The following is a 119,080-nucleotide window of genomic DNA, read 5'->3' on the forward strand; positions in this document are numbered from 1 at the left end:
GTAAATGATAGTGGTCGGGAATTGCTTCTTTAGGTACGACAATCAGTCACATCTCAGTCATTACAACTGAACGGACATGCTGGGCCAGATCATCTTTACCCGCCATCTTCGATGAGGGTTTACTTTTAGATAATCAACGACTTACTACTTTAGATGACAGACACCAATTCAACGCTGTACAGTATACGTTGTTGTTGGCGTTGATTCCCGCGTAAACAAGCACTCCAAAACTAATCGTAGATGGGGGAGTGATATGCCGATTGACGTCCGAGGGCTGTATCCTAGGTGTTAGATGATTGACAATCATTTCATTGCCTCACGGCTTTGGTCCTGATAATGCTGTCATCTTTATTACTACGTCCAAGACTCATCTACCAGTACTTCATCATCGAGGTTAGCGGGCTGCCAAGCTGACCAAACTGGCCCTGAAAGCAGCCGTTGTGAAGTAAAAAGAAACATAAAAATAGTCAACAAAAGAAAAACAACGCACCTAAACCAAGATGGCGGCCTATATATGGCGTCCTCACCTGTTCCAGACCCTACGCATCAAAATATGTTAAAGCTCACCAAACGGCTTCCGGCACCGAGCCAACCGTGCGAGGGCTGAAAAGCCAGTCAAGGTCGTTAAACACTTCAATCATCATAAGTTACGATCAAAATTAAAAATTCAAGATCAATAGAAGACTTTGTAAAATATAAAGTTGTTACGTTCGTGTACTGGTGAGGATTTCCTATATAAATATGTATCATTCATTATCCGATCAATGACCTTCTGATGATAAGAACTACAGACAAACAGAGAATAACATGACCTTATCAAGATTTAAGACGGGACTTTGGACATAGAAAATGTATTACATTTAGTTTGATATATTCTAATTCACAACTATGCCGATAATGCACACAATGTAATAGTGCAGAATAAAGTAATCAGGCATCAGTAGTAATCCGTTATTCAATAGTCATAAATCAATTAAGCGAAAATGAATTTCGGGTCACAAACCAAGACCAAGGGAAACACATCAACTATAAGAGGAAAATTAAGTAACAACAGATACATTGAACTACAGCAAAAATAAACGCCAACATACATAGAAACGGGGTATTTGATAACAACTGTGATATTCATGACTTGGAACAAAAAAATCCTTGAAGAACGAATAAAAAGTGTGACATTTATTAATCGGGAAATGTAAATCACAAACTATTACAAGACTTAAAATTAACATTCGACGCCGTCACGCGGATTGTACACATACACTCACACAAGAATGGTGTATTCCTTGAATGCCAACATCCTTTGATCTACCGATAATTCACCTGTAAAATTGTGTTGGCGTTCAAGGAATAGGTGCAAGTAGTTATCACAACAAAAGTGCATGCTTATCAAAACAACCGTACTAATTAAACAGATAAATACAGGTACCTAAATCTAGTTCACGTTTATAAGTTGTTAAAAATCATATTTTGCTGCTCCTGTTTGAACAAATATGGATTCTCTTAAAATGAAACTTTCCAAAGTGTTGCATCACAAAGACAATATGTGCATATTGTCAGGACTGTAAGGAATTCCAGTTTGCAAAAATTCTACAATAGACTCTATGGACTTTGAAGGTTTTTTCAATATTTCTATAGTTGTGTGTGCTGTAATACTGATTAAATTTCTTGAAGCTTTGTATCTCGTGTTAGATTACTATTTTGTTTATTTCAGTTTTTTCAAGATATTTTTCTTGGTTATACAATTACACCCTTTTTTTTTTTTATTGTAAGTGATTCATAAAATAACATTGTTTAGTTGTTTGTCGTGTTCGCAACTCATCTGAATTCTTTTTACCATATTTCATGAATTTTCTTGAAACTTTTGTAGAGTTTCCAGCTTCAAGTTATCAAATTGACTTAATTGTTTTTTAAATTTCATTAATTGTACAACTGAAATCTTCGTATAGTTTATATTAAGTAATAAAATATTTGAATTGATAGGGAACTAAATAAATCTCTTATATCCTTTATTTAATTTGAAATAATGGTATTAAACTAAAATTTCATTAATTTTTTTAATATTTCTTATGTTATTAACATATTCATTCCAAACATATTCTTTTGATAAAAAGTAAAAAAACGTTTTAATTTTCTTTATTTCTTTAAAATTCATAATAAATTTCCACTATTTTTCCTTATGAGAAAGTGATAAAATGTTGCATTTCTATAAAGTTCATTTTTTTTAACAGTTAAATACTTATAAAAACACCTATTGCTATTATATAAACATATATTGAAATATTTTGTTGACATTCAAAAAATAGGTAACGTTAACATATAAAATGTTGGCATTCGAGGAAGACACCACAAGAATGTATGGCATTCGCAAGAAAGAATCCGGATATCAATTACCATGTTAAATTGATTAGAACTGACAAATGTAAAATATAATGTTCTTTTAAATTAATTTGCAATCGATTGAATAAATGTAATTTTGCCTAATTGTTTTTAATTGAGAAGGTAATTTACAAAATTTAAAATATATATATATATATATGTAAATTATGATTGTGTTTTGGGAATTTTATATATTGTTTAATAAATATTACCAGCATTTGGCTTAGTTAATATGCTTAATGCAATTACACATTCCTTAAAACAATAACTACACGTAGAAACAATCCAGTGCACACAATAAAGACAAAATGAAATGTTTCAGACTGAACTTTTGTATAACTTGAGCATATAACCAATTCTCAAGTTGCAACTGTTTATTTATATTCGTTTCAACCTACAAACAAGCAAAATACCAACAATAACTCCTACAATTGTATGACTATTGTTATCAATTAGTCCATTTCCATGTATGTTGGCGTTTGTTTCTGTTTCAGTACAGTGTGTTTTTGCTATTCCGATTTTCCTCTTAAAGTTGATGTGTTTCTTCGGTTTGAGTTTGTAATCCGGATTTGTTTTATCTTAATCGATTTATGATTTTTGAACAGCTGCGAATTACTAATGCCTTTATTCAAATGCACTTGTCTGGAACAATTTGAAGAAAAGAAAATTTTACTGAAAGCATGTGGATGTCCCAGACCATATGAGTATTTGAACCATCTGCGTATGTTTATGACTATATGCGTATATAATCATATGGTTCGACCATCTGTGTATGGTAGGGGTAATTAATACGATACACGTTGATCAGTTACCGTTATTGTTAATTGCCTTTTCGAGGTGCCATATATTAAGAGCTTTCAAAGTGAGATTTGACTTCTATTATCATTGGATGATCATTTGAAAATCATTGTTTCATAATTGATTAAATAAATTAGATATTTTACGCATAAGTTAAAATTACATTAAAAGCATTTCTGCATGGTCATGATTGATTTTTCTGCACGAAACGTCGAACAATATGTCGACATCGAAAATAACAAAACGAAATATCTGAATTAACACTTAAATAAGTTATCAACTGTTTTACTCATACGTTTATCCTATGCAGTTATGTCATTGAACCTTTTTTTTATATATATGATTTCTTAATTTATGTTTTTCAATTTGATTTTCGCAAATTAAAATTTCTTAAATATAATTTTAATAATTTTAAGTTCGATTGAATATTCCGTGTATACTTCTATTTCAATTATACAATTTTTAAGTAACAACTAATTGAACATGCTGCCCCACTATTCTTAAATTAAAAAAAAAGTTTAATAAGAACATGAACACATTGGTCAAGTGCAATTTGAAGAAATAAAATAACAACTAATCTATAAACGTCAGAAGAAAATATAGCGTACAGAAGCTTTAAATTGGCTCTAGCTAAAGCAAGACAACATATATACAATATAAACAAGGAAAAGGGTTTCAGTTAAAATGTCGTAATATGTATCGGTTTTGAGTTCATATGTCAAACCATGTGTTCCTGTGAAAGCAGTTAGAATTATTTATTAGAAAATACCTATTTGGTGTAAATACGTATAGTCCATACCGTATATTACCATATGAATATACACACATGGTAACGCGTATGGTCCAAATACTTATATGGTCCGTTACATCGATAAATGAAAACGAGTTTAAAATGTCTAACTGGATGAACTACCTTTTACATTATAATGTAATGTATACATATCTAAATTTTTAGTTCTTTACCTCAAATCGTCTTAACTTAGATCTTCAAACAGGATATAATATAAATTTTAACACAACATCACATTAGTGGAACATTATAATACGTTTTAATTTCTCTACCTTAAGTGATTTTAAATTAACTGTATCAGGATGTCCTCGTCACTATAATTTGTTTTCAATAAATTCAACTATTGGTAGTTGAACAATAATTTTTGAAATAATAGCTTTAAATAAAGACTCGCATCTGTTGGAATAGCGATTTCAACACAAATGATTCATTATTGTGATTAGCTGTTTTAACCATTTGGTATACAATTCCCTTCATCTATTCTAAACATTCATCTTTTTTTAAATAAATAAGGCCGTTAGTTTTATCTTTTGAATTGTTTTACATTGCCATTTCGGGGCCTTTTATAGCTGACTATGCAGTATGGGCTTTGCTCATTGTTGAATGACGTACAGTCCCCTATAGTTGTTAATTTCTGTGTCATTTTGGTCTCTTGTGGATAGTTGTCTCATTGGCAATCATACCACATCTTCTTTTTTATATTTGATCTTCTAACTGTTTTGCTTAGGGGTTGATGTTGATGAAACGCGCATCTTGCGTACTGTAACCTGGTATCTTTGATAAATATTTTTTTTTCAGAATTATTTACTTAAAAACTATAATCGTTAGAAAGTTTGAGACTGGGCATGTATGCATTGATGTTCAAATGAATGTTTGCCTGTTTGTCAAACATTATAAAATAAGTGCGATTTTTAGAATCGACATACTCTTACCGTATGGTTACCCCTTTATATATGTCTTGTTTGTCGTTGGGTTGCTGTCTTATTAACCATACTTTTTTTCTACATTAGGATAACAGATTGTTATTTTTTTGGAACCTACGGAATATTGAATGAACAAATAGAATGTCAAGAATTTGTTCACACAAATTTATCCGATTTTTTGTTTTATGAGTTTACCAAAATGTAGCCAAAATGTAGCCAAAAGTTTTAGTTGCGTGGATACACCCAACTGATCCTTTCATGATAACTATGACTTTGGTTCCAGTTTGAGTTATTATCTGAATAAAGGCAACTGTGGTATACCGCTGTTCAAAACTCATAATTCCATGGACAAAAAACAAAATCGGGGTAACAAACTAAAACCGAGGGAAACGCATTAAATATAAGAGGAGAACAACGAAACAACACTAAAATGTAACACACACAGAAACGGACCAAGCATCAGACAAATTCCCACGAGAATAATAAATATAACATCAAAACCAAATACATGAATTTGGGATAGACAGGTACCGTGACACGTCTTATCGCAATGTGAAATTACACTCAAAAATAAGAGACAACAAACGACGCAACGTTAAAATGTAACACACACAAAAACGAACAATAATATAACAATGGCCATATTCCTGACTTGGTACAGGACATTTTTAAAGGAAAAAATGGTGGGTTGAACCTGGTTTTGTGGCATGCCAAATCTCGCAATTTAATGGCAATGTTAAATATAACATTGAAATGACAACATAATATTACAGGACTACAATACAAATAAATAGGAGAACGTATTAGACAAAGAAACACATGATTAATGAATAACAAAAAGCATCAGGTTTAAAATTCAATACGTCAAAAACGCGCCTCGTCCACACAAGACTCACCAGTGACGCCCAGATTTAAAAGATCGAAAGCGAAAAAAAGTACAAAGTTGTACAGCACTGAAGATCAAAAGTTGAAAAGGCTGTGTCAAATACGGCTATGTTTTTATGCTTGGGATAAGAACATCCTTATTATTTAGAACAATTAATGCTATTGCAAACAGTAAATTTTATCAAATGAATATAACAGATATACATAATGAAACTGAAGTATTAACTCATTACAGAAAACAAACACGAATACATAATGCAAAGACCAACACAGAATAGACACACCCGACTCAGTCCAGGCCTCAACGCAGTAAATTGTGAAAATGACGTCACATACGATGGTGAAAAGGCATTAAAAAATACGTCACATTTGAATTTATGAAATTTCTGAAACAGCAGAAGAATGACGTCACATATGAAAAACTATATCTCAAAAGTAAGATAGAATTAGGATTGATTAAAGATTATAATAAAACTAGATACTGATATTGCATTTAAACACAATGCATATTGCAATACTTATTAATAGCAATTAACTATAATATATATTATGTCCAGTTTGTTATGAATCCAACTTCAAACGTAAATTATCGTACAGATTATGTTGACCAAAATTAAATCTAATAAATGACGGCGGTGATTAATTTTTCTTTCCATAACTGAAATCTCTATACGTTTACTGGTGTAATTGAAAGTAAAGGATATAGGATATCAATCCATGACACAAAATAAGTACATGCACAGCCAAAAACACACAAAAAGCAACAAAAAAACCGCTTGTATTGCTCTTCTTAATCTCTAAATCACCGTGAATTTGCTGGTTTTTCGCTTTTTTTTCTGTCTCCGTTATAGTTTGTTATTACTTGCAAGAAAATGGTCGAGCTGTTCTTTTGATCATTTTTTTATTACGTACAATCCTGTTAACATGCTTTAGTACATATGCATACATATTACATTAAAATGTAATTATACTAAGTCTTTCCATTTCTAAAACCATCAAAAATATACGCCTATATAATTATAATTGCTGACGCATTAAAAAAAAATTAAAAATGAAAATATTAAATTCATAATGTATTATACTTTAACCTAGAAATTTAACAGGACTTCCTGGTAGAATTCATATAAATTCTTTCGGTTCCAATAATACACTTTGTTGAAAAGCCTTGTTCCACAGACTTAAGCCTCCTGTGGTAAGTTAGAGAATCTTGTTATTAAGTAAAGTTTCAACTTAAGGTTTATTGGTTGTAATGAATAATCGTGTCTTACTGAGAAAAAATAGTCATAAAATGCACTGGAATGATTACAATCATAACCTAGAATATTTTTCTGTAAAGCGAAATTTAAATGTTTTCAACATTTCAATTTTTCTTGTTCAATTTGATTAGGTGCAAACACTGTTGCTAATGAAAAATAATCATGATTCCAAAAGGGCAGCACGAATCATTCTATATAAGCGTATTAATATGACATCAAAATACATACTTTTTGGAGAGCTACGAATGATGCCTTTTTCAAATGATTTTGTATAAAGAAAAGCTAGTTCAAGTTCTTAAAAAAGCAAATAAATACGGATTATTTCGATGCAACATCATGTACGTTCTAAAACACCAAGACAAAGTTCTTGTAACATGCTTATTATTCCAAACATCAAGTTGAATACCAGAAACGCTATTTGTTGATATCCAGAAGTATTTGATCTATCAAAGTCTTCAAAAAAATAATTAAAAGTAACGAAACACAATTGAAACTTTAATATATAATAACAGTATAATAGTTTAATATTGTATCAGTATTTTTATTATTGACCTTTTTTTTTTACTTTTACGACTATCCTTAAACCATCCTAAGACACCTATTTATATTTAACTTTAGGACCAAATTTGGGACATATCTTATTTTAGGAGACTTCCGTTAACCTGACTTAGTAAGACAATCCTAGAACATTTTATAGTCCTAGGACATCTTCGTTACGTCCCCTGGTTGGTAGTTCTCATCGGAAATTAATACCTCAGGGCTAGGGATGGACATGGTCACAATTTTTGCACCACCATCGTTCCATTTTTCACGATAATTTTTTTACATTTAAAGTAAAAATTTTGTACCCTTTAAAAATATTTTCCTATTTTGCACTGTTTTTCCCTAACAAGTTTAAAGGATAACAGGAAATACAACAATAATGGAAAGAACAGTAGCCAATATTTTGAGGCTAACATTTTTAGAGAAAAAATTACACCGAAATGTGTTCCAGCTGAAGCACGCCTCCGGATGCGGAAGTTTCTCGGTGCGTTGAATCCCATTGGTGGCCTTCGGTTGTTGTCGGCCCTTTGTCGGGTTGTTGTCTCTTTGACCTATTCTCCATTTCCATTTTTAATTTTATTATCATTTATCAAAAGCTTGAAAAAAGGGAATAAAAAAATCAAATTAATTAAATAACAACATTTTATTATTTATAAATTATTTCGCTTATTATTTAATGTACATGATGAAAATGTGTTGACATTTGCAACTATACACTCATAATGATGTTTGACAACTTTTGCAAAATAACGCGTTATGAATTCATCTGAAATTTTTAAACAGAGATATCTAGTATAAATGTAATTCCAATCAAATGTGAATAGAATGCACATGTTCTTTACTCTTAAGATTTCGTTTTGTCTTAAAATGATTTGTTGGGACCTACGTGGTCAAGTTGTCTAAGTAGTCGAACAATCCTGTCACCACTGAGGTTGTGTGACACTTCGAATTATATTCACACATAACATATGCCATTACTTTACCGATAATAAATATACTCAAATAAAAATATTTGCACTTAAAATGTTCAATTTTTAAAGAAAAGTTGATGACTATTTTACATTGTTGTTGTTTATTCGTTTGATGTGTTTAATCATTGGATTTTGCCATTTGATTAGGGACTATCCGTTAAGAATTTTCCTCGAAGTTCAGCATTTTTGTGATTCTACTTTATACATTTGTTTTGTGTTGTTTCATGATATATTTAATGTACAATCCTTATATAAAAGTAATTTTTGTAATATAATTATCATTATAATAAAACTACTCATAACTATTATCAAGTTATCATTATAATAATGTTTATTTTGAGTTGGGCGCACGGAAAATATTTTAAATTCATAAAATATTTATTGTAAAGACATCAAGACTTTTTAGTATAACTTGAATGTAGCGAAAACAATTTCAAAATGCATTAAAATGAATTATGTTTTGCATTAACTTTTATTTATTCGTTTAAACATCCCGTTAGTTTGCCGACAGCCCGCCATGATCGATGAACCTAAGATTGTATTATGACTATTCACAAATATTATTAATATTAATATTATTGAAATACGTGCAAAATTCATGATCATACAATTCCTATGAATATATTATCCTAACACTACAAACTGCTCAGAGTTTGAATTGACCAGTTTTTGTGCTCGACCAGTAAAATCGAGCACACATTTTATTCTACTAGTCTCGACATTGTCTCGACTATACTTAACTGTACTTAAGTGTACTCGACTAGGTCTCGCTCGACTTTACTTAATTAGTCTGATTCAGTACTTGATGATCTTGGTGTAGTCTGAAATGGTCTTGACCAAGGCTCGACCTGTCTCGACCTGTCTAGCCTGTCTCGACTAGTCTTGACCTTCAAATTTAGTTTTGACTGGTGTAAATCAGCCCATCTAACTGGGATTCAGTAAGCTTATTATATATCTAAGATAGCTGCATAGTTTGATGAAAATCCAAGTTGATTTGAAAAAGTAATAAAAAAAATTAAAGATGCCTATCTGAATTTATATAATAATTTTTATTTTTACCTATTGTAAAATTGAATTCTCTCATTTCACAGCAATAAATCAAACTACCAAATAAGCTTGAATTTTGATAGATCAATATTTAATTTAGTTATACGGGCAGATTTACACCAGTCAAAACTAAATTTGAAGGTCAAGACTAGTCGAGACAGGTTGAGACTGGTTGAGAATAAGTCGAGACTAGTCGAGACAGGTTAAGACAGGTCGAGACAGGCCTAGACAGGTCGAGCCTTGGTCAAGACCATTTCAGACTGCACCAAGATCATCAAGTACTGAATCAGACTAATTATTAAGTAAAGTCGAGACCTAGTCGAGTACATTTAAGTACAGTTAAGCACAAAAACTGGTCAATTCAGACTCTGAGCAGTTTGTAGTGTAATTACAACAAAACCAACTTTAATTAAATGCACCTTTTCATACATGGTCACGACTGACCAGGAACAACTAGAGATAAAAACGATATGTTAGACAAAAGGCTCTAGAAACTTGTGTCAGTGGATACCAAGTGCACAATCCCGTCTCCAGGGTCAAATGCTCTGACCTAAACCTTACAGATGTATGTATTGGCAAATCAATATACAATCATAAAAATATCAACGTATATACAACTAAAATGTAAGTTTAGTGTTCACTCGTTGTCCAACAGTAAGACAGTGACCCTTTGCTTTGTTACCAGAAAGTTAGTACATCCATTAGTCACTTTAAGTGACCCTATTATATATTCATACGACCCGTATCCGTCAATACTTTAATCCCGCTATACTTGAACGAAACGAAGGAAAATACAAGTATAACCCGGGTTTACTTTGCCAAAATTTTAAGAAAATTAAAAGAGCCAAATTAATTTTAGTGAAGGTGTTGGGTACCACCTTAACTTGATAACGAGTTCATGGACCCCTCTTTTTTAAAATGCCATTTGGTTTGATTACGCGAGAAGATTATGTGTGCCAATTTTTATGAAAACGTAAATAGTGCATTTTTTTAAATTGGATAAATTATATACAGAAAAAAATAAATGTTTTTTTTTACATTCATGAACATTTGAAAAATATGAATTATTTCTGAAGAATGTAACACTGCAAGATGTATTACTTTCACTATTTTAATCCTCTCTCTATTGGTCCAACTCAAATAAACATAAACAATCAGATGAGTTTGATGGATTGTTTGCCGAATGTATTACAGAACGAGTCAAATCCTTTTCAACTGTTTTATTGTCAATCTTATCTTACTTTGTGTTTTACACTACCGCTTAGGTTGAGAATAGGATTGACTTGCAAACAATTTTAATCCCGCCGCATTATATCTAGAAATCATCTACAGGGGCGGATACATATTTTTTTTATAAAAGTGTCGCCAATACTTACTTCGTTAAGTCGTTTCTGTCCTACTTTTTTAAGTTAAAAAACTTTCTATTTTTAAAGAGGGGGGCAATACCTTTTTGTGTTAACCTGTTTTGGACCTTTTCAAGGTGTTGTTAACTGTTATCTAAGATCAATTAAAGATGTTAACTGTTGTCAACCCACTTTGTTAACTGTTATCAGCATTTTTGCATTTTTGTTAACTGTTTTTGCCAAAATCAAGGTGTTGTTAACATGTTAACGGACCCCCTATTGCCCCCTCTTTAAACGCTAAAATTTTCAAGTACATGGTTACACTCATCGTGCTGACTGTTTTAAATATTGCAGATGTTTGAAAGGTCAAATCTGTGTTTTGTTTCTAAATCCTTTTAGTTGCTAACTTTGGTAATGTTTGTTTTGTATTTGGTCTGAAATACAACCACACTTTTTCTACGAACTATAAATCACTCAGGCTAATTAAGAAAAAAAAGGCTTTCGATTACATTGGTCTGTATTCTTGATATTCAACCAAGAACTCAAGAGCAATAACACTAAGAGTAGTTGTTTCTTTAGATTGATGCTTATGATTTTTCATGACAAAATAGGGGGTTGAATAAGTGAATATTCTACAGAATGTATATAGGTTTGCGATGCTAATGATAATTAGAACGAATGATTTATCATTTGGATTTTGGCATTACAGTAACAAAGCATTATTGTATTCGGGAAAATTATTAATAAGCAATAATATTTATATCTTGCGCCTATTAACATTACATTTGCACGTAAGAATAATTACATTTGTGCGCAGATTTTTATTACAATTGCACAAACAATTTCAAAAGTTAAACAGGGAAACTAGATAATACAAATTCCATTGTTTTACGTTCCTAGGTTTACCATAACGATCGAAATAAAATAATGTTCTACTCATCGAAATATTTTTTGTACGGACATTTTCGGTGGTCAGTAAATAAAGACAGTTTTAGGCGTGATTGACCAATATGGCGTTCTTTACAAGAAACTTAAGAAAAAGAAGATAGATTCTTATACTAAATGCAAATATCATTTAATTGATGGCATATTTACTTTTACAACTCAACAAAAACTAAATGTGTAAATATGAATTTGGATATCATAATATAAATGTCATGCATTACACCATGTAAAGGTGGTGTTTGTAAGTTGGTTATACTACACACATATTCAGATAATAAAACGTTACTAAAGAAATAAATGAACAAGGAAATGAATCATGGCTGAATATTTTTGCTCTTCTCCCTGACTCCACCCTACACTTTCTAAAAGAGAGAAAATGCCTTTGCGTTATTTACTGAGGACACCAACCTAAAAAGATACTCTATGCAGCATGCATTTTTAATATTTATGTGTGCGCTTTATGTTGAACTTTTTGCTTTTTTTATTTGTTTCAGGTCTGTTATCAGTCTTACAGACGATGATTAAATGCCTATTCCAATTGATGGTGTTACCATTATGGTGCACATTGGTTTACTGCTGTGATCCAAGATGTTATTGTTACTCAAAACTTTCTAATTGTGGTCACAATACCGTGACTCAAAGCATAGACTCGATACCAACGGATTTTCCATCAAATACAAATGCAATGTAAGTTAACTACATAAATCATTATGAGTTTGCATTAGTGGAAAACAGTTTTCAAATCCTTACTGTCAAATGTTTGCTGGGGAAAAAAATCAAACACAGTAAATCAAATTATCTATGCGGATACTTAATTTTCTATCCCAATTCGCAACGATTTAATTTTATAATTTTCAAATTCACTCGATGAAGTTGGATAAATAAATATCCGAATTTTAATTTTCATATTCGCGTTTTTTTTTTTTCACTCGCAAAAGTCGCGAATGTAGATCGTTTTCGAAAATAAGTCGGTTTACATGCATTTACTCTAGACATATATTCTAACTGTCTGTCTTAAACTTAAAATGTATTTTGAAACGATTTTGATTCCATTTTCTATGTTATAGAACATTTCAAAATCATGCGTGAAAAATACATTAGATATTATCAGCAACACTGTTTAAATAAAATAAACAATTCACGAAAACCACCAATGATCACCTGTCATAAATACAGTTGTCATTAATTCTTTTAAAACAAGAGGCAGTGAAACTATAGCAAACCTGAGCAAATCTACAGGGCAAACTGTATCACGGTTATTACTGTGTCCAAATTTGAAAAGGAATGTTTGAACGATTCTGTATCTATTAAGTACAAATATCTGGTACCAACCGATACCCCTTCCACCGGTAAACCAGATTTGATCACCATATTGTCGTTAGGAAAACCCTGCTAAAGGAGAGTAAAGGTAAGACCCATTTCTGGCCCAAAAATAAAGCATTTTTACATTTAATTCCCAACTTTGAGCCTTTTAATGGAAAGTTCATATATACTGTTGTTACAAATATATGGGCTACTTCAAATTTTAGGCCACACTTAGCCCTAACCGGACCTTCTCTTTTGAATTTCATCATGGCGATTGTATAGGTTTAGACAATAAGTTTTATATTAAACCGTACATATAAAAATAAAGAGATGTCGTATGATTGCCAATTAATTATACAACTATCCACCAAATTTACAAAAGAAGTGGATGACTATTTCTCCTTTTTTTTTGGTCCACTCAATCACCGGATTAAATTCATAACGTTGTTGAAACCTAGTGCAATTATTTCTCCATATGTGCGCATGCGCATATACAAATCAAAATGTCAATGATTGTACAAAACTGATGTTGTATTATAGAATGTTTTGAAACGATTTACATTGAAAAATTGGGCAATTGATTTTTTCCCTAAACATCTAGTGACAATTATTCCAAATATTATTCTCAGGACAAACATAAAAAAAGTCGACAATCATCTAAAAGAGTTAACCAAGTTTGAGCTCTATGCAAAAAACTATTCTTACCTTAGCCAAAACCATTTTACAAGGACCGCGGGAAAATCCATGAATTAGTATATGACACTTAACATTTATTTTGTACAGTACAACTTTCAAGTTTTAACGATAATGGGGTTTTCCTGTATTGTTGATTATTTACCTTTTAGATATCTATATAACCAGCTTCTAACCAATCTGAGTTCGTTAGATTGCAATTTGTACCCAAACATAACACAAATGTAAGTATAGCTAATATTGTTTTTTCTTTATTCTTAACCAACACATTTTGATCGTGGTTATTACACTAAGCTTATAATTCTTTTCACATCAGTTATTAATGAATACCGAGAATTTTTGTACTCTCCAAATAATTTTTGGCTTATAAAGATGAAAAAATATTTTCAACATTAAGGTTGCTGCCTTTATAAGTCCGCCGCTCTAAGGTGGAGTTTTTACTTAAGAAACAACAGTCAACAGAAAGTCATATCACCATATGTTAATGTCTGTGTCATTTTGGTCTTTTGTGGATAGTTGTCTCATTGGCAATCATACCACATCTTCTTTTTTATATATCCGGAATCAATATTCCAACTACGAGCAGAACTGTCTTTGTGCTTAATACAAAATACTAAATGCTAGGCGGAGAAGCAGCATAGTGCCAATTTTGAAAAATTTGCTGAGATGTGTCACGAGATGGAACAAAATTCCACATGTACAACCCATCCCCCTTCCGAGGCGAGCACGGTGCTACGAGTCCACCGAGGTGTTTACGATTTTTTAATATTTAATTTGATCCTTATTCTAAGTAGCTGATCATAATTATATATCTTTTCTGTATTAGCTTTTTAAATTTGAGTTTTGAGTGAACCTGATGAAATTTATACAAGAAACTTTTGTTATTCGTTCTGTAAACTGATTTATATTAAGATGACAACTCGGACAAATATTCTTAAACCGTGAACCAGAGGCGAAGGATACCAAAGGGACATTCAAATACATAAGTCAAAAATAAACTGACAACGCCATGACTAAAAGGGAAAATGACAAACAGGCAAACAACAGTTCACAATACAACATAGGAAACCATAGACTGAGCAACACGAACCAAACCAAAAACTGGCGGTGATCTCAGTTGTTCCGGAAGGGTAAACAGATCCTGTTCCTCATATGTCACCCATCGTGTTTTTTGTTTAATTACAAACCCGGTGATATGTCTAATTTGGTGGATGAAACTGCCTAAATCCCACTAAAGAAGAGCAATTAAAAATAGTGTCCATACTTGTAATTCTAAAATAATTTAAAAAAAAAATCGTTTCCTTTTTCAGAAATGTTTATAACAATTTGATCGACGAAGTTGAATATACAGATTTTCTTGGTTGCTCTTTGCTCGTTTCATTGTAAGTATTTCTTTTATCTAGACAATAACAACTAAGCTCACGTTAATACATTTTAAACATTTAATTTATTTTGTCCCACGTTTTATTCAATTAGATATTTGTTATTTTTTCATCCGCTTGGTACAGATCACCACAGGTATGTGCTTGACAAAATCAAATTTTTGTTTGTGGTACACTTTCGGGTTTAATGGGGTTTTTTTTTTAGCTTAGACATGCTTTATATGTTAGTGTTATTGGTACAGGATGTGGAAGTTGATGATGACCAGTGCACTAATTTAAACTTCTTAACAACCGTTTTTACTCCGTTTGGAAATCAAACCATTTCCCCGGATTTCACTTCTTTCTTTTGTGAAAATCTGATAAAGATCAAGGTTTATGACTTTGTTTTATTCTTAATGTCTTATTTGGATACAAAAAGAAATAATAATGAAGAAATATTTATGCAAAGTTGTTGCGAATGCAGCTGGTATGTCTAGTTATCGCAAAAGGAAACTACAATTTGCAATTTGTTTGTTATTGCAATTGACATTGAATGATATCCACCTATGATAAGTTAAAATCAAGTAACAGACAATACGTCTTAGAGATCGCAAGTCGAAGAAAACATGATCTAAAAGATGACGAAAGAAAACAGTCCATAGAAAAAAGACGGAACAACACAAACCCACCGCTGATCAATCTTAGACATAAGACATAAGACATAAGACATAAAGCTTTATTTAGAGTCGGTATAAGCAAGCAATTACAAACATAAGCTCTGAAGAGCTTTTAAAACCGACATAACAACAAATAAAACAAAACATACATATCGAGTCATGCACACAACATTAAACATATAAAGCAAGAGTTCAATCAGTATATAAACATGCAGCACAAAAGTTCTTTAAGCATCTTACAAGTTTAACACATACTGGTACATGCAATTATGAGATAAAAACACAAAAGCACAAATGAAATGGTTTGCACATAAAAAGCATAAAAGTACAGACGCTCTGGAAGGGTTAACGAAATATGTAACATGACAGAGGTCTTTTTCATAAACTGATCCAAAATATGAAACTGATTTGAAGGACCATGGAATAAAAACTATTTAAATTCAAAACCGCAACATATTACCACATATATTAAGCCAAATTTTATTATTATTATAGACAACTTCAAAATAATGAAATCTCAGAAATTAAGAATACAACTTTTGGTGAGATACCTTCACTTCGGCAGCTGTGAGTATATTATTTATACTATAATAGACCGCTTTCGAGTTATGTCCTTCACCGTAAAAGTTCGTCAATTTTGTGCCATTCATCAGATATAGGGGATCGCCTGTACCCCTGCTCTTATAAAGTTCATCAAGCGTCTTTGTGATCGTTATTATTCAGGATAAACTGGAAATAATATTTGTTCCGTAATTACTTAATCACACTTACCTAATTATAGCAGTGCTGAAAATCAATTATAAGAATTTTATTTGCCGAATAATTCGTTCAATACAGCATTATCATTTTTTCAACCAATCGCTCAACATAGAAAAGGAAGTAACGACGCCCCGAACCGCACGAATGATGTTCACTAAAACCAAAGTTTTTGACGGATATGCAACGAACTCGAAATAAGTATATTGTATATAATCATTATTAATGGGTTGTAATTAATGTTTTAATTTCTTATAAAAAAAAAATTTGTTAATGTTTCAGCGAATACCTCATATTTAACACTGTGTAGTGACTATCGAATAAAGATAAATACATAGGCACAATAAACAATAAACAAAAGGGCCAAGTGAGCTTTTCTCATCACTTGGCGCCCGTCGTCCGTCGTCATATCGTCGTTCGTCGTCGTTCGTCGTCGTTAACTTTTACAGAAATCTTCTCCTCTGAAACTACAGCGCCAAATTTAACCATACTTGGCCACAATCATCATTGGGGTATCTAGTTAAAAAAAATATGTGGCGTGACCCGGCCAACCAACCAAAATGGTCGCTATGGCTAAAAATAGAACATAGGGGTAAAATGTAGATTTTGGCTTTTAACTCTAAAACCAAAGCATTTAGAGCAAATCTGACAGGTAAATTTGTTGATCAAGTCAAGATCTATCTGCCCTGAAATTTTCGGGTGAATCGGACAACTTGTTGTTGGGTTGCTGCCCCTGAATTGGTAATTTTAAGGAAATTTTGCCGTTTTCGGTTATTATCTTGAATATTATTATAGATAGAGATAAATTGTAAGCAGCAATAATGTTCAGCAAAGTAATCTGTACAAATAAGTCAACATAACCAAAATGGTCAATAGACCCCTTAAGGAGTTATTGCCCTTTATAGTCAATTTTTAACAATTTTTATTAATTTGGTAAAACCTTAGCCGTATTTGGCACAACTTTTTGAAATTTTGGATCCTCAATGCTCTTCAACTTTGTACTAGTTTGGGTTTATAAATATTTTTGATTTGAGCGTCACTGATGAGTCTTATGTAGACGAAACGCGCGTCTGGCGTACTAAATTATAATCCTGGTACCTTTGATAACTATTGGCAAGTTTTTACGAAATATTTTCCAGACTTATATGTATTTCAAAGTGCAGTTTATTGAAGTTGAGATATGGATGAAATAAAGTTACCAGTAAAAATCTATGTAAAATTTCAATAAAATTGTTTATTCAAATTGTAAACAAAATACAAGTACTAAACATCATTGCTTTTTACTTGTCCAGTCCAAATATATATAAAATTTTGCTTATTTTAAACAATATTTTTCCAACTTATAATTTTGTTTTAAAACGGTCTGAAATTCATTTAATATTATTTTATCATGTATAATAAATAACGTATCCACTAGTTTAAGCAAAAAGGACATCACCGCTTATTTTATATATGAGCATTAGATGTATACACGTTTAAGCTTTCTAAAAAGCTATGGACTGCTTCGCTCTACCCTAATTTAATTAGTATTGGAAATGTGGTATTTTTATAAATTGATTGATATAAAATGGATGTACTTTAAGAGTGTCGCGTTATACACCGATGCTTTTAAATAAATTAAACTTCTTGTTGAAGTCCGAGGACCATCGTAGTAAGGACTGTCCTAAGATAGCTTTGTTTTACATCCTACGACATTTCTCAGATACATCATAAGACCATCCTAAATAATGTCCTAAGACCTATCTTATGACATATCCTATGATACTTTCATTGACACGGCCCCAGGGTTATAATTTAATACGCCAGACGCGCGTTTCGTCTACATAAGACTCATCAGTGACGCTCAGATCAAAATAGTTATAAAGCCAAACAAGTACAAAGTTGAAGAGCATTGAGGACCCAAAATTGCAAAAAGTTGTGCCAAATACGGCTAAGGTAATCTATTCCTGGGATACGAAAGTCCTTAGTCTTCCGAAAAATTCAAAGTTTTGTAACAGGAAATTTATAAAAAAAAAAAAAAATGACGATATAATTGATATGCATGTCAACAGCAAAGTGCTGTCTTCACTGATAACCAGTGAATTTTTGTAAAACGCATTCTGTATCCAGTATACTGTAATTCGATTCTTTTCCGATTTTTTCTTATTGACCACTTGTTCATTTTTTTCCCATAGTTCATAAATATATATATACAAATCTATTCAATATCAGTTTGTACCTTGTTTGCATTGGTCAATAGTCCATACACAGAATTAAAAGAAAATCAGAACAGGAGAAGACGACACTTTTTCATTGCCTGTCCATAATTCGCCTTTACCTTTACGACTCGCTTACCAGCATCAAATTTTGTATCATCTTTTCGTCATCAAATATTATGACCGAAAGCACAGAACTGAGCAGAACCAGCGAGCATTGATCAAGCACACAGTTTTGCTGAATTTAATTGTTTCATTACTGCATTAAACATGTCTAGCAATATAGTAAAAGGGTTCGTTTTCGAATGCATTTTTACTTGAATCGTAGACTATTTACAATAGATATACCAATACCCGACAGGTAAAAAAAACCAAGTTGCTTTCTTTAAAAAAAGAAAAGCAATACATGAACCTAAGACCGTTGACTGCCGGGTCAACAAAAGATTGTTGCTGAATTTGTGTTTGCTTTTGAATTGAAATAAGTGACTGTGAGTAAAAGAAGCCAGTTGAAAGTATAAATTTACAGCTTCTTTTTGAATAGTTATTTTAAAGCTCGACTATTTTATTTATTACTTGGGAATGTTCATAATTTTTCCGATTATAACCCTTTGGTAAATCATAATTTCTACTAACCGGATGACTTATGAAAATTGCACAAACCTATCGCAACATAAATTTATGCACTCAGTTTGCTTTATAATCTGGAATACTTGATGTATTTATTTTATCTATCATATGTTTATATTTTGTTTCCTACATGAATGCCTTTATATTCGCAACTCGTATTTGAAGTTGTCTTTACTCATGGTAGATGTTGTATGCGGTGAAACCTGTGGCATGCAATTGATTGGGACCTCTTATGAAGAGACTTATTTTGATCTCATAAAACATCCCAAAATTTTAAGGATATCCTGATTTTACTTAAATCAACTCAAACATTCTACAGGGAAACTTAGTTTTGCCGAAGAAATTCTTAATTCAGAAGTTTATGAATACCTGTACACACTTTCAAAATAACCAATTAATATAAACAGGTATGTAGATATAAAAAGATACCAGAATTATAATGATGTACGCCAGACACGAGTTAAGTCTACAAAACAAGCATGAGTGACGCTCGAATGAAAAAAGCTAAAAGGCTAGATACATTACAAAGTTGAGGAATCTATTCACTGGATATACAAGCCTTAGCTTTTCGAAAAGGTCAAAATTTATAATATTAGGACAGTGACTCAAAAAGGAAACAAAAGAGAAACAACTCGAGGTCAAAATACCGTTAGTAATGATGACCGTGCTTGAAGTCACATGTAAAGCTTTTTCTGCCGTGTCCTGAATTTAGATTAAAAAAAACACGAAAGTAAGCTTTCACGAGTGAATTTAAAAGTATTGCATGCAAGTAGTATTTTAGCGCACGAAATAGTAAATAGAAAGCATCTCACTGATACTCAGGAAAACAATACGCAGTTGCGTCATCACATAACTTAATCTAATAGTTGAATTCGAATGTCAAACGGCCTACATTTTATTTTAAAATGTTTTGACTCCGGATTCATTGACATTTTATCCGGAATTTATGAGAACGCAAACCGATAGTGTGCTTTTGAAATGTGATCTATAATGTGAATGAATCAAGACGTGTAGAATAGTTAATCAGCACAATGAATACAATTTTCAAAACCGTACCATAGTACAAATATGTTACATGCTATAAGGTTAAACTATTAAAACAAACAAACAAAAATTGAATTAAAATTTTATAATAAACTAACGTTCCCGGTCTTTTTTCAAATTCTTTTAAATATATATAATATTGATAAACACGAACGTCAAGTATTTACGGATGGACATTTTATTTATCTAATGAATCTAAATTCTAACATTCCACTATGTGAATATATTACTCTATACAAAATATAAGCAAAGACTTCTAAATCCACACTAAAACAGTATAAAATAATCAACATTATGGTTGTAATTAAATTTTAGTAATTATTTTTACGGTTGTCATGGTTGTTGTGAACTGCAAGGACTTAAATCATGCTTTATGAATTGAAAACACACAAGTATTTTTATTCACGACCATTTAAAATTTAAAATTTTAATAAGTTTATCTTACTTTCCGTTTTATGGATATATGACAATACAAAAAAATAAATAATAATTACTCATATAACCTAAATACTAAAATGGTATGAATACTTAACGTAGAACTATAATGATTATTGTTTATAAACATTTTTTATGTAGGATGCAAGATTTTTTTTAGATTTGATTTTTATGTTTCCTTTACAAATGAATACTTAAAAATACCAAAACAAAGTATTTTGTCATATAAAATACTTATTTCTTTATTGCAACTCTTAAAATATTCTGATTTCAATCCATGTTAGTTTCTTCAGAAACATAAATATATTTGTATATATATTTCTTTGATTCCGATTGAATTAAATACTTTTGATAAGAATATTATCTTTCTGTTTTCCAATCTTATATCAATATTTTCACCACAATGATCTCTCCCGTTAGTCTATGATGAAATACACAGTATCCCGTGGTTAAATCTTCAAACATAATTTGTTTGCATTTTATCGAGACAACAGACAATACCACGTTATAATTGACTCAGATACACACAGTGTACAGTGGTCGTTTTAAAACAAATATAATTGCTTCGTCAAGGGCCATCAAGGGACCATAACAAAAACGTAGATAACAACCTGTTAAGACTTGTATAAATGACCGAAATCTTTCGAGACGTTCCGAGAATTTTATTCTGACTTCTGGCCGAGAGATATCGAGTGGCCCATAGACACATCCAAAACTCGCCAATATATAAGCATGCATCCCTCAGCGAGTTCATGCAAAAAAGTGGAAAACTTGCGATATATCTGAAGTTATATTACTTATTATTCCATATCGGTTAAAAATAAGCTTGGGGCGTGGTTTGTCTATTTGAGTGACGTAATGTAATAAAACACAATCGCGATTCAGACTTGTTTACATTTGACAGTTGGGAAGATGGAAGAATTGTCTGCTACTGCAGACAACTATAATGAACGTTTTGCAATACTTTCTGAAGCTGACAGAGATAAACTCCTCAGCAACAAGAATGCCGAGAGAACCAAAGCAGCCACCAAATATGCAGTCAAGACTTTTCATGACTATTGCATGGCAGCGGCGAACTATCAGACGATCGTGGCCATTGACCTGCTTCCCGACAATGCTTTTGATCAACTGCTTGAAAAGTTCTACCCATCACTAAGAAACAAGAATGGAGAAAAGTATGCTGTCCAAAGCTTGAGGTCAATACGAGCCGGCATTCAAAGGTAGTTACACTCGAGTTGCATTGTGAATGTTTACTGTTTGCCAGTCTGGAACTTTATTTATATTTGTGCAAATGCATTTTTTATAGATAACTATGTTACTTTGTGTGTTGATAATTTCAAATATCAATGCATTCCAAACCCGAATCAATTTGTTTACATGTTCTCCAGGCACGTTCCTTTAATTTTCTGGGTAGATATATAAACAAGAAGATGTAGTATGATTGCCAATGAAACAACTTTCCACAAAATGACACAAAAATTGACAACAATGAGCAAATCCCATACCCCATAGTCAGCTTTAAAGGTCCTGATTGTTGTGGGTGTACACTGCAACTGAATTTGAATAAATAGCTTTAATTCATGTACTTTTTACATATACTATAATCATGATAAATGTCAAAATGTAGTGAATTGTATGTGTATTTATATGTGTCATTTATTTTTCAGGTACTACACTGAACCGCCACGTAGACGGGAGATCAATATTATCAGTGGTGAAAATTTTAACCGTAGTAAGGCTATGTTTGAGGCTGTTTGTATAGACTTGAAAAAAGTGGACTTGGTGATGTAACACACAAACCTGTGATTAATGATGAAAACATGGCAAAGATATCTGCCTATTTCAAAACTTGGAAAACAGATCCAGTAGTCCTTATCAGAAAGGTTTGGTTTGATCTAATGAGGTTTTGCTGCCGTAGAGGAAGGGAAGGACTGAGAGAACTTTCAAAAAATTCCTATGTTGTTGATAGTGATGGATGGGGTAAAAAATACATTAAAAAAATGGATCAGAATTGACAAAAAATCATCGCACTGATGTAGAGGATTCGTCCGGTGGCGTAATTTACGAAGAAAAAGATAGCGACTTGTGTCCAGTTGCTTCTTACACTTTTATTTAGGGAAATTGAACTATAAATGTGATGTACTTTTTCAGCGTCCGCGACCAAATAACCACACAGCAGATGAGACATGGTTTGAGAACAAACCGCTTGGAAAAAATACTTTAGGTGCATTAATGGCAAAAATCTCAAATTGTGCTGGTTTATCAAAAGTATATACCAATCACTCCATCCGATCAAAATCTATAACAACTCTGAGTGAAAGTGGTTTTGAGGACAGACAAATTAAAACTGTATCTAAGCACAAGTCACTACAAAGTATTGAAAGTTATTCAAGGGACTCTTCACTACCACAAAAGAAAAAGATGTCAAAAGCTCTTGCGTCATCATTATACAATACTACAGCAGAGATACATGTACCGTCTACTGAGAATAATGCAATAAGCAGTGTCAATAACATTAATCCTTCGACAGGAAATGCTGTTGCCATTAGAGCACCAACAACTGTTGCAGCAGTACCACACACTGTTCAAAACACTAATACATTTAGTACATGTATGCAACTTGATGATATTGATTTTCTCGATGACAGTTTTATCAGTGAGTCTGCAGACTTTGATCAAGTACTGAAAGAAATAAGTTCCTCTCAAAACAATGTGCAAAACAATTACTCCAGAAAAGAGTCCATGAGCAACAGAAATGATCATAGCATTAATATTCAAAATGTGTCCGGTGGAGTCTTTAATTTCTATGTTTCAAAAGACTAAATTTATACATGTACTATGTGGATTTTTCCAGTTGAACATTTTCCTGTTTTCATTTTATATTGCAGTTGTTGTTGAATTCTTAACCATATGTTTTTGTTACTCATAAAGTTATAGAAAATTTTGTTTTGTATTTCATATACTGAAAATTGCACTCAAATGAAGTGACTTATAGTCATTTAAAACTATGACCGGTCTTCACTCTTTCCTATATAAATACATACACTTGAGGTTACTTTGAATTTATGAATTCTTTTAAAAACATGGTTTCTCAATGAAATAAACATAATAGTTCTTGAATAACTGGTCATATATGGACAGCCCGTAGGACAGTGGTATTGAATGCGACAGCGATAATGACCTCGCCTTCGGCTCAGTCATTATCACTATCTTAGTCAATACCACTGTCCTGTGGGCAGTCCATTTATCACGATAATGACCAGTTATTCAAGAACTATTATATAATTATTTGTAGATATATAAACCAAAACTCAATAAGTAAAATACAAACAGGCTGCTTTGCTGGATTAACTGGTCTACACGTCTTGTAAGTATTATAAGCAATAGCTTTTTTATATGTTATTTCTAAATTTTTATGTTTGAGATGATTATCATGCAATATAGGTATTTTTAATAGCCACTAGACATCACACCAGTTTGCATAATACAATAATGATTTTTGACTGGCTTGTAGAATGGTGATGTTAAGGATAGGACAGAGGGTATAAAGTAGGTTTTCAACCTCTTTAAGATTCCTAAAACTACAACGGATTGGATAATGTTGATGACACGAAAGGCAGGTTTGATAATCCATGTGCATCCATAGATCAGAAAATCAACAACAACGAACGCGAAATTGTTAACCAGCATTTCAATCAGTCTGATCATGCATTCCCTTTTGTGCAATATATATATATATATATAAAAGGAGAGTGGTATGATTGCCAATGAGACAATTCTTCACAAGGAACAAAATGACACAAAAATAAACAAATATAGATCATCCACCACTGGCCGATATCAGATGTTCTGGAAGGGTTAATCAGCCTTCTACGCGTGTTAAATTTATTTAATAACTTTACGAAAAGGTGATTTTTTATATGATATAACAGACGTCTTTTCCAGAAACTGATTCAAAATAAGAACCGTTTAAGGGCCATCAAATTAAACTTATTTTCACAACCGCAGCATATTACCATATACATTGTATATTAGTAAGTAACACTTTTTTATTATTCTAGACAACTTCAATATAATAACATCACAGAAATTAAGAATACAACTTTAAGTGGTTTGACTACACTTCGGCAACTGTGAGTATTCAATTAATACTATAATTGCATAATTAATACCAGTATTAATCAGATGTCATTATTGTTTTAAATTCTGATAAAAACATTATTCAAAGGGAGTCTTTTAAATTGATACAATTGGTTTTTAAGGTTCAGAGTGACATATGATATAAACATACATACATAGTCACAATAAGATAAATGCCAAATTTTTGACTAATTCTCCTGGACTTTTATACGAAAAGGCACATAATAAACATTATTTTGCCGTTCACTTGTCAGTGTTTTTGAATATCAAATATATATATTTCTTGATGTTATTGTTCTTTTACGTTGTTAACATTCTGTTAGCCAACATCACTGATGAGCAGTGGATTATCGGTAAATGCATTCTGTATCCAGTATCTTGTATTTCTGTTCTGATCCGATCCTTTCTTATTGCTATCGTATATCGTATAATAGTTCAACCAATTTACTTTATTCCTTTATTACCTGCTTACCTAGATAAATTTTCTACTTGATCTTTTTGAAAAAAATACTTTTTCTTGGAAAACTATGTTGACCTTTGTTGACCACTTACTTCATTTCTTCTCATAGTTCTTAATATATATACACAAATATATTAGATATGTGTTTGCACCTTTATGCATCGGTCAATAGTTCATACACAGGGGTTTTTTTTAAATCAGAAAAAAAGAAGACGACACTTTGTGATTGTCTGATTATAGTTGGTCTTTAATAAATGAACGTGTTACAGGATCTTCTTGAGAAAAAAAGAAATTATAGCCGTTTTCATCGAGTGTGAAGGAATAGGTATAAATCTTGGGTAGCATGCTTGATAGCTGAACTGTGAAGTCATTATTAGGTCAGGTATACTAACCTCCTTTTGATGTAGCCAAGCCCTACAGACATATATATTGGTTGTTTGTAGAACTAGTCTACTTTTAAAGGAAGGAAGTATATCGGACCTAATAATGACTCTACGATTCAGCTAACAAGCTAACCAAACAAATTACCAGTACCTACACCCTCAATGGAATCAGCTGTAAAACTGTTTTACAACTTCTCTTTTCGCTATAATGATGATGCAATTTCACTAATGACTCAATGTTTGGTGTCTATGTTGAACGCATCTATCCCATCGAACTTGAGATCACTGATACAACTGATCAAGTTTGGTCTCCCTCATACCTTGATTTTCATCTAGAAATTTACAATGATGGTCGGTTGTAAACAATAGTATACAAAAAAGGGAGGATTTCAGCTTCCGAATTGTGAAATTTCCATTTCTATGTAGCAACATTCCAGCAGCGCCAGTATAAATAGTATATATCTCTCAGTTGAAATGATATTCCAGAGCTTGCATTTCCTGTATTCATTTCCTCGTGTTGCCGTTCAAAAGCGGGCTATTAAACCAATAGTTGCAAGTGTTGAAGTTCAAATCATCCCTTCGTAAATTTAACGAACGCCATAATGAGATGACAACGGATATGTTCCAATTATCGTAACATCAATCCCGTCCTATATTCCCCAATGTAACGTCATGAAAAGGTATATCACTGGGTTACTGTAGTACTTAATTGATCAATACAACGGGTGCTACATGCTGTTTTATTTATTGGGTTCGTTTCGCTCAGTCTTTAGTTTTCTATGTTGTGTTTTGTGAACTGTTGCTTGTCTTTTTGTAATTTTTTGGCCATGGCGTTGTCAGTTTATTTTTGACGTATGAGTTTGAACATCATCCTTCGCCTCTTTTTTTAGTCAGTACCGTTCGTTAATTCTTTCAAATTGATAATCAAATTAAAATTGAAATTTCCTTTTACTCTAATTTTTATCGTGCACGGTTATTTTTTCAGCGTATTCAATTGAATACTGCAAAACCCATTTTTCTAGTTTTACTATATTTGACACGGGTATACTTATTTTTGTACAGTTGCATAATATATGTGATTGTAATATCACTACATATTGACTGTTTTCTCTTAGAATGCTCCCATGCTCATGCTCATGTGTGTTGCTCTTTGGTCGGGTTGCTTTGACACAGTCCCCATTTCCATTTCCATTCTCTATTTCTTATATTTCTGATTAAGACGACTTTTTATTTTTCAGATATTTAGATGGAAATAAAATAACAGTAATACAAGAAGGAGCATTTAATGGATTGAACACACTTAACCGCTTGTAATTTTAATTACCAATATTATTATAAATAAGACGGTGTGGTATGAGTGCCAATAAGACAATGTTGAATCGACGTATTTTACAAATCCTTTCAATTTCTTTATCATATACATCTACATAACTTAATTTTAACCAGCTTAAATAAGAGCACTGAAAAATATATACTTTGTAAAAAACAATAGTCGCGATATCTACACATATGTAAGATTGGTTTTATGCAAAATATGTAACCCGTGTTAATCAACAGCGGCCAAATTTGTAATTTATAATGAAAATTATATGCGGAAGTTCTAATCACTAAAAAAATTCGGGCTACTAAAAAATGATTGAATGTTTATAAATTTCAACAATATTGGTATTTTATTACGTAAATCACTTGGCGCATTCAATTAAGTGTGCCAACAATTTAACCATTTTGTAAAAAAAAAAATGAACCGTCGTTAATAAAGCGGAGGATCCTGACATCTCAGAACTTGTTGTATAACGCTTCCATTTGCAATCAATATTTTGTAGCACTGGGCGTGTTCGTACGAATAAATAAACTTGGCAGTTCAAAATACATTGTATAGTACTGTTAGTTGCATCAATATTGAATTAATACATTTATATGTATACACCTCGCCAAAAGTTAGGCAAAGAACTCATGTTAAAACATTACGACGCTTAGTTTAAAGCATGAGACGACGTATGGATGACCTTTCCCGGAAGCGTGGAGTCTTCACTCACTACTGACCTAAATTGTACCTCAATGTATTTACAAATTGTCACTCTCCAGTTTTGCAAAGAAATTTATGTACAGTGCAGAGCACATTTTTCGTACTGGCATTTTACAACGAATTTACCCAAAATGAAAAAGTCGAAAATTCAATCATGAAAAAAGTCCAAACTTTCACTTTTTAATCAAAATTCCATATGTTATCTTATAAAAACACAAATTTAGTTCATTGTATAGATGTTTCGATTAGTTATGAATTCACTAAAAAAAGATTCCGGAAAGTTATCAGGTGTTGTTTAACTTTTGGCGAGGTGTATATTTTAGCGGCATGACCAGGCCGGTAATGGTGACATATAGATGTTAATTTCTGTGTCACTTTGTCTATCGTGGAGAAGTGTTTTATTTGCAATCATACCACATCTTATCTTTATATTAATTTCTTTTTTAATTTTACATATATCTATTTGCTTCAAAATTATTTCAGGTCGATACGTTCAAACCAACTGACTGTCATAGAAAACAGAACGTTTCATGGAATGCATAATCTAAATTATCTGTATGTATATCTATACATCAACAATTTCATGTTCAGTAATTAAACTACCGTGGATTCATTATTATTCGTTGGATACCAATATTCGTGAGTTTCGTGGTAACAGGTGAACCACGAATACAAATGTTCAACGAATTAGGCTTTGTTCACAGAAATCATCAAAATCACGAAATCAAATATCCACGAAAATTGATACCCACGAAAATAAATGAATTCACGGTATGTGGTTTTCTGAATTCTGAATTTTCTTTTTATAGTATATTAGATCGTCTATATTTAAAAATAATATTTTGAATAGATAATTATGTTCACTGGGTTTGTGTTTAATGCATAGCAGTCAAGGTAAAAGTTGGTACAATATAACGGTCTATTGAGAAGAATCGTCGATTTTCTAAAAAAAAAAAAAAAAAAAAAAATACACAATATATGAATAGCACATAGCTGAGAGGGTGATAGAACAGATTGGTAACCCTAGAATACATTGTCTACCGCGGTTGATAACCATTCTACACAATGTATCTAATTATAACAGATTTTTGCTGATCTACAGATCGATAGTTTTGTACACAAATGTTTATTTATATATTTTATCAGTTTTCTCAACCTCTATCTCCTTTCAACAACTTAAGGGGACTCGAGGGTATAAATCCAATGTTCTTTAAATATAAGATTTCGCTATGTTTTAATTTTATATAAATGAACGTTATCATATATATAACTGAAAAATGAAATATAGAAATAGGGTCACCATTCATTTAAGCTCAAAATCTGCCTTCAAAAGAAGCATGCATTTTTGTTAAGGAATTTTTTTCTATTGAACTAATAGGAGAAATAAGGGTAAATCGAAATAAAAGGGACTTAATTACAGAAATCGCTTAAATTTTACAATTGTTTAGTTTAAGTACAGCTTATTTGAAAATAAAATATAGGTCACTGATAAGTTAAAAAAAGATATTTCAATTTTAATGCCCCAAAAAAATCATTTAAAAAGCTCCAAATTATCTCCCTTTGTTGTCAAATGCAACAAAGGGAGATAATTTGGAACTTTATAAATGATATTAAAATTTAAAAAGTCATCTGGGGCCAAACAAATTGATTTTGTTGGGTTGGTTTTTGTACCATATCATTTAGTAACAACTACTAGTGTAATAAATAAAATTTGTTATGTTGAAAAACAAAATTGCTGATATTTTTGTACCCGCAAGCCTCCTTAAACTTTTTTCTTTCTTGATCTTTTCTTTCATATCCAACATTAAAATAAGGTTGTCAACACTATTCATGCTCATTTAAGTGAAAAATGTATAAGATAAGTGCTTACTTTACTTACCGTTTCGTTTTCAGTAAGATTCAAGTAATTTTTAAACGAAAAAGACAAAAAAACTTCGTACCTGCACAATATAAAAAGTCGAAATAATAAATGTTGTTCTGACATTGTAGGAATTATATTCGTGTAATTTTATCCCTCACTATCGCTCGGGCAAAAATATTCACGAATATAATGCCTACTCATGTTAAAACTACAATAAAGTATAGCTTGCATCAATTATTTCTTAACTAATATGGGACAAACAATGAGGGTATTCCACATGAAGAAGATGATAACTATATCAGAGTACCAGTTGTCAGTCCGTTTTAAATCATTGTCATTTCTATTTGTATTTACAAGTTTTGTTTCTTATATCTATTCATATGATTAAGGAACCTTAATGATAACCAGTTAATGGATATACCTAGTGGATTATTCAACGGGCTCACTAAGCTGAAAACATTGTAAGTATTCATCATATGTGTGTATTTCCCAAAAATTCACTCATGCCAAGTATTTTCTAATTTGAAATAAAGATAAAATTCTGCAAATTTTTTATTAAAGTACTAATTTAACATGCTGTTTTATTTATGGGGTTCGTTTTGCTCAGTATTTAGTTTTCTATGTTGTGTTTTGTGTACTGTTGTTTGTCTTTTTGTCATTTTTTGCCATGGCGTTGTCAGTTTATTTTTGACGTATGAGTTTGAACATCATCCTTCGCCTCTTTTTTTTTAGTTAGTACCGATCGTTAATTCTTTCAAAATGATATTCAAATTAAATTAAAATTGCCTTTTACTCTAATTTTTATCGTGCACGGTTTTTTTTTCAGCGTATCTATACTACTAAACGAGAAGACCTCATTTTGTGTGTCGCTTCTCTTCCTTCCATAATAAATTAATCATCATGCCTCCATGTCCTATTGGTACCATGTATTGTCGCATTTGTCATCCATTCTTATGATTATTCAGTTTGGGTTATTTTGTGAGAAAAACAAAAAACAACTGCGTCCGGATATTTTTCCGTCATTGGACGAAATTTGAAGTCAGACTAGACATCCGGTTTGCCTTTTTTCTGTACGTTTTACATACCAAAGACTACGAATAACGTGTGTTTGCTACAAATCTTAAATTAAATGTATCTACTATCATTTTCAAGTTTACTATCCACGGCGGTCACTGAGTTTATTAAATAGAGAGAGTCTATATAATATGCCAATGACCGCTGTGGATCGATTAGTAAATTGAGAGTTGATAGTAAAATGCAAGTACACTTTATTTATAGCAACTTCAGTAATGTATGTTCATAATATACATATAAACGCTAACATTATTGAAATCAATAGAAAAAATATATAGTAGATTTGGAGGGGAAAAAATTAGGAGCCGGGCTAGAAAAAACGATTGTCATGTCCCAAAGTACCTTTCAGTTATATATATAGCACGGCTCTTACAAATTAAGATTTTTAATGCATCGAAAACGCGTAGCGTTTGAGTGCATTAAAAATTTTAATGAGTTAGGCGTGGCTATATATGATTTGTAATATGACCAATGAAAATGCTATATTATACAGACATTAAATAGTTAATTATTAAGGCGTGGCCAAAATGACGTTATTCCCGCTAAAATTCGGCTTGAGCTCTTGTCTGTCTAGAAGCTTTGTCGGAGGCAATGGTTGATTTTTTAGGCGACGGTGAAGAAAACTTTGTCCTCTCTCAAATCTCCGAAGAGGACGTTGATAATTTAGCACTTTCGCAGTTTTGCGGGGAAATGGAGGACGATATGTCACTATCGCAAATTGCGATGAAAATAGAGAAGGATTATGCGGATGATGCTTTGTGCCAAGGAGGAGACCGCAATGTTGAGAATTTTACCATCCCACTGCAGTTTGAAAGTTTCGTTTCTAAAGAATCTTTTGATGACACAAATTTGGTCGCAGAGAGTGATTTTGATATTTTTCAAACTGCCATTTTTGACCTTGGACTAAATTTCGAGGAAATGCAGGCTCCAAGTGACCGTTTTACTACGGTTGTCACCGATGAAGAAATTTCAAATCTAGTCAATGAAAAAATGAACGCTAACACAAAAAAAAAGAACACGAAATGGGCAGTGGGTGTATTTAACCAATGCAATGGAGATCTTTCCGGGCTTAGAACGGTGATCCTATTATTGAGCTACATATGATGAACGCGGAATGTATGACTTATTGGCTGGAAAGGTTTGTTATGGAGACGAGGAAACAAAACGGAGACGAGTATCCGCCTAAATCTTTATACTGCATTGTGTGTGGTCTCCTTAGACATTGTAGGGACATGAATGTCCACGACAAAAACTTTCTGGATCAGAAAGATGGCCGATTTGCTCATTTCAGACGCGTTTTGGACGCTAAAATGAAAGACTCATTATCGAAAGGACTAGGCACTAAGGTTCGCAGGGCAGACCCCGTATCCGATGACGACGAAGAAAAGTAGTGGGCTACTGGTGTGTTCGGTACGACAAATTCAACTTCTTTGCAATATACTGTATTTTTTTACAACTGCAAACTTTTTGGACTTAGGGGACAGGACGAGCACAGAAATCTGGACCATTCTCAGTTCGAAACTGGACAAGATGCTACTGGAAGATTTATAAGATTCATTGGTCGAAACAACAAGACGTTCAAAGGTGGTTTAGGTGATTTACGGCTGGATAACAAAGATATCAAACACTATGCAAGAGGTAAGTGTATACGTATTTAAATTATTTAAAAAAACATGTTTTTAAAATGGCAATTAGCATATCACGTTTTATGTATTTTTAAAACAAAAAGAATGACAAAGCCGTGACAATTTTTTTCAGGCTAAATCGTATAAACTTGTAGAAATCTGAAGACTCCCATATTAAAAGCACGTGGTTGTCTTTTATTTTCACTTTGTCCGTCCGTCCGTCCGTTTGTTTGTCTGTCCGTCCCTCAAAATTAAGTTATTGTGGGCGCTTCATCTCAAGAACCTCTCGAGCAAGACAGGACGGGGTTGCTGACTGGCCGATATCATATTCTGAATCTTCAGCTGTTTCCCATAAAATATTTAAAATTTTGCCGGGTGGACCCTTAATAACTAATCAGTTGAGTTTTCTAGTTTTTACATTAATTTTAAACTTGTTAATAAATACCACTTGTTATTTCTTTCTGTTTCTATACATGCAACATAAGTTTAGCGGAGGAAAATACATTTTAAAGTTCATAATTCTTCTTTTGCAGGACCAAGATGCATAGTTGACTTCTATGAAACATACTTGAAGTCAATTGGATTTGGCGTATTTTATCGCAAACCACTTATTTCTGATGTCCAAGATAAACATCGCTACGGAAAGTCCGCGTTAGGAGTGAACAAGTTGAATGGTTTAATGCGTGAAATGTGTGAAAAGGGGGGCTTGGTTGACAATTTTACCAACCACTCGGGAAAAAGAACATGTGCTACTGCGCTATATCAAGCAGGAATAGATTAGCAACAGATTATGGAAAGGACTGGGCACCGCTCTACGAAAGGCGTTCGAACATACAAGACCGCTAACAGTAACATTCAAAAGCGAGTATCGGATGTCTTGAACCCTCCGTCCGATCGTGATATGAATGACAGTTTACAGGAATCCGTTCTAACCAAAACTGCTGTGGACGAACCGTTTGAAAGGAGTTTGAACAAGAAACAATGCCTGGGTGATATCACAAATACATGCCGTTTGAATGATTCTGGTGCCGTTACATTCTCAAATTGTAACTTTAATTTTCATTGAATTAATATGTTGCCGAGTTAATTATTAACTGACTTAACTTTGAATTTATTTCATTTAATGTAAAGCATAACGGTGGGATTTTATATATTTTCACGTGAACGTATAAATTACAGTACTAGTAATTAAAATTTCATTTTTTCATTTCATTTTTTGCTATTTTCAGAGATATTCCCTGCGAGGTTCTACACAAGAGTTTAATTTTAGTGCGAATCTTAGAAAAAAAAACACATTATTTATGTATGTGCCTATCCCAAGTCAAAAGCCTGTAATTCATTGGTTGTCGTTTGTTTATGTGTTACATATTTGTTTTTCGTTCATTTTTTTACATAAATAAGGCCGTTAGTTTTCTCGTTTGAATTGTTTTACGTTGTCTTAAGTTTGACATAAAACTCGCAAAAACGTAATACTAAAAATAAATTAAGGACTGAAAGTATATATACATAATACTTATGTTATATGAATTTAAGGCGCAATTACTACATAAGTAAGTCGTCTACCAAAACCAATAACAACAACAACGTTGTCTTATCGGGGCCTATTATAGCTGATTATGCGGTATGGGCTTTGCTCATTGTTAAAGGCCGTACGGTGACCTATAGTTGTTAATGTCTGTGTCATTTTGGTCTTTTGTGGATAGTTGTCTCATTGGCAATCATACAACATCTTTTTTATACACACTATTCTCGTCTTTCAAGTAAAAGAAGTTTACAATTCCCAGAGAAATCCTGTAACAAAAACAACATTGGGAACAGAAAAAAACGAGGGACAAATAAAAAAAAACAATTTGAAAAATACAAACACAAAGAAGTTATAAATAATTTGTTTATGTAAAAAAAGAGGTGGAGCCTTACTGTGCACTTTCAGTGAAGTTAATGCACTGCTTTTTGGCTCCTCCCACCAATGGTTTTCTAATGGGAGATTGTTGAATAATCCTACGACAGTGCAATAACGTTCAAATCGGGAAGTTAATGCACTCCTTTCCAAAACATCAGATTTTAAAGCACACAAAAGATCAAAGAAATTAGTAAAAATCGTAGATCAATGAACTTTTGATAGCTTTTCTGAAATTCTTCAGTCATAAAATATTTTACAAAAATTCATCGGGTCACTAAGTATACTCAATGGAGAGGCTATATAATATATCAATGAACACTGTGGATTGATTAGTTAACTGAGAATTGATAGTAAAAAGCAAACACACTTTATTTATAGTAATGTATGTTCATATCACACTAAACGGTATGTCCATATTAAAATTAATAGAAAACATATGGAAATTTCGGGAATAAAGGAGAAGGGGTTGAAAAACAATTGTCCTGTCCCCAAGTACCTATAACTTTTATTACCTTTTCTGAAATTCTCCAGTCATTATTTTTTTTTACAAAAATTCATCCTACAACACTTAACATACTTTCAAACACGCTCTGGATGACTGCGATTTCGCGGGTGTGTTCTAGCATTTAACTAGATTGCTTAAAGTATATCAGTTTTGGTTATTTTGGGAGGAAAACGAAAAAATAGGCGTCCATATATTGCTTCCGTCATCGGACTGACTTTTTAAGAAAAATAAAAGACTTCCGCTGCCCTCTAGGCCTGTTTTGAAATTAATCACAATGTGCATAAGTACTTGGGACAGAACAATTTATTTTGCGTTTTTCTGTTTACTATGATCATACATATACTTAAGATAAAGTGTATTTGCTATTTATATATATTATCAATTCCAATAGTTTTCTATCCACGACGGTCACTGAAATATTTCTGTATGCTATAAACTATGAATAAATTGTATAAATTTCCTATAATTTACTATAAACTCCAATAGTTTACTGGGGTGACTTTTAATATATCAGTGACCGTTTTATATAGTAATTATAGTATATATCTATATATATGTATGTTCATAGTATACAGAAAAAGAGAAAGAATAAAAATCGGTGTTTCGAAAAAAAAAGGGGAGGAAAAAAATAATGTGCCCAGTCCCCAAGTACCTTAGACTTTTGATACCTCTCCTGGAATTCTCCAGTTGTATTTTTTTTACAGTTTACATACGCTCTTTTTCCCCGCGCTTTCGCGGGTGTGTTCTAGTTCAATTGAATACTGCAAAACCCATTCTTCTAGTTTTACTATATTTGACATGGTTATACTTATTTTTGTACAGTTGCATAATATACGTGATTGTAATATCACTACATATTGACTGTTTTCTCTTAGATTGACCCCATGCTTATGATCATGTGTTCTGCTCTTTGGTCGGGTTGTTTTCTCTTTGACACAGTCCCCATTTTCATTTCCATTCTCTATTTCATATATTTCTGATTAAGACGACTTTTTATTTTTCAGATATTTAGATGGAAATAGAATAACAGTAATACAAGACGGAGCATTTAATGGATTGAACACACTTAACTACTTGTAAGTTTAATTAACAATATTATTAAATAAGAAGGTGTGGTATGAGTGACAATAAGACAATGTTGAATCGACGTATTTTACAAAACCTTTCAATTTTTTTATCATATACATGTACATAACTTAATTTGTACCGGCTTGAATAAGAGCACTGAAAAATATATACTTTGTAAAAAACAAAAGTCGAGATATCTACACATATGTAAGGTTCGTTTTATGCAAAATATGTAACCCGTGTTAATCAACAGCGGCCAAATTTGTAATTTATAATGAAAATTATATGCGGAAGTTCTAATCACTAAATTCGGGTTACTCAAAAATGATTGAATGTTTATAAATCTCAACAATATTGGTATTTTATTACGTAAATCATTTGCCGCATTCAATTAAGTGTGCCAACAATTTAACCTTTTTGTAAAAAAAAATGAACCGTCGTTAATAAAGGGGTGGATCATGACAGCTCAGAACTTGTTGTATAACGCTTCCATTTGCAATCAATATTTTGTAGCACTGGGCGTGTTCGTACGAATAAATAAACTTGGCCGTTCAAAATACATTGTATAATATTGTTAGTTGCATCAATATTGAATTAATACATTTAAATGTATACACCTAGCCAAACGTTAGGCAAAGAATTCATGTTAAAACATTACGACGCTTAGTTTAAAGCATGAGACGACGTATGGATGACCTTTTCCGGAAGCGTGGACGCTTCACTCACTACTGACCTCAATTGTACCTCAACGTATTTACAAATTGTCACTCTCGAGATTTGAAAAGAAATTTGTGTACAGTGCAGAGCACATTTTTCAAAAACTTAAGTAGAAGTTGAAACTTTATCTTGTAGATTAAACTGCCAATTTACAACTATTTACTCAAAATGAAAAAAGTCGAAAATTCAATCATGAAAAAAGTCAAAACCTTTATTTTTTAATCAAAATTCTATACGTTATCTTATAAAAACACCAATTTAGTTCATTGTATAGATGTTTCGATTAGTTATGAATTCATTAAAAAAAGATTCCGGAAAGTTATCAGGTGTTGCTTAACTTTTGACGAGGTGTATATTTTAGCGGCAATAAGTCATTTAGAGAATAGACTTATTGTCTAGGCTTTAGCTTATTGCCTAGAATTTAAGATTAAAGCCTAATTTCACATATCTTTTCATATGATTAAGGAACCTGAATGATAACCAGTTAATAGATATCCCTAGTGGATTATTTAACGGGCTTGCCAAGCTGAACACATTGTAAGTATTCGTCATAATTATGTGCATATTTCCCAAAACGGGGTTGATTTGTTTGTTTTTCTGAATTTGTTGTTATGATGTACCAATTTCTTTATCTTGCATGTTCTTTATATTCGCATAGAAGTGTCAAGATATGATTTCCATTCTTTACAAAATAATTCTTAAAATTCACTTGTTTTCAACGATTTGTTAAACCCTCGAACTAATTATATAACTTATTTGTATAGTAATATTCCATTTAGTTTTATATTGAAAGATTAAGCTGTGATAGGTTTTTATAGCAAGCATATCGATGTTGCAAGGGTAACTCCCATTTAAGGGCATACGATAGAGTTTTGAACCTGTATTTACAAGTTGATGAACATTTGCATGTAGGCTATTTTTTACCTGATTAAATCAAATATGTAATAAAAAATATACCTTCATGTGCAACTTGTTGAGAAAAATGAGGTCGAAATTTTGTATATTTGCTCAAAATTCAGATTTGTGTCCGAGTGGTCGAGTTGTTGTTTCTTTGTCATATTCTCCATTTCCATTCTCAATTTTAATATTTTAACAAAGACTAATATGGAAAAACAATGTTTATTTTTAGTCCTAAATGGGAAGCTGCATTTGTACCTTTGACCTCTTACGTATTCTCTTTCTTTTTTCTAATTCGGAGCTTTTTCCATCAAATATTAACAAGTGAAAATGTTGGAGAGGATTAAGTCTCAAAAACGCAATTTAAGGGATAATTTCTCGTTATATAACAATTGATTGATTAACCGTTTGTTGGTGTTGGACGTTTCTTTACACGTGTTTGGAATATCATGGTTGCCATTTTGAACTTCTGAAGTCATAGTTATTCGATGAGCAGCTAATTAATCAAAACGCGATATCTGTGATCTCGTGAGAAGATCATATCCTAGTCAATGAAAATCAGAATCCAACGCACCTCCATCTCACAATCTCAATATTAACAGGTAAGTGATCACTGATGATGAACTATTATGTTGTTATGATGTACCAATTTCTTTATCTTGCATGTTCTTTATATTCGCATAGAAGTGTCAAGATATGATTTCCATTCTTTACAAAATAATTCTTAAAATTCACTTGTTTTCAACGATTTGTTAAACCCTCGAACTAATTATATAACTTATTTGTATAGTAATATTCCATTTAGTTTTATATTTAAAGATTAAGCTGTGATAGGTTTTTATAGCAAGCATATCGATGTTGCAAGGGTAACTCCCATTTAAGGGCATACGATAGAGTTTTGAACCTGTATTTACAAGTTGATGAACATTTGCATGTAGGCTATTTTTTACCTGATTAAATCAAATATGTAATAAAAAATATACCTTCATGTGCAACTTGTTGAGAAAAATGAGGTCGAAATTTTGTATATTTGCTCAAAATTCAGATTTGTGTCCGTATTTTCTTTTTCGAAAGAAAGACATAACTTTTTTGTTTTAAAAGATAAACACAATTTTTTTTTTTGTTAAATAATCGGTAATTTCTGTTTTTTATAAGTGTCATTAAAAATGATGCAATTTTTATTCAGAAATAACTCATATTTATCAAATATTCATGAATAGAGGGAAAAAACGTCATTTTTTGCTGCATGTTTATCAAAATTCAAAAAATTGCGCTATTTACAGTTTTATAAAATTTGGGTCACATAATCTCCTTGCAAAATGAAACAAATTGCCGTTTTAAAAATTAGGGGTCTATGCACTCGTTTTCAAATTAAATCACTTTGAATGATAAAAATCAGTCGAAAAATGCATCTTTTCCCGATATGTCATAGTTTGACGTCGCGAAAATAACATTTTACGTTAGCAACGTCATTACCTCCCCTGTAACTGTATCGTATGCCCTTAATTAAGCTCTGGTACAGGCAATGCTTTCGAGTCCTCTTCAGAGCTCACTAGAAAATATACTTGAGGCGTAATATCTATATATACTAGTACGTCATATCCGGTTTCATACGTAAAGAAATATTTCTTTGAATTTGACACTAGTAGGGGAATTACTCCTGCATTTCATTGCAGAAAAAAATACTCAGTAATTAACATATCAATTGGGTTTTTAAAAGCACAAATCTTTTTTATTGGGTTATTTGAGATTGTGAATATAAAGGAAGCAAGACGGAAACTTGATAGGTTTACTTTCTGGTTATTATCTTATATGCAATGAAATGAGATGTGAAATTTTCACTGTAGTACGTTACAGGGTACAAATTTACTCATGCCAAGTATTTCTTTATTTGAAACAAAGGTAAATGTTGCTCAACGTTTTTAACAATTGTTTCTTTACATCGGAAATATACATTTATTCTACAACCAGTTGTTGGCATGTCACGGGTTATGTTCTTCTTATATATGTTATGATGGTATGATACTAAACCTCTAACGAGAGGGATTGTTCTTGATTTTCATATGATTAAAACTTAATCTTTTAATCAGTTTGATTATGGTCTGGAGCTGGCATGTCAGTAACTTCTGTTGTCCTTTGTTAATCTATTTATCATTGTCATTTTGCTTAGTTTCTTTTGTTACCTATTATTACATCGGACTCCGACTTCTTTCAAATAGAGTTTTACCTTGCGTATTGCTATGTGTTTCTTTATTCTACATTGGCTAGAGGTATTATATAGGTGGAGGTTTGAGATCTCACAAATCATGTTTAACCCCGCTGCATTTTTGCGCCTGTCCCAAGTCAGGAACCTCTTGCCTTTGTTAGTCTTGAATATTTTTCAATTTTAGTTCATTCATATGTTTTTGAGTTTAGTGTCACGTACATTTTCACTGAACTAGTACACAAGTCTATTTAGAGGCCGGCTGTGGACCAGCTCCGTGTGCGTGACATTTTCGCTGCGTTGAAGACACATTTGTGGCCTTCGGTTGTTGTCTGCTCTTTGGTCGAGTTGTTGTTTCTTTGTCATATTCTCCATTTCCATTCTCAATTTTAATATTTTAACAAAGACTAATATGGAAAAACAATGTTTATTTTTAGTCCTAAATGGGAAGCTGCATTTGTACCTTTGACCTCTTATGTATTCTCTTTCTTTTTTCTAATTCGGAGCTTTTTCCATCAAATATTAACAAGTGAAAATGTTGGAGAGGATTAAGTCTCAAAAACGCAATTTAAGGGATAATTTCTCGTTATATAACAATTGATTGATTAACCGTTTGTTGGTGTTGGACGTTTCTTTACACGTGTTTGGAATATCATGGTTGCCATTTTGAACTTCTGAAGTCATAGTTATTCGATGAGCAGCTAATTAATCAAAACGCGATATCTGTGATCTCGTCATATCCTAGTCAATGAAAATCAGAATCCAACGCACCTCCATCTCACAATCTCAATGTTAACAGGTAAGTGATCACTGATGATGAACTATTTAGACAAGTCTACCGTCCATGCTTTTGTCTCCGTCTGAATTCTGAAAGATAACTTATCCCTGACAGTAATAGAATATGTATTGATTTTTATATGTAGATATAAGTAATCTTAAATGCTTAGTGCAAAGTCTATAAATTCATCTTCTAATTTGATTAAGGTATCTAAATGGCAACGATCTTAAGGAAATCCCCAATGGATTATTGAACATGCTTCTTCAGTTGACCACACTGTAAGTATTTTGCATATTTGTATATTTTCAAAACTTAATCGATTAGAAATGAAGATTCTGTCATGTATTTTTATGCCCCATCTACGATAGTAGAGGGGCATTATGTTTTCTGGTCTGTGTGTCCGTTCGTCTTTCTATTCGTTCGTTCGTCTGTTAGTCAGTCTGTCCCGCTTCAGGTTAAAGTTTTTGGTCAAGGTAGTTTTTGATGAAGTAGAAGTCTAATCAACTTCAAACATACTTCACATGTGCCCTATGATATGATTGTGTATGCCAAATAAGAGTTTTTTATCCCAATTTTACGGTCCACTGAACATAGAAAATGATAGTGCGAGAGGGGCATCCGTGTACTGGGGACACATTATTGTTGATTTCTGAATCAGTTTTTTTATCTAACATATTCTGTTTGCTCGTAAACACACCAAGATACTAAAAATTAAATCAGATATAAGTTAAGGGCATAGCTACATATTTTTCTTTAGCAGTTTGCATATTGTTAAATTGAGTTATTCAAACTTTTTTTACAATTTTTTTTTTTTTTTTAACAATTTTTTGAATTCCCGTTAAATTTTTTAATGGCATAGCAATATTTTATTCAGTTTTAGAAAAAGATTAAGCTGTATTCAATAATAAAAAAAATGATTTTCACTAAACAAACGAAAACATTTCGTTTGAAAGAATGTTAGGAAGATTCGTTTTTACCCTTACTATAGGATTATGAAGAAAGAGACACTAACTGAATGGTGCTTTTTTATAACAGGAATAACGTGCAAAAAATCATTGTTTCTATAACATTTGCGCGTGCATGATTTTTTTTTATTTTCAATTATAAAGTTAAATGTATTTTCAGTAGAGTGACATCTTACTATTATGGTTTCAATCTATATAAAAAATAGAAGATGTGGTATGATTTCCAATAAGACAGCTCTCCGAAAGAGACAAAATGGTACAAAATTTAACAACTATAGGTCACCGTGCGGCCTTCAACAATGAACAAAGTCCATACCGCATAGTCAGCTTTAAAATGTCCGAAAGTTACAAATATAAAAATTTTAAACGAGGGAACTAACGGCCTAACTTATGTACAAATGATGAACGAAAAACAAATATGCAACACAGCAACATACGACAGCTACTGCATTACAGGTTCCTGACTTGGGACAGGCACATAAAGAATGAGTTGGGGTTACTGTTAAATCAGAAATTATTGCGTGCATTTATTATTGCGATTTTGTCATTTTAGACTTAAATGCGATTTAAATTTTTACGATTTAGAGAAAAATCCTGTTTAGTTCATATAAAATATTTCAAAATGCGAGTTTTAATTGTTTCGTTTACCATGTTTACAGCTCTGTTGCATTTTTCGCAATAATAAAAACCTCGCATTAATTTCTGAATTTACAGTAAATTAATTTGATTGCGTTAACCCTCCCCTAAAATGGGATAGTAGTGTAATATTACAACATAAGAACAAACTATAAAATCAATTTAAAAAAGCTTTACTCGTCAGATAGATCGTATAGAAATACATTTTAAAAAAACACATAGTAGACGTGGACGGGTACTTGTACATCCCAACAACAAAAACACTAAGTTTAAATCTGAGAGTATTCGCGGTTACTGATAGCTAGTTCAAAGCTTATACAATTAATTAAAAAAAAATATACATGTATATACATATAAGCAAGCGTTCACCTGAAACTCGAATGTTCATACAAAATAGATCAGATGAGAAAGATTAATAAAATGTTATAAGTTATGTAAATCCTGCTGCCATGACAGAGGTCTAAGTAGATAATGTTAAATAAAGTCATATTATGACAGTTACAATGGAAAATGTCATTCTCCCTGCTCTGATTACGATAAATTTATTTATTTTATGATCTGGTTACATTAGTGATCACAACCGTAGGATTAAAAAATTACAACAAATGTATTCGGATCAGAGTATTGATACTTTAACTAAATACAATAAGTAGTGCTTATATTTCATATATTCCACACTGTTAATATGGTCGATAAGTTATGATCGTGCATAGTCAAGCCATGAAGAAAATATAGTTGAAAACAGCCGGTGCTTGTGCGGGTAATTACTTTTGGTATTTTTTCAGCTCATTGAATAATAATGCAATGAAAGACATCAGTAATGGAACCTTTGACAACTTGCCTCGACTACGTCGGCTGTAGGTACATTTATTCATTATGCATACTAATCATAAAATAAAATAACGAGGGTATCTCATGATCAATCATGGTAGCTTATGGTCTTTTTAAGGCCTGATTTGACTTTAATATCGATACTTTAGTAAAAAGTAAAAATTGCCGCATTATCTCCCTTTGCTGATGTTCTATAACTTGGAGGGTTTATTGCCCTTTTGGTGTCATGTTAATTTTGCCAAACCATTATTATGTTACTCTCGGGTTTAGGTTTCACGAATTGAACAATTGATAAGAATTAATTTTCCAAATGCTCTCAATAGCTGAATGTAACTAACTTTTATATAAAACTGTTAAATAATAAAACGCAAGGTGCAATCGTCCCTTGGTGGGTTTTTTTTTGGAGTTTTTTGTGGTTTTTTTTGTGTTTTTTTAATTTATAAGGAACACCTATAGTCAAAACCAGTAAACAGCAGAAGGCGATAAATACACAGGGTCCTGTCTCAATAAGAAAATACTAATGTCAATCAACTCTCAGTTTTCAACATATGTAAAGAGTAAACAGATGTCTTCTACTTCGACCGCAAAAAAAATCTAAATTTAGAACCATGGATGGTTGAAACTGAAATTACACATTTTGATAAATATAGAACATGTTATTTATTTATTTATCAAATTCTTATGTCGAAAGGATAGCGAAATTTGTTTTCTTATATCGGCCTTTTCACAGTAGAGAATGCAATTTTTATGTAAAGTTTTACTTCTGAAGTCGCAATTTGAGATAATAAATGAATAGAGTATATAGGGGGAGCAAAAAATAATGAGACACTTATATATCTGCAATTTGATATTTGGTGGAATGAGAGATGAAATGAGTTCAGACACTTACATTTTGAAAGCATTTTAAAGACTGATTAGTATTAATCTAATCAAATTCTGTGTTTGACGAACTTGATTATACATGAGGATATGATTATCACACAGTCAGCTCTATCACCTAGTTCAAATTTTCAGTAGCCGAGGTTTTTTGCATCAATGGATTCGTCGTGCATTTTTCAAATCGTATATAATTTTTTTCAAATGTGGAGCAACACAATGAAAAATTATAATGTAAAAATTTCTGCCGATTTGTTAGATTTTCCATATAGCTATTTATCATTTGTAATTAATGCGTCTCGCGCTGTTAATTTCAACAGCTTGTATCTGAAAAACGAAAACGGTTAACCCTTTTTATTCATTTTATTCTGTACTTTTACAAGCAGAAGCTGAATGTGAAATTAAAAACAAATATGTGGAGTAGATAAGTAGGTACACTTTGCCGCCTTCATAGAAATTATGAGTTTTTGAAATTATCATTGAAACTATATGTATTTTTTCGTCTTGATAACAGATAATTTATGTATATAATATGCTTGGAATTTGTTGATAGATATGTCATAATGTGTGTCTATTGTGTTTTATGTTTGGTTTGAATAGTTCATTAAAGCCTGTGTAATGTGTACTTGTTAACTAAATATCAACTCTTTCAGTTCAATCGAATTGAATTAACAAGCCAAATAATTCAGGTATAGAACAAAAGAGAACAAGTCATGGTCTGCTCAAGTGTTTATTGCAAAAAATACATTTATCGTCCTCGATGTAAAAGTTGAAGATCAAATGAAGGTCATCATGATACTAGACATTTAACCTCATGATGATACATTCACAAGCCATGTATCTATGGTCTAGATCAAAGACAGAAAAGTTATGGCCCTTATTTTTTCAAAAATAACATACTAATATAGTACAACAAATGGTTAGTTTTTAAAAAAGATTAAACTTTTTGACCAGTACCTAATAAGATTCGTGTTTAATGTACTGTAAATACAACAATATAATTGTAGATATTTAGACGACAACATGATTTCTAACTTAAGCTTTGTCAAGTTTTTATCATCGCCTGTAACAACAATGTAAGTATTTCTAATATATAATTCTGTAAACAGAAATAACGAGATATGATGACAAAAGTCTGCACAAATTGTAATCAAATGTTCTGTTTTGATTCATTAATTTTCTTGAATTAACAAAAATTAAATGTTGAATATAAATTAGAACAAAAATACTTCGATGTGACTGTACTGTTGACAAAGAGAAACTTTTATTTTATGACAATTTCTTAAAATTGGGACCGATATAATTGCTTTAAAGTAAATAACAAAAATAACTAACTCAAAGAAAATTTTCAAAAACGGAAAGTCCCTTATCAAATTGAAAAATCAAAAGCTCAAACACATCAAACGAATGGATAACAACTGTCATATTCCTGAATTGGTACAGGATTTTTTTTATGTAGAAAATGGTTGAGTAAACATGTAGAAAATGGTGTATTGAACCTGGTTTTAATCTTAGCTAAACCTACAACTTGTAAGACAGTCGCATAAAATTCTATTATATTGACAGAATGTGTGTACAAAACTAATATAATTGTCAAAAAATTAGTTAACATCAGACAGCATTTATGTTATAATCTTAATCACTATAAAAACAGACAAATATGTTAATAGATTGCAATTAAACTATGGTACGGTGGCAAGATATATAAGTTCTTTGATACTAATATTGTCAAATTTAAGTTAAATCAAAGACCTCTATTTTGTGGAATTTTCAGTTTATCCTCCAGATGGAATTGTGTTCTTTGGCAGATCTGTGTGTTGTCTTTTGATGTAAATATAGGTTATTATTGTTCTTAATTGGATATTTTCTTTTTATTATACTACCAACTTCACGTCACGTCTTGCTAACTTTAGGTCTCGAGCATATCACTAAATCGATAGCGAGTCACTTTAACTGATTTGATATTACTGAAATAGTTTGTTTTTTTCAACTCTAAATATTTTATTTCTCTACTGGTTGTGAACAATGTCCCTTAGCGCTACACCAATGACGCTAACGTCCTCCCTGTGTAATTAATTGCTAATGTTACTGAAATAGTAATAATTTTGAAATAAATCATCGTCGGCGTTAATATAAAAAAGAAGATGAGGTATGATTGCCAATAAGACAACTATCCACAAGAAACCAAAATGACACAGACATTACCACCTATAGTTCACCGTACGGTCTTCAACAATAAGCAAAGCCCATACCGCATAGTCAGCTATAAAAGGCCCCGATATGACAAAGGTAAAACAATTGTAACGAGAAAACTAACGTCCTTATTTGTATAACAAAAATGGACTAAAAACAAATATGTAACATATAAACAAACGACAACCACTGAATTACAGGCTCCTCACTTGGGACAGGCACATACATAGATAGTTTAACGCTCATTTATTTTTTCAAATGGGAAGTAAAACTTCATTTTTTATCCTCAAGAAGAATTGAAAATGAAAATAACACTTAGACCAAATACAAACATTTGAACGCCAGGGGTGTATAAATACATAGAACATTAAAGGCCAACAGAAACTTTACTAAATAATTGACTGATTTCTATGCCATTTGGTCTCTGTTGGACAGTTGTCATATTGGCAATCGTACCACATCTTCTTGTTCCTATATAAAATGGAATAGATAAATTTATCTACTGTCAACCTTGCATGAGGCTGTTGGAACCTTAGTTTCAAATGACTTAATAAATTAGATGCAAATGCACTATACATACTAGTGGCTCTACCATGTCTACTTTACAAAAAAGAAATACAACACTTATGTTAACACTTAAAACAAGAGCAGGATTAGGAATGTATGTCTTTTAATTTTTGGATTGATATATCAGGTAGAAGGTAGAAAGAACAGTAAGTGACAATAAAGTGTTGTTTTGACTACAATTTTTCAAAACCATAGCGCTAGCTGTACTTTTCTAAAACTTTTGTATATTAAATAACTTTGAAAAAAAAAATTGTAAAACAAGCCAACAAATAATTTCATTGTGCCATTTCTGATGTTCACCTATCGATATTCTTTTTTTTTTCATTTTGGACGTTAGATAATATCATGATTTCCCGCTACCTTTCGACACATTGCTGTGAGCAAGATGACACATATAAGAATATTGCATACTTACACATATATGAATCTACCGTATTTGGCCAATTATTTTCAATTGAAATCAAGTGGATTTTTTATATTTTTTTGAACGAAGTTTTCTTGAATGAACTTTACGAAATTTGACACACATATTACGAAGAATTGAATTATTTAAACAGATTGGTTTAATACACAGAAAATATATATAGTTAAATTTTAAATGGCGTTGTAATATACACTAATAGCCAATATTGTTATTTTTAGTCGTAATTTGGGTCAATTAGTAATGGTTTGCAAAATTCTTCATACTTCTCTTTTGTTTTCTTTGGTTTTGTTAAATAGAATATTAGTAACTTCCAGTTTTATCCTTACTTTAGTGTTATGCAGAATGTATAGTCCGTTTGAATTCTATAAATCTTCAGAACAATCCTTAAAAAACTACTTTTACAAATATTCTTTTTTTTTCTTCATGTATGTTCATGCATGATATGTACGAAATCTGACTATGAATATCATAATTTTGGGCCAGTAATGAAAAAAAAGAATACCCATTTATACTCGCATTTTGACTCTATGCTACTTCTATTTTTTTGTATACAATACTTGATGACGTAAGTATGAAGGTGTAACAGTCTTCCATTCAAATCAAAAACATTAGACATGTGATTTGAATGTTTGTTTCATTGTAACATGTGACTTTTCTCCTTTGAATAACTCTGACTATAATAGTTGTTTTTTGGTGGTTTTTTATAACAGGAGTTGGGTTTTTTTTGCAGAGTCTAAACTGTCATTCAAATGCACCAACGTTTGTAACGTTCATTTTGATTGGATAACGTCACTTTCCTACATGGCATCAATTGACAATTGATGCTATGGGACGTACGCGCAAGCGCAGACGGCATATGACAGATTTTAAATACATGTTTTAACGTTGTTTTCTGTCAGTTTCATTAGAATGGAGATAATAATATTGTAGTTTAAGCTCCAACGGCATCAATTTGGGATTTGATGCTCGCAAATACCCGTTTACTGTCTCCGCTAACGCGTCGCCAGTAAACTTAATTTGAGACCATCAAATCCCCCAATTGATGCCGTCGGAGCTTAAAATGCAATACAGTTATCTCCTAATTGTTTCTTAAACGATCTTTGTGTGTGCGGTTTTTTTTATTTATTATTTTCAATTATAAAGTTGAATTTATTTTCAGTAAAGTGATATCATTTTTATCCTGGTTTCTATCTACGTGTTATTATAATTATTTAACCTTTTTCATTATTTTAAAATGTACATACATGATATACATGGAAGCGCACACCTTGAACTTGAATGGCTACCTGTATACAAAATACACCAGATGAGGGAAATTTAATTAAATCTTTATATTTCAGAGATTCCGTACTACAAATAGGAATACGTTATTATCGTTGATAGTTAAGCTATGATGAAACTATTGTTTAAAACAAATAGCTTCATGAAAACTAGTACATGTGATTAATTAATTTTTGTATTTTTAGCTCATTGAATAATAATTCAATAAACGGCATCGTTATTGGAACCTTTGACAACTTGCCTCGACTAGGTTCGCTGTAAGTATACTTATTCTGCACGCATACCAAGCATACAATAATGAACGAGGGTGATCGAAATCCTGGTAGCATATGATCTTTTGTTGGCCTGGTTTTGCTTAGATATTAGTACTTTATTAATTTGCGATATATTGTCGAACAACTATCTCGCTTTGCTGATGTTCTATAGCTGGGACGTATTTTGTGCTCTCTTGATGGCATGTTGATTTTGAGTTAACATTATTATGTTTCTTTTGGATTAAAGTTTCGTTAATTGAACCAATGATAAGACTTAATTTTCAATATGCACACTGGCTGTATGAATCTAAACTCGATATCATGTAAAACTGTTTAAAAATAAAATGCAATGTGTAATCGTTCATAAACGATGTTTTGAACTGTTTTAAGTATATTAAAGGTTGCAGTCTTGTAATTGACTGCGCCATCGGCTTTTATGCAAAATAGCTGATCTTTGAAAATAAAAAAATAAAAAATGCTACACAGAAAATATTGTTCATGTTCATATCTTGTATGTACTAATGTGAAATTGTGATTTAATCGAGAAAAAAAAAGTGGGTCATGCCACGAAGAATAAAAAGTTACGTAATCCTGAAGTCAAAACATTTTTTTTCTACTTTCTGTTTGCTGTTTTTACTAGGCTGCACCACTTCCAGTAAGCATGATATCCTCCCACTTTCCTGGATTGATATCCCTCAAAAGATGCAAGATTTTTTAAAACTCTATATATATGTTTCAATTCAGCATTAACCTATAATCAAACAGAAAAAATTGAGTTCAGAAAAAAATTCAAGACTGGTACCTTAAATTCATAACAAACGCCTATAGTCAAAACGATTAAGCAACAGAAAGCGATACACACACAGAGGCCAGTACAATCAAAAATAAATACCTGCTAGGACAACCAAAAAACAAATTTGCCAGACCCACTATATATTTTCCTGTAAGAATAATAACTGATATGTAAATGTCGACTAAAAAAGCTGCAAATCAACTGCACGAGTAATCCAAATGTGATTTTGCATAGTAAATTGTTTCTAGCAGTATCAATCTACATTAATGCCATTTTGATCAGTAGTTTTAACTGAAATGCCTTTTATTACTTTTTAGTGTTTGATTTTCTTGCTGTCTTGTCTTTCATGTCCATCACAAAGTTGAGATACTGCTTACAAAAGAGAATGTTTTTTTTATATTTTCTAATAATTTTATTTATATTTTTGTGATAGTCCTTCTCAATGTAGCTTACGTGTAGATTATGAGCACTTGTGACTAGCGATAAACATTGTATAACTACTGTTGTATTGATTTACGACGTCAGTGATATATCAACAGTCAGATAATTGGGCTTTTGATAATCGATATTTTTGCAATTTTTTATTTTTTAATTCACCAAAATGTTCTACAGAAAGAAGAACATCATTTTAAGAACATATTATTTTGAAGTAAAGCACTCCGTCATCAAGCTTAGAGTTTAGTATTTTTGTATTATATTTTCCGAAATAAGCCATGCAATAAATAAATCATCATTGAATTCGGCAATGAAATAAGTAGAAACTTTTCTACTACAAATCGGTTTTAAGCAAAATTATATCAGGTACCGCCATACATGTAACCAATCGAAGTGGATTTGATTAAGTACAAGGAGATAATGTACCATTGCCTATGAAGAAAATTCACAGGATAAAAAAATTAAAAAGATATTTAAACAACACTATGGGTCACAGTACGGTGTTATTTATAACAATCATTAGTTATCTTAAGTCCATGAATAGTAACATAAGATTAATCGAACCAAACCAAAAATTGTTTGATATCTGTTATTTAAAAAAGGGCGTCAAAACAACGAAATAGAATAGGTCCCTGGCTTAAAACAGGGCCTCGTTGACCGAGTAGTTTACGTAGTCGAACTACTGTATCACTAGCGTATCAAACTGAGTTTGTGACTTCGAATCCCGCACGTGGTAGGTGTACTCGTCTCCAATCTTAATTGACTGAGATTATTAGTTTTCCTACCGATGGTCGATGTTTCTCCCTGGGCAGTCCAGCTTCCTCTGCCAATAAAAACTGACCTCCATGAAATAGCACAAGAGAGTTATAAGTTGTGTTAATCAATGGAACAGGCACATGTACTTTGTTTATGTTTGTTTGTAATTTCAATACATAATTAGACGCGCTGTGCAATATTTTAAAGAAAACATGAATTATTAACATGGTAACCTCTATTTGACTTTTTTATAGGAATCTGCGTAGCAATTCGTTGACAGAAATAAGGAATGGTATCTTCGACACTTTGAAAGCACTTTACTGGCTGTATGTTATTTTTCCAAAATATTGCAAACACGTTCAGATAATGTAATAATGTTTCGCTATTCTAATTTATCTGGTCCTTAGGGCCAGTTTAAGCTTTTAACTATTACTTGACGTCGGCAGTCTGTCGCCTTCGTCGTCAGTCGTCTTCGTTGTCAGTTGTCAAACACCTTTTATATTAGTGTTTTCGTCGACACTAATGATCTAAATATAACCAAATTTGGCCTCAATTTCATTTAGGTATTTTGTATAAGAAAAGTGCCAGTTGATCCTGTCTGTAAAAAAAACAAAATGGCCGACTTGGTTAGAAAAAGGAACATAGTGTAAATAAGTTGCGTCTTATATCTTTAAACTTTCATAGATAAAGAAAATCTGAAAGCAGCAACAATTTTAAGAATACTCCGCGATCGATTTACTGTTCGTTTACATAAAAACTGTCAGATGACATCTGATATGAGTTATTTCCCTTAATTCATGAATTTTACTTCATTTTCATTGTTGCCAATTCTCTTCAAAACTTAGACAATGCATAATACCGCAGTCACACTAGGCCACGATCGCACTACGATCTGTGAAAAATTTAAAATGTTTAATATCGTAGTAATACGATCGTTTAGAGGTCTTCAAGATCGTGATAAGCGGGGCCAACTTTGTACATTTTCAAAACAATCGTGTTGCGGTCGTGCCGAAATCTGGTCGTAGTAGAAGCGTAGTGTAAGCACAGTAAGGTTGTGGTAAGATCACAAAGGTCACTGTATCCTTGTAGCGAGAGTGTAGAACAAGCGTGATGCTATTCGAAGAGACTGCACTTCGATCTCACAGCGACGTTACTACGCTGTTCAAGATCTTATAAAAAGGAAGATTTGGTTTGATTGCCAATGAGACAACTCTCCATAAGAGACACAGAAATTAACAACTAAAGGTCACAGTACGGCCTTCAACAATGAGCAAAACCCATATCGCATAGTCAGCTATAAAAGGCCACGAAATGACAATGTAAGACAACTCATTGTCGTTTTCATATGAAATATATAAAAGTTCTCCAGCTTTTGTTTTTTGTCCGTATGTAATTTGGACCTTTTGTCTTTTTCTCAAACGGCTCAACCATGCTTGACACATCTGTCGCACCCTTGCTATCGTTCACTAAAACATCGTCATTAGAGCTTGATGGACCAGCAATATGTTGTGAATCAGGTTGGATTGGTCGGTCCGACATCTCAGGATTCGTTAAAATACTAAGGTTTTTCTAGCTCAGGAATAGATTACCTTAGCTGTATTTGGCAAAACGTTTAGGAATTTTCGGTCATTAATGCTCTTCAACTTCGTACTTTATTTGGCTCTTTAAACATTTTTGGTTCGAGCATCACTGATGAGTCTTTTGTAGACGAAACGCGCGTCTGACGTAAATATAAAATTTAAATCCTGGTATCTATGATGAGTTCATTTACTATCATAGCTCCCTCTGTCTCTTTATCTACTCCCATCACCACTTCCACGTGTTCTGGTAGATTTTGGTGGCATGACTGTTCAGTTTTCGAGAAATCTACGTACTGATCAGAAATATAAGGGAAGGATCAGTATTTATATAGAACACCATGTTGACGTTATTGCTGAGAACGTAGTAAGATAGCAGTATGAACGTAGTATAATCGTGGATAGAATGTGCTTTAATCGCAGTAGAAGCGTTGTTAGATCGTGTTGTAAACTCGTGGTACGGTCGTAGTGAGAAAGTGGTAAGTGTAGTAAGGTCATGGTTTTCGTAAAAAAAAGCGTTGCGAGAACGTGGTATAATCGTAGCGGGATAGTTGTAGAAGCGTAATGAGGACATAGTATCATCGTGAAATCAACGAAAGTTAACATTTTCATGACGCTCATAGCACGACCTCACTACGATCTTAATGTATTTAATATCATGGTGATCGTGGTGCGATCGTGGTCTAATGTGACTAAGGCGTTAAACAATAAAGTTTTGAAAGTCCTTTTTTTTTGTCACCACAATCTTTAAACTTATTAATTTATAAAAAAAAAAAAGAGATAAATCCTTATTCCTATAAAAGATCACCTCCATGGAAAAGAGGTTATCTTTATATTAGATATTGAATACTAAAAACAGGTAAATACATCAAGATAGCGCTCATTTAATTTTCGAAGGGATGCCTTCAACTTTATCATTATGAATTCTTTGTTTAAACAACATTTTTGAAAGCAGCAGCTCTCTCGATTACAGAATCAAAGATTTGTTTTCCTTCTCAAACAAGATATAAACACGTTTGCTAATATTTTTTATGAAACAAAGTTGAATTACTTTTTCAATCTGTCCCTATGTTTAGAATTGGCATTGGCACGTAGGTGTTAAAGAAAGTATGATCGTAGGTCCTTATTTATTTAAGAATTAAATAGTGAAAATCTAGATTTGAATATGATGATACTTAACAAAAAATGTTCGTGTTTGTAATTTTTTTTTGCATAGTTTAGTTTTGCCCAATTTCATATGTTTTCAGATTTATAGTAGTTATGGTTTCTTTCTATTTTTTCAGAGATCTAAGCGATAACAAGATATCTCATATAGACGATGAAGCTTTTTTTCGTTCCTCTTCACTTTCTTATATGTAAGTACATTCTATAACTTGTTCATATCACTATACATTATACATATACATCTGATATTTTGTCAATATAAATATATGAATAAGGGATGATTTTTGTTTGAAAAATGGACAACAACGATTAAAATTAATAACAGAAAACCAACTGCAATAATGCTAGATAGAAAACAAAAACAACACTTTGATTGGGTTGCTGTCTTGAGAAAGACTTGATGATACTACTACATGCTTATGCATGTAAAATTGCAATACAGTATTAAACTAATGTGCTAGTTTTTTTCTTCATTAAACTATATAATTGCAAGTTAATCACAAAAGTAACTTCACTAACTTATTTTGTTTTAGTTATCTTCGTAACAACTCATTGACTGGAATAAGAAATGGAATGTTCGATAATTTGACTCGACTTTACTTGCTGTATGTATTGTATAGACATTTTTTTCCTTAATATTATAAAATATGGAAGAGGTATTATTTAAGTAAGAATCAATTGCAATTTGACCAATTTTCCTAATTATATGAGAGATCACTGCAACGATGTTATCGTATGTTTTGTAATGATAAGAGTCTCAAGTGAGTTGAGCTTTGCACTTAACATATATATCGTATATTTTGATCATAGGCCTGTTATGCATCGGATTTCTGTTTCTTAATAATTTCTTAAGTGCATTATGTAATACCCATGCTCTTGTCAGTTTGGAAATTATTTTCTAATTTCACAATATTCTCGATATTTAGTTTGAATGAGGCAATATTATTTAAACTTACAAGCCAGATTTATATGATGTCCAACTATCTTAAATTAAAATATATCGGTATCTTATGAAAATGGTTAAAACAAATAACAAGAATTTAGGGAGTTTACTCAAATTAAATATGCGCAAAGGTTTCATTCTCAGCAGAGAAACTTGTGAGTGTAACAATAACAAAAAAAGCATTCATCGATCTTTGCATTGGTTCATGATATATAAAAAAACAAAAAGATGATGTGGTATGATTGCCAATGAGAAAATTCTCCACAAGAGACCTTATGACGCAGAAATTGACAGCTATAGGCCATCATACGGCCTTCAACAATGAACAGAACTAATACCTCATAGTCAGCTATAAAAGACCTCGACATCACAAATGTAAAACCATTCAAACGAGAAAGCTAACGTTTGTTTAGTTAGAAACAATCTGTTTCTAAGATCTAAGCTGATTTTGTATTTTGATTTAGTGAGGTTTTTTTTATTGAATTTTAGTTCCTTTTTTCTTTCAGGTGAAATTTGAACGTCAACTCAGGGTTGTAAATATTGTACATATTGTATTTTTAATTAAATTTAATCAACCTGCCATACAGTAGAACCCTTTTTTTATTGACTGGTGAACAAATTAGGCTCTTATCCAACTTTTTATGTCCATTGTATTTTATTTTCGTATACATTAGCATTTGAATGTGTTATAATTGGGAGCCATCAATTATAAGATGGAAAAAAGAACAACAAAAACATCATATTAGCGATAATTTCGCAATAAAATTGTACATAAACCTTTATAAAAGGACAATTGATTATCAGACAGGAATATGATTCTTGTTAAGTGACAAGGAATAGTCTCAGCCAATCAAGAACATGTACTCCCTAAACTATCAATATGTATACACTGTGGAATAAAGATGAAATTGAGAATGGAAATGGGGAATGTGTCAAAGAGACAACAACCCGACCAAATAAAAAACAACAGCAGAGGGTCACCAACAGGTCTTCAATGTAGCGTACACGGAGGCGTCCTTCAGCTGGCCCCTAAACAAATATATACTAGTCCAGTGATAATGAACGCCATACTAATTTCCAAATTGTACACAAGAAACTAAAATTAAAATAATACAAGACTAAAAAAGGCCAGAGGCTCCTGACTTGGGACAGGCGCAAAAATGCGGCGGGGTTAAACATGTTTGTGAGATCTCAACCCTCCCCCTATACCTCTAACCAATGTAGAAAAGTAAACGCATAACAATACGCACATTAAAATTCAGTTCAAGAGAAGTCCGAGTCTGATGTCAGAAGATGTAACCAAAGAAAATAAACAAAATGACAATAATACATAAATAACAACAGACTACTAGCAGTTAACTGACATGCCAGCTCTAGACTTCAATTAAACTGACTAAAAGATTATGATTTCATCATATGAAATGAGAATATATATAGATGATAACCGGTTCTTGTAAAATGATTTGGGTCAAGTAATGGTCCTCATTATTACCAGAATCAAAACACAATACAACAAGGTGTTGATATTAAGTGGAAAAGTGTCACACTCACATTAATTACTTCATGATTATAACAAGTAAATTTATAAAAAAAAAAAAAAATCAATTTTTGAAATATTTTAATATAATTCTTTAACATTTTTTATATTTACTGTTAAATGTTCAACATTTCGATATAGGTGATCAGTTTTATAATGGATGTTACGATTAATATTTACTTTTTTCAGCGATGTAAGTGGCAACATGATTTCTGATATTAACGATGGAGCTTTTATTCATTGCTCTTCACTCTGGAGTTTGTAAGTATATTATGGTATTAATCCATATCACCCAAAAATTCATATTACACAAATAGAGACGACATTTTGTCTTAAAGTATAGATATGATATCCAAGAGTGTGTATCAATCAATGAACTGAAACATGAAATCATTCAAAAATTTCCCAAAATGAAGGAAAATTTTCCTTATGAAATCACCGTATCAAATTGGTTTTATCCGTTACAACTGGTCTGATAATTATTTTAACAACAGAAGTCCACCGATGTACAAATTTCACAAAAACATTGAGATTATACAAATCAAGTTACCAAACCAAAAAAACAGAGGAAGGAGCGAGAACGTGCTTTGACGGTGTGATGAGACAGGCCATTTCAAACTATTATTAATTTACATCTCGGTCCTACTTTAGGTAATGGCTAATCTTTGTTTTGTACTCTTTGGAAGAAAAAAAATTCAAAAACCTTTCCCACATCAAAGCGATGGAAATGGTTTCGGTGATATACCCAGTTTTCTGTGTCGATGATATGAAGGGATTTATTCGTTAAAAAATCTTATTGAGATTTAATTCATTATTTAATTCAATGCACAGCGTATCAGTCGCTGAATGTTGTGAATGTTTCTCCAAACATAAATTGACACATTGTGTCTGTTTCTCCATACATAAATGGATACACAAATTGGATATGCAATAGATACTCTTAGTAATAAACAAAGCATGAATTTTTTCAGGAACATAGGATTCAATCCAATAACAGAACTTGAAGAAAACGCCTTCATTGGCTTGCCTAATCTCAGAACATTGTAAGTGCTTTCAATTTGTATTAAACTATAAAAGGATTTAACGCGTTTTGCCTATAACGTAGAATAATATAAAAGTACAAATAGCAAAAGTATTTAACTAGACAATAAGCTGAAATGCAAGGTATTAGAAGTTTTCTATTCATAAAAGAATGTATTTATGTTGTTTCACAATATTATGAGATTTCAGGTTTAGATTTTAATCATTACAAATGCATCAATGCTTTCGAATTATCTATTTCACAGCCCAAAAAGTGGGTATCGAACTTCGAACTGTCACTTTTAACCTTCGAACTGTCACTTTTAATCTAGTACGTTAATCTTACGTGTCCGTTTATCACAGAACAGGGCTTACATTCATATTATATCAGCATGTTCTCGTCCTGAATGTGCATTTGATTTGCTAGTCCTAGATAGATCAACTGCCTTCTGCAGGAAAAATCATAGCCAATTAAGATCGGGATCTGACGGAATGACATCGAGAGGGATTCGAAATCCCAGCATCAGCGCTGCTATGATAGTGATCACTATAGATAAATAAGGGTATATGTTTATGAAGAAAAAATTACATCAATGATAACATTTTATTACTTTGTATGCCATCACAAATTGGTTCACCTTTATAACAAAACAAAAACATGTTCCAAGGAATTGTTTTTACCAAAATCTCCTTTTTCCAGAATGTGACCCGGGTTTGTACTAACCATTACTAGTGTCTGAGCAGAAGGTTGACGAACCAGGGTTATGTTAAAGAAGTCTAGTCCTTTTTCGGAAAGAAAATTTCATTGGAAGATATAACGACCTTGTAAATAAATATTCCGTATCAACTTCACAAATAATACATGATGATCTTGAAGTATCGATTCTATGTCCTGACGTTGTTTATAATCTTAAATACGTATTATATTGTTCTTTTATATGTGTTATATAATTATTACCTGTACTGCTTTGTTCATTTTTGGTAATCTCTCTCTGTCGTGCCTCATCCTGTCATTGTGTAATTGTGCTACGGTAGTTTTTGTATTCTTGTCTTTCATTATTGTTTATGTTCTTAGTCTATCTGCCAATTTTGTGTTTCTACGATGACGTATTAGTTTGTCTTTATAGTTTATTACATAATGTTCGCTGTTGTACCCCTATTTTTTTACTTTTTTTTTTTTTATTTTAAGCGACTGTCAAAAAATTCAGAGGTTAGACTAGCTATAAAACCAGGTTTAATTCATATTTTCTACAAAAGGAAATGCCTATTCCAAGTCAGGAATATGTCTGTGGTTTTCTATTGATTAGTTGAGCTTTTGATTTTGCCTTAGATAAGAGACATTCCGTTTTGAATTTAACTTGGAGTTATATTTTTGTTAGTTGAATCTTTACATATGTAGTAGGATCTACCATTTTCCTCTCCGGAGATACTATCCGGGTTTTTTTTTTTGTTTTTTTTTGGAAGGGTTGGGGCTGCTTAGATTTTAGTTTTCTATGTTGTGTTTAGTATACTGCTGTTTGTCCTTTTGTCCTTTTTCATATTTTGCCACGGCATTATTAAGTTAGAATGTCCCTTTCGATATATTTCGCCTTGTACACCAGCCGCGTGTTTTGTCTGCAAAAGACACATCAGTTATGCTCGAATCATACAAATCAAACCCAAAATTAAGTACATCGTTAGAGATGAAAAATATACTGGAACTTAAAATTTAATAGGGTCATCCGTTGGAAATGACCAACGAAATGTGTTTAAAAAAATAACATCAAACGTGTTAAAGATACTCTGTTAATGATCACAAAAAAACTAAACGTTTACTTTTCTACGTTGGCTAGAGGTATCTCCTAAACATGTTTAACCCAGCCGCATTTTTGCGCCTGTCCCAGTCAGGAGCCTCTGACTTTTGGTAGTTAGTATTATTTTTGAATTCAGTTTCTTGTGTACAATTTTGAGTTTAGTATGGCGTTCATTATCACTGAACTAGTATATATTTGTTTAGGGGCCAGCTGAAGGAAGCCTCCGGGTGCGGGAATTTATCGCTACATTGAAGACCTGTTGGTGACCTTCTGTTGTTTTCTTTTTTATGGTCGGGTTGTTGTCTCTTTGAAAAATTCTCCATTTCCATTCTTAATTTTAAAGTATTTTTTTTTTTTTCATTTATTACAGAGATTTAAGTGGAACAAAGTTGACAGTCATTAAAAGACGTACTTTCCAACACGTAACAGGTTTACACACATTGTATGTAGTTAAATGAATTCTGAACATTTGTAGTGTTTTCTATAGGTGACATCTTCAGGATCTTTATAATGATTGATTTTTCTTTGGGGTTTAATTTATTTAAAAATTTTAAAAATTAGACTTCCTATTTATGTAAAATTAGCATTCGACATTATGGAGGGATACTGGCAAGATTTAGATATATGACAAACAACTTATTGATTAAGGTGCAGTTCTGCATGTTTTATCTTTTATATAAAAAATAGGACATGCTATTTAAACAATCTTTGCGTTATATCAATTTATTGTTCTTCAACTTTTTAAACATTTGTATTTCTGTTTCTTTAGGAGGACCCTTAATGAGAAATAAAGTTCGAAAGGCACATATAGTGCATCAAATTAAATATAATTGCATGTAATTTGCACAATGCATTATTTAAAAAACTGAACCAAGAAGTCAGACCTTTAGAATTGCATTATTACGTCAAACGAGATGTGTCCTCACACGAAAATATGAAATATAAAACATACGACAGAGTCTACGCGTATACGAAAGTATTATAAGTACTTCTTAAAGATATCATGTTTAACATATAAAAACACTGTCAATAATTTGACTGTTACTTTTTTACAAACATATTGCAAAATGAGCTACAAGGATCACTATAATAAAACTACCTTTATTAATAGCACATTTCTAGTAGTTAACAATATTCCTGCTGAATAAAATATCTCTAACTAACAAAGAAACGAAACATGTCGACAGCAGTTTTTGTCCGATTTGAAAATAAATTATTAATAAAACCATCGTAAAGAACTAATCTTCGACAGAATAATTTTTTTGTTATTCCCTGGCCAGGATTCGAACTTATGCTACTGAGATATCGTGGCACCAAATCGCCTTGCAGTAGGACCGACGCGCTAGACCACTCAACCACCTAGGCTCTACAAAAATTAGGCCGGATGCTACCTTTCCTCGTCAGTCTTTATCAAGCGTCGTAACATAGTAAATGCTATATAAGGCATGAAGATGAAATTTTTATAGATCAGCTCAATTATCTTTCGTACAGGATCTAACAAATTAATGTAGGATGCAGTCACAGAAATACATATATTATAAAAACGTCTAAACCAGTGACAACTCTTCCACAGATTGCATCCATCGGATCCCTGGTGATGGTGATACAGGGCTGAAAACACATTCTGAATATATAATTCGTCTTAATATCTATCAGCCTTGCTTTCTACCTATTTCTAAGACTTGTACAAATAACATTGATATTTCGAGACAATGTATGGTTCTTGTATTTATAATTTTTTTCCGAAATGTAAGAGCAACATAACATCTGATATAAACGACGGGGTTTCATTCATTCCTTTCACTTCCCAGTTCAGTTTGTAAGTGTGTCAGTGTCGATTATACAAAGGGAGTTATTTATAATTAATAAATCTTTTGATATTTTCAAAATTCATTATTTAGTTTATCAGCAATTCAATGCACAGCGTATCAGTGACATCAGTCTCTGAATGTTTTGTATGTTTCTCCCTAAATAGAATGAAAACATAAATGATATTCAATATTAGATACTTTTAATAATTTAAAAAAACATGATTTTTTTTTCTTAGGAATATAGGATTCAATCCAATAACAGAACTTGATGAAAATGCCTTTATTGACTTAACTAATCTCAGAACACTGTAAGTAATTTCAATATTTGAATTAAAATTTGGGTAACCCAATGTAGAAGGATTTAACGCGTTTTGCCTGTTACGTAGAAGAATATGACATATAAAAGTACAAATAGCAAAAATATTTAACCAGGCAATAAGCTGAAATGACAGGCATTAAACGTTTTCTATTCATAACAAAAATGTATTTATGTTGTTTGAGATTATGATTTAATTTTCAGGTTGAAACTTTTAATCGTGACAAATACATCAAAGTTTTCGGACTATCCTTAACAGTCCAAGCCAGTTATGAGAGCCATTGTGTAGTGGTTAGCGCATCGGACTACTAACACAAAGGTTCCTGGTTCAATTCTGTTCCAGGAGAAAATTTCACGGAATGAATTTATGGCTATCCGTTCAAACCATTTGAGAGTATGGTCTTGAGAAACTATGATAGTCCGTTTGAAGGGGTCGATAAATAGTTGACCCGTGTTAAGAGAGAGCATATCTCTTGCACGTAAAAGACACTCCTTGTAAATTTCAAAAAAAAGCAGGCTAATTCTGCTACAAAGGCAGCACTCGCACCCGTAAAGTGGAAAGGGATTAATATAAGTTGCAATTACTTGTTTCCCAATCCACTATAAATAAATATATTTAAATTAAGAAAGTCTTCCTTTGAACTGTCACTTTTAATCTAGCTCGTTAATCATACGACTCAGCGTGTCCGTACAACTCATAAAAGGGCTTACATGCATATCATATCAGCATAGTCTCGTCCTGAATATATATTTGATTTGCTATCTGATTTAACACAGCCCTCATCATAAAATAAATGTGTATAATCTTTGATTTATACTGGAGTGTAAGTCTCAGATCGAAAAAACACCGTCTGCAGGAAAAATCATAACCAATTAGTATCGGGGTCTAACGAAATGGCATCGAGAGGGATTCAAAATCCCAATATCAGTGTGCTATGATAGTGATCACTGTAGATAAATTACTTGCATATCTCTTCTGTCGAGATCTGGCATTCAAATAAGGGTATATTTTTATGAAGAAAACGACTCATCAATGATAACAGATTGTTACTTTGTATGTCATCATGAACTGAATTAGTTGAATTTTATAAAACAAAAAAACATATTCCAAAGATGACGAAGGGTATTTTCTACTAATAATTAATTTCAACCAAAATCCTCTTTTCCCAGAATGGGACCTACCGAATTAGATTTATCACCGGGTTTGAATTGAAACATCACTAGTGTAATTGTTCTATGGTCATTTTGTGTAAGCTTGTCTTTCATTATTCCTTATGTGATTTGTTTATTTGCCAAGTTTGTGTTCCTTCGCTGACGTATTAGTTTGTTTATATATTTATAAATTATTACAAAATGTTCACTGTTGTAACCCTATTTTATTACTCTTTTTTATTTTTTTTATTTTAAGCGAATGTCATTCAAGTGAGAGGTTAGACTAGCTATAAAACCAGGTTTAATCCCCTATTTTCTACATAAGGATATGCCTGTTCCAAGTCAAATTATAACTGTGGTTTTCCATTCACTCGTTGATGTGTTTGAACTTTTGATTTTGCTTTGATAAGGGACTTTCCGTTTTGAATTTTCCCTGGAGTTCTATATTTTTGTTATTTTATCCTTTACATGTGTAGCAGGATCTAGCCTTTCTCAGCACCTCAGATAGCATCCGGGTTTTTTATGGGGTTTTTTTAATTTTGCCACGGCGTTATTAAGTTAGAATGTCCCTTTTGATATATTGTGTCTTGTACGCTAAAAAGACTGCAAAAGACACATCAGTTATGCTCGAATCCTACAAATCAAACCCCAAATACAGTGCGTAGTTGGAGATTTAGAATATAAAGGATTTAAAAAAAAGGGTCATCCCTTGGAAATAACCAACAAAATATGTTTTAAAAAAAAATAACATCAAACGTGTTAATGATACTCTGTAAGAGATCACGAAAGACTAAAAATAAATTTCGTTTATTACAGAGATTTAAGTGGAACAGAGTTGACAGTCATTAATAGACGTATTTTCCAACACGTAACAAGTTTACAAACACTGTATGTAGTTAAATGAACTCTAAACACTTATAGTGTATTCTATAGGTGACATCTTGTGGATCTTTAAAATGATTTTTTTTCTTTGGTGATAATTTATTTAAAATTCAAATAAATCAGACTTCCTATTTATTTAAAATTAGCATTGTGGACTGGCATGATTTAGATGATATGACAAGCAACTTATTGATTAAGGTGCAGATAATGCATGTTTTATCTTTTATAGCAAAAATAGTGCATGACATAAAATAATCTTTGCGTTATATTAATTTTTTTTTCGTCAACTTTTTTTAACATTTGTATTTCTGTATGTGCACGAGGACTCTTGATGAGAAATAAAGTTCGAAATGCACATGTTGTGCATCAAATTCAATTCAATTGCATGTAATTTGCACAATGCATTATTAAAAAACTGAACCAAGAAGTCAGACCTTTAGAATTGCATTATTAAATCAAACGAGAAGTGTCCTTACACAAAAATATGAAATACAAAACATATGACAGAGCCTACACGTATACGAAAGTGTTCCTAAGTACTTCTTAAAGATATCATGTTTAACATTTAAAAACTCTGTCAATAGTTTGACTTTTACTTTTTTACATACTTGTTGTAAATGAGCTACAAGGACCACTATAATAAGTCTACCTTTATTTATAACACCTTTCTAGTAGTTTACAGTATTCCAACTGAATGAAATACTTTTAATTGATAAAAGAAAGGAAACATGTCGACAGCAATTTTTGTTTGATTTCAAAATAAGTTATTAATAAAACCTGATCTTCGACAGAATAAATTTATATAATTTTTATTTATATTTTAGGTTTCTTAAGAACATGACATCAATGACTACACTAGATGGATCGGTATTTGAGCAGTTAAGCTTACTAAGCTACCTGTAATAGCCTATATATATTTCGTCTAAATATCAGCCCAACAATGTCTGATCTGTAAATTTGCTTTTTTGTTCTTCACTGGCTGGGAATCGAACTCGTGCTACTGAGATATCGTGGCTCCAAATCGCCTTGCACTAAGACCGACACGCTAGACCTCTTGATCACCTTGGCTCTCAAAAAAAAAAGATTTCAGTGGCCGGGTGTTACCTGTTCTCGTCAGTTTTAATCTAGCGTCGTAACATCGTCCATGCTATATAAGGCATGAAGATGATTTTTTTAACAGATCAGCTTAATTATCTGTCGAACAGGATCTTACAAATCAATGTAGGATGCAGTCACATAAATAATTATATTATAAGTACGTCTAAACCAGTGACAACTCTACAACTGATTTCATCCAGTGGATCACCAGTGATGGTGATAGAAGGCTGAAAAAACATTCTGTATATATAATTTGTCTAGATACAAGCACAACAATGATAGATCTGTAGATGGGCGGAATATATATAAACACATTCATCTTTATTTTTATTTACATTTAATTTAGAATCTTCGGGTGGATACCAATACAAATGTATAAAGAATTAGGTTTTCCATACTTGTTATCTCGAGAGTACTCGATGAAGGTTATTCTTTAATCACGTTTGGTTCGACTTGAAATCAGCATCATATTAACATTACATATCCTGGTGAATTTCCACTGCGGATATTATCTACCAAAAAGCCAATGAATCGGTACCTGCATGATTTCAATTGTACTTTTTTTTACTGCAAGTTTGCTTTTGATAAATTGTGTGATTTTACTCAATTAAGTTTACATCTCCCCTAGACAAAACAGACCTTTGTTTTATTGTATAATGGTCATTGAATTTTTGGGTTCAACAGTATTTCCCTTATTATGCGTTTTACACTTTTGATAATGTTCGATGAACTTGATTTATGAAACATGTTTCACACGGCATGCGCCCTGATATTGATATTTAACGTTGTGTAAATTAAAAATTCTAGACTTTCCTTTAGGCGTTTCAATTCTTTTCAATTTTATTTCGATTTATATCTTTGTTTGTTTATATTCTGACATGAAGGCATCTGATAATAATTATAATATTTCATTAAAACCAGGGATTTGAGTGGAACATCATTGATGTGTGACTGTGGTCTTTACAAGTTTGCAGAATGGCTGAATAAAACCACTAACCAGTATTATTGGGCATTTCCTGGACCAGTGGGTGCAAAGCAGAATCAGAACCGATATGTCTACTATATAATTGAAAGTTGTAGAGACTCGGAATTCAATGTCACCGACTACCCATATGAATGTCGTAAGTTGTTATATACATTGTACTACCATTGTGCTTTTCTTGTTGTAGTCATATGGTTCAAACGTGAATGTACAAAATATTACATAACAAACTAAATAATCTACAAAATTTAAGTAAGTCCTATATAAAACATTATGAGTACTAATTATAACAAAACAATAAAATCCACTATTTTACACTTTAATTTAATTTGAAAATGAATTAATTAGATGTTCATCAGTTATTACTTTTTATTATGAGTAGGATCAGGACAGGTTCTCCCATCGTGAGAACTGATTTGAATTGATCATTTAAAACAAATTCTTTTCAAATTTATTAAGATTTTTGCACTAAGAATTCGAATAAGAAAAATCACCCACACCAGATCTTCTTTGGCAATTTATAATTAATACTTATCTTTTTCAAACTTAATATTTACTACAAATAGGAAAATGTAAACAATTAGCAAATTGTAAAGATTCAAGAATTGAGCGGGTAACATTTTTCAAAATTGTCATGAAATTGCTGTTTCTGCATTGGTCCTTGTAATGTTTCTAGGCAGAACCCAAGCGTCGAACATCTATTTGTTCTCACTCACGATGGATGGTTGTTGAAATGGATGAAATTTCGGATTTTTCTTATTAGTTCTTATCAAACTAACGTTATTCATTTGATATAACATATGCATAGAAATAAATCGGAAATTGAACTATTCTCATACCTCATATATGTCAACTTTTTGCGGTTTGTGGTTGAAGAAAGTTAAACGAAAAAGATGTCAATCGAAAATGTAGCTCGGAAGGATGTGGATTTTTCCCATTTCTAGTCGAACATATAGATCAACCCAAGAGTAGTATACCGGTGTTTAAAGGTTAAATCGATTGAGAAAAGACAAATCCGGGTCACAAACTAAAACTGAGAGAAACACATTAGCTATAAGAGGACAATGTTCAAGTTTTTCCGTGTCATTTAGAATTACAAAATAAGATAAAAAAAAAAAAAGTGTCTTACGCGTCAAAATGTAAAGTTTGTTAAGTCTTGACACCTATGTAAACGGAAGTGAGTATTAGTCCGTCCCATTCATTGCACTATTCAACTAGTTTGCGACAAAAGATGAATAATTTTTACATCAATTTACTAAGCAGTGATGCAAAAAGTGTCAAGTTTCATACGGTTGTATAATGAAATCAAACGATACGACAAATAAAAAAGAACAATTATAAAAGCTTGTCAGCTAGGGTCCCTAACGTTTAATACCATTTTCTTTATATTTATATTGTTAGCCAACGTGCCTTCTGTGAACTCAATACTCGCCGAAGGACCAATATATCCAATTCCAAATACTAATCCAACTCCGAGTCTGGTTCCAGTCTTCAGATGTAGCTTCGACGATAAATGGACGGGAAAATACAACTATGATGTAAAGTGGGAGATTGATGAGGATGAAATAAAAACGTATTTAAACGTTTCCTTAATGAATATTAACACGACCTTTCTTCGAGATTCTGATTGGACAGATACCCATACCATGAACATGGTGGTAAGGTTAAAAAAAATAAAAACGATTTAGCTAGTTCATCATTTCAACTGCATATATGTCAGCATAAACTATAAATCAAGAGTTATTACAAAAAAGAAAAAGTACTTCTTTTATTAGCAAAAAAAAGGCCTTGATGTTTACACTCATTATGTTTGAAACATAGAAATATTTATTTTGATGATTGCTCGAAAAGGCTTCCGATTATTATATAGATTTGATGTAAAATGACGGGTGCCACGTGTGGAGCAAGATCTGCTTACCCTTCCGGAGCACCTGAGATCACCCTTAGTTTTTGTTGGGGTTCGTATTGCTTATTCTTTAGTTTTCTATGGTGTCATGTGTACTATTGTTTGTCTATTTGTCTTTTTCATTTTTAGCCATGGCGTTGTCAGTTTATTTTCGATTTATGAGTTTGACTGTCCCTCTGGTATCTTTCGTCCATCTTTTATACAAACTCACTGACAAGATGATCATGCCACATTTGGCATCAGTTTTCATAATAGAATAGATCTAAGTACTAATATCACACATAGCTGTTTTATTCTGGATTACATTTTTAAAAAGAACAAATTCAGAGATATGTTAGTATTGTCAAACATGGAGGACATGTATTACCGTTTTCCGGTACGTCATAGAAATAAGAAAAAAACATAGCAAATAAAAGAAAACTGGCGACAAGCATAAATATTAACATATCTAACTATTGTATATATTGTTACTGTCTTCAAATGTTTAACTATGAGTTTAACTCAACATTCGCGAGAATGTATAGTGCAGAGATCATGTGATAAAGTTGGGTAAACGTATATTTTTAGGTTCGATGTGGAATAAGAGTCAACGATTCCGAACATGATAACCAGTTTATTTTCAGTTCAGATTTCAGAGCTGGGATTTTTGTAAGTGGAATATGAAAAAACTTGTATCTATTCACTTCTTTACATGATTTTATAAGTACTGCTTTGACAGCAACAATCTTCTGAGTGTGGTAAATAATACTTGACATGGCAGAATTGTTCTCCAAAACAATGATTTTTTTTTTTAATTTGATTGTTTTAAACTTAAAAAAAGTAATCGAAAAAAAATAATCCGGCCAAAAGTTTTCATATTATTACAGAGAATTGTTGTTAAAATTTGTCTTAGTTTGAATGTTTCATCGAAATTGTTTTGCTTAATTTTTTAGCTTCATATACATAATAGTCAATTATGTTGGTATAGTATTATACGTTTATATTTATATCATAACATTGTTAGAATTGAATACCGGGTGAACGTTAATAATACGGCGAAACTATAAAACAGGCTTAAAGAAATCAAGGATCAAGAGCAAAATGCCACGTTCAATTTTACTGGATCACCATACCATATTATGTAAAACCTCCTCCAGGCTATCGCTTATGCTACATTAATGATAGAAACAAACTATTTATTGAAACAAAACGTATTATTGCTGGTATTCGTTCACAGAATTTTTTTTCGTTTTTTGTGTTGAAGTAACAGAGACGTCATTTGACGATCTTATGACTGTTTATGAGATTTATATATAGACTGGTCAGATATAAGGGGGACACATATGTAACTTTTTTGATTTAGGATGCCATTTGAACCCCTTGTATCTACATTCATTGCTTTCTTAGTAATTTTGAATTTAGAACAAGCTCAAAAACTATAGTTTATTAAATTTTAATGTGAATAATGAAATCATATAAAAAATCTTACTCGATTTATCAATTTTCTGACGTGTTGATTAAATGCATTGTTGGTCATTTGATCTGAGGTCTGAATTGGTCAAAATTCGATTATGACATTCTTATTTTCTTGCTTTCCTTTAAAATTCCTATTGTGACGTCACGAAAAAGGTGACCATGTCTGATGACGTCACGTAGAAAAAACACAAATATCTTTTTAAAATTGTCGTTCAAAAAGACGGTTTAAGATTGTTTGCATATCGTCTAAAATCATTAGAGTAACAGATTCCACACTAAAATAGCGTGCAATACATATGTAACCACTACCGACAAATAAATTTTAAATATTTGTAAACGCTCGTCAGATATCTGTGGATAGATATCGTATCACCACACTCGATGCAGTGGTAGAATTTACATAAGTAATAATTCTAAGATGACGTAAATCTCAATTGAAACAAATAGCAAAAATTTGAATTTGCTGCTTCTCACCAAACATGATTATTTTAAAGGCGTCGCAGAAAAGCCTTGATGTCAGAGTCAGTAGAATGTATTAGGGTTTGTCAACATGCCTGAATTGGGTCATATACCTTGTGGATTAGGGAGTTAACAATTCGATTCGAGTACGAAACATATTTATGCTCATATTTCAGAAATATCTCATCGTCCGGATTGTTAAGCAAAATTTAGAATTGGACGATAAGCAGCCACCTTTCAATTTATCTATCAAATAAAAGTCAAGGTTCGCGTTATCAAGTAATGCGACAAATATTATCAGTGTCTTCCCTTCCTACTTGTTCGGATCTTCCTGTCATAAGTAATCGCAGGGTACTCAGGTAGGCTTCCTTCAACAATACAAACTGATCATTATGATGTAGAAAAAAGTGCCGACAGTTGCATTCAACAATCAATTATTCAATATGTTTGCCATAACACATTCTTAATAATATCTTAACATATGTCTAAACATGATGTCGTTGTCTCATTGGCACTCATACCACATCTCCATATATATATTGTGCTAATTTGACTAAATGACTATTGAAGTTCAATGCATTGTATTGAAATTATTTTAGGCTGACCAGTCGGAGTACATCGTGGTGGAAGGAGAATCAATCAACATAAGTTTGACTGCAACTGTTCCTATCGGATGTATAGCATCAAATGATGAAATAAGATCAAAATGTTTTCAAGATTTTCATATCTTTCAACCGAGTTTCGACAAAAGTGTACTGCAATGCTCTAATCTCTATGGGAGTAGAAATATTGTCTTTAAAAATGAAGTTTGTGGAATAAGAATGACAGATTCGGGAAAGAACGTCAAAAATTTAGAAGTATATGGATTCAGTGATGGTTTGTACAATTACAGAGATCGGTCGACCTATATTAGCATGTATACAACATCGGTGTCAACGCCAAATGCTGTTTGGCAAAATTTCAACATCAGAGATATAAAGGTATGCTCATATGTAAATCGATTTATCAGTAAATTCTATATATTTGAAGGGTTAAATAAGCCACCATTTTCTGCCTCGTTTTTTTAATATTCATGTATTCCATAAGATAAAATTTATAACTCTCTTATGTCATCAAAATATTTTTCTATCGATGAAAAATATATCTACGAAATTATTCATTAAAACTATCGCCTGCTTGATATATCGTTTATATATATATATAAAAAAAAAAGAAGATGTGGTATGATTGCCAATGAGACAACTCTCCACAAGAGACCAAAATGATGCAGAAATTAACAACTATAGGTCACCGTACGGCCTTCAACAATGAGCAAAGCCCATACCGCATAGTCAGCTATAAAAGACCCCTAAATGACAATGTAAAACAATTCAAACGACAAACTAACGGCCTTATTTATATAAAAAAAAAAATAAACGAAAATTCTAACTATCTTCTGTGAAAGGTAACTGTAAAAGATGGAGATGCTTTGGTGAAAAATAGATGTTGCCGTTCGTATAATGATCCTCACATCACCACTTTTGATGGAAAAACCTATCATTACCATGAAGTTGGAGAATTTGTCATGTACAGAAATGACAAAGGTCCATATTGGGTAAGAATCATATCTGACATTAGAAACGAAATACTCTTATATGATATCATATTAGACTGAATAGTTAAATAAAGTTAAAGGGACTAAAGAAAACAATACAACCTCTGTAATTCATTCATCCGTACTACAACAATAAATTACTTCTGCTTGCAATGACACATTCAAAAAATTATCAAACAGTTTAGTATGGGGTGAGAGATATTAAGTATTGATGTTTGAAGATTGAAAAAAATGAGATTATACCTATAAGCCCTTGATTTAAGAATGTCTTGTTACGATTTTACTTCAACGTTATGTTAAAGTCTCTACTTCCTATCACATTTATTTGTCTTCCACCTGTTTTTCATTCGCTGCTAATCAATAGATGTAACCCGTATTCTAAACTGTCCAATAAACAATAACCACTTTGGACGTCAAACTTCCTTGCAATATTATTAGTTTGCTTTGTAAACTGCATAAAAGGCCAACATTTTTTTTGAATATTACAAAGAAGATATCATCTCTTTGCAATTCACAAGAAGACAAAATACTATTGTATATAATATATGTACAATCATGTTAAAGAAAATTGTACTGGTCCATTCAGTGTGACTTGATATTTCTTATCACTCACAGATATATCATTCTAGTCGGATTGCAACATATTTCATTACAAAATAAAAGTTCTAAACAATGTGCGTCCAAAAACATAGTATCCCAATAAGGTGTGCAATGACAGATTAGATTTTCTGTCCCCATTCGTATACATGTATTATTTAAATTCTGTTGGATTAACTGATATCATTGCTCAAGCGAGAAAATCAATCTCGTTGAGATGATCAACGATAAACTATAAGTATCAAATATGAAAGGTTTGTGATTGTTTTGATATAAGCAATCGAAATTATTTAAAAGTTATTTAGCTGAAAGATTCCAAATACATTTAACCAGGTTTGTGGTAGGTTAAAGAAAGCATGATTTTGCTTTACATTTCTTGTTAATAAATAAGTTTCTTTCTTATGATAGTTACAAAAATGTACTTCTATTGTTTCTACTTATGTAGAACTTAATTAGTCAATCTGTCTGTATACATACAATATGAGTTTTGAATTAATCTGGTTTAAATAGTGTCATTGTTAAGAATAGCGTCTACAGATTTGAATAAAACGGGTTTTAATTACCATCTCAAGCCTGAAATAGTAGCATTCCTTATCTAATAGCAAAACTTCAATTTCAAATCAAAGGTTTTTGTTCTTTACTTTAAGGTGCATGCATTGTTCACCAATTGCAATGACCGATCTCCAGGAGCCGCATGCCATTGTGGTGTAGCAATTAGAAGCCGAAATTCCCTTTTCGTTTTACGAACCTGTCAAACAATTTCAAGAAGTAAGAGATATGGCCTGAAAACGCCTCTTGTTTATCTAAAACAATGTGATTCTAGTGATATGTTCATTCAACCGTTGTCAATTACTAAATATAAGGTATGTGTACAGAAAATATTTATAATGTAGCATGCATAATATAAAAAAAATATAATATCTAGCATTTTCGTGAAATATAATTTCATGCAAGGTAAATACGCAAGTATTATATGAACCGCTATATGTGTAAACCATAGTGCTCTTGTGGTTTCATTCAATGTTTCATTTATTCAATATTATGATAAAGCAATATTTGCATCTAAAAGTGTCTTTCATTTGTCGATAAGTGAACATATAAACTAGACTAGGGTAGGAATTATATATAATAAGAGATGATTTGTTCATTTTAATCTTTTCTTATTATGTGAAAAATTTTGAATTGATTGCCAAACTTCAAGAAAAATGTTTCAAACGCGCGAAATTCATACCGCGTGGGGTTTGTTTTGTTTTTTTGTTTTTGTATAATTTTGTGTTGGTTTTTTTTTAAATACAATTCTGAAAACAAAGTTGTGATAACTGACAGCAAATTCGAAATATTCAGATTTCAAAATCGATATGCTTTTGCCTGTGGTTCTTAAAACAATATTCTAAACAATTGTGAACTGGAAAAGGAAATACCTTATTTTTTTAACTCTGATTACTGAGTTTCTACTTATTTATAATTGTTTGTTTTATAATCTCAGGTAACGTTGCCAATAGGAACTGAAATAATTATTACATTTCAACGGTTGTTCATTAGCAGTATAATAATTAAACCTTCATATCATGACATAAACATGGCGAAAGGACTCTGCGGATTTCCAAGCACAACCAAAGACGCAACTGACGATTTCATGCATAGGTATTATGGAGTGGTACAGAATCAACGGACGTTTGCAGATTCATGGAGGTATTTGTATAATCTGAAGAAAAAACGAACCCTACATAGTAGTTTTCTTCTCTATGTGATAACACAATCGGGGATGTAAAATAATTTACTTTTTTTCAAATAAACTGACAGAACAATAGTTACAGATACAACTGAGGGAGACATATATAAGTGTTTCTGTCGTATTTTTTTAAGCATCCTCTGTTTTAAAGCCTTTCTTTTAACATATTATATCATTTCATATGCATATCAAGTAACGTCGTGTCATAACCATATTGCGATTTTTTTATTTTTGTTTGGTGTAATATTGTTTTTTTGGAGAGATTCGTTTATTTTTAGATATCATTAGCTCTTTCTAAACAAAAATATTGTTTTAACATGTATATCTGTAAGTATCGAAGAATAAATTCACATAAAATGAACAGTCGAAAGTCATATTACAAGTTATGATATTCATTATAAAAAAGAAAGTAAGAATATAATATATTCAAATTGAATAATTGAACGAAATTTGATTATTGATATTGAATACTAGGCAGAAAATAAAAGCATGTGTTAGAAAGCAGTTGATACTTAGAAGTCAAATGCTTGCCTAAATATATTACTTTTCATAACTGTTTCCTCCAGATTCATAAGATAAGAACATATTCGTATGTATGTTATGAAGGATAGCAATAACCAGTACTGTTTACTTTCTTTCAATCGAAATCTTTTAAATGACCATTACTAATTGTTTCAGAATCAATGACACTATGGTGAATGAACAGCTCTTTTTTCAAATTCCAATTTTTCTAACTGAAAATTTTAAAGTGCCAGGAATCAACCAGACGCCACCCTTGACTTTAGATCATTTCTGTGTGTGTGGAAAAAAGGAAACAAACCCTCTTTCATTAGATGATTTGAATACTGCTCAATGTCAGCTGACATCCACTACAGATTATTGCGTGGTATCAAGTGCAACTATAGACAGCAGATTGCCTACTGAGTCTCTGAACTGTTTAGCCTCAGGTCGTATAAGGAAACGCTCTGTCAACTCGAAATCATTTAATCGGCGAAGCATTGAAAGCGATGACGGATTAGAATTTCATCCTTTAGCTTACGACGATGATGTATACAGCGAAAATATAACGGTAGGATTTTTTGTGATGTTGTGTTTTAAATATTTTTTTTATGTTAACAGCAATTCTCGAGGCAAATTATAGTATATTTATCAACTAAGAGTCGAAAATATCGCTTTACGAGTTCATATGCAAATCATTGATTTCGGTTATTTGGGTGATTGGTTCTTTTATATGACTTTTATAATTCCACTCCGAACAGTTTTCTTGCTTTTCCAATCAAGGTAAACCGAAAATTGTACTTATAAGATATATGCTTTGATACGAGACGTATTATGCGAAGAACTAGAAGTAAGATTATTTTTTTCGTGTTGTGAGGTACTAAAAGATATATTACTAACATTAACCCCACAACTCTTTTCATTCATCGACATAAAGTCAAATGTAGACCGTCCTATCAAAATTCCTACCTGATCGTTTAACCTTCAAATGTGGAATTACACAAGAAATTCCAGATAAATATCCAGATTGTTACAGTTATCTAAATGAAGATATATATATAAAAGTACCGAGCTCATACTCAAAAATTTTAAAAGGGGAAAGTCTAAATAATGAAAAACAACAATTGCTATATTCCTTGCTATGTCGTGCATTGTCCAAAGAAAATTGCAAGTAATATTATGTAAATTTTATATATAAAAAAAATTCTGAAATTGATTATAGCAGTTCTTCAAAGTGACTTTCGTCCTATAAAATATATGTGAATCCAGTTATAGTAAATGGTTAAGTGGCTCGTTTTATATTTAAAGGCTCCAGCTGCTTTCAAAAATAGTTGGACAGAAGAAAATGCTACAAACACGTGCAGGGAAAGTATACAAAATGCCCTCCCGTCACACATATACAGCGAGTATGTAGAACTATCAGAAGATGAGTTTGTAGAGTCTTGTGTTTTGGATATAATGGTGAGTCGACAGCAAAGAAAGTTGGAATATGTTTAGTTTTCGATATAAATACTTTGAGATAAAAGGACACACAGATCCAAGTCTTCGTTTCCTTGCATCATTTTATTCTATTACTTTTTTATTTTGTCTTCATTTTTGATTGTATAACCGCTTGCCTTTACTTTATTGTATATCTTTTTGTATAATAATGCATTGTCGTTGGTAGTGAGTAACTCCTTTGGACGAATTTATATTCCATATTAACCTGAACTAAAATATCAGAATTTTCTTATATTGCTTATCGTTCAAGTAGTGGAATTCTAAAAAATAGGCGAATCTTGCAATTTGTCAACTGCATCTTCTTTTTTAATTTAATAAACGTGCGTCTGGCGCAAATACAAAATTCAATTCTGGTATCTTTGATGAGTTTATTTACATGAATTTTGTTTGCTTCTATTAGTTGTAATTGTTGTCTTACCTTGACGGAGTTGGTGTCGTCGTCAATGTATTTGTTTGGGATTAGTTCAGTTTAAAGGGATCCACCAGTGGTATATCAATGATATTTAGTATGCAGTGGTATTGGCATTCTCACATCTCATTTTCATGGATATAATTCAGACCCGGGCCCGTCAGTCATTGTTTATTGACTTTGAACTTTTGCTTGTTTACATGTATACGTTTGTAACTAAGTAAGTTTATTGGGAACCACTGGTGGTAGGTCAATGATATTTTGAATTCAGTTCCATAAGTTTTGAAACATCTCATTTACATTGGATTTTTTTTGGCCTTGTACCTTCAGGCATGGTTCATTGACTTTGAATATTGTGTATCACTTGCAAATTAAAATATTGCTCTTTTAATATCAACATTTGTATTTTACTATCAGAATAATAAAAAATAAGAACAGAGGCGCAGCATTAGTAACTACTGTTATTGTAAGAGCATGAACACGTCAATTAAATGAAAATGAATGGTAATTAAAGAGAAAAAAGAACGACGGGAACAAACAAAAAAGGTCCCTACCCCAAACGCACGTGTTTTCTCTTAAGGAAGAAATTGTAGACCCGATAAATGCGCTTAATATAGGTTCTAGATATACAGCAGATATACCAAGATCAAACAGGATGTCAAAGATAAAGAATTTTAGTCAGAAATTCTAGTTCGGAGAACGAGCTATGAGTTCCTATGAAGAAATTTAGAAATTATTCAAAAAATACATATATGGTCTATGTACTCATATGGGCCGTTTTGTTGATAACCAAACGAGTATATACTCATATGATCCTACCATACGTGTATACGAAGCAACGTCCAAAACTATTTCGTACCTTCCCTTATATGCATCATTGGATAAACCAAACAACGTGAAACGCCTTAGTAGCTGCTGATAACGATAAGTGTGAATAAACTTCCATTACACGTACACAAACTCCTAGATTTTACAATAATTTTGAAATATCTGCCATTAAAGTAATAGAATGATCGCGTATGGAAATATTAGCCAACATAAAGTCAGGTTTATGACAGTTAATCACAGGCTTATGTTTTTTTTAAATCTAACATGATGCACCATCTACTTTCCTTTTGACGCTTAGTTTATTTGTTATTCTTGTTCTTGAACTGTCCTTCGTCGACAAGAACTTGTCCTTACATATTTCAATTATCACTTAACACGAGGGGAGCAATTTGTTCCCATGGAAAATAGTCTTTAAACGGATTCGTTTGCTGTCTATGCTCTTCTTGAACCATCACAAATATTTCCATTTATTTTCATCTCTCATTTTGGTCCCAAATAAAGGTTCTCCATGACTGCATATTTTAGTTCAACCTGAAATCAACTGTTGTCGTCAACATATTGAGTGTTTTTAATTTCTACAACAGGTATATACATTAAAACTCACATATCAACTTGAACGATGTATTTCACTATTGTAGGCTACTGGAGATACAACCTACATTGTAGATACCATTGATGCAATGGCAACAATCATACTCGTGGAGTTGTCACGGAATGAATATATACATATCAAAAACATGACCGAAGGAAACCAAACGGTACTGGATTATATTACTGGTTTCCTTTGTCCTAATAACTGTAATGACAACGGTAATTGTGTGTCAGGTTAGTATTTGGAAGATTGTTATATGTTTACTAAATCACTACATTTATAAAAGACTTGCTGTAGACACTGTTGTACTAAAACCAATTGTAATATTGTAAACACTGTATTTTTTTCATTAATTGACGTAATTGTGGATGATACCAGATTTTGAACTTTTAATCAACTTTACTTTACTTGTCATTGGCTTTGAATTGATCGAACTAGCTCTGAGTAACTGCGATTATTCTCAGATACGAACTCAGCGTCTTTTTTGTTGTCGAATGTAGAAATACCCTTCTAAGTCCGGTCTGTGTTTGTGTCAGAAGTCTTTCTGCTTTGTATCGATCTAAATACTAGAATTGCCTTCTTGTGTTCTACAGTTACATAAGTATCCCAGGTTAAGTGCAATGTTTGGCGCCAACAAACTAGTTTAATCTCACCACATTCTGTATATGCCTGTCCCAAGTCCGGAACCTATTATTCAGTGGTTGTCGTTTTTGCTGTATATCCTATTTGGTTTCCGTTCATTGTTTGTACCTAAACCCGGTGTTAGTTTTCTTGTTTAAATTTTGTTACTTCTCATTTCGGGGACTTGTATGACTGATTTTGCGGTATGAATTTTGCTAATTGTTGAAGGCCGTCCGGTACCTATTATTGTTCTTTGTCTCTGGTGGAGAGTTGTTTCTTTTATGGGGGAATTAATACCACACCTTCTTATTTATATATTTAAGATTCATTCAAAACAAATTACAGTATAGGAAGGAAACGATTTTTGTGATTTTAAAGAAAAGCAATTTCTTACCGACAACGATAACCACTCAGAATATCTTCGATATGAGGAAACAAATCTTTGAGATGGTCTTATTCAAACATATTACATTGCAAATATATAATGGACTTTTTTTATGCTGTATGTTATAAGCTAAATTAAATTCAATCTTGGCTTTTTGAGTGGTTTGAGTTGAACAAAAATGACTTTCTTGGACTTTCCTGTCATAACAACCACATCTAGATATTTTGTTTTTGGAATACTTCCAACATTTTGATATGAACTAAGTTGATAAGATTTATCGTAAGCAAAGTTTAAGATGTTAATATGATTCCCAACCTATACAATCAGGAGAGGACTCTACGAACATGAAAAGCTTTAGAATAGAGGTGGAAGATATTAAAGGTATATTTAAACTTATAAAACGAAGGCAATCTTACTTCCTCTAGTCTACAAAACACAGATCAGTTAACTAAACACTGAGCAGCTATAACCCCACATAAAACCCAGGATGATATTCGATGCTCTGGTAGGGTTAATAGATATTACTAGACATGTGGTACCCATCGTGTTGCTCATTCATAGATAATCCATAATTGTTCAACAAAGTATCAAGAAATATAAAAAGAAATATACAATATCGGGAACTACTATTGCCGTTATTATACACTTGATCTGAAGATTGTCATGTTCTTATACTTTTAAGGTGTTTGTGATTGTCATGAAGGATACATGGGTGATAGCTGTGCTGAACAGATATCTTCACCACCGTCTGACACAAGTTTACCGAATGATGGTCTGTGTTCTATAATCACACATTTATGTAGAACAACCAACGTGTATGGCAATTTTCAGTCAACGACTGTGTGGTATAAAAAGAGAAGTTACAAGGTGATAAATTTAAAGGCTGAATTAATCTTTAGGGGGGAAACATATCTAAAAGAACATAATGTTCCCTGCAATTTATTTCCTTTTGGAATCATCAAGAGTATGAGTTTCGATATGATTGTATCTTTAAAAATGGAACATTATTAATTTTGTTCTCATGTTTTAACAAAATATTATTGAATCTAGAAATACCCCTTTTGTTACAAAATCGAATAAAAGTTCACAATTTCAAAATTTAAGAATGAATATATGTTCGAGTCAGTTCGTGTACAATCCATACGTAATACTTTATTCATATATTTATAATATAACAACAAGTAATGTTACAAAAAAGTGTTTCGATCGAATAATTCTTTTAAAGATAACAACAACCAATAGACATTAATTAGAGAAATTTTGATGTGTTGCATGGTAAACTGTAGTTCTACACTTTTTGACATCCCCTTTTACTTAGTTCTTTCATATTGTTAATATTCCATATTACTTAAATTCAAAAAACAAATCTGTTCATTTATTTCAATTATCTTTATTAATCGAAAATAGAAACATGATTGATTAGTATTAATTTGGTTATTTTATTCAAAACCCAAATAAAATTAAATATCAACTACAATATTAAAATATTAATCAGGAATGCTTCTTCATTAGTGATCATCGGAATATCTATCTTTGATAAATGTTTAAAAAGCAGGTTAAATAAACTCAATATCCATTTAATAATTGCATCAGCTGTAGGAGCGATCATAGGATATACAATGTATAATCCAAATCTGGGAAAAAATGTTATTTTTATATGAAGTCAGACATAATAGTACAATTCAAAATAAACCGATAAAGTTAACGTGCTATTTTGAAATAAATAAAGCCGAAACATGTGACCTCTGACAACGAGATTCTAAAAGCCTTACAGTTCTTATATTTAATTGTATAAAATGGGTGAAAACTTCAAAACAGCAATATTTATTTAGGAAATTAATCATCGAGATCATTTTGCAAATTGATTCCAGACTGAAATTTCTAGGAATAAGCAAAACATAAACCTTCTGGGGTAGTCTTAATATTCGATCATGATTTAAACGAAATTAAATTGACATAATATGTAATTTTTTTAAATGCCGTTAAAAGTTTGCATATTACCCTGTTACAAATTGTCGGAAATGTCCAAATGGCTATAATTTATACATAAATGTAAGGCCACACCAATTTGATCCCTTGTTCGACGGACCCGCCCGCACCTATTTTTTTCAAAACAGAATTTTTTTATTTTTTTTATATTCCCGCTTCCCGCATCCGGAATTGTAATCATGTCCATTTCCCGCACCGTTTTTTGTTGTTGTAAATATTATAAAAAAGATATCATCATTGTTAAATCACAGTCTAACCTGTATATAACGATTTTAAACATAAAAGCACCCCACCACACTGTGTAAATATCTGTGAGAATATTTATTTCAGCATGAAACCTGGAGTGCTCCGATAAAAAGTTATAACAGCGGGTATTTCCGTGAAGAACAAAAAATTGGTTTCTTTCCCCCTTACTTATATTCTCTATTCCCTGTTAAAGTAAATGTGTTAACATGGTTAAAGTCCAGGAATATTACTAATTTCTTGGACATGTTTTGACCATTTAATACCAGATTGATATACAGTTCTATGAGAACATATGAGCCCTTTTGTACAAACAAATATATTATAACTTATATTGATCCCTCTTAAAACATGTAAAAGGGATATTTATAACATTAAGGGGTTGCCCCCAAACTGATTATGACTTGGATGGAGAATTGTCTCATTGTCAGTCACACATACATAGACGAGATTTAATTATTTCTTGGTGAACAGGGAAAAAATACTTCAGAAATTAAAGAAATGTCAAAATACAAGTGATAAATCAAGTTTTAATATTGTCAAAATCTATTATTTTATGTTTACAAACAAAATTATAATCGCTCGCCTTTACTTTTCAAGTTTCGCCTCAAAAATTTGCAAATTAAATATTTTTTTATTAAAATTTTCAAATCGCTCGCTCGCCCCAAATTTTGGAGACCAAAAATCCGTAGAACAAGAAATTAAATTGGTGTGGCCTAAGATAACTTTTCAATTTTATTTAGAGAACAAAAGTTGGTCGATTAAAATGTTAGTTGGATAGGCGAATTTTTCAGGCGGTATAATCGTATATGTATTCAATGAAGTGTTTAAGAGAGAGAGAAAATATTACGTTTTTTCACTGCCTTTTTTCATTTAAACGTTATATATAAAGTGTGTTGATGTGTATCTACATTTAGATTACCGAAAATGGTACAGTCTACACCTCTGGAAATGAAACGGCCACTGCAGAATATCGGCATTTGTTCATGGTAACTGTACCGCTTAAGATATCAAGACGTAAAAGATCTACCGAGTCAATGCATTCACCAGAAGGATATGAAATTAGCTTGTCAAATGACGGCAGTAATTTTGGAGAATCTTTCAACATGATTGTGTATGACGAAAATTGTTTCACGTGTAACTCAACATCAGTAACTTGTGTTGCTTTGGTATGATATATTCTATACTTACATTATAAGTTCTTCATTCACAAGGAAATAGCACTAGTCAGCATTCACTGCTTGTTTGTCTTTCATAAAAAAAAAATTATTATTCACGGTTTGGGTGTATTTATTGATTGCATCAAATGGCTTATTCTAGATAGAAACTTAAATAAGTAATTTCAATATCAAATACGTTAAAACAACATATCAAAACAATCTTACAAATGATAAAACATTTTACATAATACCAGAGTATGTTTAAGTAAGAAACAAATCATTTTAATTATAATTTAATTTATGACTCCTAACCCTAAAGATTGAGTGTTATCCCGAGTGCTTCAATGCTCAATACATACTCCGCATGCGATATCCGCCGTGTCCGTCGTATCCAAGGTAGACAACATCTTTTACATGTCAGATCCTGTAACAGGTGAAATATTTCATTAGATATGCCGAACTTTTATTGTATAATTAAAAATTGATGCAATTTGTATATGTCATGCTCATTGTACATGACGCAGAAGAAATTATTTACAAATACAATACATGTTAATTAAGTGAATAAAGTGTAAATTGAGAGCCATTCACATTTGTAAGATGGTATCTCAATATTCGATTTGAATACTAAATGTGTTGCAATGGATCATTTGATTTCGAGGGGGAAATGTATTTCTAGAACCGTTGTTTTTTTCTATTTTCGTCAAAACCAATATTTTCATTGGTAAAAGAAAACACGTTTTTCGTCAATAGTTAGTTTTGTTATATTAAAAACCATCCATATAGACCTCAAGAGATGTATTTTTGTTGAACATAGAAAATTGTTGTTCCAATGAAATAAATATTCTACGAATGGAATAGCGCAATTTTCTTTTAATGTTGTTCCATTAAGAGTTTCATTAAATAGTCTTTAGTTCAACTTTTTCGTATTAACTGTATGCCAAAAAAATGTCTGAAACAATTTCACAGAATAATCGATTTCCAATTTCAGGAAAGATGTAAACAAAGCAATAAAGACGGTAAGCTTTGATATTTAGATTACTCTTTTAAAGACACCGATTGGATTTTCAAACTTATTCAATCTATTCAAAATAAAGTAGTGATACTTAAGATGTCCTAATAAAACAATGAATTATGTGTTTGGTAACCAGAGCCAAAATAAAAGCACAAAATATCTACACCGATAGTGCGTTTTTGTGCAGCTGCCATTAACATCACAACGGGAAATCTTTTATCCTCTACGTAGTCCGCGTCACTGTTTATATAAATCTTTAGCTCCTTAAAAACAGCTTGACGGAATTCGACCAAACTAATAGATATAGATTCGTATTCAGGACACGAATTTATCAACCTGCTTTTTAATGTTTGATCTGATAGATTTCTTAATATATAATTTGAACACGACTGGCGACACACAAAGTCATTGGAAGACTCAAACATTTCGTAATTATTTGCGTGCTGACAAAAAATATTGTGCGACTTTTGTATTTTCTGTTGATTAGCCAAAATATTTTTCCAAAGAACTAGGCTGTTGCTTAAATCTTACATATATTACTTCATGTCGGTTTAATGCATTATATATAGTCATAATGTGCCATCAGTTTTGTTCAGTCAGAAGTCCAGTCAACGCAAAGACTCAAATTGGCATTTTTTTATTTCTCATCCAAACATGAGGTATATTTAGGAATATGAGCAATGATTGGTTGAATCGAAGATAGAAAGAGGTGTTGATATTTTTTTCTTAATTTCTTTCAGATAATAATAAAATCTACGTAACAATAGGTGTAACTCTTGGAGTTGTACTTGGAATTATACTGATTGTTTTGGTTGTTATTATCTACAGAGTAAAACATAAAAAATCACTGTGAGTATAAATGAGATGTCAATGGTTATGACTGTATACGTAAATTTTTAGAAATTATAATATGCAACATTCCAACAGCATCTTCAAATAGAGTATACATCTTTGGATTGATACGATATGTCAGAGCTTTAGAACTATGTAAATACATATTAAGGACATATGAAACAGGTTGCATCACACGGTGCTTTTTTACGAAAATTTGCAAACAAACTATTTTTCAACTAGTCAATTCAAATTTGTAATAAAAAATATACTTCCATGTACTACTTAATGGTATCGAAATTTTAAACATTTATTAAAATGGTATCGAAACTTTTAACATTTACTAAAAAGATATATTAAAAAAAACCAGGACTTTTGTACAAACATTTAGAAAATCTTCTTTACAAAAGTATGCTCTAAGTTTGTTTAACAATTCTTTAAAATGATTGGTTTTTATCAAAGTATCACGATTTTAGAAAAAGAACTGCATTTTTTGCTGTATTTTATTCTAATTTAACAAAAATATCAGTTACTTTTTCATAAAAATTGGAATAAATATTCTAAATACATAATCAAACCTTATGTCATTTAAAAAAGGGGGTCCATGAAATCGTTTTCAAGTTAAATCAGTATGAATGATAAAAATTAGTCCAAAATGCATCTTTCCCCGATATGTCACTTTTTTGACTTCTTGACGTTTCGAAAATAACATTTAACGTCATAACCTCCCCTGTAACTGTATCGTATGCCCTTAAATCTACTTTGTTTTACAGGAAGTTAAAATCTTTTCTTGGTTGTATGTGCATTATTTCACGTTTATAGGTTGCTCTTTGTAAAATCAGCTGTTACACAAACCACGATTTTTTTTTAGGAGATATATAATATTTATAGATTTGTTTTTGTTCCCAGATATAATCTCTATATTTCATCTCATAGAGACTTTACTTGGGAATATTACCAGTATAAATAAACATGGATAGCGGCCGCCTTGAATTCTGAGGAAGACTCAAAGCGGAGTGAGGGGTAGTACAAGATTTTTATGTATATTTTGTCATTTAAAAAAAATAGTATTGCACATGAGCTAATGATTTCATCCTAAGATATTGGTGCAGTTTTAGCCATAATAGGAAATTGCCTTGTCTATATTTACAGAAATGTAACCTATATAAAGACGTAAAAATTATCTAAGTTGGGTAAAATCTCAGAGTTGTTCCTCTTAGGTTATTATTATAATTTATCTGATAGTTGAAAAGTGTTACTGAGTGAAATTCTATAATCATTTTCAGCTGTTTGTTAATTTAAGAATCTTCTGCAACGATGATAAGTATGCATATCAAAACATGGACATGATACCCCTCAAATCAATCTCACATTTTATTGAAAATCGAACAAAGTAAAGTACATGTTTAGATCTTTCTCTTTTTTCAAAATTTATAAAAGGGAAGTTAACATAAGGAAAAGATAATAAATGTATCTCAAAAACTGAACTAATGTGAATTTAATGTTGAATTTTAAAAAGAAATGAAATATTCACAATATTTGTGTTACATATTCCCATTCTGTTGTTTACACAGTTAATGTATCAGAATTTATCAGTAAATTGTCTAAACTTAACTGGCAGACCAGCTTGGCCATTAGACTAAACATACTGCAAAATATAACAGTACACAACCTGTGTCCCAAACGATTTGGTTTGCAAAATCAATCTTTTTATAATATATCGGTGATTTGATTTTTGCTCTTGAAAGTTTTTTTGATATATTTATTCTTCAAGAATCACTGCAGAGACATCAATTATGACCAAAATATTGTCATAATATATCACTAAAATATAAAATTAGTTATCATTATGATTAATTCCATATGGGATAATAAAAAAAAATAATCATTAAACATTTGTTATTTACAGGAAAAGGATAAATGCTGAGAAGGAAGAAAAAAATGGACGACAGTCAATGTTTGAAAAACTAGAGAATCATGCAGATGATAATAGATCTAGAACACCAGTAGAACTGTTTAAAGTAAAGTAGAGTAAAGGTTCATGAAGAATCCAACAGCAAAAACAGTGCAACCAATTAAAAAAAATGGATGTTAACATTCATGTCGTTTATAAAGAATTCTATGACAATTGAACCGTTTTTTCTATATCATGATAATTGCAGATTTGAATTGTAGTCATTTCGTACCCTTACCATTTCGTACCCATAATTACGTACCCTGGCAAAATCAATTTCGTACTTTGACCATTTAGTACCATGACCATCATATACCTCATGGTATATTAACATGTATACCATTTCGTACCTCATGGAAAACTGTAATGTATGTCATTTAGTACATCTTGTAAGTTTTTATGTATGCTTTTTCTTACCCCATGGACGATTTACATGTATGTCATTTCGTACCTCATTGATGATGTATTTATATGTATGCTAATTCGTACTCATGGAAGATTTTTCATGTGTAAGATGTCTGGGTGAAAAAGTTCATAGACGTATAGTCCTTGTGTCACTTTAAACTGCATGTCCTGACAAAAATAAAGGCAACAGTAGTATACTGCTGTTCGAAATTCATAAATGGATTGAGAAAAAAATAAATCCGGGTTACAAACAAAAACAAAGCCAAACACATCAATTATAAGAGGAGAACTACGACACAACAGAAACACAACATTAAAATGTAACACTCATAGAAACGAACTATAATATAACAATGGCCATTTTCCGGACTTGGCACAGGACATTTTAAGAAAAAAATTGTGGTTTGAAACTAGTTTTGTGGCATGCCAAACCTCCGCTTTTATGGCTACCAATGTTAAATATAACATTAAAATGACAACATTACATGACAGGGCTACAAGACAAATAAATGGGAGAACATATAGGACAAAGAAACACACGAATAGGAGCTAACAAAAGGTACCAAATTTAAAATTTAATACGCCAGACAAAAACAAATATTTATAACTAGAAAACAGTTGCATAACAAATCCTGTAAACGAACAAAGTGTTAACAACACTATTGAAGTTTCCCAGTGCTGCTTAATCAAACCAATTATCGGTCTTTATAAAATTGTTAGACCCCGTTCACACTAGCATTTTTTTTTTATCGATCTAATTTGAACCGATCTACATAAAACCAGTAATCGTTCACATTATCTTTAATCATAACGATCTCTATCGGTCTAATCTAAACCACTGCGTTCACACTACAATTAAAAACGCAATCGATCTAACCTTTTTACCCGTAAAACTGTAAACATTGTTTATAAATAGAACTGATTTATCAAATTCATGTGTTGATACACTGATACACACACTTGAAAAAAATGGATAAAGTTATTGTTTCTCTTGAATCACAAGTTAAATTTTGATATTGGTGTTATCGCAGTTTTCTTGAATTTTGAAAAAAAAAATAGCTGTAGCAACGAAGTTACAACACGACGCCGGAAATACTGCGGTTCCTGCAAAAAAAATCAACATAAGAAAAGAAGACACAGATTTTGCAAATTTATGCTACGGCGAAGACAATATGTTTTCAGTTTGTTTTAAAGGTCCTTTAATAACACAGAAATATGGGTTAAACAACGAACCTCTGAGATAGTTTTGCCGCTATACATGCGCATACGTTATTTTCGATTTAATCGTACTAGTTAAACCCGATCTCTGCGTGCACATTTAAAGTAATATCGGTTTACTTTAGATCGATTCAAACTAAACTACCTCTTTTGGTGTTTTAGTTTAGACCGATTGAAGATCGATTCTAAGCGTTTTATTAGCCCTTAAACCGATCTAAAGTGAACCTTTCAAGTTAAAATGAATAAAAATTTCCTAGCGTGAAGGGGGTCTTAGTCTATTGCTATAATTTTATTAATGTTATATTCCTAAATAAGTGAATGAAATAGTTAACATGTATTAAGTCCATTAGGTATGAGATGGTAGATGCATTTGGCCCATAGGGTACGAAATTGATATTATCGTGGTTACGAAATTGATATTATCATGGCTACGAAATTGATATTATTGTGTGTACAAAATGGTAAATGTTGGGTATGAAAGGCAAATTTGGGTACAAACTGGCAGATGTACGAAATGGTCAAGGTAAAAAATGACTTGCTTCCGAAGATTTTGCAACAAAATGCTATCTTTCCATTGAGTTTTACTCTTTTTTTTAATATTATCATATTTTTAATTATATACATTTATCATATATTTATTAGTAGATACAGTAGTTTTGAATATTTGATAAATAGCCTGCTGTTTAATCCATATCGCGCAACTTTGATGCGCACCCTTTAGCATACCCTTTATGACACTCCTATCCTTTATGACACCCCTAATTTTTTTTTATTAATTTCTTTTTCATAAAGTCAGTTTTTATTTAATATGTAAGCTTAAGAAATATTTTTCCTCAAAATGACTTGCTTCCTAAGGTTTTGCAACAAAATGCTATCTTTCCATTGAGTTTTACTTTTTTTAATATTATCATTTTAGATACAGTAGTTTGGAATATTGGATAAATAGCCTGTTGTTCAATCCATATCGCGCAACTTTGATGCGCACCCTTTATCATACCCTTTATCACACACTTTATCACACTCCTAATTTTTTTTATTATTTTTTTTTTTACATAAAGTCAGTTTTTATTTCTTTAAGCTTAAGAAATGATTTTTCTATGGCAAGCCGTTCTCGTCAAAACTATGTTTAAACCATTTTTCGAAAAATTTACACACTGAGAATTACAACAAAGCACACTGAGATTTAAAAACTTCAAAAAGCTTACTGAGAATTGAAAATTACACACTGAGAATTGAAGATAACACACTGAGAATTAAAAATTACACACTGAGATTTCATAAAGACGCACTGAGATTACAAAAATGAAAAACGCACACTGAGAATTGAAAATTACACACTGAGAATTGAAAATTACACACTGAGATTTCAAAAAGACACAATGAGAATAAATAAACTGAAAACACACACTGAGAATTTGAAATTACACACTGAGAATTTAAAATTACACACTGAGAATTTAAAATTACACACTGAGATTTGTGCGCACTTTTTATGCGCAAATATCTAATTATCATACTTAATCTGAATCTATTACAAGCTTAAAACAACAAGGGGACAGAACTCGTTAGTCCTTCGAATTGGTTCCAAATTATTAATAAAAAAAACTTTAGAAATACAAGAACAAGAAAAATACCCACTTACTCTTATTAAAAAATATAACCAAATGGTGAAAAACTTTATTAAAATTATAAGAAAACATTGGAACAATCTGCAAAAGAATGCAGTGAAATTTTTACTCAAGTGTCTATTATAGTATATAAACGTAACAAAAATATGAAAGATTAACTAGCGAAATCAGGGAAACAGTTGAAAGACTTTTGAAAAGGGACACATGTTTTATTACTGGTAGTAATGATCTGAATTATAGGCAACAAACTTATGAGTATGAGCGATGTTAAGTCTTGAATTTTATAACGAATGTTGGTTGAAGGAATCGCATTTCATTATAATGACAAGAGTTCTTGAGATCAAGATATGAATCTGTTGAATTATTCATCTCATGAATATTCATTAGTAATTTGCATATTAATCTCAGTGTGTATTGTTGAAATCTCAGTGTGTAATTAACAATTCTCAGTGTGTGTTTTTCAGTTTATTTCATCTCAGTGTGTCTTTTTAAAATCTCAGTGTGTAATTTTGAATTCTCAGTGTGTGTTTTTTATTTTTTTAAATCTCAGTGTGTAATTTTGATTTCTCAGTGTGTTATTTTAGGTTTTTAATTCTCAGTGTGTATTTTTTTTCGAAAAAAGGGTTTAAACATAGTTTTGACGAGAACGGCTTGCCATAATTTTTCTCAAAATGGGTCCAAAATGAACGGTCATTCGGGCGTGACGCAATTTATTGAACAACTTCATTGATTGGTATGTGACGTCACGAACGTCAAGTTTTCATATTTTTTGGAACACTAAATGCAACTATGAAAAATACAAAACACACAAAAAAATACAATGAACAGCACGCAAATTGTAATGTAACCCAGGTGCTTCGGATAAGTAATTGAGCAGTTTTTAAAGGGCTTTTAAAACAAGACAAAATGTAGAACTGAAGGTTACCCAGTACTATGGATCAGAAAACAATTCATATAATATAATACTCTCCTGTTGAAATATATGATAAAGAGTATAAAACATGGCAATATCCGTATCACATGCCGTATCACTCTCGACCAATATCATCCCTTGGGCCTAAAGGCCCTTGGGCTGATATAGGTGTCTCGGGATGATACGACATATGATACGGATTTTGCCATGTATTATTCCCCATGTATTGTTTTACGAAATTCAAAACTAGGTATTGACCAAATATTATATATCTGTAATTAAACGAATCGAAACAAACAATTTGTTTTCGATGAGACGTATATTAACTAAATATATCCAGGAAGATTTATAGTTTATTTATTAGTCTATCCATTTGTTTAATAAACCATTATTATTAATGTCTTTTATTCATATCATTATTTTAATTTTCTCATCAATTTTATTATAATAGACATAGTCGTATGTTAACAAAAGAGAATTTAGAGAACTGTTATCATGTAAAATTCTTGATATAAAGGTTTTCATCAGCTGAAATTCAAACGGCATATGTATGCACCCGCAACAAAATGTCAATGGCTAATAATTTTACCCCTATACAGATATAGGTTACATGGGTTTTTTTCTGCTTAATCAAGGATTTCCATAATAACAAAATGTTAAAGATATTATTATAATGATTTGAATATTATCATAATTTTGATTTTCCCTAAAGTTTTAAGATATAACAGGATTTAATTTTATTTTGGTTGATTTTGACAAACCGGGTATATGGTTTTCCGGCTAAAAACCTCCTACAGTTTCCAAGCTTAAATCTATATTGTACATGATTTTTGTACATATACTAGATAAGGTTAAACACATTATCAGAATTTTTATTTTCTTTAAAGTTTTGATAGATGGTTTGTCCAACTAAAACTTCCTATGTTTCCGAGCTAGAACGTTATGCATGGTGTTAGTACACATACTATTAGTGGGAGATATCAGAAATTTACCATAAATGACAGGATGTTTAACTTGTTAGTCATGTTTATGTCCCGGGTCAAAACGTTGTGTCGTTTACTTTTGTCGTTACATAATGAAATAAAAATTCATTTATAAAGACTTCACCATTTTGTAAAATTTACGGTTTTCTGTAATTGTTGTCACATCACTCCCACATCCATCAAGACAACTTGAACATTTTGTAACTGGAAATGACACTCACATGTACATTTTGTATTAATAACATTCACCTTTTTTACTTCCTGGTAACCCTGCAAAATTTGAGATTTGAAGTCTTGAAATATTATTAACAACAGTAATATTTCCTATATAATATAAATATCATAACTACTACGGGCCATTTATACTGCACTCGTTCTATTTGAGCAGTCAAAATGCGTTGACTGTATATTTCTATGTCATATACAGTCACTGACCCGATATCACTTTTCCTCATGAATATTTAAATAGAAGTTGCCGAAATAATAATTAATTATTCATACGACCTCTTCAACCTGTTTTTGTTTCCAATGCATACAACGATGCATGGAACGACTTGTTTATTTTGAATTTATTGGAAAAACATATTTCATTGATTAATTATTTATTTATTTTTTTTGCAACCTATAAATCATTATACTTTATGCTTATGGTTGATATTTTAGTCCATACTCAAACGCTTTCGTTCACAATCGAGTGTGGGTATCAACAGGTAAATGTACATTTCATTGTGTTGTATATTTCTCCGCGAGCATGATGTGAGGCCTTTTTAAAGGGGATTTCCCCCAGTATTTAAATCAAATAAATAACCTTAACGCATTAGACAACAATTGAAAATGTTTTTTTTTTTTAGAATGCAGTATAAAGACAATAATAGTGCATTGACTTGACATATCAACGATATAAGGATTCGGCCCGAAACGGGGAAAATTATAGCTCGGCGCAGCCTCGCATTTCCCCGTTTCTAAGCCTCATCCTTATATCGTTGATATGTCAAGTCAATGCACTATTATTGTATATATAATGTGTTTTTGAGTCATATCCATTTCTAACTGCTTACTGTAAAAAAAATGTTTGTGGCAATATATTCATGCATGCAGTAGGGGCATTATATGTGTATAGTTTATTTATTAAAGTCAACTTGCTTTGAAAGAAACTGACGGTTATACTTAATATTTTTTGCGAGTTCGATAAATCAAGACTGATACCGCCATGTAAATTGGAATAATAAAAATGAATCTAAAAAAATTTGAAAAGTAATATTATAAAATTTTATTTTTTATTCGTTGTTTCCTTTGGATTGACAAAATAACAATCAAATCTATTCTTATATAAGAACACACTAACTTTTGACCGATATAATGAATAGAAATATATATATACATGTATATAGCGAAATGTTACACATATCTGGAATTTCAGCCTAATTGTATGATAAAGTTGGGTTTTTTGTCAAGGAAACCGTATACATGTATCTCAAGATCTTTTTTGTAGTTACGAGGGTATAAATGTATTATCTTTTATAATTAGATATATATTAAACTTTCTTTTCACAATTTGTGTTGAAAAATTAAAGCAACAAGTTAATAGTTTCATGCGTCTGACGCCCTTTCATCAGGAACGCTCAAAGTCGAATATTCGAAAGCCGAGGATGTACAAGAACCAAATCAGTGGAAGAGTAACATCACCCCAAAGCATATACAAAATAGCCAAATTTATCAAAGTAAACTCTGTATGAGGGATTTGAAACCTTAGTTTCTGTATAATTTCATATTTTATAAACGGACAATTTGAGAAAGGTTTGTTATCAATTATATCAGTACTATAGTGCTGCCTTCTGAGCTGATAATACTCTCGGGGACTTCAGTTATATTTAACGTGTAAGAGGGGATTCTAGAACAACATTAGTCCTGTTCAGGGCTTTTCGTTTATCTCCGTACTGCTCATAGCACCATAGACCACACGGTCAATGATTATGAAAATAAGAAGACGTGGTATGATTGCCAATGAGATAACTCTCCACAAGAGACCAAATGACACCGAAATCAACAACTATATGTCACTGTAACCCTTCAATAATGAGTAAACCCCATACGCATAGTAAGCTATAAAAGGCCCCGGAATGACAAATGTAAAACAATTTAAACGAGAAAACTACATGTAACGGTCTGATTAATGTACACAACGAACAACAAATATGATACTCAGCAACAAACGACAACCGATGAATGACAGACTTCTTACTTGGTGGCTTGATTTCAGTTGCTCTGGAAGGGTAGAAATTTCCTGCTAAAAAAAAGAACACCCGTCGTGTTGGTCGTGCACGTACAAACCCATCGATAACACGTTTTTGGTAGGTCACAATGGAGGGGGGAAAATAGGATTGTGGTTACAATTGGTATTTATCCGTCGTCATTTGAGATACAGGAATGCTACTAAATGGAAATAGAGAAGATCAATTCATTTCTTTTTTTTGGTAATTTGTCTTTGGTTTTTTGGGGGTTTTTTTGCGTTTGTTTTTTTTTTTTTTTTACATTCGACCGGATTTTTTTTTTAAAAAGGCCGAATAACTTTTTCCTAAGACGAGGTGGCTATATTTTTTTTTTCTTCAATAAAACAGGGCAAGATTCTTTCAAATTGCCTTCTACTTAGGGATGGAAAATACGTGTGTAAAGTATACATAAGCAGAATGTTTTAATACTATTGAAAGAGGAAAGAGTCTAGATTCTATATTTTGCAATAGATCTTTTTTTATTATTATTATCAACATCTGGTATACACCTTACCTAGCCACTTCACTACAAATAATTTTGTTATATGAATTTATCCTTTTATTCTATTAGTCTAAGAGATAAATAATGGATTTTTTATCCACTGTGTAAAATTCCCAATTCTGGACTGCTGGAATTTTCAAAGAATTGTTTATAGATGGAGCTCATACTATGCATTACATTTAGGCATATGACTGCTAAGATAATTTTGATAAAAATTATTTTACAGCACAAATGCCCGAAGAATAGCATAAATAGTGCAGATACATACATTTCTCTTAACTAACTAAATGAATAGACAAACGAGAGTGTGGGGATTGGTTAAGGCTGTCGTGACTATCATGGCTGTGTTTTCGTTGATACACATAAGAATTAAAACCGAATGGATTACGAAAACACATCGTCGTGTGAATACTGAAGTGTATCCATATCAAATTGTACTACGAGATTTCTACAACCTCATTCTGGAATAGTGTGTACACATTTTTGTGTTTAGTACATTGACTGTCTCAATCTCTTACTTAATGTAGCAGTATTTGACAGTTGTGTTTCCAATTAATGGATTTAGGCTCGTGATATTTAGGGCCTTTGGATAACACATTTTGCATATATTTTTCATGTCAACAGTGATAAAGTAGCAAGTCAGGATATATATTATGAAAGGGGAACTAAAACAAATGCAATCAGGAGGTATATACTTGAAGTAGTTAATATTGAAATCCTGCAACACTTGTTTTTTGTAATAGAAAGTTTTAGCTGCAATTGAATTGGTATATGTATAAGAGATGATCGGTACGTATGGATCTATAATGAGAGAAGGTACATTCGAATGAACTGAATGTTGAAGAAAGATATTGCCAAAGTTGATGGCATAGACCCATTTGTTGTTTAGTGCGACTTAATGTCACTCCTTTTTTTAAATGACGATATTGTAAAATACATTCAGGTGATATTTTCATATACTCCTTTTGTTTTCTAATTATTTTTATAGGACAGGAACTCAAATTTTCTTGTTTTATGTACATTTTGAACTGTTTCTTGTGCCTTTTCAGAAAGTAATCTCAGTCCGATCATGGTGCACGTACATGTGCTACAGATGATTTGTAACATTGTACAATAAAATCCCTTGTGCAAAATGTCACTTCATATTCTGAAACAATAGAAATAATACGGGTTTTCTTTCCTAGAAATATATTACCTTAATAGTGCTATTACGTGGTACTTACTTTATTTTGCCTTTTAATTCGAGCGCCACTGGCGAGTCTTTTTGTAGACGAAACGTGCGTTTGTCGTAAATACGAAATTTCAATCCTGGTATCTTTGATGAGTATATGTACAACCACTGGGTCGATGCAACTGTTGGTGAAGATTAATTCCCGAGGGTATCTTCAGCAAAGTAGTCAGCACTTCTGTGTTGACTTCAGTTATTGAGATGCTGCTGGAAATGACTTGAGTCATTGATATTTTCATAACTATAAAAGAGGGACGAAAGATACCAGAGGGACAGTCAAACTCATAAATTGAAAATAAACTGACAACGCCATGGCTACAAATGAAAAAGACAAACAGACAAACAATAGTACACATGACACAACATGGAAAACTAAAGAATAGGCAACACGAACCCGACCAAACACTAGGGGTGATCCGGAAGGGTAAGCAGATCATGTTCCACATGTGGCAGGGGATTGTAGCTACGACGCAAGGAACATGTCCGATATCATTTGTGAAACGGTTATCCCATAACGGTCAACCGACTCGTGATGGCGTCCGTAAAATTTCTGAAGGGATGATTTCAACTTTAACATTTGGAACTCTTGGTTGAATAGCTTCCTTGTGAGCAGTAACCCTCTATTAAGATTATCATGATAGGAAATGAAAGCCCGAGAATATCGTATCAATTGCGAGATATATACCCCGTATGCAGGTGCTGCTGGAATGCTGCTACTTAGAAATGGAAAGTTTACAATTGGAAAACTGAAATCATCTCTTTTGTCGTAAAGTTTTGTTTTCAACGTACCCTCATTGTCAATTTCTAGATGTAAGTCAAGATATGAGGCCAACTTAACTGTGTCTGAAGTATCCTTTATCTCTAGTTCGAAGGGATAGATGAGTTCAACATAGTCACCAAATTTTGGATTATTTAGTGAAAGAACATCATCTATATAGCGGAAAGTAGAGTTAAAGAATATTGCTAACTTCTTATTTTTCTTCCTAGGAAGTTGATGAATGAAGTCAGCCTCATAATAATAAAGAAACAAGTCGGCAAGAAGAGAGGCACAATTTGTTCCCATTGGAATGTCGACAGTCTGTTGAAAAAACACGTCCTCCGAACGTAACAAATATGTTGTCAATCAAAAAATTAAGCATCTTGATAATGTCAGTTTTAGAGAATTTTTTGTTTGAATCAGAGTGATCCTTTACAAAGTAGGATGTGTCCCTCCCTAAGACAAGACACTTGTATCTACGTTGTCCATTCTTTTTTATGAAACAAAGCAATACCAACTCTTTTAATTTTTCTTTAAGTATGGAATGTGGAATACTTGTGTAAAATGTAGAAAAGTCAAATGTTTTAATACTATTACAGGATAAAAGAGAGTTAGATTGTATTTACTCTAAAAGATCTTTGGATTTTTTTAAGTATCCACATCTGATTCACGCCACCTCTAGAATAGGCAGTTTCAGAATAACTTTGAAGCCCATCTTTGATTGCTGATAAAATAGATGTTAACAATTTAGAAAGAGGTTTCGTGGAGCACTTGGAAGACCCAGCAATATACCGTTGTTTGTGGGGACACTTATGCAGTTTCGGTATCCAATACAGTGATGGAAGATCCAGTTCTTCATCTTTGGTTTAAATTACAAAGGAACAAAGAACAGACCTATGATTATCCAGGATTTCCTCTTTGGTAAGTGTCTTGAGGGTATATTTTGAATTTTTGAAACATTAAGGCTTTTCTACCTCAGGAATACCTAAGCTGTGTTTGGAAAAACAATTTAGGAATTTTTGTTCCTCATGCTCTTCAACTTCGTACTCTATTTGGCCTTTTTAACAATTTTTTATTTGAGCATTGATGAGTCTTTTGTAGACGAAACGCGCGTCTGGCGTAAATACGAAATTTTAATCTTAGTATCTTTGATGAGTATATGTACAACCACTGGGTCGATGCCACTGCAGGTGGACATTTATTTCCAGAGGATATCACCAGCCCAGTAGTCAGCACTTCTGAGTTGACCTGAGTTATCAATGATATGTTTATAAGTATAAATTAACTGTTAATAAATAGAATTGAAATATTTAGGCTTTTCTGCCTCAGGAAAAGGTAGCCTTACCTGTATTTGGCAACACTTTTAGGAATTTTCAATGCTCTTCAACTTTGTACTTATTTTGCCTTTTAACCAATAATGGATTCGAGCGTCACTGATGAGTCTTTTGAAGACGAAACGAACGCGTAAATATGAAATTTCATTCCTGGTATCTTTGATGAGTTTATTTGTGAAAGAAAAATAAGGTCTTGTGTCTAAAAGTATAAGCCTGGTATCTTTGATGCGTTAATTTTGTTTAAAGAGGCTAATATATAAGCGCAGTGCAAAATAAATTTAGATGGAATATAAACCCGTGGGAATTTTGTATATGAATAATTACACATTCTTTAAAAAAAAAAAGTGAGGCAGACCAGAAACTACCTTAGAATACGTAAAATATTTCTTTCTTAACTGTCAAACATAAATTCAAAATCGATAAAATCAACACAACATCTCACAGTTAAATTAAAACAATAGTTTCCTCATAACACAGTCATGGGAAATGAGATCGGGAGACAAGCCTTTTTAATCTTGATTTGTAGTTATATGATTTAATCTGATTTTAAGAGTATTTTTTTTTTGTCAAAAACTATATAAGTTTCTGTTGGCAATTAAATATTTGATTTGATTGTAAGTATTATAAAATAGACACATTTGAGTATCATTCCTATGACTGTTTTCTGCTCTTTAGTCGGCCGGTTGCTGCCTCTTTTATGCAATCCCTGATCCTTCAATATTTAGTTAAAACTAATTCGTTTTATGAGTATTACGATCTTCATCTTACAAATAGCTTTTAGCTTTCTATGCGAGCACTATACAGATTATTTTTTAAATAGTTTAATAATTTTATTAATGCAGTTGATTAAATTTAGAAACTGTAGCTTTTTTTTACGGTGTTTAGGGGTAAGTATAGGAACAGAAGCCTTTGTACAGCTTTGAAACTGTACAGAAAAGTTTGAAAAAACAGCAGCGTTTTAGTCACAAACATGACAGTGAAGATTTGGCAGAAGAAGAGTGGAGTGCGTTGCACTAAATATTTTTTTTATGAGGAGAATTGGTGGACCCTATTGAAAAGAAATTCCAATTCAGGAAAATTATGGGTTTTTTCAAATTATTTTAGGCTAATCTTAATTTTCGGCTCGTTGTCAGTTTAAGTTTCAAATGTTTTATACTATACCTTTACTATACATTATACAGTAAGTCAACTGTATTATGTTTTATGATCTGTTGTGAGGAGTAAAGGTCCATAATGCATATTCTTATGGCCTTGAGTTTTCTTTACGATTTAGTAGTCTGTTAAAGTATTCATAGTTAGGTCTCTATCCTTGGGAACTATACATAAGTCAAATATATATTGTCATTTTGTTTATTTTCTTTGGTAACATCTTCTGACATCAGACTCGGACTTCTCTTGAACTGAATTTTAATGTGCGTATTGTTATGCGTTTACTTTTCTACATTGGCTAGAGGTATAGGGGGAGGGTTGAGATCTCACAAACATATTTAACCCCGCCGCATTTTTGCGCCTGTACCAAGTCAGGAGCCTCTGGCCTTTGTTAGTCTTGTATTATTTTAATTTTAGTTTCTTGTGTACAATTTGGAAATTAGTATGGCGTTCATTATCACTGAACTTGTATATATTTGTTTAGGGGCCAGTTGAAGGACGCCTCCGGGTGCGGGAATTTCTCGCTACATTGAAGACCTGTTGGTGACCTTCTGCTGTTGTTTTTTTTTTCTATGGTTGGGTTGTTGTCTCTTTGGCACATTCCCCATTTCCATTCTCAATTATATTTGGTAAGTGGATTGGCTATGTAAAGATGATAAGTCCGATAGACAAATTGTATATGAACCTACACTTAATGTCTATCTCATATATTCACATCGTCGTATTAACCTCGTTTACATGCTCCAGTCATCTAAATTAAAAATATCCGGACTATGTCAATTCTTCCGCAATTAAAAACACAGAGCATGTGGATTTGGTTTGCGGGTATATATCAGCCTGACATGCCATATCTTTACAGCACTAGGTCGATGCATCTACTGTCTGACTATCAGTTACTGGATGTGTCATTAGCTCAGTACGGACATAATTTATAACAAATCTTTCTGATATTGTCCGTTTAAGTTTCGAAATTACAATGCAACTAACGCTTCATCTCCGTTAGGCAAGGTTGGTCCTCGATGGGTTTGGTAATGTGTTTTAGTCCTTTTCAGTCATAAAGTTCTTCAACTGTTTCGGTTCTTATGCATCATTGGATTTCAAATATTCGGCTTTGAGCGTACCTGATAAATCTTAGTCCCGAAAAGCGCTTTGGACACATGTAATATACGTGTAGTTTTCATATTGTACTAAGTATATGATATAGAACTAATTCCTAGTTGGGATTGATTTGCGACTACCGGTATATAGTATCAATATATTGTATGTGAAGTTATAAGAAGTAACATTATGATCAGGTTCAAAGCTATTTACCTTACAATTGTTGTATCTTGTGGAAAAAGTTTAGTTATATTTTGATGTGACAAGATGAAGTAATATGTGGCCTTCAGTTTATCAAATGTGCTTGAACTCTTTACAGAGGCTATACAAACTACATAACTCAGAATTAAAGCTCACATGGCCTTTTTCTATAGGCTTCCTTTTTTCTAATGATAAAACAAGGAAAAACAATAATGTTCGTAAAAGTCCTATAATATTTGCTTTTTATAGATTGTAACGTGTTCGCAAACCGGTGAGAACCTTTATAACCAACCAAACCAACTATCAGATCAGACAGACCTCAACAACGAACCAAAAGAATTTAACAGGAAATATAAAAGCTCAGGATAATTACTATAGTACTGCTACCGCAAACTGCATATCACCTAAACATAGTTTCCAGGTCGGCGTCAAGTCCTTTTTACGTGTGTGTGTCAGACGGATTGGATTTTTATATGTAAAGTAATAAAGTATCAGATCAGCCTTTACGTTGATGTTCTGAATGTAAACACAAAATCGTTTCAAGTGTATAACAAGTTGTATTCTCCATGCATAATGTTAATTACAACTGGAACACGAATTAACAGACATAAGTCTCTTAAAATAACAATCAACAATTAACAATATTCCGTATAGATTAGATGAACAGATAATACTTTAAATACCCATATTTTGACTATTTAATTTATTGTGTCTGATCAGTTAACGCATCATTGTAAATATAACGGAATTTGATGAGACTGTCATCAAAGTGAGAGGGTTAGCGCTATAAAACCAGGTTTAATCCACCATTTTCTACATTTGAAAATGCCTATACCAAGTCAGGAATATGACAGTTCTTTTCCATTCGTTTTTTATGTGTTTTGTTATTTGATTTTGTCATGTGATTATGGACTTTCCGAATACACCTTATCGCTATATGTCCGCCATTACTGGATATCACACAGGTTCCTGTAAAATTTTGACGTCACAAAACAAAACATCTGAGGCCACAATGGCAAAGTGATTGTTGAATGCGTTCAAGCGGCCGGGTCAGCCGGGATTAGCGATAAGATGTATTGATTTTCCTCTAAGTTCAGTATTTTTGTGATTTTACTTTTTAAAACAGATGCACCAAAAAGCAACATTCAAGAAACACAGATTCTATCGGCAACTCTCCATATAAATGCATGAAAAATACTACACAAATAGATATTACATAAACTTTATATAAAACAATTTAGCATGTAACCTATTCCGCAAAACATACTAAAATATAACTACAACATGTTAAATATGGTATAAACATAGGGAAAACGGTACTATTACATTTTCCTAGCATTAGGTTGGCCTTTTGTTAGTCTGTTTCCCGGCCGTTATTGAAATTCTCAACAATATTTGTATATTCCGAAGGCATACTGAATGTTTTACGGAGGGGACCAACCTAGCCTTTTGTGTACCCAAGGCAGGTGAAGGAAGTCAAATTAGGAGCGCTGTGATTGGATGTAAGGGTACAATAAATTTTTTTAATTATCTATGAATAACTGCAGTGTGTATATTTACAATATAAATTTTAAAACCTATTGAAATATTTTCTAGAGAATTATTCAAAAGGCTTCCAAAATTTCATAAATTTGTTGTAAAATGACAGTGGGCATGGATAACATAAACAAGCTCTGTTTGAAATTGGTCATCGATACTATTTGGCTTCAATTTTTAAAATAGAATAGTAAAGTACTAACACCACACGTTTTAAACTGTTTTATCCAGGTTTTTATTATAAAAAAAGGTAAATTTAGGAATTGTTAGTATTGTCGCCTATGGCAGAATAAATAGTACCGTTTTCCCTATAAATGATTTCCATTGACATAATATTTATAACAATACCCGTTACTTCCGGTAAATGGTAAAAGCGAAAGTGAAAGTAACGTACAATTGATCAAAAGCAGTCGGTCAGAAAACACACGTTTTCTGTCATTCTGGAACATACCATATCAAAATGATTATACAATATATAGGCAATAATGAAATAAAATACACACATTTACTGCTATATTACATTATCGGCAATTCGTATATTTATCCTTTGATCTTAATTACTGCCTCATATTTTCAAGTATCAACGTACTGGCTGTATCACTGAAAATATTAGGCAATACATTGTGTGACGTCATAATTACCGATAAACAGAATAATAGGTAGTTTCGTTTTTGATACTGACTATATCATGTGGAATATCTTAACTCTTCCTAACGGGCTCGTCTAGATATTCCACATGATATAGTCAGCATCAAAAACGAAACTACCTATTATTTCATATATAACAAAAACTAAAGTTGATAGAAATACAGACAAAACCATGTAGACAATATCAATAAAAATTTAGGCACTGCTATCTGTCAAAATCGTCACAATATATTTGCACGAAATAAACAATTTACATTGTTGCTATTAGGAACCCTGTAAATGATGCCAGTCTGTTACCATGGAGTCGTTCTGTCTGTTTATTGCTGTTTGTTCTACGGGTCACTTCAATGATATCACCTTTCTTTAGTTCTAAAATCGCTTCCATGTCAGCAGTATTATAATTTTGTTGTGCAGTACTACGAGCGACTTCAATCCCGTTTTTGTTCATTTGCAGAAAAACATTATGATAAGATTGCGACATCCCAGTACTTCCGAAACGATACAATCCATCAAAAGGCGCAATGAATTTTCCTGTTTTCGGATTATAACCTTTACCTATATTAGTGTATACATGATCAAAAACTACTGTTTGACTAAACTCAAGGTCGAGATCTCTGGTTGAGATTGCGTAGAAAGCGATGATTCCTTGCTTAGTCCCATCTAAAGAGAAAGAAAACACATCAAAATAGACATTTAGTGGCAGTAATATATAAAAATATTTACTTTAGATTAAGACATATAATCGTCCGATTATAATGTTTTTTTGTCAATGGTATGAGGAAATAGCCATTATGTGGATAACTGGAAACAATTTACAACAATCCCATGATACTGGAAATTATGAGCAATATCAATCGTATACCGTTTTTATTGGTGCTGTTCATCATCTGGATCACAGTCACTGGAAGAACTGAAACAATAACCTGCACTGAGCAATTCTTTTTTTACGTTTTTTTATTTTATTTGATATTCACCGATAACCACTAAAACGAAGTTCATTGAATACTACAAAATAAAAACAACAGTTTATAAATTATATGTGTCCGACGCGTTTTCTAAATAAACCTTCATCAGGAACTCTCAAAGCAAAGAATGTATACGAAACAAATCAGTTGAAGAGCTACTTGACAAAAAAAGGACCTAATTTGTTTTGCTAAATTATATAGAGTTAAATAAATTAATGAATTTAAAAAGTAAAGTATCTTGATATCTAAAATGAAAAAAGTTTGCGTTTGCAATGTTGCAAATGGATGGATCCAACAGTGTGATCAAACATGTACCGAACTTGTAATAAAAGAAACAGGAACAAACGACAACCATTGAATTTCAGGTTGGTTTACTTGGAATAGCACATGCAAAATAGGGTGGTGCTAAGCATGTTTGTTGGAGCCAAACATTTCCCCCTAATCTTCGACAGTGGTGAACCGGTACAACATAAGAACAAACTACACAAATTAGTTGAAAAAGTGTTCATTATAGTTAAATGTGATTTACTGTATCTGCCTACAACACTGTAGTTTTCTTACAAGATTATAGTATCTTTCTTAAATGCTTATAGTAGGCAATGGATATTCTAATCTTAATATTGTAATGTTAATTTAGATTTCGAGGAATTAAACCACAGAAGAGCTAAATATCAAGTATGGTTCTGCATTGGTTTATGGTGGATACAAATGTAGCAAACTCCCCGGCAGTTCCAGTTCCGATCCGCATACGGGTCCGCAAACGGGTCCGCATACTACTATAGGGAAAACGGTACTATTTATTCTGCCATAGGCGACAATACTAACATTTTCTAAATTTACCAGTTTTTATAATAAAAACCTGGATAAAACAGTTATGTGGGGTGTTAGTTCTTCATTACTGTATTCTAAAAATTGAAGCCAAATAGTATCATGACCAATTTCCAACGGAGCTTGTTTATGTTATCCATGCCCACCGTCATTTTGCACCAAATTTATGAAATTTTGGAAGCCTTTTTGAATAATTCTCTAGAAAATATTTCAATAGGTTTTAAAATTTATATTGTAAATTTACACAATGCAGTTATTCATAGATAAATAAAAAAAATGTATTGTACCCTTACATCCAATCACAGCGCTTCTAAGTTGACTTCCTTCACCTGTCTTGGGTACACAAAAGGCCAACATAATGCTGGGAAAATGTAATACTACCGTTTTCCCTCTACATTAATAATGGAGTATAGGAAAATAGTTCCGGAACGGAAACGATCACTGTCCGGAGTTTGCAAATGTAGTTGTCTCATTTACAAGCATACCGAAGATCGTATTTTCAAATGTAAAAAATGAAAGAGAAAAAGGAGTAAGAGAGCACTGTTCCTGTTGTGAAATCACTTACCGTTAGACTTTTCGTTGCTTGTTGAATTCTTCGAGTCCCTCATGACATTCAATATCTCGTCTTTTGAATCTTTTATAAGCTGAGCTATTTCTAAAAGAAAACATGATACATTATCGTGCCATGATATGTTTGTGTATGTTTCCTAAACAATTTAATGGTATCATATATAGAGCCTGTGTTTTTCAAATCAATTATATCAAATCAAATATAACGGAATTTGATTAGACTGTCATCAAAGTGAGAGGTTTAGCGCTTTAAAACCAGGTTTAATCCACCATTTTCTACATTTGAAAATGCCTGTACCAAGTCAGGAATATGACAGTTCTTGTCCATTAGTTTTTGATGTGTTTTGTCATTTGATTTTGCCATGTGATTATAACTTTCCGATTGGATTTTCCTCTGAGTTCAGTATTTTTGTGATTTTACTTTTTATTGCGAAAGTTGATACAATATCAGTGAAGAAAACAATACATTTATTTGGTTTGCATGCTCATAAACCTAGAGACTGAAACACCAAGTTTTATCTCAATCCATCATTCAGTCCAAAATACAATGTGGACAAAATCAGGCTGTACATAGACTTGCCCTTTGGATAACAACACAATAAATAAAGGTTCCTCAGATCGTAGTGTTTTGCCTGCGATTGATGATGTCTGGGTAAAAGTGTAATTTGATCGCCAAAAAACTAAGTCAAAACATATAAGAAAATCTAATTCGAACATTATCTTTTATAATATATATCATAACTCTAAATATCATCACAACAATGTTAAATCTGCAAATTTGCGGAAGAAATTTTGTGTTGTTCTCTCGCTGGGATTCGAACTCATGCTATTGGGATATCGAGACAATACGAGACGAATAATTAAATGAAGGTTGAACTTAGTTATTGATGTCTATATAACTTTTATCCGAGGGGTTATCTGAACATATACTGCAAAAACATTTAGTCTACGTTTCATAAAGTTCCAGGGATGGTTGATAAAGATATTGATGTTGAAAAACAAATTAATCACAGACTGAACCTAAAAATTGACAATGAGCAAACAATGAATGTAAAATCGCTATATCTTCCCACATGCTCAGAAAAAGGTGAAATTTTAAGTATATCTCATGTATTATTTAGCGGATACGGAGTACTTATACATTTGTTATGATCATGATAACCCTGTATGTATGTATATGTGTTAATTGCCTTCATATTGAGTTACTGTTGACCTGTTGACACAGTTCATAAAAATGACGGTATTCTGCTTTATTTGCCAGCTTTTTTGTTTGGTATTCATGAGGTGATACTTTGAATTTAGTTTTGTAATAAGAAGGACAAATGTTTACTACTTTTGTGTCATGGATGGATAACCTGTGGGTTTTTTTCTATCAAAATATCTGATATGAGTTTGAGGAAGATTTATTCTAATTTCTTGGGCACTATTAACGGCAGTATGAAAAGGGAAGTTTCATGAAAACTGGCAAAGTTCATGATAAGGAGTTTACTTGTACGAGTTATAAATTCCGCTTTTTTTCGATTATCACTTGATAGTGACTTTTACGTTACTTGATGGCTATAATTACCCAAACCATTTCCACACCAGCTCCCTGAAGGCCTCTTTGAACGTGGTAGATTACAAGGCTACGTAAGTTAACACATAACATCAACAAATGTTAACACTAAAAGCCTTGATTAGTTCTAAATTCTGCATGTTTCAGAATTCAATCAATGAACAGCACACTACCAAGAGACAATTGAGGCAGTTTGTTCTATGTAAAACATCAATTCGGATACCATAAATTACAAATTAAATGAAATTAAATAAATAGTTCTTAGTGTTTCTATAGGTTCACACTAGAAGAAAATGGAAAACATCACTGTCACACTTACTAAAATTCTGGATATTCACTCTTCCTTTTTCTTGCCCTATCGAAAATAAAAGATAGCTCATTCCAATCGCGATTGAATATCCCAGAATTAATCCGCTGACTGTATATACCAACGTACGATTTCTGTTCCAAAATGTCTGTAATCCGCTCATGTTTGGTGCGTTGACAATAAACTATCTGTGAAGCTGAAATATGACTTCAAACGTTCATTCAATTAATCTGGTTTTTCCAAAAAAACAAGTACAACGTAAAGACAGACACAAAAAGTAATTAGAGTACTTTGTACTTCATATGTTTATATAATTTAAAGTAGTTTATAATATCAATTTCAAGTGCAAGAATGGTTGCTTTAATTTACACTCGACAATTTTCTTTATTATATGTGTATACTGTCTTTCTCGTTCTATATATTTCAACATGTACATGAATGTAAGATTATTTTCAGATAACTAGTATTCAGTTATTCAGTAACAATCCGGATTTTTAAGAATCGTCTAGAAGGGCATTTAGAACACAATCGCCAACATGTTTTCTATTACGGTAGCATATTTATAAAAAAAAAAATACAGTCATCTAACTTTTGAAAAAAATATCTCAATAATTTCCTTGCCCTTTCAAAAAATACTAAAATTGAAAAAAATGCCTCCTTTGTTAAAACAATTAGTAGAAAGGAAATGGATATTTTATAGTCTTGCAGTGGGATGGTTATAAAGAAATGGTTAATTGAAATTAATGTGTATTGAATTTTCTTCTCATGTAAGATTATATGCGAAACACAAGAACTTTCTATAAACTGGTACCTAATAAAAAAAAATAGAGGAAAATAAGAATACAAGCAATTTACAGATACTTGTGGTAAACAAGACAATACATTAAAAATCATAGATCACAATTATACAGATTTGTTACTTAAAACAGTATTAATTTTTTTCCGAGGGCGTAATAAAACGCAAGTATACCGATGTTTAGGTAATGCTAATGTCATACATTAAAGTATAAAACATCCAAACTATGAAATAGTAATTGCTTTTACCCCAAAGAGAATGATACGGATTTGTAGTTATCTATTGTTGTGCATATATCACTAGTCATACCGTTCCAATATCACACTATGCGGATGTTAGACTAACTTAAATTAGTTCGTGTTGTTTATTCTTTAGTTTTCTATGTTGTGTCATGTGTACTATTGTTTGTCTGTTTAATCTTTTCATTTTTAGCCATGGTGTTGTCAGTTTATTTTCGATTTGTGAGTTTGACTGTCCCTCTGGTATCTTTCGTCCCTCTCTTTTAAGTGACATGATTGATGTCAGACTAACATTAGTGGACATGTCTGACATTATACTAACATTAGTGGACATGTAAGATGCCAGCATATATTTGTGGACATATCTCATGTTAGACGAACATTAGTGAACATGTCTGATGTCAAACTAACATTTTTGGACATATCTGATGTCAGACTACCATTAATGGACTTGTCTGATGTCATACTAACATGAGTGGACATGTCTAATGACGGACTAACATTAGTGGACATGTATGATGTTAGACTAACGTCAGTGGACATACTAGTAGCTAATGTTAGACTTATTTGTCTTTTTGAATATTACTTTTACTGTTTAGTCTATTTTTGGTGATATCGATCTGTGTTTATACATCCCGTTATTGTGCTATGGTAATTTTTTGTTTTCTTGTCTTTCATGTTTATTAATGTGCTTTGTCTATATGCCCCCCGTTTTTGTTATTGTATTCTACAGGGTGATATTCGAATTTTTATCGTTTCAGTTACACTGGAAGCGGCATATTGTATCCAGTGCCTTTTCAAAGAGTGTTCTTAATACGAGCATTGTGCAAAAGATGATTTGTAATATTTTTCGATAAAAAAAAATAAACCCTTGTAAAAAGGGTTCACTTACCATTCTGTAAACACATTCTTAAATATCTTGAGGTAAAAAATCTTATCCTCATATTTAGGTTTACAGCTGTGAGTAGAGCTTAATATACCTTCTTTGGAAGAATGCATATATTTGGGGTTTTTTTTTCAAATTTTGCAACATAATACACGTTAAGAAACTCAAAACATAAATTTTTTAAAATGAATTTGTGTTGACATGAATAATCATTGATTCATGTTTTTTTCATATTTATACATAAGCTGATTTCAAAAATTAATTTATTCGAAATACTATGGATAAATTAACACAGAAACAGGTTACCTTAGCTGTAATTACTTCTGCTTTTTATTGGCCTGTTAAATTTATTTTACTTCAGTCTCTGAAGAAACTCGCGGCTTGTGTGGAAAATAATAAGCCTGGTACCTTTGGCAAGTTATACTTATAAAAAATATATAAACGTAGTACAAAATACATTCAGATGTAATATAAATCTATGGTGATATTCAACATGAATAACAACACATTCTCTAAAAAGAAGAAATGCAGAAATTGTCAAATTCTTAGAAACAAGAGACTCTGCAAATTTTCAATAGATTGGAGGACGTCAGTTTTTATGTCTCTGTTCTATACATAAGTCAAAGTAATAGCTCTTTGAAGTTTGTTTCCAATATTTTTTGTCCGTTTTACATAATCTACATTGTTGTTATGAGGAACCCAGTAAATGACGCCATTTTGTTACCATGGAGTCGTTCTGTCTGTTTATTGTTGTTTGTTCTACGTGTGACGTCAATGATATCACCCTTCTTGAGTTCTAAAATGGCTTCCATGTCAGCAGTGTTATAATTTTGTTGTGCAGTGCTACGGGCGACTTCAAGACCGTTTTTGTTCATTTGCAAATGAACTACATCATCACTTTGCGACATCCCAGTACTTCCGAAACGATACAAACCATTTAAAGGCACAATGAATTTTCCTGTTTTAGGATTATAACTTTTACCAATGTTAGTGTATACATGATCAAAAACTATTGTCTGGCTATGCTCGAGGTCGATAGATCTGGTTGCGATTGCATAGAAAGCGATGATTCCTTGCTTACTCACAACTAAAAAGAAGAAAATCACATCAAAATAACAAATTCATAGCAACAATATATAGAATAATAAAAGTGATATTTAAACGTAGAATCATCCGATCATAATGGGATTTTTTTGTCAATAGTATGAGTAAATCGATATTATCTGGAAACACGATGCAGGCAAATATAACAAATGCCATTCGAAAAGCGTTTATATCTCTTTCTGCTGTCCATCTTTTGAATCACGGTCACTGTAAGAACTGAATCAATAATCTACAATAAGCACTATCTCTTTATTGATACTTGACATTCTTTGTCATTTACACAAAACCCGCAAAAAAAACACTTTATAAATTGTATGCGTCCAACCTGCTTTTCTGGTTTCACCTTCATCAGGAACTCCCAAAGTTGAATCCTTGAAAGCCAAGATTGTATAGGAACTAAAACCGTTGAAGAGCTATATTACCAAAAAAAGGTCCTAACATATATTTTTACTAAAATTTCTATAGTTAAATAAACTATTTAAATTCAAATAGTTTGTTAACCCTGATATTTAAAATGAAAAAGATTTACGTTTGTAAAGTTTCAAATGGATAGATCGAACACTATCATCACACATACACAGAACTTGTAAAATTTTCTTGAAAAGTAAGTATGTCATATTAATCTCATGAATTTTGTTTTGTAAAATAACTTAAACAGATTATGTTTGGCGTATTAAATTGTAATCCTAGTACCTTTGATAAATATTTACACCTCTGGGTCGATGCAACTGCTGGTGGACGTTTCGTATCATTAGCCCAGTAGTCAGCACTTCGGTGTTGACATGAATATCAATTATATGGTCATTTTATAAATTTCCTGTTGACAAAACTTTGATTTTTTCGGAAAACTAAGGATTTTCTTTTTGCCAGGAATAGATTACCTTAGCCGTATTCGGCACAACTTTTTGAAATAGTGGGTCCTCAATGCTCTTCAACTTTGTACTTGTTTGGCTTCATAACTATTTTGATCTGAGCGTCACTGATGAGTCTTATGTTGACGAAACGCGCGTCTGGCGTATTAAATTGTAATACTGGTACCTTTGATAACTATTTACACCAATGGGTCGATGCCACTGCTGGATGACGTTTTGTCCCCCAGGCTATCACCAACCCAGTAGTCAGCACTTCGGTGTTGACATGAATATCAATTATGTGGTCATTTTATAAATTTCTTGTTGACAAGACTTTGATTTATATTTTGGCTTATAACTCTGAAACTAAAGCATTTAGAGCAAATCTGACAGAGTCAAATTGTTTATTAAGTCAAGATCTATCAGCCCTGAAATTTTCAGATGAATTGGACAATGGGTTGTTGAGTTGCTGCCCCTGAATTGGTAATTTTAAGGAAATTTTGTCCATTTTCTTATCTTGAAAATTATTATAGATAGAGATAAACTGTAAACAGCAATAATGTTCAGCAAAGTACGATCTACAAATAAGTCACTATGATCAAAATGGTCAATTGATCCCTTAAGGATTACTGCCCTTAATAATCATTTTTTTCCAATTTTTCGTAAATTTTTGTAATCTTTTACAAAAATCTTCTCCTCTAAAACTTCTGAACCAAATTCAACCAAACTTAGCCACTATCATTATTAGGGTATCTAGTTTTTAAAATGTGTGCAGTGACCCGGACAACCAACCAAGATTGCCGCCATGGCTAAAAATAGATCATAGGGGTAAAATGTAGATTTTGGCTTATAACAAATCTTACAAGGGGTTAACTTGGTTATCTAGTAAATATCTTTCTGCCCTAAAATTTTTAGATGAATTGGACAACTGGTTGTGGGGTTGCTGTCCCCAAATTGGTAATTTTTAAAGAAATTTAGCCGTTTTTGGTTATTATCTTGAATACTATTATAGATAGAGATAAACTGTAAGCAGCAAAAATGTTCAGCAAATTAAGATCTACAAATAAGTCTACATGACCCCTTAAGGAGTTATTGCCCTTTATAGTAAATTTTTAACAGTTTTCATTAATTTGGTAAATTTTAGTAAGTTTTTAAAAAATGTTTTCCTCTGTAACTAAAGGGCCAAGTTCATTACAGATACAGAAAATTGTAAGTAGCAATAATGATCAGTTAAGTATGATCTACAAACACATCACCATCACCAAAACACAATTTTGTCATGAAACCAACTGTTTCCTTTGTTTAATATGCCAATAGACCAAGATGAGATACACGGGCTCTTAAGAGCCTCTAGTTCGTCAATCTAGAAGACATAAATATACAGTAGAAATAACGTTCATTTAAAAAAAAAGCGACTTTGTAGAGGTGTATCTGACATAGTATCCATTTATTAGGTTAATCAGAAATATGTATAGGTAAATAACTAAGTACGTATATTATTAAAATAGGAAGATGTGGTATGATTCCCAATGAGACAACTCTCCAAATAACATAGAAGTTAACAACTCTTTGTTACCCTATGGCCTTCAACAATGGTAAATGACCATACCGTATAGTAATCTATAAAATGCAAAAATAACTATGTAAACAAATTCAAACATGAATTAAGATTAACGGCCTGAATTATCTACAACACCATAAACGAAAAGCAAATGTGATAAACAACACCATAAACGAAAAGCAAATGTGATAAACAACACCATAAACGAAAAGCAAATGTGATAAACAACACCATAAACGAAAAGCAAATGTGATAAACAACACCAATCAACAACCACTGAACTACAGGATGCTTTGGAACAGACACATACAGAATATGGAGGGCTAATAGAAATAAGAAGATATATGGTATGCGTGCTAATGACAGAATGTGTAAAAAGTAAACAATTATAGGTTATCAACACGGCGTCTTGGACAACAAAATGACTTGTGTGAAACAATTCAAACAGGAAAATCAACGATATAATCTATATATAATCTATATAAAATAAAATGCTCCGCTGAGCCCAGCCTGATACGACCACAGAGGTTGAACCCTGAACAGTTGTGGCAAATTTGGACACAATATCAAAGCTTGATTCTGTCTGAATTTGGATTGAAATCAAATTTTTGACATAGTATAGGTTTCTGACACAAAATACATGTCAAGATCTTACAAATCTATTGCACAATACTGTGCAATTAAAGATTCCTCTTGAAAATTGAAAAAAAAATAAAAATTTGAAAAATTTTGAAAAAAAAATGGAACCCCTTAAAAAATTGGAACCCCTCAATTTTTTAATTTTTTTTAATCCCTCCTTGGAGCAATTAATCCCACACTCAAACCCAGCCTTTCCTTTGTAGTATGGAACCTTGCTGTACGATTTCAGAGAGATCCATATTCTTTAACACGAGTTATTGTCTGGAAACTATGAAAATGCTTGTTTTTTACCCTTTTTTATGTCCCTAATTCCCGCCTGAATTGCTCTCTGGTAAAAAGCTGTCTCATTGACAAGCATACCACATATTCTTTTTTTCATGTAAGATTTAATATAAAATAAGGAGGGAAGGGGAAGACAGCAGAGTCGCTGTTGTGAAATCACTTACCGTTAATATTTTCGTTGCTTGTAGAGTTCCTCGAGTCCCGTATCACATTTAATATCTCCTCTTTTGAGTCTTTTATAAGTTGAGTTATTTCTAAAAGAAAACATGTTACTAATATATTTTTAGAAAAGTGCCATGAAAAGTTTGTGTATGTCTCCTAAAAGATTTATTGGTACCACACGCATAGACTGTGTATTTCAAATCAATTATAGCGAATGTTAATACATTACAAAACTAATGTTCAAGTATCAAAAAATGTTCTTTTGAATTCTTAGTACCATATAATGTATTGCATGGAAGGAACTGAGACATAATCCATTTCCTGCAAGCAGAAGCAGTTGTTTTCAGTGCTCTGTTTCCTCAAACACCTCTCCTTAGTTTTCCGTGTTGCAGATTTTGAGGCTTCATATGCAAATTTCGTGATAAAAAAACTACTTAAGACGACATCCTCTTGAATCATTTATATAGAATTGAATTCCTATTATGGAATTTAACCAAATACCAGCTTCTTACTTAAAATTAATTGGTTATAAAACTAGTTGTTCATCAAAATATTATAAAGTGTCGGTCGGGGTGTCAGATTTTGCGTCTCAAGGGGTAGAGGCTTTTAATAAAAAACTAAGGAGAGGTGTTTGAGTGAAATGTTTAGCGGATACTAAGTATATATGCAAGTGTAAAAATCATAATAATCATGAATATATGTAATGTATATATCTATGTTAGTATCCTTCAAATTCACTCACTGTTGACCTGTTGAAATAGTTCATGATACAAAATGTAATGACGGCATTCTGCTCTGTTGACAGCTTATCTTATATCCACTGAGGTGATATTCGGAATTCAGTTATGTAATAGAAGGTACAGCTGTGCGTGCACTAAATCTGTGTCATGGTTTAATTCCCAAGATTCTTTGTTTTTCTTTTACAATAGATAGACGAGTTTGATTAGGGATCCCTTTGCTTGATTGCTATATATATAATAACTCTAATATTTACACCACCAACTCCCTGAATACGATTACCTCAGCTGCATTTGGCAAAACTTTTAGGAATTTTGGTCCTCAATGCTCTTCAACTTCAGTTCTTACTTTATTTGGCCTTTTTAACTTTTTTGGATTCGAGCGTCACTGATGAGTCTTTTGTAGACGAAACGCGCGTCTGGCGTATATACTAAATTTAGTCCTGGTATCTTTGATGAGTTTATTTATTTACAAAGTTACCTCATAATGTTACGTACGTTAGAAGAGATTACACCTTACCCAAAAATATTTGCATCAAGGAACATTACTTCTAAATTATGCATGCTTTCCAGTAGCGCTAAAAAAAAATTGAACAATTTAGTTTCATCTTGATGGGGACCGAAAACACATTTTTCAGTATTCAGGGCATGCACTAGACTTGCTACCTGTCCCTTCCTAATTATGTTTTTTTCTTTTTTTTTTCAATTTTGCCCCTTTAATAATTTTACTGCTCTAACTAGGAGATTACAATTATTCTGACATCTGCTCCAAGGGCAATCAGTAGGCTGGCACTTATCAGTAAACATATAAATTAGTAAGAGAGAAATAATAGAAAGGGAATTGTAGCAAGTCTAGGCATGCACCAGCACACAAACACGAGACCAGTGAGGCAGTTTAATTTATTCTCAATAGGCTGAATATACATGTTTATGCTTACCAAAAGACTGGATATGCCCTTTTCCTTTTTCTTGCCCTATAGAAAATAGAAGATAGCTCATTCCGATCGCAAACGAATATCCTAGAATTAATCCGCTGACTGTATATACCAACGTACGATTGTTGGTCCAAAATGTCTGTATTCGCCCCATGTTTGGTGCTTGTATAATAACTATCCGTGATGCTTGTAGCTGACTTCTGCGTGTATCATATTAATCAGGTTTTTCCCAAATAAATACGTGCGACATTAAGAAAGCCACATGAAGTAATTAAGAGTACTTTGTACTTCATATGATTTATAAGTAATTCATGTTAATACTAATTTTTAGTGCAGACGACGGAAAACATTAATTAGTTTTTAGATTTACATTTTTCTAACCGCAGCATTACGATATTTTAGGTCAGTTTCTACATAATGTATCTTATTAATACACATTCTTGCTGATCTACAGGTCGATAATTTATTAAAAAGATTTTTACTTTTGGATTTTTTACTGTAGTAGACATCAGTAGTACATACATTGTCTGTGGAAATAGCGAATCGAGAAAACCCGTTTTTTTATGAAGGGTAGCCATTTTTTTTTTGCCAACGAGATGCATTTTGGGAAAGAGGAATGGCCAATTTCCCTTCAATTCTTTTCATTCGATAAGATAGGTAAATCATGTTTTAAATAGCCCGATAGATGCTAATTATAGTACATTAAAATGCGTCACATCATCTATTTTCATTCCTACAAAAAAACAAGGCCAAGACTATTGATTTTTTTTTATATTGAATTTATCTAATTGTTAACACCCTTTATGCGCATTAGGTACCATAGCACGTAACTTGTCAAGAAGACAAATACTATTGAACAAATTCAAATATGATGGTTTTTTCCTCATTTTGAATATAAGGTTTTATCGTCTATTAGATAAGATAAGATAATATATATTTTAACCGGAGAACATCTTACATCAGCTGGCCATAGAACACCTTGTGTTACTAATAGTTATCAAAGGTACCAGGATTATAATTTAATACGCCAGACGCGCGTTTCGTCTACATAAGACTCATCAGTGACGCTCAGATCAAAACAGTTAAAATGCCAAACAAATACAAAGTTGAAGAGCATAGAACACATGTTATATGGCCTTTTCTGGCATTTTAACAAATCGGCCCTTCGTTGTGATACAGATGCAACAGCTTCTTGATGTTTTACCTACAATCACGATTTGTAGTCTAATTGATTTGTTCTGTGGTGTTGTCTTATTTTCTGATGACTTAGGTACCTGTGTAGGGACGGTGGTAAGAATTTCAGTACTAGTATCTACAAAGTTAGTGAATTGGTAACAAAACTGATTGCTGTTGACTGCATTTGTTACATATTATACCATGTTCAAAAAAAGTTTCGAAAAATTGTTTGTGTTGGTTTGAAACTTGTATACAATGGGCTTATTTTATGTTATGTGTATATTGCACACGCAACATTTGGGATTCATTGCTATAGAATCAATTTTCGTGTTATTGGTTATGTACAGGCACCTACTTCAGTTTGACGGCAGTTGTTTCTTGCATATATGTTATCAATGTAAAAACTTATATTGAAAGTAAGTCAAGAGTATAGACAGTCATAGGAATGCACAAAATAAGCGATACAGTATTATTTTTTTGATAAAATTATTTATACAATATAGTCAAAATGAACCAGAATGACTCTATGAATTAAGCAAACATCCGAAAAAATATGATAGAAACATTAAAATTTAATATAACAACACAAAAAAAGTCTGAGCGAGATTCGAACTAGCTTGAAAACAATCTTTCATTTGCAGTTATATGCTCTACTGATTGAGCCACCGCGATACTTGACCATAATGTTCTTAATAATGAGATTTTACAATTTTTTCATTAAAAAGTTTTTTTTTATATAATAAGGACACACTAAACCAATTTTAATTTTTAGGGAAAATGTAGTATAAATTGCCATAGTCATGTAAAACATAACATTTTTTGGTTTGAAATGTCCTTCTTGAAGGATTCCCTGTTTTTCCCACCTAAAAACACCCTAAATTCCGCATATTGGACTTTCATCTTTTTTTAGGGTTAAATTAAATATTTATCACACATATCATAATATATGTAAATCGAGATATTGATCAAAAGGCATTTTTATTTTTTATTTTTATAGTAAATTTCATTCTGTTGGCACTTTTTGAAATTGGCCCTTCTGTAAAAAAAATATCCGGACAAATTGGCCCTACCTCTTTTGCCAATTGAAGCAATTATATATTATGAAACTGCCTTGAACAATGAGACAAGCCAATACCCTATACAGTCAGTTTTGATAGGACCCGATATAACAACAATGAAACGATTCAAACTCATTCATTTCAAACGGGATAGCACATCCTCATTTTTACGGAGATGTTGTTTACCGTGCCCGGAAATTTAGAAACGATCCTGGTAAACTTAATGATCCTTTGAATAAACTCATTCTGAAAGGTTACCAATTCAACACTGTAATTAGATCTTTGAATATTGTTTTTACTGGTATTAATATTGATTTTTTTTATCAGTAAATTAAAAGCATACTAAGTATTATTGTTATATACATATACAATTTCATTGATCTACAATCTGTCGAAACCTGTATCTTTGTAGACGAAACGCGCGTCTGGCGTAAATACGTGTCTATGATGAGTTAATTTACAACCACTTGGTCGATGCCACTGTTGGTGGAGTTTAAATTCCCCGAGGGAATCACCAGTCCAGTAGTCAGCACTTCTGTGCTGACATAAATTATTATTGATATGGTCATATTTATAAATTAACTGTTTACAAAACTTTTGTATTTTTGACATCCTAAGGCTTTTCTACCTCAGAAATAGATTACCTTAGTCGTATTTGGCAAAACTTTTAGGAATTGTGGTCCTCAATGCTCTTTATCTTCGTGCTTTAGTTGGCCTTTTTAACTTTTTTTTATTCGAGCGTCACTGATGAGTCTTTTGCAGACGAAACGCGCGTGTGGCGTTAATACAAAATTTAATCCTGGTATCTATGATGAGTTTATTTGGCATTGCTGAAGGTCATGTTTTTCTCCGACAGTTTATGACGTCTTTACGCTAAATCCATTGGATGTTCGATGTGTACTGATTGATAATTTAGTCTTAGATGCATGATTTTTTTCTTAGTTTTTAGTGGCTTTGAATTACCTGTCAGTAACTGCAAGTACTTTCAGATCTGTACTTTTGTTTTTTTTGTTTGTTGTTGGGATGTACAGGTCCCCGGCCACGTCCACTCTGGGTTTTTTGTTAGACGTATTTCTATTTGTATCCATCTGATGAGTTAAGTCTTTTTCAACAGATTTTCATAGTTCGTTATTATGTTTTACTGTTACACCACTGTCCCAGATCAGGGACGGGTTGAGATCCCGCTAACATGTATAACCCCGCCAGTGGCTGCCGTTTGTTAATGTGTGACATATATGTTTTTCGTTCATTGTTTGTACATGAATTAGGCTGTTAGTTTTCTCATTTGAATTCTTTTACATTTGTCATTTCGGGCCCTTTTGTAGTTGACTATGCGATAAGCTTTGCTCATTGTTGAAGGCCGTACGGTGACCTACAGTTGTTAATTTCTGTGTCATTTGGTCTATTGTGGATAGTTGTCTCATTGGCAATCATACCACATCTTCTTTTTTTATATATACAAACAAACAACATTCTGATTTATGACCAAAAACCAATAAACAAACAACAGATATAACAAACAGCAACTAACGTTCACTACTGCATTAGATGCTCTTGATTTGGGACAGGCACATACGCAATGTGGCAGCGTAAAGAATGTTTGAGAGCGCTCAATCTTTCCCTTACCTGAAACAATGGTGTAACAGCAAAACATAAGAAAAACCTGTAAAAATAGAAACTCTTGGTTTAATAGCATCCTTTGAGTAGCAACACTCTATCCATGAAATCATAATAGGAAATACAAGCCCGGATATATCGTATCAATTGGGAGATATATACTCCGTATGCAAGCGATGCTGGAATGTTGCTACAAAGAAATGAAAAGTTCACAATTGGGAGGCTGAAATCATCTCTTTTGTCGTAAAGTTTTGTTTTCAGCTAACACTCATTGTCAATTTCTAGATGTAAGTCAAAATATGAGGCAGACTTAACTGTATCTGTTGTATCCTTGATATCCAGCTCGATGGGATAGATGCGTTCAACATAGTCACCAAATTTAGAACTATTTAGTGTAAGAACACCATCTATATAGCGGAAAGTAAAGTTAAAGGATATTGCTCACTTTTTTTCTTTCTTCCTAAGAAGTCCCTGTATGAAGTCAGCCTCATAAGAATAAAGGAACAAGTCGGCAAGAATAGGGTCACAGTTGGTTCCCATTGGAATGCCAATAGTTTGTTGGAATACACATCCTCCAAACGTAACAAATATGTTGTCAATCAAGAAATCAAGCATCTGAAAATGTCAGTTTCAGAGAATTTTTGGTTTGATCAGAGTGATTTTCTACAAAGTAGAATTTATCCCTCCCTAAGACCAAATACTTGTATCTACGTTTGCCATTTTTTTATGAAAAAAAAAGCAATACCAATTCTAGCTGTCAATTTGTCTTTTAGTTTGAAATGGGGAATACTTGTGTATAAAGTGTAGAAAAGTTAAATGTTTTTATACTTTTGCAAAATGAAAGGGTTTTAGTTTGTATGTACTCTAGTATCCAAATCTGATTCACGCCAACTCTAGACTATGCAGTTTCACAATAACTTTGAAACCGGCCCGGCTTTGATTGCTGACAAAAATTTTGTTAATTAGTTAGAAAGATGTTTCGTGGAGCACTTGGAATATGCAGCAATATACAGTTGTTTGTAAGGACACTTATGTAGTTTAGATATCCAATACAGTGATGGAAGATCCAGTTCTTCAACTTTGGTTGAAATACCAAAGGAACATAGAACATACCTATGAGTATCCAGGATTTCCTCTTTAGTAAGTGTCATGGGGGTATATGTTGAGTTCCCAAGAGAATTATCAATACCTAAATCATTTATCAAGCAGTTTATGTAATATTATTTACACACAAAACGATGTTGTTTTGGGGCTTTACCTGCGGGGACAACAACATATTTGTCATGAAGGTAGGACAAGTGTTTTGCAACATTTGGGTATTTAAAGACGTAGAATGGGTATTGATAGACCTATTCAGTTTCTTCATTCTGTTTTGTATCAACGACCTCACAGCCTTAATCCATTCGGAAAGAGTACCAGTATATACGTCTTTTCTCTCGCGTTTAACCCATTGCCTGGAATACTCTCGACTGAATCCATTAGTATTTTGAAGTTGTGTTTCCGATTGTTGGATTTAGGCTAACGATATTTTCGGATAACACATTTCGCTGGGAAGTGTTATTGACAATGTTGAGGTCACCGGTAATAAGGTGGCCAGCCAGCTTATATATGAATGAGGAACTACCACGGGTACAATCAGAAGGTTTAGACTTGCAGTCGATCGTCAATCTTGGGATCCTGCAACACATGTTTGTAATTGAAAATTTTAGTTGCAATTGGTTTGATATAGGTATATTAAGAAATGATTGGTACAGACTGAACATTAAAATAGAGAGATATTCCGATTTAACTAATTTATTATGAAGGATATTGCCCAAATTGACGTCATCGAGACCTTTGTTGGCAAAGGAAAGTATAAGAAAGGATCTTTTCTCTTTTTCATATTTTCCAATGTGCATTTGTTTGAAAAGTCAGTGACTTGCAATATCCAAAATGATAGCTGTAAGTTTGTATGGGTTTGAATGACGGTGTATTGTAATGCGTTTACTTTTCTACATTGGCTAGAGGTATATGGGGAGGGTTGAGATCTCACAAACATGTTTAACCCCGCCGCATTTTTGCGCCTGTCCCAAGTCAGAAGCCTCTGGCCTTTGTTAGTCTTGTATTGTTTTGATTTTGGTTTCTTGTGTACAGTTTGGAAATTAGTATGGCGTTCATTATCTCTGAACTAGTATATATTTGTTTGGGGGCCAGCTGGGGGACGCCTCCGGGTGCGGGAGTTTCTCGCTGCATTGAAGACCTGTTGGTGACCTTCTGCTGTTGTTTTTTTCTATGGTCGGGT

General features: G+C 32.1%; 3 protein-coding genes and 1 pseudogene across 6 annotated transcripts; 2 read left to right on the plus strand and 2 right to left on the minus strand.

Moving 5' to 3' along the window:
- Positions 1–6,866: 6,866 nt before the first annotated feature.
- Positions 6,867–91,362, plus strand: LOC139520087 (uncharacterized). 4 transcript variants are annotated; one of them, XM_071312513.1, is made up of 40 exons: positions 6,867–6,964; positions 12,372–12,564; positions 14,028–14,099; positions 15,186–15,257; positions 16,409–16,480; positions 24,266–24,337; positions 25,032–25,103; positions 27,192–27,263; positions 28,463–28,534; positions 30,230–30,301; positions 35,949–36,020; positions 37,195–37,266; positions 40,814–40,885; positions 42,994–43,065; positions 44,923–44,991; positions 48,566–48,637; positions 50,873–50,944; positions 53,479–53,550; positions 53,893–53,964; positions 56,029–56,100; positions 56,811–56,882; positions 59,023–59,094; positions 60,700–60,771; positions 62,748–62,819; positions 63,638–63,712; positions 64,833–65,032; positions 66,295–66,551; positions 67,367–67,447; positions 69,313–69,693; positions 70,158–70,307; positions 71,552–71,767; positions 72,391–72,596; positions 73,315–73,705; positions 74,443–74,595; positions 76,510–76,696; positions 78,152–78,336; positions 80,619–80,870; positions 81,853–81,880; positions 82,617–82,725; positions 84,617–91,362. In XM_071312513.1, exons 2-40 carry the CDS (start codon positions 12,395–12,397, stop codon positions 84,735–84,737), a joined length of 4,743 nt encoding a protein of 1,580 aa, XP_071168614.1. In that variant the 5' UTR covers positions 6,867–6,964; positions 12,372–12,394; the 3' UTR covers positions 84,738–91,362. The 4 variants fall into 4 exon arrangements, with proteins under 4 accessions (XP_071168614.1, XP_071168615.1, XP_071168616.1 ...); XM_071312514.1 differs by lacking the exons at positions 35,949–36,020; positions 37,195–37,266; XM_071312515.1 differs by lacking the exons at positions 30,230–30,301; positions 35,949–36,020.
- LOC139518609 (uncharacterized) lies at positions 31,506–33,320 on the plus strand (annotated as a pseudogene).
- A 9,274-nt stretch (positions 91,363–100,636) lies between the features above and the next one.
- Positions 100,637–105,032, minus strand: LOC139520090 (complement C1q subcomponent subunit B-like). The gene is made up of 3 exons (XM_071312518.1): positions 104,769–105,032; positions 102,890–102,979; positions 100,637–101,191 (listed from the first exon to the last, which is right to left on the minus strand). The coding sequence occupies exons 1-3, from the start codon at positions 104,917–104,919 to the stop codon at positions 100,782–100,784; spliced, it is 651 nt and encodes a 216-aa protein (XP_071168619.1). The 5' UTR covers positions 104,920–105,032; the 3' UTR covers positions 100,637–100,781.
- A 2,092-nt stretch (positions 105,033–107,124) lies between these two features.
- LOC139520091 (complement C1q subcomponent subunit B-like) lies at positions 107,125–113,221 on the minus strand. Its single transcript, XM_071312519.1, has 3 exons — positions 112,952–113,221; positions 111,279–111,368; positions 107,125–107,764 (listed from the first exon to the last, which is right to left on the minus strand). The coding sequence occupies exons 1-3, from the start codon at positions 113,100–113,102 to the stop codon at positions 107,355–107,357; spliced, it is 651 nt and encodes a 216-aa protein (XP_071168620.1). The 5' UTR covers positions 113,103–113,221; the 3' UTR covers positions 107,125–107,354.
- Between the last annotated feature and the right edge of the window lie 5,859 nt (positions 113,222–119,080).

Source organism: Mytilus edulis, chromosome 4, assembly GCF_963676685.1.
Source record: "Mytilus edulis chromosome 4, xbMytEdul2.2, whole genome shotgun sequence".
Lineage (NCBI taxonomy): Eukaryota > Metazoa > Mollusca > Bivalvia > Mytilida > Mytilidae > Mytilus > Mytilus edulis.

What these genes read in the sequence shown, in the direction of transcription:
- LOC139520090 (XM_071312518.1), bottom strand. Translation starts at nt 104,919, where the DNA reads ATGAGCGGATTACAGACATTTTGGAACAGAAATCGTACGTTGGTATAT. An exon ending in AGTGAATATCCAGAATTTTA is followed by an intron (nt 102,980 to 104,768) that starts GTAAGTGTGACA and finishes GTTTTCTTTTAG; the next exon opens with AAATAGCTCAGCTTATAAAA. An exon ending in AAGCAACGAAAAGTCTAACG is followed by an intron (nt 101,192 to 102,889) that starts GTAAGTGATTTC and finishes CTTTCTCTTTAG; the next exon opens with ATGGGACTAAGCAAGGAATC.
- LOC139520091 (XM_071312519.1), bottom strand. Translation starts at nt 113,102, where the DNA reads ATGGGGCGAATACAGACATTTTGGACCAACAATCGTACGTTGGTATAT. An exon ending in AGGGCATATCCAGTCTTTTG is followed by an intron (nt 111,369 to 112,951) that starts GTAAGCATAAAC and finishes GTTTTCTTTTAG; the next exon opens with AAATAACTCAACTTATAAAA. An exon ending in AAGCAACGAAAATATTAACG is followed by an intron (nt 107,765 to 111,278) that starts GTAAGTGATTTC and finishes TCTTCTTTTTAG; the next exon opens with TTGTGAGTAAGCAAGGAATC.
- LOC139520087 (XM_071312513.1), top strand. Translation starts at nt 12,395, where the DNA reads ATGATTAAATGCCTATTCCAATTGATGGTGTTACCATTATGGTGCACA. An exon ending in TGCTCTTTGCTCGTTTCATT is followed by an intron (nt 15,258 to 16,408) that starts GTAAGTATTTCT and finishes TTATTATTATAG; the next exon opens with ACAACTTCAAAATAATGAAA. An exon ending in CTTCTTCAGTTGACCACACT is followed by an intron (nt 40,886 to 42,993) that starts GTAAGTATTTTG and finishes GTATTTTTTCAG; the next exon opens with CTCATTGAATAATAATGCAA.